At 49.0% G+C, this 142,038-nt stretch overlaps 3 protein-coding genes across 3 annotated transcripts; 1 reads left to right on the plus strand and 2 right to left on the minus strand.

Moving 5' to 3' along the window:
• Window positions 1-48,901: 48,901 nt before the first annotated feature.
• CST7 (cystatin F) lies at window positions 48,902-54,403 on the plus strand. Its single transcript, XM_009812980.2, has 4 exons — window positions 48,902-48,977; window positions 53,254-53,426; window positions 53,744-53,860; window positions 54,326-54,403. Exons 1-4 carry the CDS (start codon window positions 48,902-48,904, stop codon window positions 54,401-54,403), a joined length of 444 nt encoding a protein of 147 aa, XP_009811282.1.
• An 8,044-nt stretch (window positions 54,404-62,447) lies between these two features.
• On the minus strand, window positions 62,448-78,310 carry APMAP (adipocyte plasma membrane associated protein). The gene is made up of 9 exons (XM_059832967.1): window positions 78,219-78,310; window positions 74,216-74,332; window positions 71,018-71,133; window positions 69,163-69,255; window positions 67,041-67,157; window positions 65,558-65,732; window positions 64,972-65,106; window positions 64,404-64,596; window positions 62,448-63,311 (listed from the first exon to the last, which is right to left on the minus strand). Exons 1-9 carry the CDS (start codon window positions 78,308-78,310, stop codon window positions 63,102-63,104), a joined length of 1,248 nt encoding a protein of 415 aa, XP_059688950.1. The 3' UTR covers window positions 62,448-63,101.
• Window positions 78,311-81,237: 2,927 nt separating this feature from the next.
• ACSS1 (acyl-CoA synthetase short chain family member 1) lies at window positions 81,238-120,905 on the minus strand. The gene is made up of 14 exons (XM_059832938.1): window positions 120,608-120,905; window positions 116,194-116,290; window positions 104,340-104,539; window positions 102,693-102,868; window positions 99,809-99,961; window positions 98,145-98,292; window positions 97,704-97,841; window positions 97,066-97,158; window positions 92,422-92,534; window positions 91,410-91,536; window positions 89,471-89,598; window positions 87,848-87,911; window positions 87,155-87,273; window positions 81,238-85,349 (listed from the first exon to the last, which is right to left on the minus strand). The coding sequence occupies exons 1-14, from the start codon at window positions 120,903-120,905 to the stop codon at window positions 85,176-85,178; spliced, it is 2,028 nt and encodes a 675-aa protein (XP_059688921.1). The 3' UTR covers window positions 81,238-85,175.
• Window positions 120,906-142,038: the final 21,133 nt, after the last annotated feature.

Here is a 142,038-nt window from a genome sequence, read left to right on the forward strand (position 1 = left end):
ACTAAGGAAATTTGAAAGAGACACAGTTTGTCTGATCAGAGCTGTAAACACAGGCTCTCCCCATGTTTTTTTTATGTATCATCTTAATGGAAGGCTGATCCAGAACAGCCTTCCAAGATGACTGGTGAACATAAGATGGAGCTCAACATGGGGTGTATACAATGACGCTGGAGATGCTCTCCAGTCCTACACTTTCTATGTGCATATCGTCAGGCCATGCCATGACACCCAATGCAAGGCCAAACACTCCTAGTGACCGGAGAAGACAAGGGAGAAGAAAATCCAGACATGAGCCTTTTATTTGATCAGAGCATCTCTCTTAGGTGCTGTTAACCACTAAGTGGGGTCCCAGAGCATAAAGGAATGAGACAGCAACAACTAGTGCTGCGATCACATGCAGCAATTCAATCTCCAGCTGCTCCAGAAGAACCCAAGGTCATTAGCTAGTGTGGTCAAGATTGTTAATGAGCTATTTACTTTGGCTGGTAATATGCCAGCCCACCTCAAAGACAGATGGCAAAATGAATGGATTGAGACAGGGAAAACAATGACCCAGATATTTCACTTTTCTAATAGACAGTGTCTTGCAAACCATGACAGAAACAGAAAGAAGATAGAGGAGAGCAAAGAGCTCATCAAAAGTATTTCTCTCTTCAAAGAATTACAGTTTTCATCAAAAACCTTGGCTGCCTTCAAAGGAATTATTGACTACAAAAGAGAAGAAATAAATTAAAATTGAAAAAAAATTTCCTGCTACAAAAACTTGAGGCAAAATGTTTCTTGTCCAGCCATAGGAAATACCAGATAGGAACAAAGCAGTGCTTTTAGACTGTACCATACCCTGTATCTATGATTCCGGATGGATGTTAAAGGAGAAAGATGGTTCAAAAAAGATAAAAAAAGCCCATCAGTTCTGGAAAAGATGCCTTATGAAGAAAAATGTATTCCAAACCTCTTGCCTGTACTAAATTATTTCAACGTGGGTTATAAAAGTTATGAGAAGTATGAATTCTTCCATCTCCAAAAAAAGCAAAATACAGTTGAACACTGAAAGCCGAACATACCTAACAGCGAGGTAAATCAATCGCTCGGCAACACGGTAGAATCACCATCACCTGAGGTCTACAGCCAGCCGACTAAAGGATGCATCCTAACTAAATCAGGAGCTATGGGCTAGATGCAGGAATTGCTGGGTAAAGCTTCAAGGCTTGAATTGTTGTAGAAGGGCGGGATACAGATCCATAATGACCCTGTCCAGCCTTATGATCTATGAATAATGCAGTTACTTCTGCTTTCGTTTTGGCAGCAGCCATTATCTTGGATGCAAGTCCCCAGAACTCCACTGTGTACACTGGATCTACGCTGAGGAGGTGAGGATACGGCTTACAGGATGGAAATTTACAGAAATGAAACAAATTAACAGCTTCCCAAGCTCAGCAGTATTTGTCTGACTCTTCTGCTCTGAGTGTGCTGAGAACACGTGCACTTTTACGGCTGTAATTCTGCAGCCCTGTTCATTGCGTCACCGCCTAGTCCAAGGTTTACAGAGCAACATGAAATTTTTTTGCTTGTTAATCCTGGCTGTTAGTTACTGCTTTCATTTCATCTGATCACAATCTCGAGCGATGTTTATATTTACTACATGCTTTTTGAGGGTTTCACAGGACTTTTTAGGCACAGTTTCAATCTGGCAGCATTGCAAGCAAACCATCGTCCTTCTCGCTTGGTAGGATCCTTCATCGTGAAGACAGGTTTGGCACTGTGAGCTGGGGAGATCAGCTCAGATTCCCCATTCCTCAGGCCGGCCTTGCTGGGCAAGCAAAGGCAGTTTCACCTTCTTTCTGACACTTCCTTCGGATCCAACGCAGGGACCTTTTCCCTTCACCTAGCAGTTTTACAAGGTGATCTTCAAGGCATCCAGAACTGCTTCATCATTGCTTTGTAAATGGACACTTATCTTTTAATATCATGTGGTGATTGTATTGCAAACATGCATTACTCTCACATTATCAGCTGCCTATGATTTATCACCACATTTATTGCAGGTCCATAATGGGCTCAGATTTATGCTTTCATTTATTTTTATGTCTTAAAGAGACCAGCTCAGGTTTCATTTTGCTCCTTCCCTGCTCTTCAACTGAAAAGCACTTCTTTGCTGCCTTCCAACCAGAGTTCTCTTCCAAACAATCAAAATCCCCCTTCCTACACGGGAAGAAATGCAGCAAATAACACTCTCAAACAAAATTTTTACTTCACTAACTACAGTATATGCCACAGAAAACAGTGCTTTTCTACATTGAGCAAGTACATTTGCCAAGAGACAAAGAAAAAGAAAAAGGAAAAGAAAGAATCAAAAAAGGAAAACTCCCAGTCACCACCACCCTGCAGGCTAACGCGCCCAATATCAGATTTGGAAGCCTTCTTAATTAACTGGTCACTTAACAGTATTAATACCTCTAAATCAGCAGTTATTTTTTCACACAGAAATCCCGACACCTCTAAAAGTGACAAGGGAAATCCAGCCAGGCAGGGTTTTCATAGCACGTCTTCCTTCATTGTCTCACGTAGCTCCTAGGCATGAATTGCACCGGGAACCGCTGCTTGTTCCGATATCCCCACAGTCTCACCCAAAACCTGATTTCAGCTAGGAATACAAAAGCAACAGAGACACAAGCCCCTTCCTGGATGAAGCAAAGCACTGCCAGGAAAGGAATATCTTAGTGCTGCATCTAACAACACTGTGCAATATCAATTCAGGGAGAAACTGCAAAGTTATCCATCTCACACTGCTACAGCACAACTGACTGCCCTTGGTAAGCATAGGCTATGGTTAATAGACTCTTCTTTATTAAAGTACTAGAAATTTGTCTTCATTGCACTTCCAAAATGGAGAATGCCTTGATTTGAGTTTCTCCTCTGGCTTTAAACACTTCAGCATCCATTTTCAAGCACAGTTTGCGCTCTCTTTCCCTAGCGATTTCTCACTTGAGAAACATTAAATGCCTCCCCATTCTGCTCCCTCCATCAGCTGAATCTTTTTTTATATGAGCATCCATCATTTCTCCCATTTGCTAGATGGGTTTAAAGTCAAAAGGCTCACTGCCTGCAAGAGAATGGAACGCATTTGGGTTTTCTGAGAAGCACCAGGGCAGCCGCACTGGGGCCCTGATTCAGCCCAGGATCCTGCTTGTCCTAGGTGCTGTGCACCCTGCCCGCTTGCGCTGTTGGGCAGTGACTCTGAACGCCACCACTGAGCTCCCCACATACGCGCAGATTTGTGTGCGCCCACGGCTGCTGAACGCAGAGAGAAGACAGCAATATGTTTGGCCCATTCCTGGGCACCAGAAGAAAGGCAGCAGCAAGAGACGTCCTGATTTATGTTGGGCAATACCAGCTCACGAAGACTGCTTTTAGCACAGAAAGCACCTCCAAATTCAATACTACTTTGCATGGCTGTGCTCCAGGACCCGTGAGCATTGCAATGAAATCAAGTAGACTCTTACACAACAAGGCTCACCTCTGCTGCAGGCTCAGTGGTAATACCCAGCCCTGAAAGGTAGTTTGGAAAATACATTTACATAGGGCCCCAGACAGGTCATGAGCCTCACCTCTGTGATAGGTCATGTCCTGCTCTAGCAAAACTGACACATTTCACAGAATCATTAAGGTTGGAAAAGACCTGTAAGATCATCAAGTCCAACCACCAACCAACCCCACCATGCCCACTAAACCATGTCCTGCAGTGCCACGTCCACATGTTCCTTGAACACCTCCAGGGATGGGGACTCCACCACCTCCCTGGGCAGCCTCTTCCAATGCTTCACTGGTCTCTCAGTGATGATATTTTTCCTAATATCCAATTAGTTAGCAGCTGGCCTGCTTTCCTGGAGCATGGAATATTTAGAAGTCTGAGAAGGGAAGACTTCAGTGGCCTATCATTTTACACATCTGGGGCTTTGTAAAATTAGGCTGAAGGCTGATTGCCTCCAATCACCCTAGACATCTACTATTGGTCCATAAAAACACACAGCGCACCGCCCCGGAGTTGCTAATAGCAGCTCAGTTACGAAGGAATTTGCACTGGAAGCAGAGAATCAGTCTCATTCTTACATGTGTCTCCACCCCAAAATTGAAGTGCTTACTTGTGGAGCCCAGAATACATTTTCTCAGGCAGTCTATTCATTGGCATCTTACAGAAACATTGGGAAGTGGCTTCTTTTGGGTCTTTCACTTGAACAAAGCATTCCCTTGCTCTTGCTTAAAGCAAGCTGGGATATGGGGAGCTGTCACTTGAATTAGGATCGGTTTTAAGTACAACAGATGACGGAGGGCATTTCGGCCACTCACTGAGCTGTAGAGTCCCAGCTGTAATGCACAGGGTGAAGGAAGCACATAACCAAGCTGATAAGCTCTGCAGCTGCTGTGAAAGGCCACCCTGAGGCACAACCAGTTGCACCCAGTTTGGCTTCTGCTCTTCGTCACCACCGCTGGGACCGGTGATAGAAAGAAGCGCGGGGAACGAGCAGGAGGCAACCTCAGGGCACAGGAAAGAAAAACTAGATAGAAATACCTGTGTGGCACAGAAAAAGAAAACAGTGGCAATGTAAGAGCAGGACAAAGAAGTTTCTCCAATACAGTTTTTGAGTGGGCATCCATAAGGCACATTGACCAGCTCCCTCTCTGCGGTCTCTCTCCACTGAAGCAACAATGAGAGCCAGGCAGGAAATTATTTTCATGCCCTTCCCTCCACCAAAAAAATGAAAGTTTATAACAAGCTAAAAGCATTCTTAGGGAAAGAGTCAACTTTGACAACACAACTGTGCCATTCCCACTCCTTCCCTTCCATCCTTTGCTTTCCGATTTGGGATTGTTTTGAAATCAAAATGGATTAAGTCTCTTCTTCAGTTAAGGGGGGGAAAAAACCAAAAGATCAATGGCCAATACCATAGCTAATTGATTTGGGGCGATTCAGACAACAGCTGCAAAAATTCCTCCACATTTTCATCAGTGTATAGATACTTCAGATATTTTCAGAAAACCTTTTCTCACCTTGTTTTATTTCCTACTTCTAAACAGAGCTTGGCTTACTTAAAAATCAATAGCACAGAACAAATATTAAACATTATCACCTTTCTTCAGCTGGACTGAGCAATCCTTTGCCCTATTTCAAGGGGACAGGGAGTCCCCAAATAGCCCAGAGGAGGAGCGAAGAGCACTTCACCTTCTGGAGTGCTCATGCAAACACCTAACAGCGTGTATAATAAACCATTGGATTTTATTAACGTTTGCATGGCGTACTGCAGCAGACACACATACACTGTGCTTTAACAGGAAAGCATGTTGAAGCATGCAATATTCTTTCAGCTACCTTTTTACGTTCCCTGCTGCAAAAAGCACAGAGTAGAACGGCACCCGTGCAGGGGCACCCATGCACGGCTTGTTATCTTCACCCCAAGCAGCTCTGCTGTCAGTCCGTTGGTCTCTCTTGCAGTGTCAATTGATGGTGTAATGATCCACCCTCCGTGCAGTATCCTGCTCTACAGCCTAGGAAACATAACCCGTCTCTCAACACTCCTACATTTTCACTCCGCTCTGGCCCTCAAAAATGTGCACCTTCACATCTCTCTGCCTATACAAGCTGCCACCTCTCTCCCCCCTCATCTGCTTGAGAAATCATTAGCACAGTTCTTTATTGTTGTTTTGGGGTTGAGAGAGGACATTTTTGCCCCCCCCCCCTTTTTTTTTTCACCCTGTGTTTTGGCATTTGTTTGTTTGCTGCAATGTGTCCTGCACGTTGCTTAGGCAAGCCCAAATAAGCATTGTGACAAGCCACGGCAGAGCTGGAAAAGAATTGCCCATTGCACAGGAACGCTCTCAGGAGCAGTGACTGCTATTTTGGATGAGCGCAGTTATGTCCTGGGAAAGCGTAAGGCTTCCCTGGCTTCATGAGAAATTTGGAGGTGCTGAGTTTACTAACGCAGGTTAATCGGAAGCTGGATTTTGATGAGACAGCATCCTTCCCTGAAGCAAAAGCAGGGGATGATACAATACAACCCTGTTCACAGAAACCAGACAAAACGCAAATCAAGTCAGAAGCCAAGAAATAGGGTGACATTGCTGACAAGAGTAATACCCACTACTGCTGTTCTCAATGTGCAGCAACCTGATGCTTTTGGAGCGCAGAAAGGCAAAGGGCCTGGGACACGGCCATTTCCCAGAGCTCCCGTGAAGTCAGGCTGTTTTTCAGAACTCGTCAGCTACAGGAGTGAGCACAAGTGAGCAAGGGAGGTCCAGCATTTTGTGGGGTTGCACAGCACCTTCACCTTTGTAACACCTCAGGGCCTTCCATTTGCAATCCTGCAGCCTGCCGTTCTCTCCCAGGTCTGCAGACTCTCACCAAAACACCCACAGCAGGGCTGTCCAGAGCCTCTGGGGCAGTATTTTCCGCCTGATTTTCCTACGCTGTTGTTCCCATGGCTTTGCACGCTCCCATGTTATGGCAGGTTCCTCCTTGGAAGCAATTCCCACTGGTGTGAGACTCACGTCCTCTCCCCCCCTTTTATTTATCCCTCATTTTGTGGCTTTTAGTTTACATCAACAGAAAAATAAGTCTTGGTAGACAATAGTCATTTAAATATAAAATATTTATAATACTAATAAAAATGCTGCCAGCATTTCCTGCAGGGTCATGCACGCTTGCCCCAGTCTCCTGCTGCACACACTGCAGCTAACGGGGAGTCAGCACCCCGAGGCAGGGGAGGGACACCCAGACAGATTTGGCCCCGGGGCAGGGGGAAGGGGTGGTGTGGGATGAGATTTGGGGGACTGCAGTGCATACCTCGGCTGTGGTTGCTAAAACACCCAGTTTAGCACTCGGCCAGCGGGAGAGTGTCAGCGTCCATTGACTTTCACAGGCTAATTCCCTGCCAGCAGCCAACAAGAGAATTAAAATTCAACAGCGGATCTCAGCTTTGGCTTTCTTTTTTCACTGTATGAACAACCTTTCAACAGCCTGTGAAAGGACGGACTGAGAAAGCCTCGCTGCGGTGCGAGGGGCAGCATGGAGGCAGCAAAAGGAAATGAGAGAAAACATGACAAAAAAAAAGCCAGTAATGACCAAAGAGCGCAGGGGCTGGAAAGGAACTGCTGGTGGTCCTGGGCATCATCTTGCCTGGCATCCAGGCCACGCTCTGTCAAGCCCAGAGGGGTGAGACTTGATGAGCAAAGGGAAACTGAAGCCCAGATTAACAGCCAGATGCGGAACGTCGATGCCCAGTTTGCCCCGGGTCTAAGCAAGCACCCTGCTTTGCTGAGATTGCGGCTGCCTGCAGCACCTCTATGAGGAGGCGAGCCCTCATCTCAGAATGCCTTAGAGACAGCAGAGAACAATACTAACAGGGAGGAGGATGGTTCAACTCCTTAACCAGCACCGGATCCAAAGCACTGCAGGACGGCTGGTGAAGCGCCACAGTTAGTTGGGAAAGGGCAGGAGAGCCCAGCAGGCACAAGGGAAACACTGCTGGGCTGTGCAGAGGGCTGGAAGTGTACCTGGTCCCATCTGCTGGGACCCACCGCTTGAAGAAGATGAAGGGCTTCCACCTTCCGCTCCTTCTCCTCCCTCCCCTACCTGCAAAATCTCGCCCCGGGCAATGGCTGATTAAACGCTGTGTACTGCATTATTTAAGACACTGTTGCTGTGATACAAAGCTAACTTCTTTCAGAGGCAATACCCGACAAAAACAAGCATACAGAGATACTTAGAGCTCCTGGAGGAGGAATTTAAATTGGTCAGGAAGAGCCTCTGAAAAATAAAAATCAATGACAAAGTCCATTTTGAAAAGCAACCCCATGGAGAGCTATGTTTTTCCTCACATGGTCCTCTCCATCGGCCTAAAATACACTCAAGTATATTTTTTGTTGTTGATATCAAGAGCTAACTCAAAAAAGCCCCTTTGCTTATGATCTTCTGGGGTTTCTGTAACTACCTAGACATGAGGGAGGCTACCCAAAAAAGGGACATATACCACTTTTTGTTTACTATGTCCACTTCATAGTGTCAGTACTTTGAAAAAAAATAACATAATAATCTTTTATGTATTAGATGCTTCAGGGTGAACCAACTAAATAAGCTGCAAGGATTGCTGCAGGATTTATGACCCTAAATCCTTGGGGTAGTTATCAGGGAGGAATTCATCCTTCAGACCTGGCGTTAGGACAGGTCTTTGTGTTTCTGTGTGACCCACAGTCAAAAAGTAAAGGACAGCTTAGAAGGGACAGGCTCTGCTCAGGACAGGATGAAGACAGGAGACTATCTCCATTTAGGAGAAACAGAGGGTAAGAGGGAAGATAGTCTCCCATTTTTTCTTGTGGGTATATTCTGAAAATCAAGAGGTCTAAAGGTTTACTTCCCACCAGAAACAGCACGAGTAGCTCCAGCAAATTTCAGTTCTGCTTTCTTGCAATTTCCCATTTTCCAGCAGGCTAGCAGTCCTGGCTGGAGGAGCAATCGCAGGAGACGGGCTCCTCAGGAACAGAGAATCCCAGCTGCGCTTTTCCTCACCACAAGTTAAGAAAATACATTAGACTACTTAAATCATAATCTTTCCTTGGGTAATGACTGTCCCATCCTGAGTACGCACAGCACTTATCACCCAGCTGCTAATTGCTAGTTTTGATGTGGGTCCAATAGACGGTTTGGAAAACGTAAAAGTATGGAGGAGACAGTCACATTAAATTAGTTAGGTCAGCCTCTGAGAAGGGGCTGTAGCTCTCTCTGCATGGGTAATCTTTCCTCCCTGAGCCCTCCCTGCTCTCTCTTTTCCCTTTAACAGTTCTATTTAGTGGAGCTACAAGACTTTTTTTTTTCTCCTGCTGAGTGCTGGGTTAACAAATGCAGGAGGCATATATTAACAGTATTCTTTGGAGACCACCTACAGCAGTGGGATGAACAATGGGCCTCGAACCATTACTAATTTATAGCCCAGAAATATGGTGTATGAATATTTTTTAAAATGTAAAACCATTAGTCACACTTAATAGTTTATTTGAACTAAAACCGTATTATTATCCCCTCATTATTTTACCTGGTATATTTTAGACCACTTATCTCAGGGGTTGCCATAGCTACCTGCTGAGTGCCTTTGGCTGGAGTGTTTGCAGTAATCAAAGTTAAAGAGTTCTTCTAAAAAGAAGTATGTTCTGACTAAAGAGGAACCTGGGCAAAATTGCCCATGATTGTATTCTTTCACTCAGTGCTGTCGGGTGAGCAGTAGCTGTGGTCCCCTCGTTGGTCTCTGAGGAGGTACCCTTAAGGTACAGCCCTTAGGCTCCACCATAAAAATCACATGGAAATGAAGGTTTGGAAGGGCCTCTGGAGGTCTCTCGTCCAACCTCCAGCTCAAAGGGGGTCCAGCCAGGATCACGGCTTGTCCAGACAGGTGTTGGAGATCTCCAAGGACAGAGAGGGTGTAAAGAAGCTGGAGCCAGGCACTGCTCAGTGGTGCCCAATGACAGCTCAAGAGGCAATGGGCACAAACTGAAACACAGGAGGTGACGTTTGAACATCAGGAAACACTTTTTCACTGTGAGGGTGACCAAGTCCTGGCACAGGTTGCCCTGAGAGGTTGTGGAGTCTCCATCCTTAGGGATATTCAAAAGTCACCTGGACACAGTCCTATGCACCAGCTCTAGGTGACCCTACTTGAGCAAGGGGGTCGGATGGTTCCAGAGGTCCCTTCCAACCTCAACCATTCTGACATTCTGTGAGACTTCTCAGAAGCCAACAAGCCTTTGTGAAGCTCTGCTCTGCTTTCTGAACTGACACAAAAACCATAGACATCCGATTTCCAGAAACACCTGCAGAGCAGCCTACACTCTCCAAACCACATTCAGCCACTTCCCCCACGCCACCACATATGCAAGGACACAGTGCAGGGCAATTCCCAGCAAGACCCTTTCCTGGCGTCATGTTCCCGTCCCGCAGTGCTAGAGCTGAGCGTCTGGGAACCTCTGTCTTCTTCCAGGGAGACTTTGACTGTGAAAAGACCTCCACCATCATCAGGTTAGCACCACTCTATGCTGCAGTGCCCACTCAGCCCAGTCCCTCTGAGCACCAGGAATGCCCACCCAGTATGCTCTGCTGTGGCTGACCCTGTGATGCAAAGGCACGGGCTGTTTCATGCGAAGGCACGGGCTGTTTCACGCGAAGAGGTAAGGTGCACAAATCAAAGCACTGGGAACCAGGACTCCTGGGTTCTCTCTTTGCTGCTAGAGGATTTGTCTTGGTGGCTAAAGCAGGAGTGGGGAAGGCTGGCTCTCTCCCAAACCCTCCCCAGTGTCAGGGAGCAGCAGGGATGGCTGCTGCACGAGGAAAGGAGGGCAGGAGCTAACCAAGATAACTACTGCGTTAGCTCTGAGCAGAGGCAATGGCCTCACCAACAAGGATGCAGTCCCACAGATCCTAGCACGGCAGGTAGGACAGGCCCAGGGAGACCTTCAGCTTAAAAGCCAAATGCAAAGGCAGGGGGAGTCACCACTGAGCTTCTTCACAGCGCCTCCTCCAACAGTTCTCTTCAAAGCTGAATGCCTGCACCATACCCAAGCTGACCCTGAACCAAGCAGCCAAGCCCCTAGGAAGATGGGGTGCACTCAAAGCCCTGCCACTGCACCTCTGGGTGACACAAGGTAGGTCCTGGCCCTTCTCTGTTCCTCTATTTCCCCACTGGGTAGCGGAGTGGACACATCCCTGAGCTCTGGTCAGACAGCAAGCACTGGTGGGCACAGTGAGCCATTGCTCTTTGAGGCAAGGATTCCTGCTGGTGTCCTGCCGGCTGCCGGCTGGAACCAGCACCCTTCTTCAGTTTGGAGCAGAGGGTCAGAAGTCCCCAGCAACCCCCACCTCTTGCTGTCCTCCCCTGTCCCTTGGAGTGCTGGCTCCGGGAGAGCCCAGCCCAGGGGATGTGCACCACTCACTTTGCTGAAGTGCCGTCCCCTCTTCCTGCTCCCTTTGCTTCGGCCACTCCTGCCCTGAGCGTTCCCTGTGCAACACGAGCAGAGCCCCTTCTCCTCGATAACTCTCTCTACGCAGCACGTTACCCATGCTGGGAAGTGCTGGAGCCCAGTACCACAAGTCAGGGACCTGCAGATAGCAACAACTGACCCCAAGTCCCCCAAGGCAGTGAGAAGTGAGGTACCTCAGCTCTTCAATCCATCCATCCCATAGCAATGTTTCAGGACACCTCAGCATGCATCTAAATATTTATTTTACTTATGCAAAGAAGTGAGAGGAAGAAACTTAATACTTTTGGAAAGAAACCAGTTTTAATCAGAGCTCGCAGGCACTACTGGAATCATCCAAATGAACTGCAAGCAATTAGACAATTAAAGTGAAGGTCACTAGAAGCACGCACCAAGCAGCCATCCTGACGGAGCATTTAAGTACAGAAGAGCTGGATGCTGCAATTAAAACAGCTCTGTTGGATTAGGGACTGACTTCTCTAAACCCTACAGGAACAAATCAACAAGGCCACAGGATTCACACTGGTTGTACTCAGAAGACAGACTCCTTCCCCGGTGTGGCTAACAGCAGGTCTAGGATTTAGTGGGTTTGAGTGCCACCAGCTTCTCCCCCCTCTACACAACACCCACACCCCCGATTCCTGCACAGCTGGAACATCATTTCCTAGCCGAGAAACCTGCCAGAGCAAAAGCGATTTGTCCCTTCACAGTTAACCAGTCCTATTCTACCACACGGAAGAGCAGGGTGGCCTTTCAGAAAAGGGAAGATTGGGGTGCGGGATGCGGATGTTAAAGAGATTATTTTTATATCAAGTTTCACAGCAGACAACACTCCCCTGTTTGACCAGAACACTTTTTCCCTTTTGGTATCAGGAGTGGGTCCGGGGACAACACGCAGAAAGACAGGCAGAATGAAAACCCTGTAAAATGACAGTCACTGTCTTCTGGAACTGCCCTAATGTGGGATTGCTGACCCCCGGACCCAGGCATCCAGGTAGCAGAAGAGACCACCATGCCCTATAAATTCTCTTCATCCTGCCCTGCAGAGACCTGACTGAACACCCTTCCTCACCCAATCACTGTGACAAAGGGCAGTCAAAGGACACCCCAGCTCCTGGTTTTGCTCAGCCACCCTCCATGGAGACACCATAGCTCCCAAGGGCAGGCAGGCTTGGCAAAGAGTCAACACTTTCATCATTTGCTTTTGCAAAATGGTTGCTTTACACCACAAAGGTCCAGTTTTCACCATCATAGGTTATCAGAGGAAGCAGTAGTCAGGAACCAGTACGTTGTTGTGCTAAACACCACATGCAGGCACCCCAAAACAAGACACACGACTTGTTATGACCCCCCTTGGACAAATACAACTGATTTCCTCAGGAAGACTTCCACCGACAGCACCTGGATCCATTCACCCAGCAAGATGTGGGGCTGGATCCTGCCCTTCCCCATGCAAACCAGCTTGTTCTTGTCAGAACAGATGTGTTCCCAAAGCATCTCTGAAATTCTCCTGCAGAAGCTGCAGAGCACTGCTCCTTCCACCACCTAAACCATACCACCACTTGAAATCTCTCTGCACATCCTCACTAGCATCAAGGGAGCCAGGAGCACCTCCCCAGCTGGCAGATTCTCATTGCAAAAAAAAAAAAAAAAAAACATCTTCATTGCTGGCTGTCTCCTTTCCATTCCCTGGTAAGAGAATTTAGAGCGGTCAATGACAGAGGGTTCAAATTGGGTATATAGGTGAGGCCATGCCTGGTAGCTGTGCCTACAGCACTGTCTGGGCATCTGGTGTCCTGGCACACAGAGGGGAAGGCAATCTGCGTTTCTCCCCAGGAACTGCAAGATGGATATTAGGAAAAATGTCTTTCCTGAGAGAGTGGTGAAGCATTGGAAGAGGCTGCCCAGGGAGGTGGTAGAGTCACCATCCCTGAAGGTGTTCAAGGAACGTGTGGACGTGGCACTGCGGGACATGGTTTAGTGGACATGGTGGTGTTGGGTTGATGGTTGGACTTGATGATCTTACAGGTCTTTTCCAGCCTTAGTGATTTTGTGATTCTGTGATGCATTTTGAATGGAGACCAAGCAAGAACCCAAAGGTCTCAGATGGCCACTCTGGAGGGAGCCTGCTGCCAGTGGTCAGGACGTCCAGTCCTGGTTAACTTTGCACGTCTAGAAACTCTGTTAATCTCAGAGGCTGAAGAGTTCAGACAAAGCTCCTGCTCATCAGTGTGACCCATTCAAGGAACCTCTCCTTGTTGCTCGAAGTCCTGCTTGTTGGTACATGCAAGGTGACCTATTGATTTTAGCACATCCGAATGTAACACAGAGCCCATGCTCCTGGAGAAGTGCAAGAACCCTTTCGTACGCCCTCCACGTACCAGGCAGCGCAGCGAAGGGAAGCCTGCGTGGAGAGCTAATGTTGATAAGCATCCCTGCGTGGGGGTCACCTTAGGGAGTCCTGGCCACTACAGAGGAGAAAGCAGGCTCCAGAAACACACCCTTAACCAGAGCAGCAGATATTAAAGTTTTCCTTTATTTTACCAGATAAAAAGCTTCATGCAAACCATGACAAAGCAGCCAGCTGGCAATGTGGGCAAGCAGGAAACAATGACTCCCTTAGGGGAGAGCGGTCTGGGCTTGAAATACTCAACAGGTCCCTTGGCAGAGAACTGGACCCAGGACTACACAGCTCTGCCTCTTTCTGGTAGGTGTATAGAAAGGAGACATTTGTTCTTTACCTCCATTCAGCCTTTTGGAAATAAAAATAAAAAATCCAAAACACCTCTGCAGATTGTGGAGTTATGGGGTCTGACACATTAATAAGGCAGAAAAGCATTTTCTGCTCTAAAAATCTGGAGCACATTTGTCTCCCACCCACGTAACTTAACCAGTGTACCAGAAGCAAACCAGCTCCTGAAAGCCATCCCCTCCGTGCAGAGTTTAGCAGCCCCAGCCACCCCTCCAGAATTGCAATCCTCTGCTATTCTGGTCTCTAGACTCCCTGAAATTCCACCTCCCTCAGGCTTCTTAGATTACTTGCTTTAAAATTAAATCTGAAGAGCACTACAGTGAATTACTTCTTGAAATGAGCTTTTTTGGAAAGTTAAATGTCAGCCTTTCCCAGTGCCCACTTCAGCACAGACTTTAGAAAGAGTTATCACCTCCCCATACCAATGTAAAAAGCTAATAATCCTCACTAGGTTAACCCCCGCCATGTTGCCAGAGAGCCTGCGTGAGGGATTGTCCCAGCGAGGAAAACCCCGGCACGTTGCCCAGGTCTTGTAGAGACCTATGTGCAAGGTACATTTTGGTCCTAGCAGTGGGACACAGCCTGTCACCCTGCCTGCCACGTCAGTGCAAGCCAAGCACGCAGCCAGGGAGCTCCAGCGCCTTCCCACGTCCCCTTGACCTGGGTGACCAAGGCGCAAGCAGCCAAAGACCCAACCCTGCACACACCCAGATTTATTAAAAGGACCCACTGACCTGGTTCTTTATTTTGCAGCCTGTTTGCAAAAAGCTTGAATACCCCTCGCGAAGATGAGAGGAATCATTCGGGGGTCTTTCCGCTCCCTATTTGCCCAAAGAGCCCAGGGCCAGACACTCGGGAATTTGGCCTCTGCAGAGTCACATCCAGACTTGCAAACCAGCTGTGCATCACCTGGGACACACCAACTCCAACAGTGCCTGGCTGGCTGGTGCCCTCCCAGACAAAGGAACTTGCATTTCTACCCTCTGACAGATCCCACTGAATAGGCGACAGACAGGAATCCCTGCCGAGCCTCCCGACAGGCACCGCTGCGCTGTCAGAAACCACCCTGCCCTGTACCATAGCAGTAACCCCGTGCTTCGCAGAGAAAACCGGGGTGTAGCCTACCACAGGGCATTTCAACAACAAAAGCAAGGCGCAGGAACCACAGCCAGCTGCTCCTTGTCTGGGATCTCTGAGCATCCCAGACCCATTTCTGCATGCCGGTCCCAAACCACGCGCTGCTGCACAACACAAACAGCCAGAAAAACCTTCAGCACGGAGCTGCCTGCTCTTTCCAAACAGCATCAACACGCACAGCCAGTAAGCCTTCAAACGCTGCCTGAAAATCCAGCCCAGGACACAGCAATGCTAGTGATATCTTCTCATCTCACAGAATCGTTAAGGAAGAGAAGAGGGGGCTGAGGGGAGACCTCATCGCTCTCTACAACTACCTGAAAGGGGGTTGTGGTGAGGTGGGTGCTGGTCTCTTCTCCCAAGTGACAAGCGATAGGACAAGAGGAAACGGCCTCAAGTTGCACCAGGGGAGGTTTAGGCTGGATATTAGGAAAAACTTCTTCACGGAAAGGGTTGTCAGACACTGGAACAGGCTGCCCAGGGAGGTGGTGGAGTCACCATCCCTGGAGGTCTTTCAAAGACCTGTGGATGAGGCACTTCAGGACATGGTTTAGTGGTGGACTTGTCAGGGTTAGGTTTATGGTTCAACTTGATGATCTTAAAGGTCTTTTCCAACCTACATGATTCTATGATTGTAAGGTCCAAACCCCACAACACATGAGAGAAACAACAACAACAAAACCCAGTCTGACTTTTCACCTGAATGTGACGGAAAGGAGATAACGCTCAGGCCCTAAAGCAAGAGAGGTGACTAGAGCAATGAGTCCTGGGCCAGAAAAAGAGAGCAATGCTGGATGATGGCTGGAGGAGCAGAATCAGGAAAGCATTGAAGAAACAGCTCTCAAAGCAAGAGGTTTGAAAGGGAGAGCAGTTTAGCACCACCTCTAAGCCATGCTTGGCAGCAACAGGCTGGTGGAGAGTCATTTTGGGAGTCTGTGTCCATGGTTTTTCTGGAGCCAGTCTACTTCACACCCACATCTTTGGTGTAAGGGCTGCAGTTCTGCCCTTTTACGCTCGTGTATACCCCACACCCAGCCAAGGTGTTGGCAGACTCTAGCAGATGGGCTACTTGGCTTTGCTGGTGGTAGCTCATATCTCAGCCTCTGTTCTTTCCAGCATCTCTTCCTACACCAAGTCTTCCCCTTCTGCTCCAGACCCAGAAAGGTGTCTAAACTGAGAAATTCAGCACTGGCAGCCTGTTCTCCAGTAGCCCTATGCTGCCCTGCACCTTTTCTACCATACAACTGACGTATGAAAAAAGGAGCTCTCCAAACAGTGCTGCCACAATCTTTCCATCCCAGCCTTCTTGGTGAAACACCAAGCAGAGCTCGTGCTACTGTGCCTGCGTATGACAACAGAACTGGGTTAGGTTTTAAGCCTTTTCACCAAAGCAGGTTTTCCAGCATAGACTGTGTCATGAACATTAGTAAAAAAGCAGGTCTGTTAAAAAGTTGTCTTCAAAACCTGTGTGTCAAAAAAAAAATCTGTACTTTTTCCTCCTTCTCCACCCCATGTTGCATTTCAGGCACCTTCCAAATTTGCTTTTTGTTATGTAGCCTTCTTTGGAGACCTGGGGTAACTGGAAGACAAGACAGTGTAAGGGGATTTCTGGGTAATTACAGCTTTGATACCACACTATGTAACCAAATACTGAGCTGCAGAAGAGAATAACAGACTTAAAATTAATGCATTCATTGAACCTCAGGTAAAATTCAGTCATTCAGTGGTCCATGCACATGACAAGAGTACCTCATAAAAATAAGAGTACCTCATAAAAATAAATGAAACAAAAGTCAGTGGGAAGAACTATGAATTTGTTCCTCTCACAAAAATATATACCTTGGATTCCCAAAGAAAAGTTCTCTTCACAGTTCAGAAATCACCCAGGCTAGCCTCAGGCACTGAGAGCATAAATCAAGTTTTCTCCACTTCCAGGGCTTACACTCTTGAAACAGTTGGATCTAATGGCTAATCCTTAAAGCAACCTTATACATTTCTCTTAGGAAACATCATCACAAGTACTGAAAAAATGACTTTGGAGTGAAACAGCAACTAAAATAAGCAAAAACTGACTTTGGTAAACTACCGAGTGACATTACCATTACACTGGCCTAGAGAACATTGGTTTCCAGTAGTACCATCCCTGTAACCTCATCATCATCATCTGTTTGTTTTCTTCTACCTCTTGGCTTTCAAGGACAGCCACACAAAGTAACTCACAGAAATGGTGATGGAGGAAGAAATATTGAGCTACAAATAGCTGGTAGACAAGCATGTTTTTTCTGGGATGCTTTCCCAGGAGCTAAGGCTGTTCAGGTCAATGGGCTTGGGATCTGACCCCATTAAGTCCATGATCTGCAGCCCACATACTATGCAGACGAGTTTAGGCATGAATTATCCCTGCAGGAATCACCAAGGAGCAGATGCCGATGGAGAAGGATGAGTCCAGGCTTTGGCATACATCTGCACCTTTGCTCTCACTCTTAGATGTGACGAGGTAGAGATAATGAAGCTGGTCTGCAACTCTGGAGATCGGAGGAGAGGAAGAGCGTGATCATACGCTCACAGAAGCATTGGTGGGAAGGATCTCTGCAGGTCTCTAGTCCATCATCGCTCTCAACGCAGCAGTAGCAGCAAGACTAGATTGGATCAGTTGCAGCTTTGCCTAGCAGAGTCTTGAAAACCTCCAAGGAAGGAGATCCCACCCTGCTGCCCCCACTGACCTGCCCCAGGGCTGCTCCTGAAACCCACTCAACCTCCCACACCTCAGCTTGTGGACACTGCGTATTTTTACGTTGTCTGAACAATTTAGCCCCATCATCCATGCAACTGCCCTTCAAGTAGCTGGTGGGGGAAATAAGCCAGCAATCAGAAACTGATGGTGTCGTGGTTTAAGCCCAGCTGGCAACTAACACCACGCAGCCGCTCGCTCACTCCCCCCTGCCCCAGCGAGATGGGGGAGAGAATAGGAAAAGTAAAAGCGAGAAAGCTCATGGGTTGACATAAGAACAGTTTAATAAGTGAAATGAAATAAAATAATAATAATAAAAATTGTAATGAAAAGGAAAATAACAACAACAACAAAGAAAGGCAAGTGACGCAAATGAAAACAATTGCTCACCACCCTCGGACCGATGCCCAGCCCAAGCAGTGGTCCCCTGGCCAGCTTTCCCCCTAGTTTATATACTGAGCATGACACCATATGGTATGGAATATCCCTTTGGTCAGTCAGGGTCGGCTGTCCCGGCTGTGTCCCCTCCCAACTTCTTGTGCACCCCCAGCCTACTCGCTGGTGGGGCGATGTGAGAAGCAGAAAAGTCCTTGGCTCTGTGTAAGCACTGCTCAGCAGTAACTAAGACATCCCTGTGTATCAACACTCTTTCCAGCACAAATCCAAAACACAGCCCCATACTGGCTACTATGAAGAAAATTAACTCTATCCCAGGCAAAACCAGCACAGATGTGTATTAATAATCCTTATTATCATGAATAAACTATTCTTCACATGTCACAGGTGAAAGTAGGAGAGGGGTTCAGAAAAAAATTAGTTTTAGTGAGCAAGAATTTAAAGTAGCTAAACATTGCGACAGGCAATCTGCATAACACAAAGTATTTTGCCTGTATTCAAGCATCAGCTGTTGGAAAACAGCAAGGTTTTATTTTCTGTACAGGAGGAAGAAAAGATAAACCTGTGCAGTCTGTTAAGCACCTCCATTATAGCATGAAAACAGCACAGCAAGAGAGGTGGTTTATATAAAACAGTTTAACTGTAACGTAACACCCAAATCTTTTTTAGCTGGTAATGGAAATGGTTTGGGCATGAATATCCATGTTAAACATGTTTATGTCACACTTCATAGTAACGACCTTTAATTAATATTATACCAAAAAATTTTTCAAAGTACAATTATCTTGACTCTTGGAGCAAAGAACATTCCTATTATGTTTACCACCTGGGGTTTAAATTTCACATTTTTCATATTTTTTTTTTTAAACTGGGTACCTCACAGATCATATTGGGAGCTGCATTAAAGAGATCTTACAGCTACTAGCTATAATGCCCACTAGCTGCTTTTCCCCCCACTAACCCAGCAACCCTAAATCTCTGGGGGTTCACAAGTGATGTCTCCAAAGACCGTGTGGAAGTGATTTTTTTTTTTGTCTGATTAGCCTGCTAGTCTCATTGCCATATTTCTCTCAGTTTAACTCAAGGACTCATGTCTCTCCTCTTGCAGGCATTTCCCCAGAGACAGTGGGAAGGGAGCAGATTAAAAAAACAGACTAACCAATCTCACGAACGCAACAGCCACACACAAAAATCATTGTTTTCCTACACCCTGGAGCTTGCTATTTCCCTCCTCATTTTCACAAGCTTCTCAAGCCTATTTGTTGACATTCTTATAGTGATCCAATGCTCTCTGTGAGCAGATGGCATCAAGCTCGGAAGTCTTACACATGCCATGTTACATTAAGCCCTGGCTGACTCAAAGCTATTCCCAGCGTGATATTATTGACGTTCTAGGAGTACGCAGCAAGCCCATCTTCAGAGTTTTTCAGGCTGTTGTATTAGCAAGAGCAAGCGAATGCTTAAGTCAGATTTTCTTGGATGCTGCTCTGTTTACAAAGAATGTATCTCAACATCTTATTTCTTCTTAAGCGTGGTTCAGAGAGAAAACAGTTTATCTGCTAATTCCAAGCCTACTTTTCCATCCAGCCCTCTGCCCAAAGAGTGCGGTTGGCCTTCTCCTCTCGTTATTGCCAGAAGGACTCTTCCTTCCCTGTCCTCCACCTCTCTCCCCAGCCAAGTTCTCTCTCCTCACCCCAACAGACACACAGACCATCGTGACCTGCTCAGTCCTCAGCTCCCACACTTTGATCCAGCCTAGCCCTTGGGTATTAGCCTTCACTCATTCAGCCATCACTGTGCAGGAAAGAATTTCATTGCTCCTTCAGTTGCTCAGGACACATCAATATCAGCATCTCTATATCTGCACACAGAGGAAAGCTGTTCTAGTTGGGACCCACCGCAACAGAGATACCTCTAAAACAGGCTCAACAAGTAGTGGAGTTACTTCAGCACACCCCAGCCAGGAATGAGCCCGTATATAGCAGGGAAGCCCCTCCGTTATCACAGCTCTGGACGGGACTGCTTCTTTCCCCAACAAACGCCAGCCCAGACTTTGCACTTGCCTGCATTTTTGCACAGGAGTCATCAAATGCAACGCTCTTAGGAGCCAGGCATGAGGGAAGAAGAAAACTACTCCAGTCCTCTGCCCTACTGCAGTTAGTGTCTTACCGGTGAAGCAGCTATAACCACATTGTGTTTGACCTGATGAGCCTTGGCCAAGGTTTTCTATGCCAGATAAGTGTTTTAGGCCTGGGCTTTAATCAGCTGCACTGAAATGGAAGTGATGAAAAGGTGGTGAAGCTCCACATAGAGGGATCTATGCAGCCAGGAGGAGGTTGGAGAAGAACAAACCTGCGCTTTGCAAGTGTGCCCTCTGAGTCTTCCTCCTGCTCCGTGACTTCCATGCTCCTGAACTTGGGAAAAAGAAAGGCCACCACTTGGAGTTTGCACTGTGTCACGTAACACCAAAAATCGGTCTGTGCTGCTGTAACAGAAGGTGCAAACAGATGCACCAGTTTGCACAGAAGAGCGCACAGAAGGGAGCCAGAAATTCTGCTGAGGACAGCGTACATGCGCTCAGCATTGGTGGGGATGCACCACAGTCCAACGCCGACAGCAGCAACTACTCCTGGCACATCAGAGGTCTCAGCACAGGCTGAGCTCCCAAGGAAGGATGCAGCGCTGCAGGCCTGGGGTTGCAGAACGTGCCTGGGGCCCCTCAGTGAGGCTGGGGCAGGGGAAATGGTCGTCTTGCCTGCAGAAGGTGAGCGCTTATTGAGGGGCTGCAGGAGGAGGTGGGAAGTCTGCACAGCAGAGATTATGAAAGACAGGACAGAATCTTCTCCAAGACCCTACAAGAGCCTGAACACTCGGAGCATTCATTTCCCAACCCAACTCATTGGGTTGGGAAAAGAAGACTCCCATGATGGAAAAGGCTGGAAGATGGTGACTTCTGGCACCAGGAGGAAGGCTGCAGCTCCACCTGCAGACCAGCAACTACAGAATAGATTTGGTGCCATGGTACCAGATGAGGGGCTGGGAGCAGCATCAGAGGCAACTGAGCCTAAATCACAAGGCGGCACCAGGGGAAAGTGGCAAGTAACAGCAACAGGAGACTCCCTGCTGTGCAGGACAGAGGCCTCCATCAGTCAGCCTGGGGAGATTTGGTAGGATCCAGGACATTGAGGATAGTCTGAAGGCCAGAAAAGCCTCAGAAGTCTATTATGCCCCACTGCTCATCCATGTGGGCACCAACAATATTGCCTTTGGAGACCTGGAAAGTACTAAGCAATACTACATGGGTCTGGGGGTGATGGCCAAGGACATGGGTACTGAGTGGTGTTCTCCTCCGCCTTGCCTCTAAAAGGGAATGGGAAGGGGGGTAAAAAGCTTGAGGAAGAGTGGATTGATCTTGCAAATCAACAGCTTGTTGCAATGCTGGAGATGACAACAGGGCTTTTACAATCATCGACCCTCCCTGAGGATCAAGGGCTGCTAGAGAGAGATTGAATCCACCTAAGTGGAACAAAAGCATCTGTGCCAACAGGTTGGTAACCTGGTGAGGAGAGCTTTAAACTAGGAAGGATTAGGGGAGGGGGGAACGACAACGCTCAGCTAAGTAAGGAAGTGGTGTAGTGGGTTGACAGCAAAGTCTGCAGGATGATACGGAGAAGACAGATTTCATAATCAACAGTGCAGGGCTGAAGAGGGCTCAGCTCCAGAGTATGCACACAGTTATGGAAGTTCCTACAGGACAGCATCATGGAGAAAGCTCTCACACATTCTTCCTTGTAATCAGCATGGCTGGGTGCTTCTCTGAAGTGCTTGAACACCGATCCATGCAGCATAAGGAACAAACAGAAGGAATTAGAAGTCTGTGTGCAATTACAGGGCTATGATCTCATTTGGATCATGGAGTGCCTCAGGTGATGCCTCCAGGCTCACGTGCCTGGAGGGCTGTGATGGATGGATATGGCTCTTTAGGCAGAACTGGCCAGAACAGCAAGGATGGGGAGGTGCCTTCTATATGAGAGAGAAGCAGGAACACAGGAGAAGCTTTTCTTTGGGTTGGATGATAAGTCAGCTGAGAGCTAACGGGTCAGGCCCTGAGCAACCTGCTCTAGTTGATGCTGTTTTGGGACTTGGACTAGATAGTCTTCAGAGATGCTTTCTATGACTCTCTGATCCACCAGCACAAATTCCTGCATATTTGTCTAGGAGAAAGACTATACACAGAAAACAAGACTTAGCTTCCCCCCCACATAGAACACATGTGAACCTTAACTTCCTTTTCTCCCCTTGCTCATAGGCTTTTTCGTCTCTTTGACTCCTTTCTGCACAGAAAGGGAGACAATTAAAGAACACACAGTACCTGCTGAAAGAGAGGACTCCAGGGGACTCATTAACCATCCAAACCTATATCACATGGAGTTCGCAAATGACACAGGACAGTATGCGTTCAATTAATTTGATCAGCATCTCAGAGCATGTTCCTACACAATACAAAGGTGAGGCCGAACACATCATTCTTAATGATGACGCCACGTGCAAACAACACTATCTATTAGTTACACAAATCACACACACGCCTACGATTTTACCGAGAGTTTTCAGAAGTTATTTTTGTGGGGCTTTCTGAGACATCTCTGTGAGTGTATCCTTTACCCACCAGGTGTTATTGTCTGGCTAATGGACCGTAAGAGTTATTTAAAGGTTGTTCATTGTTACTTTGGCCTTGGCTTTTACGTGTACAGTATGTACCTATTTCCCATTGTGCACGAAGCATGTTAGAGTAAAGCTAACTCTCCTTGTCAATAATGAAGCAGAGGAGTCAGCTAACAAATCCTATTCTCCAGAGGCATTCAAGTAAATTTCTTCCACCTAAAGGCTTTTGGACAAAATAAACCAAAAAGAACAAAATCACCAACGCGCAGTTCAGATCCAGGAGATTAGCACAGGCGGATATTTTAAGGAAAGCTTTTAAGATTTGGGGTTTGGTGAAAAACAATGATGCAATATTTGCTGTTTAGACTATTTGAATTGCTAGCCCAACACACACAAAATGGCTGTAATTTCACCTCACATACATTGGCAGGGAATCTGCCCCTGAAAAAATGAACCAAGATGGACAGATGACCTCTGAATTCGTGAGAGAGGCAGGGAAGGAGAGTTCCTCCAAGTTATTTGGCACACAAAGGTCTACAGTACTCACTACGCTGAGAGAAGATACGCTCATGAATGCCTGCCTGGTACAGCTGTAGCTTCAGGCTCAACAGGTCCTACCCTAACTGCCAGAAGCTGGGAAGGACCTTCAAAGAGAAACGACTGTCTCTGCACCTCATTTCTTCTGGCCGCTATCAGAAAGACAAGACCTGGTCCACAGGAGCTCCCTTTCCTCCATATCCTTTTTTAACAAGGACAGTCCCACAGTACCTGAATGAGGAGAGTAGAGCGCATCCAGTGAGAGCAACCACGGACACTGGTAGTCACCAGATACATCTGCAGTGATGAGAGAGGTTCAAGGTCAAGCAGGGAAGCGAAGTCAACACAGTGAGGTCAGGATCAGCAAGGTACAGGACCAGGCATAGGCATACCCACAGCACAGCTCAAGGAAAGGCCAAGGCAAAGAGCCTGAGCTTAAATATAACTGCCAGACCAAGGTGGTCTTCCCAACAGCATGATCCCAGGTTGCAGCTGCACCGTATTGAAGCTACTCTTGAGAACAGGCAGTGACACTGCCAGGAGGGGGTGCAGAGCTCACAGAGCCCATTTCTGTTTGCTCAGGTCCTGACAGCACTCGAAGCGAGAGAAAGTAACGACACCGACGACGTTATGGACAGATGACCTCTGAATTCATGAGAGAGGCAGGGAAGGACCAGGTAGGAGTCATTCTGCAGAGGTGAGAGTGAACCCTGATTCTGTGCCTTGGCCAGGGCCTCTGCCACAGTACTACCTTAGCTAACTTGTACAGCTCAGGGAGAAAAAAAATGTTCTTAAGAGAAGGAAATCTGGGGAAAAAATTCACCTCACTTGTCTTGTCTCACCTCTTCCCAGAGGGTGAAGTTATCCTGCTTTGAGTAGGGAGAATGATGCTTTGAGGTTCCTTTTATTATTAATGTATCAAAAAAGAAGTGTGAGAACTTCAAAGAGAGAAGACTGCAGGGCTGAAGGGACTAATTGGAGACAGACAGTCAGACGTAGGCTCTTAAAAGCATGAAGACCAGCTAAGAACATCAGTCATTTCTCTGAAAATAGCCTGAGATACTGAAAGAGGGAAATCACATCCTTCACTGTCAGTTCCTTGAATCCATCTGCAGTCTCCAGTTGTAAAACCCAACGCAGCCCAGTAAATATGAATTTGGTCACAACTAGCACAAGACCACAGACTTTATGCTGACCTGCCCGTACAGGGTCTCGGCAAGAAGCCTATGAAAGATTCAGCTGCTCTTGTTATTCCCTACTTCACCCCGCCATTACCATTTTTGCCTGTATGTTTATAATACCCGCCTAAGACTTCTTTCACAGTTAGCTTTTTGTCCAGATCAGTTCAAAATGACTTTAAAATGAACAAAAGCTGTCACCTCTCGCCCCCTCTGAGCCAAGTCAGAGGGTGAGGGGAGCAGGGGATGGGGGGAGTCCCCTGAAAAGACAGCCAGCCGTGAAGCAAGCCCCAGATGCCTCTCTCAGTGCATGGCAGCAGGGCTGTCTCCAGCATGCCTCACAATAGCCTTTGCACCGAATTTGGGTCTCCTCCAACTTGAAGTTAACTTAAGGGCACTGCTTCAGGCCTTACATTTTTCATTTGCTGTCACATGAGCTCGCTGTCTCCCAGGGATCCCAAAAATTTCCCACTTAAATAAAGGCACGCACAGCCTAAGGGCTTTGTGTTGCTTTGTGGGTCTCAGAAACCAGTTAGACACAATTCTGCACACCGGCTTTTCATTTAGCTATAAAATTCTCCATGCACTTCTGTTCTCCTGCACGTAACCTTTCCTATTCCGGGACGCAGTTAGCAGAAATACGTCAAGAGCATCTGGTGTGAGCCCAGAAGCCTCATGTGAGATGTCCATGTGAAGTATTCAGCCACTGCGATTGCGGTGCTGAGACTTTCAATCTGCTTTTCCAGAGAGCCCAACCCTGCAGCAGGTCACAGTTTTCTCTCTCTGTACCTCTTCCTCAGCAAAGCTGCACCCTGCTATCCCCCCCACCACCACCTCGGCCTCATTCGAAGGGTCTGCCCGACCTTTACGCCTCTGCTCCTTGGAAAAGGGGTGACACAAGGTCAGCGTTGACTCACCATCCACCAGCCAAGGGAAGCACTTCCCAAGCGGATGAAGACCCAGCCTCATGGGCTGCGATACGGTGTGTGTGGAGGCTGCGATAGCCCCCATCAGTGACCCCATAACCTCCCTGTCCCAGTTACCCTTCTGGTCCCAACCACGAGCAGAAGGCTAGTGCTGCATTGAGGCAACCGTGCGGTCTGGGACAGATGATATGGACTCACTCCTCCAGAGGAAGGTCCGGTCTGCCCTCTCCACTCCCAGCCCTGCTGATGCCCCATGCAGACGACACCCGTACGGGACTGGGATTGCACAGCACATCCCAAAATGAACGAACCTCATGTGCACTCAGCCACTGAGCCAGTGGAGGAGAGGGCTGCAAGAGTCCCATCAGGCAGCACGGGAGGTGTGTGGATGTCCCCAGCACGATGCCCAGCTACGGCAGAGCAGGCTCTCCGCCAGCACTGCTGCGCAGGCAGATGCCTGACACCCCCGCCTCAGCAGTAACCCCGGGTGGGTAGACCGTCACTGCTGCAAATAGCACTGATCTTTCATGCTGTGAATGGGACAATCAATCTTGGGCTCACACGACGCGTTAAACCAGCAGCCATCACTCCGATGAAGGAGCACAGCTCGCATCCTGAGAGACTCACAGCAAGAATGCAGTTTCCTACCTGCCACATTTAGGGGGATGAGCCCAGAGGTCCCAGATAACTAGGCTGTTACAGAAATCTTTAAACACAGCAGACAAGACTTACACCCCAGTACCTCTGCCCACTCACAAGGCTTTCTTCCCTCCGCCTTATATTTCCTTGGCATGTTCTGTACACATGCGATACTCCCTCCTTCCTTCTCCTGCGATTAGCACAAGGGGCTTGTACTCCATCCCAGAATTTCAGAAGCAGCATCTGTTAAGTTCGTAAGTCAAATCCACCCTGGTGGAAATCTAGCTCTTCGTGGCAGATAAGACACACTGGAAATTCCTGTGCATTAAATCATCCCGGTTATCCCATACCACACTGAACTTAGGGAAGCGATGCTGATCCTTTGGAGATAGGAGGGTGAAGACCCAAATATGACAAAGGCCACTTTCAGAGAAATATTACCACAGCACAAGGCAGGGGACGAAATCAGAGCAAAGGATGTTTAGGCATATAGATAGACCTGCTCTTTCTGGGTAGGGACTCTGTGCCTGCCTGTTTGATGCTAATGCCTCTGCCCTCCAAGATTTCTCCCCCCACCCCCTTCTTCAAGGTTTTCCTTTTGTTTGAGACTCCCTGCCATCAGACTTCCAATAGCACGACTTTATTCCCAAACACTGCTTGTCATGCTTCTTTTTGAAGCTACTGTTAAGGATGTGACACATCTCTGACTTCTTTTTTTCTTTTGGGGGTGGGGGTTAATCATCAGATCTCAGATCTTTGCTATTAAAATCCATCAGACAACAAATGAATCTAGGTAATGAGACAAGACTGTCACTTTCTAGGAAATCAATGTCACGGTGTTTTAGAAGCAGACTCCATTTACAATTACATTACAAGAAAGAACATATCTGGGCCACTTATTTCAGTGTTGATAATGCAAAACATTGCCTTCCTGAGACATGCACCATCAAACACCAGGTATACAGCATGTGCAGAAGATGAATATGAGCACACATTTTAGGTTTGGAAGATATGGTGCTAGACTGCACTTCCCAAGATTTTTGGATGAAGGCTTCCTATTTTTTTTGTAGCTTACCAGTCACATTCAAAGTTTTAACTGGAAACGGTCCATGTTTAATCTGGTTCCACAGATCAGCTGGACTTATTACCTTGTCCCATAACTACAGCAAGTTGCTGACTCCACCTTGGAAACGCAAGAATTTCTGCAGAAATCTGCAGTTCTTGCAACAAATCCTCCATGAAAGCCATTACGGTACCAGACTGAAATACATTCCCCTAATGAGGAACAGCATTTTCCAAAGCTGATTCTAAAAAGCATCATGTTAGGAGAAGCTGAACCCAGTGGGCTTGAAGACCCAAGGAGTTTTTCCTCCTCACCAGTCTGCTTGCCGCTTTTCCCATTCCTGGGTGTCTCCACACAGCAAAGCGTATGTCCCAAAGATGCAGATGCACAGAAAACACAAGCAACTGGTCACGCAGACCAACACAGACAAAGAACGGCGCCTTTCCTGGCCCCTACAAAACCACCAGCACTACTCCCATGAACACGAACAACACGAGCAGCCCCACCTGTTCCCCCCTTCCCCTCCAGCTGATCAGAACTGAAGGTCACCAGTGGACACACGCAGTTCCTCACTCTCCTCGTTCCCGGGCACACGTGCGTTAGCAGAAACCTCCAACCCCAGACACTTACTCCATCCAGACTCCAAACCAAGATCATGAGTCTCACTTACCCTGTGTCCAGCCTTGGGCTTTCGCAGTCTTCTACCCACCGACTAGTCAAGCTTGAAGTTTGCCGGTGAAACATACGCATATTCACATGCACTGAGACAGACAGAGAAAGAAAGAAAACTATGAATCATGTTGACTATGAGGACAGGCCAGGCTGAAGTGCAAACACAGAGCTCAGCCTGAAAAGCACCCTGACCAGCAGCCTGCTTACACACAGCTGGACCCTTTTATCCCCTCTCCCACCCACTCTCCCATGCTTGTTCCTCCCCAATTCACTTTGACCCCTCCTTCCCCTGCCTCTGGCTCTTCCCTTAAACACCCCATAATGTTTTGTACATTCCTACACTCCCCTTTAAACATCCGATAACAAGCTTTACACAATCCCACAGCCTCCCGAAATGTCCCACCAAGGCTTTGCTCTTTCCATGAGACCCGCGACAATTTTCTCCCCCCTTTTTTCAGTTACCAGTCTCATGACTGAGAGTTAAGCACTAGGTTGGCCTTGGTCAAAAACCACGTTGGGAATGTGAAAAATGTAATAGTAACAGTGATGGGAGAGTGCCTGGAAGCATTGCCTTGCACCGTTTCATTGACGAATCTGCCTGTGTGGTCTCTGTGCCTACAGTAGCCTGGGAGCTTCATCCCTCCATCGAGCTGGGAAACGGGGTGTGGATGGCCACCGGAGAACCTCCCGGCACCGCCGAGGGCAGCAGGCATGTTCCTGTGCCACTCTACATCAGGGTAGCCTCACTGAAATCATGGAGCAAGCTCTGGAGCACACTGGCATGTCTTCAATAACCTCAACGGCGTCTGGGCACCAAGCCCTCAGCTGCTCCGTGGCCCGGCTTGCCTTCCTGCCAAAGCTGCGGGGCGGGGGTACCCCGGGCAGTGGGGGACACCCGCAGCCACCCACCTCGCCTGTCCCTGCAGAAGGCCACAGCACCTTTTCCTGTCTCGTCAGCCACCAGGAGCGGAGTTCACAATCCCACAGTCAGTGAAAGGGCACGGTACAGCTCGTTATTCCAAGGACATTCCACTTCTTCCCTGCAGCACAATCTTGGCGTCTAGTGGCATGATTTTGGCCGGAGTCCCCCATCCCAGGGGATGGTGCAGGATGTTGTGCAATCTGGGATTGAAGAGGTGGTTGCAGACAGGCTGAGGAGAGGCAGAAGTGGTGGCTCTCGACCCGCTGGGCACCAGCTGCCTCTGTCACCCAAACAGACACAGCGTGCCAAGCAGAAAAAGCATTTCTCGCCTTCCTGCCCTCATTCCCAAAAGTAACAACCGTCTCAAGACATCCCCAGCTCCATGGCCCCTGAGTATCTATGGGTCAGCAGGCACACTCCTCCAGCAAAGCTGCCCTGGCCTCAGTAGAGACCGTGGAGAACATGAACCCCAGAGACATGCTCGGGGTGGGCAAAAGTCCCAAATGCTGATGCTAAATCTCTGCCCTGACAATAAACGGCGGTTCATCCACCTCTCCAGCAGCCTGTCTTGTTTTTCCAACCTCACAGTGCTGCCTGCTGTTTCCCACATCCATCAAATTTAACTGCTTGAAATTCAGCCACAGCTGACAGGAGGAGATGCTGTGCACATGGATCCCGGGATTCCAGTTAATGGCATAAATTGTTGCCACCTCTCCCTCTTGCTGAGCAATCACAGTCAGGAAGCGATGAAAGGGATATAACTCTCAGCAGGCGTACCCTTTGCACAGCCTCGCATTTGGGTTGTCCATTCTCCATGCAACGCTGCAGGCTTGGGGATGAGTGGCTGGAAAGCTGCCCGGCAGAAAAGGACCTGGGGGTGTTGATCGATGGCCGGCTGAATATGAGCCAGCAGTGTGCCCAGGTGGCCAAGAAGGCCAACGGCATCCTGGCTTGTATCAGAAATAGTGTGGCCAGCAGGAGCAGGGAGGTGATCGTGCCTTTACTCTCAGCACTTATGAGGCTGCACCTGGAATGCTGTGTTCAGTTTTGGGCCCCTGACTACAAGAAAGACACTGAGGTGCTGGAGCGTGTCCAGAGAAGGGCGACGGAGCTGGTGGGGGGTCTGGAGCACAAGTCTGATGAGGAGCGGCTGAGGGAACTGGGGTTGTTCAGTCTGGAGAAGAGGAGGTGAGGGGAGACCTCATCGCTCTCTACAACTACCTGAAAGGGGGTTGTGGTGAGGTGGGTGTTGGTCTCTTCTCCCAAGTGACGAGTGACAGGACAAGAGGAAATGGCCTCAAGTGGCACCAGGGGAGGTTCAAGCTGGATCTTGGGAAAAATTTCTTTCCTGATAGAGCGGTCAAACATTGGAAGAGGCTGCCCATGGTGGTGGTGGAGTCACCATCCCTGGAGGTGTTCACGGAACATGTGGACGTGGCACTGCGGGACATGGTTTAGTGGGCATGGTGGGGTTGGGTTGACGGTTGGACTTGATGATATTACAGGTCTTTTCTAACCTTAATGATTCTGTGATTCCTCCTAGCCATGGCAAAATAGTAGTAGATGGCTTAGTTCAATGCCATACAAGTTCCCCACTGTTTGCTTAGCTCTCTGCCACCCATTTGCAGTCTACCTTGGTAGCACAGAGTTCATTCCTGTTTTGCTACAGAAGCAACCACAAAGAACCTCTGGAAGTCCAGAACAGGGGTCAGGGTCTTTTCTTCTTTTCGATTTATTGTTGTTGCTGTCATTGCTTTTCTTGTTTTGTTTTTCTGAGCCAAATATTCACTAAGAGATGTTCCTAGTCTCCTTTGTGGCAGCATGTGATTTTTGCAAGTCACCTTTAAATTAAGTCTTTAGAGCTGGATGTCTAGTCTCCACTCACCTGCAAACCAGATGGCCTGTGAAACAGGCTGCAAAAAATGCAAAAGCTTTGTTGGTTATTAGCCACGCTATTATGGGAGTCCAACAGCCTGGGTCAGGAACCGTTTGCCACTTCAGAGAGCAAACACAACATTATCGCAATGGGCAGTAACTGCAGTAGCACCAAGCATGAGGCTGCCCGTTCCCTGCACGACTGCCAGCGACGAGGGAAGCTGCATCTTCAGGCACTGATGCAGACAAAATCCCGGCAAATGGCAGGGTGCAAGGAAGCATCTCGTCTTTTCCCCAGCCTGATCTAGTGTATGCTGCTGGGCTGAAGCCTGCAGGAGAGGATTGCCATTTCACAGAAGGGAAACTGAGGAAAGAGGAGGTGGGTTGGCCTCTCCCCCTCAAGGTATGCACGCGACTTTATCTTAGGGCATATTCACCAAGCACCCAGCGTGCTCTGGGTGCAGAGCAGCTGGGACCATCTGGAGTTTCTCCTGGGCGAGAGTGGCCCTGCACGTTTGATGATTAAAATCAACTTCTTCCTGACAGTCCCAGTTACCTGGAGCCTCCTATTAGAGAGGCTTTGCTTTTAGCAGCTTTCGGAAAAGACCCTGTTGATTTGCTGTCTGCGAGCTACAGCCATCAGCCCGAAGACCATACAACATTCAGAAGGACTATAAGACAATGCTTTCTTGTGCCACATCATAGACTGATTTGTGTAAGCACTAAGAAATACAGCTACGTCTCTGCAGTGACATTTTGGACCCATGCTTTGGCTTAATCTCTTTGGAGAATGCACAGAATCATTAAAAAAACAGACACGAAGACCATGGTACCCTCACTGCAAAGAATTTGGTATCTGATGTAGGACAGGCTCAAGGAAACTCTTTCCCTGATAAGACCTGAGTGGCCTATGCCCAGGCACAGACAGGATGTAAAGGGACGTCATCGAAGTAGGTACGTGCGTTAGGATTAAACTCAGGATAGAGTCCCGACCCCGTAAGTTGCCTCATATAGGCAGGCTGCTCTCCCTGTCCAGAGCCCACTGCAGGATCGGGACTTCCTTGCACAGCAAGATGAACCAGTTCAGGGAGAAGACCCGGATCAGTTGTCACCATTCATGTGACTGTTTGAGGACCTGGAGGCAGTACGTCCTCCCTGTTCCAGCAAATTGCTCTCAACGCCCGCAGCCCACGTCCAGCACACCCTGTGCACCTTCTTCACTCCGAATGATGCTGTTTATTTTTCTAGCAAACATTCACGGCCCTCGCACTTCCCTCGCCCAGGGCTTTGCACCACAGCTGAATTTAGATCAGCTGCCTGCCGTGATCAATGAGTCAAACTAACCACTGCTGTCCCCCTGGACTTCCCTGCTGTCAGCCTGCTAGCTGCAAGGGATTCTCTTTGGGCCAGATGCTGATGTTTTTATTCACAGCCATTTCCTCTCCCTACAGCTTGCTGCAGGCACAGCGTAATACCCACTTCTGCTTCTGCACCTTCCAGCAGCATCTGACGTGCCTCCAGCCCAAATGAAACCTTGGGGTCTGCTCGTGCAGGCAAGTCCCCCAGAAAGCTGAGTAAAGCCCCGCACAGGTTCATGCAAGCAAGCCACCTTTTTCCTGGAAGGTAACTTGTGAAGATAAGAGGATTTGCCCCTCTCTGTGAAACAACGTGTGTCCCCAGCACTGAATCAGCTTGTATTTAGCTTCCCAGAATTGTGTCAGCATGCTCTCTGTCATCAGAAACAGCATATTTGTCATCTGCAGACGCAGAACCATTTAGTTGCTAATGGAAGCAATTTCTGCTTCCCTGATGTTCATCCAGCCACGTGCAGCCCAAGGCCCTGACAAAGCAACGCTCCTTCATGACTGCCCCAACAGAGCAGCACCCACATGAACTGAAACACCCCCAGGAATTTCCCAACTAAATTTAATTAGTGCAGAGCAACAACCCAGAATTGCTTGCTGATCTGAAGGTCTGCAGGGTCGGAGAACCATCCCTGTCTACGGAGACTACTGTGTCTGCAGCAGCATTTCCAGGCTCAGCTCCGGTCTGAACATCTCCGGTCCATCCTCTTTCACACCCCTCTGGGGTGTTGTCTGTGTGTGCATCCTGGCACTTGGTTTACCCCAGGAATGTCTAAATGAAGAGCTCTGTGTCAACCTCACCTCACCAGCATGACTTCCAAATGCAATGTGAAAGCCGGAGACACTCAAGATGTGACTCAGGAGGCTGGTTTCCTTTTCCATGCCCTCTCCACGGAGAGAAAGGCAGGCGCCTTTCAAGAACAAGCCACAGGAAAGGCGTGAGCCTGGAGCCACCCCCCCGCTCTCCACTAGTGATAGCAGGATGCTCGGGCAAGGCTTTACAAACAAGCACTGGAACAGGTCCGGGTTTAGCATTTTAGCATCAGTCACACCATTGGGGTTGTGGTCCCCTTCTGTTCCAGGAATTAAGTGTCTTTTTAGACCCACCATCCTAATGAGACGGAGTTGTCTAAGAGCAGTCATTAGAGCCAGTGTCTCAGCCAGTGGAAACAGCAGCAATTCTCTGTGTGCCCCACTTCACCCGTGCTAACGGGCTCATTTATGGCCCGAGTGAGTTGGAAGAGACTTCATAGTCTCCTCCCCTTGATTAAGTACTCCTCTTGTAAAGCAGGGTTAAGTGTTTATGAGCAGCATAGGACTTAAACTATTTCTCACATTCTACTACACTTTATGGCTTCCTGGACACAGCCAGAGGCAGCAATAAAAGCAAGGACCCTGCCAGCAGCAGAGACCACACATAGAATACTGCGCATGGACAGACACACACACTCACGCAGAGTCCCACTGGTAAATTGCTAGTGCTGTGCCCATGCTTTGGCATGGGACAAGTGACGGCCCCAAACAACCCGACACATGGGGCTCGCAGGATCCTGCAGAAACCCCTGCCAGGGAAGAGAGGGATGGGGTGTGGGAGGCCGTGATTTGCAAATAAACACCTCTCTGAATTTCAGTGACCCCAATATGTACCTAACCACTGACATTTTAAAAGGCACTACGTAACTAGTGAGTAAAAATAACTTCTTTTAGGTCTATTACCATGAGAAATGGGAAGGAACTTTATTGACTGGTAAAGAAAAATCTCATCCCTTTTGGTAGCATATGGCAACCAAGGAACAGACATTTTTTGCTACGGGTCTAGAAGCCAAACTGCACTAGCAATAACTGTGTTTTATCTTCCTGGGAATGCACAGTAAAAGATTCAGATCTTATAGCTGAACTTTGTAAAAGGCACCAGTAATCAAAAGTCAGCACGGAGTCTTACCAAACATTAATTTTAAAGCTGCTAATTTTTAAAGACCTGCTTTTGTGTATGTAATTTTTATTCCGAGATGTTTTACTTGTCTCATTTTAACAATCTGATGGTGAGATGGAGATGAAAATGGAGACAAAAATTACCCAGAGTTTCTCTTGAAGTTTGCTCAATGTGACTATCAAAAAGATGTTCTGTGCTGCATGTGCACGTCGGAGTGAGTTTTGGGGGTTTATTGATCTCAATCAAGAAAGAAAACTGTGGAAGGGATGGGAAAATTACAATAATAACTACTGTTCCCAGTGCAGTGCTCAGTTTGAATCAGGAAACCGTACATCAGTAAGAGCCCGCTCCGAAGGCCATCAGCGACTACACAAGGGCTCCCGCAGCATTGGAAGAGAAAGGGAAGGTCACAAATTGGGTTGGAGCCACTGCTTGTTGGCAAGGCTGAAATAGCCGCTACGCCTGGCCTTTCAGGATCTGTGTCTCATTTCAGCTGTGCTTTTCAAGGCATCATTCAGTTGATCAGATGTCCTAAACCTTCACAGAGAGAAGGGGTTCATCCTGCTGTCCATGCCCTACAGCCCCTCGTGACCTTATTGGGGAATGAATTCTGCCACGTTCAGCGAAAAAGAGAGTTCTCTGCAGCTGTGTAATTTAAACCTTCCCAAATGCATCTTTACTTTTATTAAGCAAGCCTTTCCTAAGACACTGCCAGAAGAGTCCAGATCTTGCATTCGTAAAGCTAAGCTATTGCTACCAATAAAAATAAATAGATTGCAATTACTAAGGAATTACATTTAGACCAAAACCGACTGAATTTATTGCCCTCTGAATGTGTGCAGCATAAAATGCAGCAATACAGAAGTTTAAGGAGAAGAGGTGGGCAAAGAAACTTCTCTTTCTTTTTAAGGATGTAGCCAGGAACAAGCCAAGCTCAAATAATAACTGAAATGTGAAGCCATTAGTGAAGAGCGCCTCTAAGTGCAGAGCTAGTGTACAGATAACAGAGCAGTTCAGCAAGCGGTACAATGCACAGAGATCAGAGACGACAACGCATTAAACGAGGACACCAGGCTGGGAAAGATCCTGTTGGAGAACTGCCTTCTGTTAAACTTTATGCTCTTGGCTTTATCCAAAATCTACCGATGCTCTTTCCGCTGACGTACCCAGGCTTTGGCTATGACGCCCTTGAAGGGTGGACAAGCCCAAAAGTACTTCCAGGGGTATATGGGTCCCTCCATTTCAGGAGGCAAAATCAACTGTCCTGGCGTAAAAGCACTCTTCCACTCTTATCACTGCATTTCTGCCTGCGGGCACGGTACTGTAACCAGCAATGTGAACCAAGCAGCAGTATGCTCCCACACAGTACAGCCCAGGCCATTTCCAGATTAATAACGCCGGCTTCTGACACTGCGTGGGTTCTTTTAATACAACGTTGCTAAAATACTGTAGAAATAATAATAAAATAAAAAAGAGCATCTAAAAGCTGGGAAATTTTAAATTACCGTTCCCAGCAGTTATCTCTGAATTTGTACTCTCTGAAAACCTCATCTGACTACTGTGGAACTATGCGGTAAATATTTCTTTAAGATGAGAATGGTTTCCTGGTTAGCAGTGGCAGTGCAACAGCTTACAAAAGCCACTCTGAAAGAGCTTCCAGTATGAAGATGTCCTTGAAAAATTAAGAACTGTCCAAAAACTGGGTATTACATCTTTTCCTATTAAGAAGCCCTCTAAAACCTCCTCTCCCTGGGCAACCGTTTCATCAGACTTCTTTTTGACATAGTAAATAGGCTTGCAGTCTTATGTAGGCACCACAACACAGCGGGGTCCCAGTCCTGGCCCTGCTCCTCCTGCTCCTGTAGTTCTCCTTTAGCTCCAGAAAAACGTCTAGCTCCCATTTGTCAAGGACTAGGGCAAAAAAGGCCACAAGGAATACAAATTAAGCACAAAAATGTGCTTTGCAACCAGCCTCTAATTTCTCCAAAAACACCTGTTCTTGCATGATTATTGTGAGTTGTATAGGAATAATCTGGGTTGTATAGGAATCTTCTGTAAGGGAACATCTGCCACTTGCAATGGGAACGCAGTGGGATGGCCTGGAAGTCCCCTACTGGCCTTCTCAAGGAGATCCTGGGGTTTTGTGGCTTTTTTGGTTTGTTTTTTTTAAGAGGGAGAGAGACTTACCTGTGTTGTGAATGTGGGTCTGTTTAGCTGATACAGAAGGCAGGTGAGAACTGTGGTTTCTGTGAAGGCAGCCTGTATTGCCGTGTGGATGCAGCTGAAGGTGATGCAGCGGTGCTTGGGTAGTCCAGTAGTCCAGTACTTTCCCTCCAATCCCCAGGGTTTTCTTCAAGGACTGTGGAGCTCTGGAACTGGAAAGGTATGACAACTTCTTCAGGTACTTAATGAAAAGTCTATGTTTGGCTTAGGCTATCCACACACCAGCTTAACCTGCTCTCCCCAGGTGCCTCAAGCCACCTTCCAACCTTGACATCTCTATAAACCCAGCTATCTCTAGCTCTCCTTGGACCAGACAGCTTGAGACCCTGTTCCCAGTACTCCCCATCGTACTGTGTTGAAGTGGGGTTTGAAGCCAGGGTCTGCAGCACCATGAACTACCTGAAAGGGGGTTGTGGTGAGGTGGGTGCTGGTCTCTTCTCCCAAGGGACAAGTGATAGGACAAGAGGAAATGGCCTCAAGTTGCACCAGGGGAGGTTTAGGCTGGATATTAGGAAAAATGTCTTTCCTGAGAGAGTGGTGAAGCACTGGAACAGGCTGCCCAGGGAGGTGGTGGAGTCACCATCACTGGAGGTCTTTAAAAGACCTGTGGATGAGGTGCTTCGGTACATGGTGGAGTTGGGAGTGTTAGGTTTAAGGTTGGACTTGATGATCTTGAAGGTCTTTTCCAACCTAAAAGATTCTCTGATTCTATGATGCTATGATCAGGATGTTCCTACAGACAAGAACCAACACACACAGCAAGTGAAAAAAGCTTGCTAGGAAGACCATGCCCCGTTGATTTAACCTGCAATGGTACTGCAGGCTCCAGATTTCCTTCCCTATGGGCTCATCTGCACCAACTCTGTCCACATTCAACCTCTCTGACTTTCCAAAGACTGTCAGAAAAACCTGTTGACCACATCCTGGCGGGTCAGGAGGACAGAAAGCATTCTTAGAGACTTGCTTGCATGGGCTTTCATGGTGTCCCCACAGCCTGTGCCTGGGAGCAGCAAGAGGGGGGCTGTTCTCTGAGGGAAGGGGAGGTGGGACCCCAGGGTGATAGCAAGACAGGGCAGTGTCCTCGCCAACCGGGGTGCAGTCCCACGGCGCCTGAACGCAGAGCATAGAGCAGACCCAGTGACATTACCCAAGGTAATGCGGCAGCCTACTGATCCCCAGACAGGTCTGTGGTGAAAAGGCAAACTGACGGTCAAGCTGGGAAGCCACATCAGCAAAGCAACACAAAGATCAGCAAGGTGCAGGGCCAGGCACAGGCATACCTACAACACAGCTCAGGCAAGGACAAGAGTCAAGGACCTGACTTTATGCAGGTCCACAGCCAAGGAGAGGAGATGCCAACGCGGCGTCTCACTGTTCTTTCTCATATCTTACTTGTTTTCCCAGTCTGGCCCCAGGTTATAGCAGCACCAGAGCACATCTGGCCACAGTGAGGCCAAACGGCCAAATCCTGCTGAGACAGGCACCACGCAGCCCCGCTGCTTCCCCTTCCATAGACCAAACCTTTCAGGCCTGTATTGCATGCGTGCCAGACATCCACACTTACCAGACACAGCATTTCTGTAACCCTTCCCTCGCTGCTCTCCAGTGACCCAGCAAGGCATGTTCAGGAGAGCTGGCCTCCTCCCAAAAATACCAGGATCTGAAGGCCACCAGATACGCCCCAATTCTTCCTCCAGCAGCGACGTCCTCTCTGCCCTGCGGATCCAACCTCCGATTTCTTCTCCAAACCAGCACGCTCCCCCATTCCTACTCACAGCTTCACGCAGATTTTCTCCAGGTTGTTTTGCAGTTGAGCTTCGTGCAGTCTGACCCTCTGTATGCAAAACTCCTTGTACGCAAAACCATCCCTGCTTCCCCTGCTCCGCCGCAGCGGAACAGCTCACACCCCTGCTCCCTGAAGGCTCAGAGCACTTGGAAAGAGGGGGAGCTGGGGAGAGCCCCTGGCTCTGACTTTCTTAGGGGAGAAAGAGCAGGCAGGAGATACAGGCATGGAAAACATTCCTCCTGCTTGCTCAGAGCACTGCTGAAGGTATTGCTTTCAGGCAGAGTTGGTCCTGCTTTGGTTTCCCAGCTGAGCACGGAGAATCACCTCTCCTCCAGCTTTTGCCCAGCAGCCAGACCGCGCGGGCAGCACTTGCTGCTTGTCTGGTCACAGCCCGCCCGATTCCAGGGTCAGGCTGGCCCCGGTGCCCGCCCAGCTCCCCCTTTCCAGGGAAAGCCCACGCCCTCCAGGTTTGTAATTCCTCCTAGCTGGAGGCAGGGTTTGCCTGGTCTCTGTATTCCTCTAGGTCCCTTTTCTTCTTGCTTGGCCCTTGCTGGTGACGGTGACCTGCAGCTCTGTACTCCCTGACCCGGGAGGGCAGGCTCGCTGCCGGTCTCCCCAGCCCCAGCGGTGATGGCTTGGCTTCGCCCCTTCCAGACGAGCTGAGTCAGCAACAGGGTTTCGTGCCATCCCGCAGCACGCACTTACTGCAGCCCAAGAGGTATCCCCGGCGTGGTCTCACATAGGCATTTGTATACCACCCACATATTGCTTGGGAGAAGGTTTTCAAGCCTAATCCGGTGTCAGGGCAATCAGCAGTTGCTGTTGGTGTGTTCACACCGTCTGCAAGTGCTAATAACAGAGCTCAGGCCTCTGCACCAGGTTTTGCGTGTGACAGGGCTGACACACAAGGCATCCCCGTAGTTTGACAGCTGGCTGCTCGATTCCCAAAAGCTCCTCATTAATAGCTGTGCTTTCCGCGTAACAAAACGAAATAAACCCGAAACAAACCCAAAACAAACCCAAAACAAAGCAAAAAGATTTCCTGTTCACACACGTGCTCAAGAGCCCTTCATGAACTCACTTTCAGTACTCGGTTGCTTCTCCCATTTGAACGGATCTACAGAAGACAGACAATAGAATAGAATCAAATAGGTGCTGGCTTACAGGTCACAGCCCCTGTAAATCAAGAGAAAGCCCTCCCAGTTACTGACTCTGCCTTTCCGGCAGGTCTGCAGAGTGTGGTCCCAGCGCTGAGGTCGGGCAGACACACCAAGCTGCTGGAGGCGATTTACTGTTTGACCCTAATTAGATCTAAAGGAAGCCCTGGGATGGAAACTGCATTTCCCTCAACAGGAGGTTCACGTTCGGCCCGGCACCGAGCGCTTTCCCGAACGATGCAGTTCCCATTCCACGCCTGGGAGTCCAGAGAGAGGGAAATGAACTCCTTCGCTTCTGACTGGATCCCAAAAGGCTCTACCCCTCTGTGCCAAGCTCTGCCTGCTACACGGTCGACAAATGTCATCTTTTATCAGCCCCAGGAGGGACCCCTGTCCACAGTGCAGAATAGGGCAGGCAGGGTCCTGGACCCTCAGCCCCGTTCAGAGCAGGAGTGCAGCTTACAGGCTCCGAGTTCAGCTCTACTCCACCTTTTACTTCTTACCCTGCTGTTTTACCAAGAAAAATATATTCACACAAGGGCGAAAAGATAAATGTTCCCAGCTCTTCAGTGACACAACTGCTTCCCTGAGTTTTCATGCAAAAGTCTTGGTTCCTTGGCTTTCTGAATGATGTCTTCCTACGAGTAAGCAGCCCTTGACAAGAGAGCATGTGTTCAAGTTAATTGACGAGGCATCTCATTAGGCAAAGCCATACACATCTTGCAGGACGAGGGTACCTGTGCAAAAGACATTTCTATTTCCACATCCGAGGTGGAGCTGGTTTTGAGAACTCCCTTTTGTCTGCAGACAAGTGCCTTGAAGCCTTAGCTTAGTGCCAACGACCAAAAACTTCCTCAAACTCTTCTCCATCTCACCTTTCTATAGGCAGTGGACGGCCGAGGTGGTATCAGCAGCCCCACAACGCTCTTTCCCAGGGAAGGATGTTAACGTCGATTCACTCCCCGCCCCGGACTCTCCAAACACCACGAGTGCAGAACCAACAGTTTCGCTATGTAAGCGAGCCATGTTTTTTTCTTTTTTCTCAAGGCAAATTTCTCTCCATAACAGCTCTGTTGTGTTGTAAGAACAAACTTTTCTCTGTTAAGCTGATTATCTGCTGTTAAGGGGAGAAAAGCTGCATGCAGGAAAATGCATGTTCTGCCTTTCAGGGGGAGTGGAAGGGCAGCGACTCCAATGGCTGTGAAAGGGCTCTTGTTGCATTGGAGAAAGATAATTAAGCCCTGATTGATTCTTCACTTTTGTTGCTATAGAACTGGCTTAACCACATTTTTCAGTGATGGATTTCAGCAGATAACACTTGTGTGGCTTTTGAGCCTCTGCCCAAAGGAACGCAGGGAGATGCAGAGCGGCTGGGAAGGGAGGGGGACCTCATTTGCTGCCCTGAGCCTGGGCACCCACATGTACCTCTCACAGGAGAGGGGCAGGGCAACGCTATCCCTCTGCCTAGGATATCGATGTAATGGACATTGCTCTGCTTGGTTTAAATTAGATTCAGGACACAACAATTTTCCACTGTCTGTGGGAGAGCACCTCCGACACCATCCTCCCAGCCCGGGGAGCATTTTGCACGTGTTGGTGTTGCCACCCGCATATGAAATCATAGCTCAGCCCCGCCTCGAATCAGCTTATGGTTGCTCCTCACGGATCTGAAGGACCAGGTGGGAACTGGCAGCGGTGGTAAAAGGGAATATAGCACAGCAGAGACAGACTGGGGCTGTCAGATCCAAGTCTCAGCAGTGCTGAGTACCTGGGTACCTGCCAGATGGAGAAGCTCCATGGAGTTGTGAACGGGATTTTTAAACACAGCTAGAGAGCACGGATTTGTCTTCCTTCATACTGGGAGACCTGCAACACACGCTGCATTGCAGACACGGGCGTACATTGCAGCACCAATATGCCTTGCTCTGTCTTGCACTTGCTTTTTCATGGCTTGTGCCAAGACTGAGCCTGAATATAGAAAACACAGTGTTCGTCTGAAAAGCAATCCTTGATGGCTGCCAGCCTGAGACAGCCTCGCACTGCAACCCCTACTTTGGCCACCTGAATGGCCTTTTAGCAGCGCTGACCCTCTGCAGCTTCCCCCCATCCTTGCCCACAGAACACCATGGCAAATAGAATCACAGAATCATGAAGGTTGGAAAAGACCTTCAAGATCATCAAGTCCAACCATCAACCCAACACCACCATGCCTACTAAACCATGTCCCAAAGCGCCACGTCTTCGTGGCGTGAAATAATTTCAATGCATCCAAAGCCATGAGGTCAATTTTCCCTGCAAAAGAGAAGTGATCATCTTATTTTAAAAGATGCAGAGCGAGCGCAGCACATGCTGCCTTTGGTGAACCCCTCTGCCCTAAGAGCAATCATTTCTGCCAAGCATGTTTTTGAGTGGGGCATACGGCAGAGCACAGGGACCCCGCGTTTCAACATCACTTCCCAACGCCCTGTTCTGAAACCAGAGCACAGCATTTGCTGTGCTCTTGTCAAAAGCATCTGCCCTGCCTAGAGAGAATTATTAAATACGAGGGTGAGCAGTAAGGATGCCAGCAGATGGAAAGTGAGTGCAAACAGAGTGGGGAATTCAGCAGAGGCCTGGACAAAGGACTAACCAGTCCTGAGTCCCCAAAATATGCTGCATCGTTTCCACAGGTCCAGTGCAGGCTGGGTGAATATGTGGTGGATTCACTTGCCAGACATCTAGGAAGAGAAATACCAAATTATCGGAAGCCACCCTTGCGCCATATCCTTAGAGGACAAGAACGGGCTTTCAGAGCCTCTCTCAGCCACTGCCTTAACACCGGTTTTAGGGGCAAGACACAATGAATCTGCATTTGCGCTTATGTGCATTCCCATGCAGATGCACCTGGATGCAAAATCTGAGCAGACCGCATTTCCCCTTTTTCTCCAGCGTTACCCACCCTGTTGAGCTCACGTATCATCACGCAACCTTCCCCTTCGCAGGGGAACAGTGGCCAGCTTCCTCCAGGGTGAGGCGAGGGGAGAAAAAGCAGCTATAATCAGCAGCTGGAATCAGCAGCTGCCAGCATTCACATCAGTGAACTAGATAGAGACTTGCTAACTACTAATTGCCCGCCGTGGTAGCTGGTGTCTAACGGAAAGAGTTCACAAGTTTATGTGGTGGGTGTTCTCCATGGACCTCTTCCACACTAGACCCTAGTCCACGGCAGGGACCACCAGCACTCCCGAAACACAAGCAAATAGCAACATTAAGTGTCTGCCTAACCTATGGCTCTGCCCAGGCACTTTCCACTGTGGTAAGAAAAAGACCTATTGAACTAGGTGGGTCTCCTTCAAACAGGCCCCCAGCTCGCAGTCACCTCTCAAGGCTTAATTCATTTGCTAAGAGGTTTGCAGGGGCTTGCACAGTCTTCTGACTACACTCAGCACCACGCTGCGGGGGTAACAGAGGGGAGCGAGAAGCCGCTGCAGGTGGACGGTCATTTGAGAAAGCAAGGTGCCACAGGGGCAAGAGCTAAACTGATAGTGCTTCATCATTACCCATCTTATGGTCTTGCCAAGAGGCTCTATCACAAAGTAGGATCCATCCGGTGCCAGGTGCTGTACACAGTCCTGCCCAGAGACGGCCATTAGCAAAACAAGCAAAATACAGAAAAGGTCAGTGGGGGAAACGGAGGCAGGGAACATCTGCACGGTCACCACCATCTCCTGATCAGTAGTTCCCAGTGACAATGTGGTCCCCAAATAGGATTGAGAACAAGCTGATTAACTGTGTTTGAAATACTTGCAGGGTAGCTTAGGAGAACGATAATCCTCCCCTCCAGGCTGTGCTCCAGGAGAAGGTTCAGGGCTAAAGCGACCTTTGGTCTGGGCATCTGTACATCATGTTCCTGTTAGAAACGGAGGATCTGTTCTTACTGAGGTAATCAGGCTCCAGTTGATTTTACATTCAAGCAGCAAACCTTGGATGCTGCAGTGGGAACAGAAGCAGGATGTTAGTGAAACGTGTGGCTCCTTTCTCATTGCAGCAGTTGTAGGAGCAGGCTTGCCCTGGAAGCGAACTACTTCAAAGCTTCAGATGGATAAGGAGGGGATGGGAGGTTTGTTCATCTCAAAATGAATAGAACAGCCCCAAGGTAAAATATGGAGGCGTCTTTACATACACCCATCTCTTATAAATGTCCCAAAGTGCAATCTGCAGGCAATCTCTGAACACGAGCTGACAGTGCCACTGGCAGATAGACTAAATAATCACAGAATCACCGAATCACTAAGGTTGGAAAAGACCTGTAAGATCATCAAGTCCAACCACCAACCCAACACCACCACGCCCACAAAACCATGTCCCGCAGTGCCACGTCCACATGTTCCTTGAACACCTCCAGGGATGGTGACTCCACCACTTCCCTGGGCAGCCTCTTCACCACTCTCTCAGGAAAAGCATTTTTCCTAATATCCAGCCTGAACCTCCCCTGGAGCAACTTGTGGCCATTTCCTCTCGTTCTATCGCTGGTTACACGGGAGAAGAGACCAGCACCCACCTCACCACAACCCCCTTCCAGGTAATTGCAGAGGATGATAACGTCTCCCCTCAGCCTCAGTTGTGCTCCCCCTCCCTTCAGTCCAGCCATTCATTTGGGTCTTCTCTTCTCTTCTCTAGAAATGTATGGTAAACAGATTATCCTCAAATCTTCCAGCCCACTTTCATATTTGATTGAAATTCATCAGTTCAAAAGTTATTGCCAGTAGAAAAACAGATGCAACTGCATGAGCCTTGTTCCCTTTGAAAAATCAGAGCAACTCCTGCAGTGGAGACACAGGTGGGGTGTTGGTGAGCTACAGAGCACCTGGCAGAAGAGACAAGGGAGCGTAAAGAGACAAATTCCCCGGGTGAGAGCAACCCACCAGTGTCAAACCCCAATTTCTCCTCTACGTCCTATTGCTGCCAAGTGCCCAGACCCATAATCCTGACTGTGGCCACCACTGCTGACTCAATCCTACATAGGGACATGTGCTCTGAACCACTTTCCTCCTTCCCTTGTGCCTGACCAAACTGGTTCAGCCACATGCCTGCTTATCATATCAGTATCCTCTGGCTTGCCCAGGTGACCCTGTATTTAAAGGCTGCTGCTAGATGAGCTGCTGGGTTTTCCACTTAGGAAAGACAGGCTGGCGAGGTGTTTCTGCCATGGGAAGGCAGAGGAGCAGCTGGGTCCTCACCTGAATTCTTTATCCTGGTCCTTCTTCCTTGGACTGTCCTTTCTCTGTGCCTTGATGTATTTCAGCATCTGCAAAGTGCAGGTCTCCAGCGTGGAAGAAGACATCATGCCCACCTCTTTCACCTTTAAGGCTTAAAGTCCACTGTTGCCACTCTGCCAAAGTAACACACATTTTCCCATGTACTAGTCTACCAAAAACTGAAATGTGGTGATTTCTGTCTTCCAGCTGAGAGCCAAAAAAGCGTCCTCCTGCTCAGATCCTTCATTAAAGCAAACCCAACTAAATTAGCTGCCCTGGGGATCAGGTGAAGGCCTGGAAAATGTAAAAAAAAGATTAAAGGGGAAAAAACCCCAACTATTGACACTGGTAAATGTGTCCTAATTAGAACTTTTGAAAGCGCAGCTCAAACACACTCCAGTCATCCTCCAAGCCCCTGCAAAAGTTAATGGGATGCGTTTTTTTTACAGTCCCCCATTGATCCGTGAAGTGCAAAGAGGGAGTCAGAACTGCAAATGAAAACTTGTGGGTGCAGGGCTAGACGCTGATTGCATTTCGAGGAGTGTCATTCCAACATGACCCCTTGCAGACCCCGCTGGCTTTATTCCAGGAAGCCACGGTGGCAACTACTGGGTTGTGCTGTGTGGCCAAAGGTGTGCCTTGAATGACAGAAGCAAAATGTCATGCTGAGAAAGCACACCTCATGCACCAAACATCGCGAAAATCAAACTTCAGGTACTGTGGTTTTGCTCCGTCAATGGAAAAGGAGGAGATATTATCCATAAATCAAAGGGGTAATTAAAAGGGGGGGGGGGTATTTTAATCAAAAAAATCCCCCCACAGTTGCCCACTGTTTCCAAGCCTCTAATAACCCAGTCCAGCAGTGGGAGAATGAACAGACTCTGCAAGCTTCCTTGCAGAAAAGAGAGCGGACTTGGTCTCCCACAACTGGCAATAAACATCCCCTACCCACGCAACAACAAACACGAGGGTTCTTTAGGCGTGCAAGTCTTTTAAGATCTATTTAACCCAGCTTAATGCAGAAAGATCACAAGCTTGATTTAGGCTGGGTCAGGGCTGGCTATTTGCTTAAAGTAAATGCTCTGTTTACCCTGGGATAATCAGCAAGCCTTTCCTTGCCCCTTTACTCTCATCCCCTCCCTGCTCAGGATTTCTGCTTGCGCAGGAACAGCGACATAGTGGGGAAATTTAGAGAGAGGAAACCACCCCGCGGAGTTCCCCACGCGCCTTGTGCTGGTCTGGAGGAGGTGGTCTACACGTGCGTTCCAGGGAAAGTTGGGGAAATTCCCACCAGTGACCCCGAGGGAGCTTCAACATGAAGAGGATCTGCATCATGTTCCTGGCTCGGACATCAGACATCACGCTGCTCCACTCCTGCTGCAGGATTTGGGGAACAGAGGAGTGTCCCAGGAGATGGCACCTGGTTGGAATGAGACATGACAAAGGGACAACAGTCCCAATCTCCAGTCACAGGTTACTTCACGGCACAAAAATTCCCAAAGAAAAATAACAAGTATTTGCATATTGCAGGCTTGGAGGAGTTTGCCATTGTTTGTCAGTTATTGGGGGGGTGAGTTTTTTGGTGGGGTTTTTGGTTTCTTTTTTTTTTTTTACACAATAGTACCTAGTGCTATTAACACTAGTGCTTATTAGTGAGCACTCTGGTACTTCCTAGGAGGAGAGAACTGGAGAAACTTCCTCAGCACAGCCATAAAAGGATCATTAGGAAAAGGAAAAGTTGATTTGGAAGAGCTGTAAATGAGCAATTTTATGGAATGAAAGGGAGAGGGAAGAAGGCAGGAAAAATGTGTCCTCTGCAGACACACGCTGCTTTTTTTAAGTCGCTGTTTGGCGTTATAAACCCTGTTAACAGCGGAACAGTGCTCTTCAGGAAAGGGCAGGTCCTACAGCACGTCCTGAGCGCCCCAGGACAAAGTCCGTGGCAGCACAGATGCCACCACAGCGGGACAGCAGAAGGCAGAGCAAGGCAGGTTTGCATCAGACCACGGGCGCGGGTGCCCTGGCAGCCAGAGCACACTCCCCTCTGCCCCGGGCCACCAGCCATCAGCCAGCCCAGAGCTGATCTGTCAAAGCCACCGGCAACCTCCTAGGCCAGAAGAGAGCCCAGGGCATTGCTAGTTTTGGATGAGGCTGACGCAGGACCGCTGCCCCTGGGGTCTGTCCCTACTCCGCTGGGGACAACTCTGCTCTGCGTGGGGTTTGCACTTGCCTTTGGCTTCTGTGCAGAGGAAGGGGCTCCACACAAGGGCACCCCAATCTCCCCAGCACTCAGGTCAGAGGTAACGCAGCAGCGGCTGCTTGGGATGCTCTGTGGGTGCCTGGACCAGGCAAGCTTGGGCTCCGGCACGGTGAATTACCTTCTGGTGCCCACCAGTGCCAACAGCTAAGGAAGGTGGCCTTGCACAGGGCCGGGTGGGAGGAGGGCTGTGGGTGCTGGAGCTGGATCTCACCACCCTCTCTGCCTTTGTTAGTCATGGTCCCCCTCACACCAAACCCTCTCAGAGGGCTGCTAGTGGTGTCCCAAAGTGCTCATTTTAAGCCAGGAAAGAATCTACGCTCTAGAAAGATCCCCTCAAATCCCTGAGCAGACCCTCACGTTGGGCCCCTTTCGACTCGACGCAAATCAAAAGGCTGTGAGCTCACCAGGAAGCAGAGAGAGGAGGGATGGAGGTCCCACAGGAAGCCTGAACCCCTTTCTGGTGCATCATTTGTTCAGTCTGGAGAAGAGGAGGCTGAGGGGAGACCTTATCACTCCCTGCAATTACCTGAAAGGGGGTTGTGGTGAGGTGGGTGCTGGTCTCTTCTCCCAAGGGACAAGTGATAGGACAAGAGGAAATGGCCTCAAGCTGCACCAAGGGAGGTTAGATTGGATATTAGGAAAAACTTCTTCACGGAAAGGGTTGTCAGACACTGGAACAGGCTGCCCAGGGAGGTGGTGGAGTCCCCATCCCTGGAGGTGTTCAAGGAACGTGTGGATGTGGCACTGCGGGACATGGTTTAGTGGGCATGGTGGGGTTGGGGTGATGGTTGGACTTGATGATCTTACAGGTCTTTTCCAACCTTAGTGATTCTGTGATATGGCATGGTGACAAAAAGTCTCTTGCAACACACAGGAGATGTGTTGGGATCCAGTGACGATGGTCCCGACCAAGCCCTCCGTTGGATGTTGCAGGAGGACTCAACTATAGACTTACAAAGACAGTCCCCCAGAGTCTCTCAGTGAGGTAGAGCTATAAAGCACGATTCTGGAGGAGAAAGGGAGGGCTGAAGATACTGAATTCAGCCATGCAGAGGAGTAAGTCCCTGCCTGTGCCACAGCTGAGGGACAGGTCACTGTGTGAGCTCAAAAAAAAGAAAAGGGCAGGGGGGGCAAAAAAACCCCCAATATAGCCCCTCTCATTCTCTCTCAACCTTTTCCACAGGCTTTGGGGTGATTCAGAAGCTCTGTGCAAGTAGGACTGATGATAAATGTGATGCACCATGCTTGCCCCATTCCTTCTCGGTGGGACGTTTCAACAGAGGGTTTACCTAATCCCTTCCTACAAGGAAACACTAAGATTATTTTCCTCCAGCTTCTTACACACTACCTACACTGGCCTACATTGGGACTTTCGTCCAGGCAGTAAGGTGTCTTTGCTCAGAAAGGAGCACAGCGCATTGCTGGGGCAAGCGAAAGGCAACCACCATCTTCCCGCTGACCTGAAACAAATGCACACACGCAGTCCACCACAGCCAGCCCTTCAGGGAGACTTCACTTCATCTCCCAGTCTCCTGAACGCAGCAGCTGGTGATTTCAGGTGCATCGCAAGGTCTGCCAACCAACTCCTTTCCCCAGACTTGTAAGCGCCTCAGCATGGACCACCTGGAGATGACCTCTCGGGAAACCAAGCACTGACCCTGGGGAATCCAACCCCAGAGCTGAAAAGCTCTGCACGCTACAGAGCGCCAAACCGCCCGTCTCCTCGTGTTTCTTTTGCTCTCTGGAGAGCACCTAGAGAAAACATCGCCTCCTCTGAGCCTAACGCAGCCCTTTCCTGTTGTCAAAACACCTTTTGTAAATGTGGGGCACGGTGTTCTCCTCTGCCACCCAAACCAAAATCCTCTTCCTACTGGCTCTGCTCCACACAGCCCCTTCGGGCAGGTACCCCTAAAACTTCCTCGTCTCCCTCACCCAAACCCCACATCTCCACGTCAGGGGAAGCAAGACACGGGGCCCATCTTCTCTGTCAGGCTTCTCCCTGCACAGAACCCATACACAAGTCAAGAACTACATCCCCAGGGCTCGCTGCCCATTTCTTATGGTTTAAATTTCCCCATGAATCCTAAAGCATATGACTGTCACTCTCCTCACCCCCACACCACTTCCCGGTGTTACATCACCCGTATCTGCCCATGCTTCTGCACAACCCCTGAGGATCACGAAGCAGAAGTCCCTCTCCGATGGAGGACTGGTGCTGCTCTCACCAAGCCGGAGCTTTGTGGTGGTGCTTTGAGGTGTGTGGTCATCAGCAGGAGGCAAGGTCTGCATCAGAGCTGTGATGATTCAGGGGGTTTTAGGGTGATTTTTTTCTTTCCTCCCAGCCAATAAAAGCACTCAAAGAGGCACATCTTCCCCTGCAGGAAGCAGAGCGGTTGCTCCTCTCGCGGGCGGGCTCCTCTTCTGAAGTGGTGGAGATGGCAGTGAACTTCACCTGCAGCTTCGCCGCACTTTGCTGTTTAGCACTCTGGGGCTTCACCAGGACTTCAGCTGGTAAGAGCAGAAAATAATTTCTGATTTCCTTGTGCTTTAGGTCCTGTGAGTGCCGCTTTCTAATGCACTGGTAAATAACAGCCCTTCTCCAACCGCTGCCCGTGCTGGCTCAGCACTGCAGGGTTCATGCTGCAGCTGAAAATCCAACTGCTTAAAAGACTTTCTCCTCTTGCAGCGAACCATGTTATCCAGGGACATCGTCTAAGGATTTTAAAGTCAACTTTTGGTTTTAACTTATTTGTCAGTGTTTAAACTCTGCACGACCTTGATTATTAAATCTAAGGACTGGGGGTAACAATTTGACTGCTAAGTACAGATGGGCACTTGAGTGCCGATTAGCTGACTTTAATGAAACATTGCTCCGTATCGTTTCTTTCTTTGCTGAGCAAGGGAACTCTCTTGATTGCAGCTGGCCTTAAATCTTTAGAATGGGAGCTGCAGACAGGAGTGTTTTCGCTCTGAAGGTTTTAGCTCTACTTCAGTTTTACTTTGACCCCCATGCACAGAAAGTACTAATGCACTCAGGGATGGTGTTTGGTTAGCCAGTAGCTTTTTGTTTCGGCTGTGGTTTCCTTTGGGGGTTGCAGAGGCATGCAGGAACTCTGCTGCATCTTAAACGTAAAGATAAAGCCTAGCCTTGCTCCTAGTAATGGGGAGGAGGTTTTGAAAGCACCCCATGAAAAAGAAAAAGCAACCTATTGCAATCTGCTTATTTGCTTCACTGCAGGCTGGAAGAGAGCATCCACAGGATTGCTCTCTCATACTGCAAGAACAGGGCCCCCCAACTATTCCTCGATGAGGAAAGCACAAGAGAGGGCCTCTTAATACAACATTTAACTCATCTCTGCAAGAACAGCACTCTCTTGCTTAATAACGGCCAGTTGCCTGTTAACTCAGAGCAAGAAAAGAGTCTGCCCTACTAGGATCCAACAGAAGGAAGGGTAGGAGGGCCAGATTTTTCCCTTGTCTCTGCACATTTCCAAACCCAGAAGCAAGGATGGGATCTGAAATACAAATGGTCTGGCCCTAAGCATCTCCCTGTAGAGCAGTACTTGGCCAGGTCACGCAGTGCCTCTGCTCCCGCCCAGGCCTGGACGACGAGCGTGTCACCGATACTGGTATGCCTAGAGCCTTGCACTCTTATCTGACCCTCCGGGCTATTCTGCTTTGCTCCTGGAGTGAGGCCATCACCTTGCACACATTCAACTTTTTAAGGTAATGGCCCTCAAGGGCCAAGCTAGGGAAGAAGCTGTTCGGAAAGGTTGCGGTGAAGAAAATCAGACCTACAGGCGCCTCACACCAGAGAGTATCTGGGTTTTGGAAATACAGTGGTGCAACCTATTCCAAACAGCAAAAGTGATTTCAGACCGTTGTGTGCGCCGTGCAGTGACCACCTTGAACAAGAATCAAAGCGCATCAAGAAAAACAAGTCCTAGCCTCGAGGAATCTGGGTCACCGGAGGAAAACAAGGGGTAGAGTTCTCCCACAAGAGCTCAGTAGATTTTATACCTGCCTTGCTCTGGTGTGAGTCATTCTCAACACCAAGTTATAACAGGTGAAGGAGGTGAAATGCCTGGTACCCCTTGGTGAAAGCTGGGGCAAAAATAGACTAGCCTACCATCTGTCTACAACACACGGTCTGTTACCAGCCTGCTACCTGTCTACAACACATGGTCCAGCTCGCCACACTGTGAGCCTGCCTCTCCAGGTGTTGCATTTCAGAGGCCTTGCCACATGTGACACCGCTGGATCTACCAGGCACTGGAGTCAGGAACAAAGGCACTTGGGACTCTGCCTCTTGCTTTGAGGAACACATTTCATAGTTTTCTTCCCATAGACGCAGCATGACTTCAGCCAGCCTCACTCATCCTGCCACCCCACGCCTACAAAAAGACGTCACCATGACTCAAGAGGTCTTGAGGGCTATTAAGCTGCAAAGGGACTTTTTGCTAAGATTGAAAAAGCCTACGATTATCTCCTCCTACTGCAAAGGACAGTATCTGCTGTCAATATCCCCACCACTGCCACATCTGACTTTCCAACAGGCATAAGAGCACAGGTTCAAGCAAGGTCCTGGAGAGCAGCCAGATGAGCCCAAGCCAGTGACCTGGCAGCCTGTCTCACTTGCTGGGTGAGCTCAGGAAGACACTTGTTCCTACAAGCTATTGAGTTGGTATCGATGGCACAGGAAAAAGCATGGCAACCCTGAGGAAGAGGACAGCTGGCCTTATGGGCAAGGCCCAAAGCAAGGCCCTGCTCTGCCCCAAGCTTCCTTTCTGACTTCATGGCCCTCTTGAATCACCTGTGGGTCCCACCACCTTTACCTCCAGGCAGAGCCCCTGTTTCAGGACAAGAGGACAAAGAGATGCTTGCTTTGGAAAGTCTTACCCATGAGCTGACTGCTGGGTAAGATGTGCTGCCTGAGAAATACTTTCAGTCCCAGGCTGCATGGTCATGAGTCTCCCTGACTCTTGAATCCCACCCTTGCTGCAGTGGGAAAATATCATCCCATAGAGAATAGTCTCGGGACCTACAAGTGGGTTCTGGGCTGTAACGTGAAAAAAATGCTGCCAGGTTGCTCAGCGCTGGCTGCACACCCAGTCCCAACATAGATCAGAGACGTGGGACAGGAAAGCTTGTCACCTCCACGCCAGACGCAAAGCCACGTGAAGAACATCCGCTCCTCTCAGACCTGGGTCTCCCAGCTCCCACCTGCAAGAAAACATGGGGGTCATTAAGGCAGCTGGTGTATCAGCCAGGAAGAGATGTGAATTTGGGCATCCTTGGGTTGAGGAGGGACGTGGAACTGAGCTTCTCCTTTGCAGGTCAACACTCTAACCCCTGAGCAGTGTTACAAGGGGGTGCAGCCATTACCACCTGCGGGGGAGGATGCGATAGTGTAACTGTGACATGCGTAAGCAACCCAAAAGCTGAATTTTTGCAGCCCCCTGTGCCGCCGATGGCGTGTAATGCTGGGGTTTGGGCTTTTTTAAAATAGACTCTGGGTCACCAGGTTGCCCCTCCCTCTTCTACTTCGGAGTTTCTCAGTAGAAACTTGCTTAAATACACAGTCTATGCTCTGGGCTTGGCCATTAGTGAGAGAGCTAGCTGTGAAAAGAAGCTGGAGGTGATAAAATGTTTGACTTTGGCAGCAAATTTATCTCTATCTCTATAAAAGCTCTCTATGCACGTTTGTGTGTGCGCACACACATAGCACGAAATCCCGGTGCCACCTCCTGCACTGGCAGGTCTTGGCATCAGCAGTGGCTGCACGGCAGCTTGCGGAGGTTGAGGATTTCTTCCTCTTGTTTGTATTTTGGAAGGGGGAGACTGGAGGGGAAGGCAAGTGTAAAGGGGAGGAAATACTGGTTAATACCAGTAAGCTCTGAGCTCCTTTTAGATTATTGAAAAAACAAGCAGGGCATGAGGAAATTAGCTACACAACCAGGTAAGACCATACAGTGATAAGGGCTGTGTGGAAAGAAGTGCTCAGATTTGAAAGCTCATGGGGGTGCCCCCCTCCTCCCCCCAAATCCCCATTTCCTACACACCTTGCTCCTCCACTTCATGGCTGTGATAATAACTTGGTCCTTGGCATTTGGGTCAGGGCAACAGCACTTCAGCACCCAAAGCAGCCGGTTGTCCAGGGCAGTGGGGAGCTAGTTCAAGTTCTGCCCCAGGCCCTTCCCTGCCCAGCTGGAGAACAGGGACACCCTCTCCTTTGTCAGCATGTAGAGGGAGGGCATCATCCCCCCACCTTTATCACCACCTAAATCCTCCTAAAATAAAAACCTCAAGATGCCATCAAAGAATCAAGGCGGGGTGGGAAAGACTTATGTCTGCAAATTAAACCTGGCGTGCCGACTAAGAGCAGCAGGGCTCTGCCAGCCAGTGTTTAGTAAGTTATCAAAATTATACTGTACTCTGAGCAACATGATCTAACTTTATAACTAGATTCAAAGTTGGGCCTTCTGTGAGCCACGAGTCGTACCAGAGACGTTCTAAATAATATTCATGATACCCTGGCTTCTTCTAAGTCACTTTGAGCTCTGCTACCCCTTCTAGCAGCATCTCTTTCTGTCATTTCATTCCACAGGATTTTTTCACCATTCCAAACATACAAAGGAAAATTACTTTGTAATGGATGTGAGCAGAGTCCTTCTGAAGCACAAGTGCATGGGACAAGTAAGAAGGTTTAGCATTGTTTCAGAGGGCTGAAGCTCCCATCGTTTCAGGCACCTGATGTGTTTTGTGCTCATGTTTTTTGTTGTTTCAGCTACATATGTACCACCACCTCATTCGACCATGAAACCCGGCTTCCCTGTCCCGATGAACACCGACAACCCTGGTGTTCGCAAGGCCGCTCGCTTTGGGGTTTACAGATACAACAACAGTTCCAACGACCTCTTTCTGTTTAAGGAATCACAAATAAACAAAGCCATGGTACAGGTAAGAAGAGCGCAGACCTCTGGTGGTCCTCCAAACCATTTACCAATTGACCCTCCTACAGAGCACCCAAGACATTGGAGCCCTGATCCTCCTCAGGAGTGCTTTGTGTGCCTAAAGATCAGTAGCACATGTTCCTCTATCCCCTTCAACTGCTCCACAGGAGGGCTCCCCTCCACCCCGCCCCAGTAATTGAACATAACACACTTCTATCCACACCACCACACACAATTCACAGATGTAGCATTTGATTCCTAGCCAAAATGTTGGCATCCCTTTCCCCTTGCCCTTACTTCAAAGGAGGAAACAACTTTCTCTAGATTGTCAGAGGGCTGAAATACATGCTCCACGTGGAAATTGGACGCACTGTGTGTGAGAAGAGGGAGCACTCCAGCCTGGACAGCTGTCAATTCCAGAGGAAAAAAACCCTGCAACAGGTATGTGTCCAATTCCTTTGGGGTACCCCGTGACTGCAGGTGATTCTTGGCCATCTCTAGCTGTGTGGTCACCTTCAGAGCAGCTCTGCCGTGTCCCCACAGATGTACAAGCCTCCTCTGTGCAGAGCCAGCTGGGGTGAGGCAGGGTTATTGGTATAAGCAGCATAGTACCTCTCACGCATCCAAGGAGCTGAAGCAGACACAGCCATATGGCCCATATTCCTGCATAAATGAGTGAAATTGTGCAGAAATAGAGTACGTGCTAAATAGAGAGATTTCCTGGGCGGGGGAAATCCTTACAGGGGCTTTCCCACCACGATATGATTACTTAGCACACAGTGCTTTTCCCAGGACAAAGGGGGCAGACAAAAAGATGCTGTTCTCTCCTAGCCTATCATGGCCAACAATGCTGAAAACAACCAGCAGCCACCTGAACTTCGTCACCAATTCCCCTTTTATTTGCAGATGCTGAGATGCTATTTTGAGGTCTGGATAACGCCTTGGTTACATAAAGCGTATGTCCCTGTTGCTCTCTGTCACTGACTCACCTTTCCCCATGAGAGCCTGACTTGCAGGGGATCTACCACCACGAGTTTTTCCTTGCCTGGATTGTTGAGGCCAAAACTGAAGTGGGGAACGGCTGTACAGAATCGCCACAGAGCTTTTCTCTCAAAGCACATGGTTGTTTTTCTCCCTTGGAAAGATGCTCAAAATCTGAGTGACAAAGAGAAGACCTGCCTTGACTGAATTTATTGCTATCCAGTTGTGTATCTGCTTTTCCAAAACTAAACTGCAGATGAGAGCATGTTGTCATTCATTCAGTAGAGAGCCATCCACCCCCTGGCTGAATTTCCAAGCAGCGTGAACACACCCAGGAAGCTCTGTTGGACTTGCTTTATTCAGGGATGAATCTTCACGCATCCATGATGTAAGCAAGTCTAAACCACAGCACATGTGACTACAACACTGAGTAAAGCTTTACAATACTGAGGAAAGCTTTACAACAATGGGATAGTTTACCTGGGGATACACACACAAAAAATAAAGTCTTAAGAGTCTCCAGTGCTAGAGAAAAGGTTAGACATATCTGTCAGGAATGCATGAGGTAGAGTTGTTCTTTCTTCAAGACAAGAGTATGGATAAGGTTGTCTTGAAACACACTCACAGCCCAGAAGTTACACAGTCTAACTAGTGCTTCTACTTTAATCAAAAGCTAATCTATACCATGAAAGGGCATGATTGCAAATGCCAAGACGAATAAACCCGATCATAGTCCCAAGGCATATTTTTACTGAGGTTAAACAATGTAGTTTCATGCAGGTTAATATAAGACATTCAATCTCTGGCTGACCACAGCTTATATTCAAGTTTAGTAGAATGATGGTCTTCTCTAGGTGGGCGTCTACCATTCTTTCAGTCTTCACTCTTCATGCATGGGCAGATTATTGCTTACACTGGACTAAGGCCCTTATTTGGAAGGATTTGGGTAACTGCTCCCTTAAAACAGCAATAAAGTCTGGGCCCACGTTCAGTCATACACAGACCAGCACTTATAAATGGATAGGGCCCTGACCTAAGCTATGAAGAACACTTTCTTTCCACAAACATCCCTTTTCTTCTGATAATTGTTGCCTTTCTGCAGCAATATTGCAACTCTTATTAGCAGTGACACCCGCACTTTCAGCCTTTATAACAACCATTCAGTCAAGAAAGGCCAGTGAAGGGCTCCAGGCCAAGGTCCAGGGATCTTAAGACAGATGGACCTATTAACAGCATAGCTGAGGTCTCTGCTCCAAGTAATCCCAAAGCAAACCTTTGCAGGCTGGACAAGTCTCAAGTTCTGCTTCAGAAACATCACTTGTGATGAGCAGGTGGCCCAGCAGCAGTTCCAATTCAGCATCCACTGCCAGAGAGACAGCAGTGCCGCATCTTATCTTTGGGGGCAGCAGTTTCTTAGCTGGAAAAAAAGAAGTGCTCAAGAGAAACCTCCAGAAGGGCGATGGATGGATGGATGTAGCATGGTGCTACATTCATCCATCACACAAGCCACCATTGACAGCCTGATGCCAAAGACAAGGAAAAAGAAAGCCAACTATGGTGGCTTGAGTTGCCCACAAAGCAGGAAAGCCAAGCCACAGCTAAGTTTGTAAGAGGGCAAGAGGAGCCAGGAGGAGCTGCTCTCCAAATCTCAAAGGGGTTAGCAGTGGTCTCAATCCCTCTTCCACTTCAGCTGGGTGCTTCACACAACGCCAAGGGCTTCCAACCAGGCTGCTGGCTGCAGCCAGACTGGGCCCAGAACAGGCCAGACAGATCCACATTTCTTCCTTCAGCCAACAGGACAGCCTGGTGCTCAGTAGCAGATGTCATCGGCCTTTCCACATGCCACAGTGGGGGCGAGAAGGCAGCACACAATCAGTTTAGGTCTGTACAGACATTCACGCAGGCGGTAAGCACACCACAGAACAGTCTCCCCATGTGTGACCCTTCAAGCCCCTGGCATAAAGGGGCATCTCAGTCTCCTCAACGAGTCAATTCGCCATTTGTCAAAGAAACAAAGCCAGGTGAACCTGGCGTCATGCAGGCTGACAAACCCAACATGCTCTTGCTGCTCTCTCAAGGAAAACGCAGCAAGATCGTTTGGACTTCTCTATCCAACCAGGCTCGTTTGGAAGCATGTTTTACATAAAACTGTTGCCAACATTTACTGCAACACAGCTGAGCTCATTGCAACCAACACAAGTACCTTCTGAGAAAGACAGTTTACAGCTGCAGCAAGGTGTTCACTGTAACATTACAATAAGAAAGGCACACTGGAATAGCAGCATCCATCATCCTCTCCCCCCCAGGTATCAGAGTTACCATGAGCACCAAAGAAAGGAGCAGAGCTGAAGTCAACTGAGCTCTTTGTACTGCTCCAGAGTGCTTCGTTCAGGAAGGATTTGGGTAATTAAAGAGTCTTGCATCAGGAGGACACTGCTAGCACTGACCTAAAGAACTGCAGCTAAGTACCACTGAATCACAACGACATGCAGCAGTCAAAAAGCAAATGTCTCTGCTCTCTCCATCTTTGCTAGAATTTACAAGGTTAACTGTTCACCAATTCACTCCAGGGTGAACTCCCTTGCAGAGCTTGCTGAGGCTCTGACATCTATTCCAGGCTACAAAAGCAATTAAAGTATTTCTAGTAAAGTTTTACAGCATAAGGAGAGAAGGGAAAGTTGTTCCTGCCAGCCTCAGATGCTGGAGAAAAAGGAACAATCCCAGCAGTGACATTAAGAGCTTCTGGGACAACCAAAGCTGGTGCTTCAGAGGTATGGGTTCGTGCAGGAGTGCTACAAACAAGCTGAAGGAGCAGCTTCCTTCAGCTTCAGATGTCTCTCCGGTATGCTGGAAGCACTGGGCTCGGTGCATGACGTACTTTCTTGGCTCATCTGCTTTTGAGGATACTTAGCCTCATCTGAACAAGAGTTCCCTAACAGTCTGCTACACGCAGGGCCTGGCTGCGCACTGAGGAGACCTCCGTGCACGCAGTGCTCCTCAAACCAAGCTAGCCTGTGTTTCACCAGAGCTTCACAGTGCCCAGCGATCCTCAGACAGAGATCTGCATTTGCTCAAAAGCTTTGCTATGCAAATATTTCTTCTCACACTCCTATTTTTTAAATTGCATAGGAAACAAACTGCCTGCCACCAAAATATAAAGCACTGCTGACTGACGGACTCCCACCATGCATTCTCTTGACATCAGCAGCTCCACGTTAAGGACCTGGTAGGCCTTCCTACACCAGTTGTACCTGTTTCCACAACCTGACTGACTTCCAGGACCCACTCACAGTTGGGGGAGTCATGCATGCAGCTGCACAGAACCAAGACAAGGTTTAACTGGCAGCAGCTAGATAAGGAGACTGCTGCTGCCTGGAAGGAAAAACAACCTTGTATATGGCTTACTACAATCACTTACAGCTAAATTTTTCAGTCCCTACCTCAAACAGAGCAGCAAAATGAGCTGCCCCATGCACTTATTCCTTTACAGCACTCTGTTGTCTAAGCAAGCTAGATGAGAAGGTCCAAGTGTCAGCTTCGTCAGATCTCTGTTGTGATCACCGAGCAGACAGACCCAGAAGCTTAGGAGGTCATCATCTCATCTGCAAAGGTTACTGCCACAAAGCAGACTCAGATTTAAAGATATCGGATTTACACCGAGGCTGTGCAATCACTTTCATCAGCTGCTTACGCTGAGATACCAACCCTTGCATAAAAGTGTCAGGGCCGCATGTGAGTTATCTTCCAGCTCTACTATAGAAGTTTGCTGCAGAAAAGGGACAAGACAGTTAGCTGTGGAACAGCATTTTAAATAGCTTCAGCAAAACTTTCTTGATACTTATGTCCTGCAGAAACATCTGTTCCACCAAGAAGGCAAAACAAAACATACCTTTAAAATGCACAGCTGTGGTGCACTCCAGCTCAGTTCCTTTTCCCCGAGGCTGTTTTACTGCAGGGCTTTATGCTAAAGCAAAGATTTCCCCAAGCCCTTCAGCAGACAGGGCACCCCTCTCCAATTCTACATCCCACAGTCTGTCACAAAAGCAGCTTGGGTAAGACACAGGAAGTACCCTCAGGTTCTGGGAGTTGTGCAGAGAGGGTTTCCTCCCTTCTTAGGGAGCCACAGCTCCTTTCCCCTGCCACCAAAAAACAATCTTGCCCTGACAAGATCTTTGGATACTGCTGTAAATGCTCCAGCTTCTTCCACTGGGGCAATGTGCCCACTCCAGAGAAGAGCCAGCCTCAGAGCTGCAAAGGTGTCATGTTCCTGCACTGATACCATCAAGAGAAAAGACATAGCTGGTTTTTTCCAAGCCTGACTTGTTCCAGCTTTCCCCATTGCTCAAGGCAGATGTGTCACCATCCATCTGAAACTGTAACATGCCATTGACTCACGCTTCTGGGGAAGCAGAATGAGCCCGTAAAAGCAGTCTTTACAGGAGCATCAAGAGGAGTTCATGCCAGTTTGTTCGTTCCACAGGTATTTTAATGCTGCTGCATTACTCTGGGAGGATTGCATTTGAGGAACCATCAGAGATTAAAAGCACCTGAGCTTCTATGAAAACACTGTTCTTAAGCACCCCTTATGCTGAGTAATGAAAGAGCTGTGTGTCAGTCAACCTGTTTCATCTGGGTTCTACAGCAGATCACCCCACTTCTGCATACAAAGGATGGACTATCAGGATCCAGCACAGCACCAGGAATGGGAGCCAACACCACCAGAGCTCAGGAACGGCACTCTGTTCAGCCTCTGCAGACTTTGGGTCTCCTTGGACAGAAGGTATGCAGACCCTGCATTCAGATAAGGTCCTGAAACGGCATAAGGACACCTCTACCTGGTACTGCAGATCCACCCTGGTCCCCCACCAATGCTGCAGCCATCATGACAGTAATTGGCCTCCTTTCAATTTTAGTGGCCATGGAGGCATCAGCAGTCTTGGGCCAGACATCTCTTTCACCAGGAAGCGTCAAATATACTGACTTTCTCCTAGACTTTGGTGCCTCACATGCCACCATCCCGTTCTGCTTCAGGTTGAGCTCTAACTTGCAGGGCCAAGCACAGCGCCGAAAAACCTTGCAGACAATTTTCAGGTCACTATGAAAACACAGGAGACAGCCAGATCACCTCCCTCTGAGGAAAAGACTGACCCATATTTATGTCCATAAAGCTCCAGCTAAAATGAAACATTAAGGTTCTCATGACAAATGAAATACCGATGGCCTGGTTAAGCAGGCTGTCACCATGCAAAGTTTGTTGCTAAGAATGGTATTAAGTTGTGCCACCTACCACAGTTTACGTTTGGTGCTTTACAGACTTCAGTGGTCTTTTTTTTTTTTAAGGGAACTGCTGACTGACAGGACCTGTACCCGGTGAACTCTATTTGTAGAGGCTGGACAGACAGGCTTTATTCATTCTGAGAAATTAAACTGAGAAGAACTGCACACTCTGTCCAAAGGCTTAACCTTTAGACAAACTCATTTAGACTAACAGCTCTTCAGCTACTTTCCAACGAAGCACAGACAAGAACAATGAAAAATTTCTATTGCCTGGGATGGACACAATGACAGGCAGGGCAAGACATCAGAAACTACAAAGACTTTGATGGGCACAAACTCCTGCTTGCCTCTGAACCCTACTCCCAGAATTCACCTCCTGCCCTCAGTGCAGAGCCTGCCTTTTGTCTGCCTGCAGTCCTTTCTAATGCGGCTGTAGCTAGAGGCCCACCTTCACAGCTGCGGAGGTCTGGCCAGCAAAGAACCCGCACCACCAGCCAGAAAGAAGTTGTGACTGAACTCCCATGAGACGCCAGGGCCAACAAAGAACCCGAGTGCTCAAGGCATCAGCTCGGCTTCCTCCGTGCTACAGCACTAGCCTTCACCACTGCCTTGCTGGATTTTATAGGCAAATTGCTCCCCATAGGAAGACCCTTGTGCAGACAGCTCCAGTATCTTCATGGTGTCCAGCCTCCTTTCCTGACTGTGGCACTTGGCTGAACAACCCTCTCTGCTACCACAGTATTAAGAGAAGAGCTCAGAAGGCAACAGCCCCAATGAATAAGGGCATTAGCTATCTTCAGGTTAAGGGAAGCTGCTTCTGGGCTTCAGTTCCGCTATGATTAACCATTTATAGTCTTCTTGCACCTGCCACTGAAATACTTTATGCTTGGCCACTGTCCGACAGTTTGGACTAGACCGCTCAAAAGTCACACCAGACAAAGCCACACTCTGTTAGACACTGCTCACACTTGGCATTCTCTTTTCCCCTTCCCTGAGAAAAGCAAGTTATTCACATGAGCTCTGGGTCTGCTGTACTTGCTACAGAGCTCAGAGACAACTAAAAAAGACTCAAGAACTTCTTAGTGGGACCACAGGATCATCAGTGTACTAAGTTAGTCTCCAACACTGGCCAGGAAGGAGTGAAGGGGTGGAAGAGTAGAAAAAGGATCAGAACCAAAAAACTCCCAAGAGACAACTCTTCATGTGTCTTACCCCCCTTGAGCATCAGCCGCACTACAACTTATTTTCTTTCCCACTTCATAACTTCAGGGACAGTGTCTTAAAAGGCAGTTAGTCACACAAAAGCCATCACATTTGGCATGCCGAAACAGCCAAGGTCTACTTCACTAGAAAAGACAGCACAAGTTACTCAGATACTTTAGCAAATGAATCACCAGAGGTAACTTTGCAACAACAGGCAAAGCTGTGCTTGCCCCAAGGCTACCAAAGCACCAGCATGAAACAAGCCCCGCAACAGACTTGCTTTTGCAACCCCAATTTAAGATCCCCTCAAGTTCAACTTTCATATCCCACCAGAATGGGCCAAACAGCTGCAAGGGCTGGCAGAGCAATGCTAACCAGCTGCTGTTTCAACAGCCTGCCCTGTGCTGGGTTTCCCCAGAAAGAGAGGTTGCAACCGTGTCCCATTCTCAGCCCTTCTTCGGAGTTCCTCCAGGAACAAGTCTGTCCCCACCCCCAGGTAGGTCACACCTCTCCAGCCTTTCAGACTTACCACAGTACCACTCCATCTCCATCCACAAACTATTAAGTTAGGGCTCAACTGGACCAAAGCTCAGAGCCTGCCGCAACTCATCTACTAGGCTTCTTTTGCCTCTTACTGAGCTCCCTCCCAAATCCAGTAACCACCAGGTCAAGCAAAGGGGCTCGCAGCCCCTGGCCTGTACAGGACCAAGTCAGCCTGATCCAGCAACCATCAGCTACTTGCCACAGGACTGCTGCAGTCTGGTAGTAGTGACAGAAGCACTGACAGAAAAGAATCACTTTCCTTTGCATATCCCTCCATTAATAAAGACAAGCACAGAAGGCCAGTGAAAGCAGATGACATTTTTAACATCATCTTCCCTTTCTCTGGTGCTCTTCATTATGTATCAAGCAAATCTTGATTATTTCCTTTTCAAAGGTGAGGAAATTGAGCAACAGCGTAAGTTTATGTTTGACTATCACCCAGTGGCAGAAAAAGAGACAGCAGCAGAGTCTTCAATCCCAAAGCACGAATCAATCCACTAAATCACACAGCTGCTGAAGTAACCCCTTTAGTTCTTCAAGATGCAAAACCTCTTTTTTAAAATGTAACAGCACAGGCTTTCCTTTGTAGTAGTTGACAGAAAAGCATTCTCTGGATTTACCAAGCAGAGTATCTGTTAACAGAGGAAGTAAACCATTTCCTCTGGAGATGCCAGAAAGCATCCACGAGCTACTACCGCCTTCCAAGATTTTCCACCAAAGCCTTCCTTATCCGCTATTACTAGATTTTACAGGGGCCCTTTCAGTCCACATCCATCTTCAGACACCAACCTTCCCCAAAACCTTTACCAGTTCTCCATAAAAAGCATGCTGAAGAGGATTCCTGCAGCTGGCCCTCTTCCCTCCCACGACTCTCAGGAATAGCCACCTATACAATGAACAGGACCTGGTAAACATGGAGGAAATACAAGTGACCCTTTTTAAACCTGCTAGAACTAGTCTTTAATAACACAGAAAATGCGACTTTCATTCATCATCTGACTACAATGCTATAAAGAAACACAGGAGTCCACAGATAATGATCAAATTTGATTCTGCATGTTGATTAACAGTTAATTGTAGTGTCTGATGTTGATTACACAGGCTGGAATTGAAGAAACCCAAATGGTATAACTAGATTTCTAGGCATGTTCTGGATGTTGCCGCCTCTACCACAGCACCACGGTATGACACTGGAACATGCACTGTAATCACTCCTAAACAGGAGCTTCTAAAACAGAAATAAACACATGCAAGACATCCTCTTCAATTCAAATCACACACAATTAAATTCCATACATCACAAATCCTTCCAGTGTAAGAAGACATACAGTTGCATTCAAGGTGACAGATGAGGTCTGTTTAAAATGGCTCCAAACAGGGCTGGGTGTGGAAAAGCGATGGATTTTCTTTAAGGAGCACAAAACTGTATGAAGATGCCCCACCATACTCCTTAGACATTAATAATTATGCATGCCAACTCCAAAGCAAGAGCAGTCAAACCAAGGAAGAGGACAGGTACAACAAGCTGTACATTTTCCTACGGCAACAGAACAGTGCTGCTGCGCGTTAACAGACGGTCTTTCACTTTTTGTCCTTGGTCACACACTGCCTCAAGCACGTGCTTCCTTCGTACCTCTGGAGTATTATAGGACAGTGGCACTTTATCATGGATGGACAGTTAAACACGCTGAAGATGAAGTCTGCAAATAAATGGAGACCGCAAGGAGCCCAGGTAAAGATATCCATTGTGCTCATGTGCCTCGCTAACATAAGCTACCGTCACTCCATTGGGATCATGAAAGCTTCTTCTGTAGGATCCTGTCTCACTAAGTTCAACAACAAGGCTATATTTGGGCACAAACTTTGTCACGGTTTCCTGACTCAGCAACTAAAAGAAAAAGAAAAGAAAAAAAAAGAAAATTAACAACAAAAGATTTTGTTCTCCACACTTAGATCTCAGACACTTATACAGTCAAAGACCATTCCAGACTCCTTGGAAGAAGCAGCTAAGAACATAAGCACACATTTTGAGTAAACACTATTACACAGGCCTAACACATTCACATCTGAAAAGCCAACTTTAAAAAAAAAAAAACACAAAACCAAAACAAACCACCAGCAGAAGCATACAGAAGCGTACTCTACTCCAGCACTAGGCTGAAAGGACATCCACGCAGGAATCATCAGCTTGTTCCGATGCAGCTGATGCCAAGCAGCAGCCATCATGCTCTGCTCCCCATAGCATCAGTTTGTTAAGGCTCCTGCACTGCACCAGGAGAGACAACAGGTTTTACAGGGACAGCACAGAGTTTGTTTAGCTGAAATGGCACTTCCATCCTAAACACTGCTTGTTGATTTTTTCTTTTTTTTGAGAACGGAAGTATTTTCAATTCTTTGTATAGCTTAAAAAGCACCATGCTGTTTCTTTAGCATCAGATATCCCTTACAAAATACATTATTCTTGCTTATCCTCATCCTAAAGGGGGGTGTGACATAACACAGGCTTATAAGTCAGAACAAAGTGTCACCTAGTAGCATACGTAACATACACACTGTCTCCTAGGATGCCTAGGGTGGTCATTAGAACAGGTCAGACTTCCCAAATGCCCTCCGGACACCTGGCAATAAGCAGTTTAGGCACTTCGGGTACAAAGGTGAAATCTTCACATATCTAAATGTGGATCCTGTGTTGCTGCATGGCTAGGGCAGAGATAGTCTCTTTTTCTTTCCTGAGATCAAGATGGAAGGCAACTTAAGAGATGTGTACCTGCTACTCAGAGAAGCAAGTGTTCATTTTACTACCTGTGACTATATAAGGACTGTTCTACCTGGGGACAACCACAAGAGTTTTAACCACGGCACTAAAAAAATGTTTTAAGTCTTCCTGGGAAGAGGACGAAAAAGGACAAACAAGTATTTATCACTTTCATTCCTATACTAAAGGTGATTTTTTAAAAATTCTTTTTAATTTTTTTTTTACCTTAAATAGCATCCTTTTAATCCATGGTTTTTCAGACAAGAAATCCAACAAAGAAAATCCAGGATTGGGCCGGACAGCTGACATAGCTACCCAATATCCTCCAGAGCTGCTTAACCTGATATTACCTGGAAGACCAGGCATATTCTCAACAAACATATCTGCTCCACCTTTCATCAGCCCAGACACATAATACCTGAAAGTTATAGATAGTAGAATTAGGACATCTTAACTCAAGCAGTCTAAGTAATAAGCAAAAGTCCTAAAAGGAATTCACTTTAAAAAAATAGTATTTTTTTTTTCCTTATTTTGGTACAGGGAAATACAGCACAGCCACATTCCTCTGCCCAGAAAAAGTCAGCTTACTCCACTATGCTCAAGGAGCCCATGATGGAAAGATTATTCAGTCCAAATGTTTACAGTGAAAGAAAAAATTAAGTATTGAGGAAGGCCACCTTCTTTGCCATTGATCACTAGGCATGAATGGAGTGTAGGGTTTCTTTTGTCACTCAACTCATTTACCTAAACAATCTTTAAACAGAGAGTAGTAATAATTTCAGCAAAGTCATACCTCCTGATTCTTGCCATGGTTGTCTCCTGCACCAGGACAAAGTCTTCCGCACGAGAGAGCTGGACACCACTGGGAAACCTCAGCCCCACCATTAAGACTTTCACTTCTTTTGTTACTGTGTCATATTCAAGCAGGCTAAAAAAGAAAGCATTATATATGGTTTTGAGTGAAGACATATTTATTCATCTTGGTTTCATTCTCCAAGCATTCTATCTTCTCTCACATGCACTTCCCCTAAGTTAAAAAAGCAGAATAGCCAGGAAACATTTGTTTATGAACACAAGAGAAATACTAAGCCACTTGAGGTTGGCAGCATTCACGAAGGATTTAGGCTGAATGTAATGCTAACGCCTTCCCTTTTAAAATAGATGTTCCATGCAAGTCCTCTCGAAGGAAAAAGAGGAATCGCATTTATTTCGCTGCAGGTCTCATTAGCAACATCCACACATTCTCTCACCCTCTCCTGGGTAGTGCAGTGTTTGCACAGGTGGTTTATAAAGAGAAAAAACGTGAAGACCAAGGAAGTGGTGAAGTTCATTCCTACAGCTGAGCTTACAATAAAATGCCTTGGGGAAGAGATACTTGCCGCCCATCATCTGTGCCTTCCATGATCAAGAAGAAGTAGTCTCGTCTTTGCCATTTGCTACTGGAGTCAGTGAAGTAGATTTTCCTCCCATCCCGGGTCACTGTGAGATCATTCACAAATGACAACTTCTGACCTTCAATTAGTGTTTTGGTTGACACAAGCATTTTTGTTTCACCTGGTTACAAAAAGAAGAAAAAAAGAAAAAATACAAGACACACCAGACAAGCTTTTGTATGTCCTGCCTTGGAAATGAGTTAAACACTAACATGAAATCAGCAGGCACTTCACATTTTTTCCATTCGTGCCTCTGTTGCGTAATAAGGTTTGAGGTTGTAATGGAACAACTCAACACTGAACGTGAATGACCAGGAGAAAATACTCTTCAGAAAAACTGAAACAGTAGATGATGTTCCCTATTGATAAGTGCCAGACTTTTCACGTTTCTGAAGCTCATATGAAACCAAGTGCAAACTCAGGTCCCAACCTTGTAGAAGAATGCAGGCAAGCCAATCACTACTCCCTCTTTTGCCACAAATCTGTAGGAACAAAGAGTAGTACTTTCTAAACGTTAAAACATCAGCAGGTTCACTAACCTGCTCTGCCACAGTCAGCTCTGCCACCTATTACCAGGCAAATTATTAAGGTCAAATCTCTAAAAATTAACCAAAATTTATTGAAGTCATCTTCAGGCATGAGGTTTGGGTTTGTTTGTTTGATTGTTTTTGTCATGACTGAGTTAATATGGCAGCTGTCTGCCATCAAGAGGGGAGACCTTGATCATACCCTTCCAGAGCCACACAGTCTGAGCCCTTCGGTTACATCTCACCTAGCATTTCGCTAGTCTCCCTCTCCCCACCTGAAGCCAATCTGGAGACGTAAACTGCCAGAAAATTAACTTTACACGAAAGCAACTATCGCCTTCTGACAGCACAGCTCCTAAAAGTGAGATCTGGCTCCGGGACATACAACAAAGGGCACGATGCAACAGTGCCTTTCTCAGCAGGAACAAGCCACTTGACCTTCAGCCACACCAAAATACATCTTTCTTCACTTTCTAGAGATTGGGGTTACAGGGAAGTTAAGAGCTCTTCACTACCACACAACGAGATCAAGGCAGAAACAAAAGTACAGCGAATATGCCAAAAAGTTTATGTAACAGCAATATTTTTTTTTCCCTTTATGAAAACTGAAACAGCTACACAGAGGTTTATTCATGGATCCTGAGGTACCAATTTTGACCACCAAAAGCATATGTCACCAGAAGATAAGGCACTGGTAACGCTGATCCAGACAGACAGACAAAGAGAGGAAGTGATTGCTACAAGAAAATAAATATCAAGTTCTTGCATGGCATATTTCATCAAGACAGCTCCAAAACACTTTATGAAGAAGGCAGGCATTGTTTCACCTGCAGTGTCTGAAAAACTGCAAATGAAGCCCAGATATGTCAGTGGAAGAGAACTGCTGAGCAGAAAAGTCATACCTGTACCAGGATTAACTTCATAGAGTCCATAATAAGCATCTGCCACAAAAAGGGTGCTATTTGGCCCCACTCTGATGCCAAGTGGTCTTCCACATGTTGGCTCATCTTCAGGGGTTCCTTAGGAAACAATTTTTAAATGGTTTTCCAAACAGAAAAAAAATACAAGGCATTCAGACTACCTAAACAGGTCAAACTGTAGCTTAACAAAACCCTACGGCCAGCACCACACACATTCATTAAAGAAACAATTCTTACTTTCCCAACGTGTGAGTGAAACAGATATCCCCTCGTTTTCACCAGTCTAAAGATAATCATATAATTTGCCAGGCTGGTAGCTAGCTAACAGCTGCCCCAAGTGGGGCTGAATGTTAGAAAATTGGATTTAACTAAATGCTTCTTCTCAAAAAGAATCAGGTTTACAGTAGGTTTCTTTTTCTTTTCTTTTTTAAATTAAAAAAAAAAAAACAACCCAAACATGCACATCTTGGAACTTTCTTTTTCTGGAAAGATCCAACGCTGTCATGAAACAGCTGGATTCTCAAGACACAGACACTGAAGACTTTTATATGAGGAGGAAGGGGAATACTGCAAATCTGAAAAATTTGTCTACTTGAGTCCTGAAGAACTAAGAACTTCAGAACATCTGTAGTTTGAAAGATTAGCAAGAGAAACTTCTGGAGAAGGCAGTCAGATACAGCCTTTCTGCTTTGCTCCCCAACTGAAGGAGGGGGAGATGGAAGTCTAGGCTCCCCACTACCTCTTTGGCCCCAAAGAAATAGGGCAGCATAATCTTCCCACCTCTCCCAAACTGTACAAGTCCACTGGAAACAAGCAGTGGAAAGGTGATCCTTCATATCCATCCCAACACACATTCATGTCTAAGCAGCAGCTGCAAGTCCACCTTCCTATCAGCTGGCAGCGCCAAGACTGTCCTACCTATTAGACAGCCAGGAGAGTGCTTCCAAATCAGTCCAGAGCCTAATCGTGTCAACATCCATATAAAATTACATAGCTAAAATGATGAATGTGTCAATGCGAGCTACATAAAGACAGCAACAGTTCCTGCCCATAATTTCCAGCAACCAGCTCAGGGCTGCAGAACCTCATGTAAGCGTCTACGTTGTTACCGCAAACAAAACCATCCACAGTCCCAACAAACACCAGCCAGGCTTCTCGGACTGCCCAGGCAGTACTGAGATGGCCAACACTAAGCTTCCCCATAGAAATGGTTCCGTTAATAAACAAGCCACTACCTGTTTTTCTCACTCAGTTCCAGAAATCTCATTAAATGAAGCAAGTAAGTGGTTCAGAAAGAGGTGTGGAATTCAACGAGAAATAACTGCAACTTAGCAGTGAGAAAACAGAAATATCACAACCAACGGAAGATCTCTGCTAAAGCAGGTACAGCCACCACCACTCCCCACGGTACTTACAAACAGAGGAAGCGAAATTAGTACAACAAAATGCAAGGCAAAATTCTGTAGATGGGGAAGGTGGTATGTATTTTCAAAAATCTCTAAATAAGTTCATCTTTCCCACTCACACATTATCCAGAGTCCATTCACTCACACTTGTTTAGGAGTCCTCAGTTTTTATGGGGTGGCCCTTCACCTCAGAATCTTGCTGACTTCAGCTTCCATAAATATTAGGCCAGGTTGCTGCCCATTTTTTTCTTGTTTAGGATACGTGCTTTTTCTAGATGGACTAACAGGAAAAGGAATGTTATTTGTGATGCACTTCAACCTCGTCTTCCTCACGGTGTTAAAATGCAGGATCCTCTACCGAGAAGCCAGCCATGCTGCAGCCTTACGACAGTGCAGGCCTGGTAGTCATGACATAAAAAACCCGCACTCCTAAATTTTATTGCTGGGAACAGTGTCCTTTGTTATCGAGAGCACCCATTCCCATTCTTTCGGCCCTTCGTTCTGCTGTTCCTTCCAGTGCTTATATACATATTTCCACTCATACTTCACTCATACAAATATTTTAATATTTCTGTTACAAATCTCTGCAGAGGAAGATATGCACTTGCGTGAACAATCCAGACAGAACATCAGTTTAATCAACACAAGCCCTGACCCAGACATTTTCAGGTACACTATGTTCAGGAGCTGGTACTCACCACAAGGACCATGGCCAATTCTGGCTATCGTTTGTATTTCCCCATCTTCAATTTTGATAATCTTCCCATCAGCTGTCCCAGTAAATAGCACATCTGCAAAAACGACTGGTGTGATTAGCTTGATCACAAAACTGTAGTGGCAAACATCCCTCTACGTGACCGTTCTACTAGCATGAAGTAGAATTCACGTTTAAGACATAGTGAAGCAACAGTCTTCTTCAGTCATAGCAAAAGAATAAGAGGGAAGGGGAAAGATGAAAGCAAATAGGAGTATTTGGTTAGATTTCTTCCAATTCAAAAAGAGGAGGAGGGATTTAAGCCTTAGGAGTTACGAATATGGGATATGAAGCTTTTCACCCTTAAGCAGCCCAAATCCTTGGTTAAAGGTGGACGTAATAACTTAATGGCTAGTCATTGGATTGATCCCTCTGGGCAAATTTCTACCTCATCACTGCATCCATCTTCAAACTCTTCAACGAGCGACTGACTAGATAAAACTTCTCGTTCTGACACAGTCCACATAGGTGGCTTGGACACCTGCCAGCGCTCATACTGTATCAGTTCTGGAGAAGAATTACAAAAGCCATGGCAACTGAACAATCTCCCAAAACAAAAGCATTGCCAAATTACTGTATCCATGCCAAGGCATGTGATAGCATAAGACAGATTCACTGAACGCAAACAACACACAAACTTTTCCGTCCAATCAAATTAAATGAAAGACCACTGGATTAGTAGAGCCCATTGCTTAGACTTTTCCATCTCCAATTTAACTGAAGTTTTAAGTTTGCTAATTACACTTTTAAAAGGTAGACTTCAACATTTAATCACACAAAACTTATTTCCGGTCAGGTTGATTATTTCACCTATAGGTCAGCTGTCCCTTGCAGGAAGGCTTCCTTAAAGAGTTACCAATGAGATCGACAAAACTAGGTAACAGAAAAGAATCAGTGGCTTCAGGTAATCACTTTAGCACAGTGTTAACAGAGAGAGGTAGAAAAAGCGTAATCTGAGGAAGGAATTTACAGTAGTTTCTTGCTGGGTAAAATAATTCTTAAAAATATTTTACTAATTTATTAGAAGATATAGCAGAAGTAAAATAAATGACACGGCTAATGAGCACCTCTTGTGCTGAAGGATGTTTCAGTAAGGGCCTTGCTTGCAACTCCCACACCCCTTCCTTTTCACGTTAAACCAGTCAAGGACTCATGTCAAGAGTGGTTTCTAGCCTCACCCGCCTTCAGGAGGCATCGGGAACAACCCCTGCACAAAACTGGTTTCCTTCCAAGTGGGTGTCATTAAGAAACTGCTCGGAGGTGGCACGGGTTTGTGATTTGGGGAAAACACGCGTGCCATAAGAGAGAAGTATAGGATGGCACCTGTAATGCACACAACAGCACTGAAATATGCATATGCTATTCATCAAGTTGAGATTTTTTCTGTCATGTAAGCAAAAATTAACACCACAAAACTCAGCTCCCTCAGAGGCAATGAGCATTAGAAGAATAGGTAGTACCCTGTAAATATTAATTTCCAGTTAAAAGCTAGCAAAATGAAAAATGGGACCACTTCCTCCAAACATAAGTAGCCCTTGACTACATTGCTGGTGCTTTGAGTCCTGGAAGGCAGGGATTTTTAATCTGGCAACAAGATTTATTTTACACCGGGGAAAGAGGAAAAAAGCAGTATATAGCAGCCAGGTTTTGCTGCACAACACAATTATTTTTTTAAAAACCTGAATATTCAAAATAACTTCCAGAGTTTGTCACCTAAGAGCTATGTTGCTGATCAAACCCTTATCAATGGAGCAACACTTAAAGACCCTTCTTTAAAAGCTTATATCGTCAGTGCTTACCCCCAATATTGACAATGGACTCTGGTCCGACCAGCTGATTTTCCCATAACCGCTCGGCTTTTCGTAACTTGACGTTGGGCTCTAGCACACCCGTCAGGAGGGGAGGTTCCTTCAAACTGCAAAACAGAACACAGACATCGTGACCCTTGGCGCAAATCTGAAAACACTCTCGAGCAACATATTGGATCATTTTTTTCCTAGTTTGCCAACTCCTGCAAACCTGACCCATGCTTTACATACAGCATATTTCAAAAAAGAAAACACAGCTGACAAGCTGAAAAATCGACTCTGGTTCATCAAGGATCATCATTTTCTGGTTCTGCTGACCAGGAAAGTTGCAGTTACGTGTTCCTAAGAGGTATCTGGAAATCTATACAGCTTCAAGTCCAACAACACGTTCCCAGTTCACCTGTCTTACACAAAGGCAAAGGATTTCTGCATTGCCACAACACAAAAGAATTACTGCTTTCCTACTCAGCTGAATGAGTTACTTGTACCAGAATATTTTTCCTAAGTAGATATATGCAAATTCCTAAGCAAGAAGGTTTTAAAATTTAGAAGCCTGGCATTTTACAATACACTGAGATCTGACACTGTATAGCACTTTCATCACGGAGAAAAAATATTTTTTAATTACTAATTAGCATACAACTAGGGAAAAAAGTGTTCTAACAGTTTGAGCACTAGGACACACGTACTTTCGTACCATATATTCTCGTTCATGACTTGAATGCATTCCTATAGAGAAAGACGAACTCAAAGGCTTTAATAAGCTGCACTTAAACTTAAAGGGTATTGAACTGAAATCTCAAAATGACAAAATACGGTGCAATCTTCCAAGCCCTTATTCACATAAATAGCTAGGTTCAAGCCAGCTGGAGTTCCAACCAACTACAGAGATACAGAGAAGGGAAGTAGTAAGATGCCCACACAGTTTCAACTTAAATACCAGGCTCCAAAGCACTGCGCTTCAAAACCAGCCTTAACTGTGCTGACAAACTCGAATACGTTTCAGTCTCTTAGGTTCTTAAAAACACACACATAAGCCACCCCAGCCTCCATGAGTGAAGGATTTCAAGTTATTACTAAAAGCTGCGCACACGCACAGGGTGGTAAGCTCATTAGGCGTTCATTCACAACAGTATGCTAAAGCTCCTCCCTAGGCCAAGTTTTGAAAAGATTGAAAAATTCTTTTTTTTTAAATAACTCCTTATATGACCATAAGCAAATGCCTTCTACCTGTAGAATCTTAAGACAACGAGGTTTGACTCCAAAATTTTCCCAGGTTCACAGGGTCGAGGACCTATTTGTCACCAACCCCATTGCAACTCTACTGCTCATATGATGAAAATCATTACAACTTCTAGAGCTTCAGCAACTGGGGGGAAAAAAGTCAACTGAAATTGCAAACTACAAAAGCCATGACAATTGAGGAAGACAGGTCCAAACACAAGTAATTCAGAAGGAGAGAAAAATAAATACTTTTATCTATCCGGTTACAGACAGCAATCTTTCCTTTAAGTGTGTATTACTGGAGTGGCAAAGCCAACTGAATTACTAGCTCCTGTCCACAGAAGATTTGCAGCAGAGTTGTCTTCACAATGCTAGCACAAATTCGTTTTCCATCCCTTCTTCCAAGCATTAGAGAGTTTCAGATGAGGATGACAGGCTTCAGATAAGGAACTCATTTGCTGGGAACTCTGAACAGTTGTGTTTGCAAGCAGAAAATCCTCCCTGGGATCAATATTATCCAAGATAGGCTCATAGAGAAAGAACTTGAAATAAACCAGAGTTGCAGGAATTTCACATGGAGTTTCACAGGTCACATCTGCTTTTTTCTCCCCCCTCTTATTCCTCATTATTTCCAGTGGCTTACAGGAATAACATCACTACTAGCAAACAAGATTTCTACACGTTCTTTCACTGAAGATATTGATTCAGACAGCATCTACCTCCTTGAGCTTCTTCAAAACATTTCATAAACATCACACAGAATCATCTTATCTACTGTACAGACCAAAACCACTTCTGGCAGTGAAGCTAAGAAGCTAATTAAGAATGTACAGCAATATAAGCCAGTGATTTGGGCAGGAAGAATAGTTCTCCCGGTGTTGTAAAAGGGACTTGAAGTAAGAAATGTAAGCATGCAGAACACTGTTGCCCTGGACCAGAATTAGACCAGGACTATATAATAGGAAAAGCATTATAGACGTATCCTATTGGCTTTCAGAATTACTGTTCAGCTGCAACGTATTTCAGGGAATTGGCTTTCATTAAACCCAGCCACAGTAGAAAGCATTTCATTACGATTCGCAGTGAGGCAGCCGATGTCTAATAGCCTATTGGCAAGACTTGTAAGTACTACCCTACCACATTAACAGTTTCTTTCAACTCTAGAGATATTTACAGTGTTGTTGTTCCTTTTCATTGCGGAATTATTGAGTTGATCAGAAATATTTAGCAGACTGAACATTTTCACTTACTTCAAAATGCCAGGAGCACTGAACAGCCTGACTCTACCCTATGCTAGCAGTCAAAGCCTTTCACACGCAACTCCTCCCAACACAAGTCATGTCTTCTCACGTAGTTGATTCACTGTTAAACTACACATTTGATGCAGACCTCGACTCAGATGTTTACGAATTCAGACAGGGCAGAAATCACCTAGCTGCACTGCTTTACGAGATCTGCATTTAAATATAACATCACCATATGGTTCCACTGGTACAAAGCACCAAATCAACCCAGTCAGGTTATCCATTTCAATTTCCATCCTCAAACAGTCTCTCTTTGACAAAACTATAATAGCAGGGGTACAGCTTGGTCCTTAGTGAAAATGCAGTTCTTCCCTCACAGAAGGCAAGAGTGCACGTAAGTAATCACAAGCTCCACCAACAGCTTGGACAGCAAGAAATCATTTTCTAGATTAATGATCAAAGAAAGTAATTCAGCTCCTTCAGTGATCAGTACTGACACACAACTGCACAAGATGGCTCAGAAACAGACTGGGTAAGCAAAGCAAGCCATGGCAACGGATAATACTGGAATCACTCCCCAATTTCTTAAACCAGTTAGAACCACTTTACACGGTTGACTCTTGTTTGCTGGAAAAAAAAAAAAGAAACCCAAACCCACCAACAGAACACATATGAGAAATTACGCTTCAATAATTTATTTCGAAACAAAGCAACAATTTACCTTATAGGCTGAGGGTCTATAGGACAATCCAGTAGAACGGTTACTCCAAGCAGGGGCACAGTTAGAGATGCAGCCAAAGTCAAGAAGGTAACACGGAACACCTTGCTGCTGTAAGCACTGCCAAAACCAGACAAGAAATAGGATTAACAGGCTAAGCCGTTTTAAGATACAATAGTCTTTAAAAATCCTTCAACAGCCTATTTTCTTCACATAAGGAACAAGGAATACTTTTGCCCAACCACCATCCTGAACGACCTTTAAGGTCCATTTTGAACTCGTTAGGATAAGAGAACGGGGTATTTATCCAGTCTCAGCATACTGGCATCAGAGCATGAGTACTCTCATGTACAGGCTTCATGCATGCTACAAGTTACAGCTGACTTAAAAAAAAAAAAAAAACAACCAAGAAATGGGGGGGGAGGTGATGTTGTTTGGTTGGATCTTTTTGAACTTGATCTTCAGTTTTGGCAATGGTTTCCGTCCCAGCACAAATTTTGGATTAAAAGTTCAACTAAAACAACAAACATTAGAGGAAGTTAAATGAATGCTTGCTTAACTTAGTGAACATCGGCTTGAAACTCAAGCCCCAGCACACAAAAGAAATTAAGTATCTTCTATTTACCTACCAAAACACACAACAAAAAAGTAAAAACTCTTCTTCCACAGGAGAAAAACAGGTTTTGTTCTCAACAAGTTTAGAGGCATCAATCAGGCATTTACAGAGGAAAGCACAGAGCCACGCTCAACAAATCCTGGCCTTGAACTGGAAAAGGAGCTCCCACAATTTTAGCTACCCTGAACCACTCATTGGCACAGTGAGGCAGTCTCCTTGCAGTATCAATTAAATAAAGGCAAACAATGCCTGATGGTTCTGCATTAATCCTTGGACCACTTCCACTGTTTTGGCCTTCATTAACCAATCATCCAGACAGTAGGAAATACGAACTACTGCCCAGAGCACAGATACCACAGCTGGGGAGCTAATGACATGTACTTGCAGTACTGATATCAGCATCAAGGTAACCTTTGGGATTAGCAGCTGGAACAGCAAGGACAGAACTAGGCCTGGATTTGGCCACTGCTTGCATGCACAATGTGCAGAAGTTGGAATATTCATAATCCATCACAGCTCTTTGCTGACAGCACAACTGCTGACAGCCCCGCTCTTCTGGCGGCAGACGTAGGCGGTTAGGATGGAGACCTGCCCCAGTTTCCCCAGCTCTGCACAGTACCTGACAGGCCCTCACAAGCCACCATGCAAATCACCAGGCTGTGCCGAGGTGACTGCTACAAGGAAGCTGACAGCCTGCCACGACAAAAGCCGCTGCTGCTGCTAGCCCAAAGCCACAGGCAGTTCAGCCCTCTCCAAGAATTGTCATTAGCACTGCTGCTGTTGGTCACCAAACTTTCCCAGCTCCCCCCAAGGCCCTCACCACCTCAGCCTACTTCCTTTCCACCAGCATGCTCAAGTATTCCTGCTCTCAGATATATCAAAAAAATAAATTTTATTTCTCGCACTCAAGAGCGCAGCATTCCCATCGTGAACTTCAGCAGCGTTACAGCACTAACCCTGTCGCCATCTGAGCTGGACCAGGCTGGGAAGCTGCTTCAAACAAGCTTTCTCATCTGCACTGACCTGTTCATACTTCCCAAGAGCCAGACTGCCCTTGTAATTAATTAGAAGAATTCAGCACTTCCTGCTCTAACAGCAGATGTCTCGAGGAAGCAGCAGCCTTCCCAGTCTGGTTCCCCTTGGATTTGGAATCGAGAGCAGGTGATAGAGATACGAGGCGATCCCCAAGTTTACACAAAGAAAGACTTCAGCTGTCAGCCTTGTCCTTCCACTGTCCTTCAAAAGATGAAGGCTCAGTACTAGAAGACTAACAGTACTGTCAGCAGACACCTGAGCATCTTTGTGACATCTGAGAACAGCTCACACAAAAGGAAGCTTATAAAGATGAATGGGAACTCATCTGCCAAAGCCAACTTTAATTAAAGTTCCTGAAAGCACGATTTAAGTAAAGGTCATCTTTCTGATCCTCATTCAAACTTGCAAGGAACTGACAATAACGCAGGAAGAATGAGGTGACAAGCAAACTCACACTTCAAGCCTGCAAACTGCAAGACCCATTTTAGATGCTGCTGAAACCACAAGAATTTAAATAAAATGCAAAAAATTAAAGAAAAAAAAAAGCAGCTGCTCAGAATCCTTATAAAAGTAAACAAACAAAACATACCTACTATAGAATACTGACAACTGTAAGTTACTGACTGGTCACTGGAAAGAATCATTGAAGTAATGGTTCACCCACACTGATAAGCAAAACAGAAATCCTTAGCTAATTGCGTCTCTGATAATTAATCCCACATGGACTCCAGCCACAAATCTCAATAATGCAACTTACCAGGACTCCGGCTATAAGGACAGCAATTTATTTGTCACTAAGAACTAAAAAGAGAAGCCATTGCACCAGCTCTTGAAGACAGATGGTAGGCTGGCAAGACGATACTATGGGTCACCACAGCCAGGAGTCCAGGCTGCCTCACCCTCTTGGCAGAAGAATTATTGGGGGGCCAGAGGGGAAAGCAACTGTCATCAAGAGTTTCTGCCACGGCTCCCAGCCAGAAAAGGGCAGCCTTCAGAATTTCTTCCACCGGTTTCATGCAGGCCAGTCTCATGAGAACAGAACCTGTGGATACTCTGGATCATTGCTGGAGCCCTAGAAATTCAACTGGTTTAAGCGAAGTTACCAAGGGAGACTGAAGCCAGGAAGAACAGTCTCTCAAGCTGACAGATGTTGATGCTCTCCTTCAAAAACAGGGGCTATGTATGCAAGCCACCGTCCACAGTCTTTCATTCTGATGACCCTCAAGGGCAGAGGTAAGAATCTGCAAGGTACTCAAATCAGAGGAGACATAATAGATGGTGAACCAAAGCCCTCAACTACTTTATTCAGTGGAAGGCAAACACCACCACTTTCTTATTGCAGCTATTTGCCTTTAGTTACAGTGAAGCTATTGTTTTATACAATTTCTAAACAGAAAATTGTAAATGGAATCTGCTTTAACTTAGCCACAAACAAATGGACTGGTTTTAAGGTTATTCTATCTCAGACACACACAGAGTTATACAGGACTTAATCACACCCACAATAAATCTGTGCAAGCCACAATGGGATAACTGTTATTTCTTAACTAGCAAAAGATAAACAGTACTTAAACAGACCCATTGCAAAAAAAAAAAAAAAAAGCCACAAATTAAACCATTTTTGGGGTTAAAAGCTCTTCCTGCAGCTGGGCAGAAGGAGGTGTGCGGGCCCTGCCCAAACCCCTCCTCCCTCTGCCAGCCACCGCCAGCCGAAGCAGGAGCACTAGGGAGAGGAGCACCCATTGCGGGTGCTGGGAGCCCGGGGGTACCCCAGCATCAACCTCTGCCGCCAACCGGGAGAGGGGAACTGAGGCCTGGCTCCCCAGGCCCGCGGCGGCCTGCTCAGCCCCGGGGCAGCCACCCAGCCCCGTCCGCGCCCCCTCGCCCGGGGCAGCCTCTCCCAGGGCACTCCGGCCCCGACCGGGGCCTCCCTCACCGGGCTCGGGCCGGGCCGGTGGAGCCTCTCCCCCTCCCAGCACGCTTCCCAGCCACATTTCCCTCAGGCCGGGCCCAGTCGCCGCCCTGCAGCCCCAGGTCAGGCCGGGCCCAGTCGCCGCCCTGCAGCCCCAGGTCAGGCCGGGCCCCCCAACCTGCCCCCCACGAGCCCCACTCCTCGGCACCCCGGCCAGACGGCGGGTCAAGCCGAACACCCCCCTCCCACCGGCCGGGCCCGGCCCGGGCCCTCCGCACACCGCCCGCCACACCGCACCGCACCGCACCGCACCGCCCCGCACCGCCCAGCGCAGCGCGGCCCTCCTCCCCCCTCAGGCGAGGCCTGCCCCACTCCGGCGGTCAGGGCGGGCCCCTCTTCCCTCCCCGTCGAGGGCGGCCGCGCCGGGCCGGGCCGGGCCGCACCTGCCCTCCTTGGCCTCCTGCGCCGGGCTGTCCTCGGTGATGACCTGCGGGCGGAACGGCCGGCGCTGCCGCAGGCCCTCCGCCTCATTCATGCTGCCGCCGCCGCCGCTCCCGCCCTCCCCGCACACCCCCAAGGCGCCGCCCCGTGGCCACGCCCCCGCGGGGCCCAGGCCACGCCCCCGCTCTCCCTCCGGCGCCGCGGCGGGCGTGAGGGGAAGGGCGGCGCGGCCCCTCGGCCGCCGCTGGCTGCGGCGGGCGGTACGCGCTAGTAGCCCCCTGCCGCCGCGGGGGTCTCGGGGCGCTCCGCCGCTCCTCCCTGCGCGGCCTGCGGCTGCCGTGGGCAGCGCCGGCGCTGCAGCCGAGCCGCAGGGCCCGCGAGATGGCGCCAGGAAACCGCGAGGGGGGGGTGGTTCTCCCCGGAGAGGCGGGAGGAACGGGCTCCGGTGGGACGGGAAGGCAGAGGGCCGCCGGTGGGCTCGGGGACGCGGAAGGCAAATCCCTCGCTGCCTCCCGGAGCCGGTTGCGGGGGGGGGGGGGGTGAGCCGGCCGAGCTGCCGGGCCCCTCTCTGTGGCTGCCCGCCCCCCCCCACGACGTGCGGCCCACGGGACGGCTCCCCCAGCTGCGAGGGGCGGCACCCGCGCCCCCGTCTCGGTCAGCCCGCGGGCTCCCGGGACGTCACCCGCGCTCCTCCGGCGGTCTGGAGGGTAACACAACGTGCTGGCGCTTCTCCGGCGTCTTCGCCTTGCTCGGGAGCCGCCGCCCTGGGTGCCAGCACCCAGATGGGGCCCGCGGCCTTCTTAACGCTGCGGCAGCCGGCCTTGGGCAGGGGCAGCTCCACAGCCGAGGGCTGGAACAGGGAACCGGCTGCAGGCTGCCCGGGAAGGGGAAAGGCTATGTGGCACCGCGCCTCGTCACAGAATGTGTGGGTTCTCCACAGAGAGGGGCTGCGGCCAGCACAGGGGCGCGGGGGGGCTTTTACCTCTGGGGTGAATTCGGGCAACAGGCCCGGCAGCTGGAAGAGACCTCAGCAGCGCTGTTCCCTGAAGGCACCCGCTTTCCTGAGCAACCATCTCACCCCAGGACCTTGGGAGTAGTATTCCATAACCTCTCCTCCCAACTCCGCCGTGAGGCTACTGTCATTCCTGGGGGGGCAGAGGGCTGAGGCACGGAGCAGTAAAATGGCATCCCCAAGGTCCAACAGGCAGAAAAAGAAGTTTAACCGAGCCTTCTGCACGCCAGGTGCAGGATGAGTGCTAAAAAGCACTGGGTTTCCACTCTCCCTGCCTCAACAGACCAAAAAGGCAAAGCAAGCTTTGTCACTGCAGACACAGGGAGCCCAGGCAGATACACACCAGCTACAGCGGAATAGAAGCAAGAGTGAAAAAGCTGCTGCGGCAGATCATGCGTTACCAATGGTTGTAGGATGGTAATTTCGCATAGCCGTGACCATTTCCACCCCAAAAGGCGGTTACATCCCCAAATCCTTCTATCCAGGACAAAGCAGGGCTAGGCTCACTGCCATGAAAAACATGCTGCGCCTCTAGACTCAGCCAGAAGACAATTCCCCGTCCAGAATTACCCGTTTTCAAGCTGAAAAAGAATCATCTGCTCCTGCTGAGTTTAAAAACAGAAACTCGTTGCTGAAATCAGTTTCTGTGGCTTTAACTGGCCACAGAGACAGCCCCTGAATATAATTGTGTTAGGCTGGAAAACAGTCTCCATTTTACCAATAAATTGTCGGTAAATAAATGAGGGCAGATGCAGTAGCGAAACACAAAGCGAGGAGATGGGCACCGGCCTCTCTATCTAGACCTTTCCGTGACTTGTCGGAGACACTTGCCAGCGGGTTGCAAGGGCTAAGAGTGGCGCTGGAAGCTTTCCAGAAGCAGCTGCTGGAGGTAACAGAAGTGGCTAATGAGAATGCTCGGTGTCCGTCCCTGCATTACAACGATGGTGTTATCCCTGTGACATGCAGAGGGCGAAACACAATCTTCCTCACTTCTTAATGGACAAGGCGCCCTGCAGAGGCTGCGTTCCTGGCACTTACAAACGATCCATGGCACCTGGAAACAAATTTCTTCTCATCTGCTCTGGGACAGCTACACACTCACTTCCTACACAATGCTCTCACGTTCCCCACACACACTCCTTTTCTACTTGTGCATGCTGGACCATCCATATCAACTAATGGTAACTAATTGTTCCTTTAATTCTTCTCTGCATCACACAGGAAAATGAGTGTAGAGCAGTGGGACCTCGGGATTTACCCGAGACATGCATCTTACTGACACGCAAATGCTAGTTCTTCAACTTTTGGAGTTGCTTTGCATTGGTAGTTTTCTGGCAGTAACTCATTTCCTGTGAGCTGTTTAGAGAAAAGCAGCAAAGCAAAACAGCCATTTGGGCCACCGAGATGACTCATCCTGATCTCGCACTCCTTTGCCTTTCTTCGGTCTGTGCTGGCAGACTAAAATAATCTGGACAGGCAGAAGCAAGTCCAAAGAACTGAAGAAGTCCCAGACCCTTTAGGGGATGGAGGGCCGGACACCTACGATGCAAAGCCAACCCATCACACAGAGAAAGATACTTCCTTTAATGAAAATATGAATACAGACATGACTGAAGAAACTGGTTTTAGTCAAGGACAATAAATGTGTTTAAAGCATGATTACAAAAAAACCAAAATGAAATTAAAGGCTTAACATGAGACTGTACAACACACACTTCATCTCTAGAAAGACAGACTTTCCCTTTCTAAAATTAAGAAAATTGTGGTCTGTGTCTCCAGTGGGGGAAAAGACACCATGACCGGGTTTCACTGGCAAAAGTGAGCGGGGGAAAAAAAGCAGGCACATTTTCCCTTTGTAATGAACTGCAACAGGTAAAATTGACTGGATCTTTTTTAATGAAGCTACAAAGGCAATCTGGCAAATAACCCACACAGTACTCATGGACACACAAAGGTTTAGAAGAATTCAACAGTTCTGCTTTTCTAAACAAAGCAATTACCCCCCCCCCCCCCCCGTTTCTCCCACGATCCCACTGTAAAATACTCCATATATCATTACCTCCTTCCCTGATTAGCGAAGATCAGCTCTTAAGGCTGCAGGCCCCGGATCTTCCGCAAGCCACCTCCTTCCTGGCATTTCAAGCACTGAGGACATCAGTGCCAGTTCTGCAGGCTGAACCCCTCCCTGAGCCCCAAGCCTGCTGGGGGGTGAGACTGCTGCACGTGAAGCAGAAAGCACTGTCACCACGCACCAGTGCTGATGTTCATGACCTCCAGGGAATAACGAAAAACAGCAAGCTCGACTCAGGCTTGCACTGAAGATGCAACCACTGCAGTTAGCAGAGATCACGGGGAAAAAGAAGAAAGGGGGACTTCTCTGGCTGGAAAATTTCATCTGTTCGGCAAAGCTTTCTATCAGTAGCCTACGCAGTGAAGCTCAGTATTCTTTTTGTAAGAAGTACCAGTTCCAAGCCCTGCCTAGCTCTGTTTCTACCAGCCTCAGGGTGCTATTAGATGAACTGAGCACGGGGTGTTAGCTCCAAGAGCCGATGCTGGTATACTTACAGAAGCGCCGTTTTACCAGGAGAGGTGGGGGCTGAGGCTGCCCCACAGAAGCTGTGTCCACTGCAGAACACCATGTGGGCAGCACGACAGCACCGCGTGCTCTCTTTGAATACCCCGAGGGGACCTCTGAGCAGACAGACATCCCAAGGACCACAGCCCAGCTGTGGAAATGGCCAAGGAAGAAACAGAGCGGCCATCGTGGTACTGGATGGCAGGGATGTGGCACCCTAATCTTGCACGTGCTGGTGACATGATTTTAGCAAAGGTGCTTCTAAGGCTTCAGAAGTTCACAGGATGAGGCTGTTTGTAACTACAGTCCGTCCACACCATAGCTGCCATGACTGTGAATTTACTGGGGTGCTGCAGCTACCTGGTCAGTCTGTAACCTCCCTGGCAGCCGTGGTCCCTAAGCCCAGGCAAGTTGAGACAACAGGGATGTAGGTGCGAGTGCGCACACCTCACAATTCCTCTGCTCGGGGAAAATGGAAGACAAACGTCTCAACGCACCAAAGCACATTGCTCCTCACATAGCTAGTCTTCATGAGACTGTTCAGATGAATTAGACCATGTGTCTGTGACCACTCATCACACCTTAGCATGGAAATTTCAGGTCAACAGGACAAGGAAATGCTATATCTGTAATATAGAAAATGCTTTCTTGACTAAAAGGAAAGTGTGTAATGATGTTCAAAAGTAATTTTTCTTCCTCCACACTGTATTTCAGACTGCATGGAGACAACTTGTTTAAACAAGGGAGTCTACTTTTTCTGTCAAAAGCATTAACTCCTGGCTGCTTCCCACTTGAAAAATCACTTAGGAAGTGGTTTTTTTTTTTTTCTTTTGTAATGGCAATAGGGGATATATATATAGTGGCTATCTCCAAAAATATTAACATCCTGTCAAGTCTATCAGACCTTCTGATCTTTGACCTCCCACGAAATCCACAGGGTGTCTACTTACCTTAAGCAAAAATGGATTGCAGTCAGAAGGATGGGAGTTTTAACGAAGCATGATATTCCCTATTACCCAGTCCCCAGAGACATTTAAAAGAAATTTCAAAAAAAAACCCCAAAAAACAGCAAATGCAGCTAGTCTACTCAGAGAAACTCTGGAATCTAAGACAACATGCCTGTCTTTGAGAACACATCGTACTGCAAGCAGCCTGCTTCCCCACTTGCTACCAGAATCTCTGCTGGCCAAAAACCTCACCACTCCTCTCCCAGTCCTACAGCATCACCTAGCCATTTCCTTCCTGCCTTTCCTGCCTCCAGTTAGGTGCACAGATTGTCTTCCCAGTACACAGTCCCACCGGAAAAGGCAGTGCCACTCCGGTTAAATTCAGCAATAAGTCACACCTGTAAAACTAGGGCAAAAATTGGCGATTCTGGCAATTACTCAGGGGTTTGGCAGGCCAAAACACACAGCTCCATGAAACTAAGCAGACTCTCACCTGACGAGGACAGAGGCAGGACTGCAAGGTTTGATGGAGTGACCCCAGCCACAGCGCTGGAATGGTGGTTAGCAGTCACTTGGCTTAGGCAGGTTAAGATGGAGAAGCTCTGCCTGAGCTGTTGTGGCAAACACTCCCAGGATCAGCACTGTGCACGACTCCCAGGATCAGCACTGTGCACGCTACACTGGCCTATACCTTGAGCTTTTGCAGCCAGGGAGAAGGGAGAAGTCTACTACCATGCCTTCCTGGCACGCTCTGTGGCCCCTCCAACCACTCTGAACCCCTCAGCCAGCTTAAACCAAATTTAGCAGTGGCAGAAGTCTCAAAGGCATTCGACCGTTTCCATGACCTGCAGTGGCGTAGCAGACGACAGGAGACCTACTAGCAAATTCTTCTGAACGGCCCAAATATAAGGAGTGCTTCAATCAAAATGGGATCATAACAGAATGAGTCCAGAAATAAAATAGTGAATATATTAGTTGCAATTCTGAAAGCATATAAAAGACAAAGGCTATTGTTGCCTGCTATTCTGAGGTTGCTGGTCTGGAACACTACCATTGCTTTCCAGAAGGCATCTAAGAGGCACTTCCTTCTTCTTTGTGGGTTGTGCAATTTGCGGGTACCCACCTGGCACTTAACTCTTTGGAAGATCAGCACGGCAGCATGCGGAAGGGGCAGATGTGGTAGGGCCCAACTTGAAACGATAAGCATTAAGTCATAACTTCTGACAGGAGAACCAACCTACCTCCAAACTGGGTGCCTGGCTCTGTTGGAGCAAACGAGATTACAGGCCATTTGGGAGTGGGCCAAAATAACCACTCCTTGGTCAGAAATCACACAGCCCGGCAAGTCACAACGAACCCTCCAGCACATCCCTCTCAGCTTCAAACCTCTCTTGAGCACTTCAGGATTTTGTTTCCCAACGTTCTCTGACAGACAGCAAGCAAGCATTGTCCCTTTTCGTAACAACTGCAAGAAACAAAGGCACCTACACAAATCACCAACTGGCAACAAAGATCTACCAGTTGTAGACCACCACTCCTAATACGCAGAAGTGAACCACAACGGACAACATTGATCCAGCTGTCATCAGCGACGAGGAAGAGGACAATTACTTTAAAAGCCCAGTTGGTGATTTCAGTTTCTCAAGGCAGAATAAACACGTGTGGGACCAGACCCCTCCTACGCAACTGGCAATGCATTGAGGTCGTGTAGGAAGTCCAGCGGTAGGCTTTGTGGCTCAATTTTGCAGCTGGAAGTGCTAGTGCTGGGTTGCCTAGGTGGGACATGAAGGGACACGGGCTCACCATCTCTGGCAAGTCCCAGGACATATAGTGGTAGGAACAAATCCTTAGGAGGAAAGCCAAAGGAGATATTAGAACAACCGGGTAAAGACAAGAAAGAATTATCAGACTAGCCATGTCCTTCTCACTTCCCTAGTAACACATGTGAAACATCTACTGGAATACCCAGCATTGCTGAAAAGGCACCACAGTTGCAGTGAAACACAGCTACTTGAACTCAGATATCCAAGCTGAAGGAAAAATTGGAGAAGTGTATTCCAGGGCTTCTTTTAAAACAGCAAAAGTATTGTATAAAAATATTTCCCCGTATATTTCTCATTAAAATGAGAAACATTAACGTCTGCTTCTTACTTCAGCTAGTATTAAATCTCATCATAGCTAATGGAAACCACCAATGGCTGCTCTACAACAGCCCTAAGAGCAACGAAAGAGAGCTCACTGACTGTGCAAAACTGCAGATTGCTCTTAGCTCTGTGCACCTCAAAATACGTTGTGGAGCGGAAAATCTTGTTCCCCTAGAAGGGAACAGAGTTTTTAAAAAAACACCAAGAGGCAAACTATATAATTTGCCCGGTTATTTGAGACCTTCCACGTTTCCAGAGGAGAGAGATTCCAGAGCTGCCTGTTATGAGGAACTCTTCTCCTTGTATTTCTGGTAAGCATCCAGTATCTCCTTGACAACACTTGGATCATCAAGTGTGGTGACATCTCCCATGTTGCTTGATTGTTCAGTGACTACTTTCCTCAACAGCCTTCTCATGATCTTCCCTGATCGGGTTTTAGGAAGACGTTTCACCACCTGCAGAGAAGGGAAAGACACGCCTATATTAGAACCTGGGTCCTGCTGGAAACCACAAGGAAATTTGGCTGAACTGTCCTAAGCCTCGCACACTACCTCATGGCCACAGCTCCTTTGAGGCTCCTGGGAAATACTAGACCATTGAGCACACTAGTTTATGTCCAAGGGAAGAAGTGTCACTAGCATTGTGCTATGAATTTGATTCGTGTTTAAGTGGACTTTGTTCCCCATTTACTCATTGCTGTGTATCTCCAGGCTGGGTGCTGCAGGATGCAGAGCTCTCTGGAGAATCACGTCTTGAACGAACTCTTAACTATTGAACTAGAACGCTAGTTACACTTGAAAACTCAGGCACGGATGATGACACAGATCTCAACGCATTACCAGAACAGACAGACATATTCCCCTTTACAGCTCAGGAATATAAAGCACACAATACTGCACACCAGCTACAGGGTCTCTTACTCAAGGGATAACTCCTGTCTGCCGATGTTTCTCTCTGCCTGATTACATCTGGCAGCCTACATGCCTTCCTTCATAACTAGAAGAATGTTAAATATTTTGGCTATGCTTCCTGCAAAGGACTTAGCAGCAGATTCAAAGGCTTTAGCATAAAATTGAGCCTGCTAAAGAGTTCTCAGGCACTGAACAGAGATGCTAGCGGGTCTCACATTTTGCTACATGGTCAGGCCAGCAGGCTACGAAACTCCAAAGCATTAGCTAACATGCAAGGAAGGAGTCGTAAGACTTCTCTGGAAGACTGCCCCCAAACACAGGGAAACAGAGGTCTTTCCTTGCAAACCTGAAAGTTCTGGAAGCTGCTCCAATCCACTGAGGATGTCCTGGGCTGTTCCAAGTTGAATGAGCCACCCTTGCCTGCTCCTGTTGTATTCTGTAACCTGCGTCTCGGTGTCCACCTTCCAAGCCTGTGGCTAAAGCAGAGCCCCTCAAAGAAGTGGTCTGGTCACTGCCTCCAAGCAGAGAGTGGAATGGATGCAGGTGGGCCTTGGGGGGCAGCTAAGGGGCAGCGTTGTGCACTCTCTCCAAACACATAAAGGGAGCTGCTGAAAGGTGAGGAGGCTTGAAACAGAGCCTGGAGTTCACCAGCGCTCCCAGGGTCAGGCTGAACAGCTGTCAGAGCTACGCAACAGAAACAGCCAGTGCTCTGAGATCTGGGGTTGATGCTAATTACCAGCGCAAAATAGCTGGGCAGTAGAAAGTGTCACTCTGCCTCTCAGTGACACCGAAGGTTGTGGCGTTTCTCTACACTTTGGTGGGGTTTTATCTGATCCATTGCACAGGGCCGCAAAGAGCAGTGCTACATTGCTTCAGCAAGGGGTTAGCTGGGGGCAAGAGCTGTATGGAGCAGTAATGCGGCTGCAGGGTGAACAGGGACATCAAGCACATCTTGAGGCACAGGGTGGGCCTGGGGTTCCCCTTTGGCAGAGCTCTTCAAGCACGGTGCTCTCAACACTCTCTGTGCATCAGCACTTGGCCCAAATGGAGCAGCCTCAGGGTAGCTCTAAAACACGCTCTGTAACAGCCCCACCGAGAAGCTGCTCTGCAGGCTGGAGCAGCTGTAATATCCCAGCCATCCTCTGGGGCGCTGCTGATCCTCAGGCATGGAGAGGAGCACATGCAGACCACTGCAGCTGCCCTCCCCTTCCTAGGGATCCCTCCAGCTAGCTCTGGTTCCCTGCTTCTTCGTCCTGCCAGAGAGGGACAGCAGCACTGCAGGCAGGAAGGTGAGGCTTGCTCAATGTGCCCATTCCTGCTCCTGGTCCCAGTTACAGTCTCCCACTTACCAGAATGTGGTCAGGCACGGCATATTTTGCTATCTTGGAAGCCACTATGGTTTTGAGCTCTTCCTTGATACGGTCTATATGAGTTGTCTGCTCCTTTAGCACTACGAAAGCAAAGGCACCTGGAAGACAAATGAGAAGTCCCATACCTCATATTAGATCCTGGCTGGCAAGACCAGGGATGCTCATTCGAATGCCAAGGCAGGTTTCAAATCATTCCTACACACAATCTAGGGACTGCCAAGAAAACCATAGATCCTGTTTACAAAAGGGAGTCAGACTTCAGCCCTCAAATGATGGCCCAGCCTTGTCTTGGCATCTACGGACCAGACTGATTTCAGTGACAATGACACCTCAACATAAATTACCAAAGCGTCATTGCGATCAAAAGCTGGCCAACGCAAACCGGCTATTCCCATTCTGTTCAAAGGACACCTCTGAGCACAATCCTTTTAAAGGAAGCTCTACCACGTACGTAAACACTACGTGCGAAAACAGTTTAGGGAGCTATACCGGCACCCAGCTTCGGAACATGCAGTTATTTTCACGGCTGTCTTTGCCTCTTGGGGCTGCAACGCCAGTCAACTTAAGGATAACTGCCCTCCCATTCCCTAGGGACCTCCTCAGACGCAGCCCAGGTTAGAAATGAAGGAAAGTGTATGTAGGTGTCACATCAGGACACTGCTTTTCACATACCTTCTCCTTTGATCTTGTGTGGATACCCAATCACAGCTGTCTCGGGGACTTCAGGGTGATCAGCCTTCACAAAAAGTGAAACAAAAATACACAGAGCGTAACCACTGCTTCAAGCCCTGCAGAGTTTGCGCCAGTTGCTCTAGGAATAAAAAACCTTGCCATATCTCACCCTCCCCTTGTCAGATCCTGCTGAATGCACAACAGGAAAGCTGGATGCCACCTTTCTACTCCATGGTCAGCTGGTGGCCACAGCTATGGCCACATCTCTGGGAGCAGTATTTACTCACTGGATCAGCCTTGCTTTTAGACACACAAATAAGTACTCTTACATACGCTGCTAAGCCCACTGCACACCGAGCTGAATTTGCACCAGCTGGAAACCTGCTTTTTCTTTCTCTGTGCTCTTGTGTGTGCATGGCTACGGTCCCAACTGGTGACTGGCCATGGCCAAATCGCAAGCAAAACCAGGCCCGCATTGCTCTGTGCTACCGGGAACTGTTGCCAGCAGAGCAGAAGTGAAGCTCCCAACATACCAGTCCACGTTTGACTGGAGTTTAAAAGTGCCCAAAGCACACCAGAAGGCAGAAAGGATCAGGCTTCTTCATTTTCACAGAAGGGGGGAAGGGTTGTTTTGCTGAATGCACAGTTTTATTATTATGCTACACAACAGTGATTTACTCTGTCACACTTCAGAGTTGAATTTAACATTCTTCTGCAGTAGGAAAACAATTTGGTTGTACAGACCAGAAGAAATCGCCTATCTGAATGCCACACCAAAGACTGGATTATGCTATCTTAAATTAGATTAAAATATGAAAGAAAACATCACAGAGCAATCTAAGTGTATAAATGTATTTGCGTATACACATGCGACACATACATAGAGTGGGAGAGGAACTGGATCCTGTATTTACGATCTGAAACCCACGGAGACAAAAAAATTACTCACAGAGGAGAAAGTAAGATCCTGTGTGCCATGCGAACACAGCTTAGGTTTATCAAATGTTACATTTAAGTGCCATTTGCAGGCAAGGCACATAACATAGAAATAAATATTCAGGTCAAGCTTTGAAGATAAATGCTCTGAGGACTTTTTGTTTTCAATTCCCTGAGCTAGTATTATTTTCTCTCAAAATGACAGGCTAGCTTTGCAGCTGACATGAATCAAGGTTGCTTCATATTTAACACTGCTGAATTCTCAGGCATACTCAGCTAGTTCGGACGAGCAAGAACCACAGATTTGGGAAGGAGCGGTTAGGTGTTAGCAGAGGGGAAGGAACCAACAAACAGGAGAGACAATCCCTTATGGAGACTCCACCAGCATCTAAAATTACAAGTGCAACAGTACAACGTCACTGGGAGCAAACACAGCTCTGACAGTTCGACTGCAGGGACTGCCCACGGTGTGACTCCTCTCTCGCTGGCCCAGTCGTCTCCTTAATGAGGGAGCTGTTTCCTTTTGCACATTTGGTATTCATTATGCATCAAGCTGTGTGTATGCAGGGGCAGGGGTTTGAAGGCAAGAGAACCTGCGCTTGTTTAAATTCATAAAGCTTCTCTGAATGGCCCACCCTGCCCCACAGATATGCCCTCTCAAGGGACTTCTACCTGCTTGGAACTTACCATTGCATCTTCTATCTCTGCCGTCCCAAGCCTGTGTCCGCTGATGTTAATGACATCATCCATGCGCCCCGTTATCTGGTAATAGCCTTTCTTGGTCCTGTAAGCACCATCCCCTGTGAAGTAGTAGCCTACAGCAAAGACACATGGGTGGTCAGCAGCAGGAAGCATGCCAACCTATTGCTTTGGGCTCTGACGCAGAACAGACTCTGCTCCAGGATGGCAAGTAGGGTAGGGTGGCTCAGGCAGCTTGCAGGGACTCCTAAGCTTACAGCTGCGTGACCTGCCACACACCATTTCCCACTTCCCTCTGCCATCCCCAACCTTCGTCTGCCCTGCCTGGGCTGTGCTGGCTCCTAGCAAGCACCTGAGCAGCACCAAGACAGTGGAGCTCAGATCTCTGCCAAGATGGGCAAAATGACTGTAGGCAATCAGCAGCAACCAGTGGCTGATGTCCCTGTAGTAAAACCAAGTCCAGCAACACAACACAGTGATGCTTTGTTGGATTTGCTGCCCAGGGAGGTGGTGGAGTCACCATCACTGGAGGTGTTCAAAAAACGTGTGGACGTGGCACTGCAGGACATGGTTTAGTGGGCACGGTGGTGTTGGGTTGACGGTTGGACTCGATGATCTTACAGGTCTTTTCCAACCTTAATGATTTCTGTGATTTACAAAACCAAGGGGGGCTTTCTGATCTCCCTAGGCTTTACACGCCTACAGCTGCACAGCAGCTGTGTGCTCAGGCCTGGTGCATACAGCACTAAGATAAAACCACTTCAAATGCCATTTGCCATCGTGCCGTAGGCTATTGGTCAAACTCAGGTCTGCTGCTAGCTACACCTCAGCACAACTGTTCAGCTGAAAGGGAGCAGTTCTATTACATCTTGTACATGGGAACACTGCTAGTTTTTTTTAATCACTTACACTGGGACGGATGAAAAGCCATTTTCCCTCCTGGCTAACAAAGATTCAGATCCCAGATAACAGTCCCTCTACAGCATATGAGCATGACAGAAACACTGCTATCAGATTAGCTGAAAAAAAAGCCCACGATAAGCATGGTGTTTGGAGGGTCTAAAACATTTGATGGAAATTGAAAAAGACCCAGTGGTTCCAGGAAACTCCAGTGTCACCGAGGACACATCTGGTGACACAGATTGTGTTGGCTCTTCATCAAAGCCATGTCCACATCTGAATTGTTCCTGTGGCACTTCTGAGCAGCAGCAGGCAGCTAGTGCTGTGAAATCTGAAGGTGGTTCTTGCCAGGACCCCTTATTGGCTAATTCATGGACTTTCAGTTATGTCTCCAGCCCTTCCAAATCAATTAAACAACTATCAACTAAGTATCAACAAGATTTCAGATGCGAACATGTAGTGAGTAGTAAGGGACGATGGGCTCACTCAATTTCTTCTACCAGTTTCCCGTTCTTATTTTCCAACCCATTTTGTACAATTTGCAGGATTGTCTCTCTAATTCTTGTCTACTTTGTAGCTTCCAATTGCTCCCCTGAGGGAAGACAGTGGTCTTGTCCAATCTCCCACAAAAAATGTTTCCCTGCCACTTCTAATTACTTGCCAGATACAACTTGACCGTGTTTTAAAAAGGAAGGATGTAACAGTCTGTGACAGCAGCGGTGGGATTCAGCGATGCAGGAGGTTTCCCATCCAATATGCCTATTTCCCAGTGAGACACAAAAGGCCCCAAAGAAAAGGTATCTGGACTTCAAAATTTGGGCATTAAAATTTTCTACAAAATACCTTCCCTTCTGACAGCTAGAAAGGTCAACACTATCTAAGACCATTAGTGCATTCTTGCAACACATGACACACAACCCCACGCAACCAAGATCTGGCTGGTACAGAAATATCACAAAGTGCTGCTGAAAATATTCAGTGTGCTTATACTGCAGTGCAAACTGCCTTCCCTTGGCACTTTCCTTACCTGGGTAGGCTTTGAAATAGGCATCAACAAATCGCTGGTGATCTCCATAGATTGTTCTCGCCATGCCAGGCCACGGCTGGGCAATGCAGAGCGCACCGGACACATCGTTGCCCTCTATAACCTTTCCCTGCAGGTTCAAGCACAGGAAGGATGATCAGGTGAACAAAACAGAAATAGAAAAGTGCTTCTGTGTCATTGATCTGGCAAGAGTCACCCTGTCGCTCACTGCACTGCCAGTGGAGGGCCACAGGTGGAGAAAATGAAGCCGCTCATGGAGCTACTACACACGGTCTGTATCGTGCCTTCCTCACCCCTCGAGGCCAGTGGCACAGCAGACAGGACAGTTGTAAGACTGAAAGAAAAGTGAATCCTGTGATTCTCCGGAGGGCCATGCCAGCAAAGACGATGGCAAAGACGTGCCGAGCAGCCAGAGAATGCCTGGCATGAGGCTAACAGGAAAATGCCTGGACCCCTGCCTTCCACCTTCACTTTTGCTAACTGCCACATTCCCTTATCAAACTGTATACAGAGGAGATTACACGCTTTACCAGCACCAGTTTTCTCACAGACACGCACAGTCGCAGGGCCTCGTGCCTTTCATTTTCCTTGGAAAACTCCACCAGTCCCGTTGGCTGCTTCAGTCTTGCCACGTCACTGGATGTTGCATGCACTGCTCCAACTGTTCAGCTCCCTGGTTGCCAGGAGCTGTGTGACTTCTGACTGCTCTCATAAACGGAGGCAGCAGCTCTTAATCAGAAGCAGTGTAAGACCATAAAAGTGGTGCTGAAAATGCAAACACTCCTCTAGAGATTTACAGACAGATGCAATGCCCAGTTGGCAATCTGTATGGATATTTGAGGCACGCTCAATATATAAATTGCTCATCTATTCTACCATTTTAATGGAGGAACAAACATCCTTCTGGATCCTGTTCCTCTGCCATCAGAAAGGTGATTAAGGCAGAAACACATAGCAGGTTCTCTTTTGGGCACCCAGCACAGCCTCAACTCACATTCTCATCCATCAGCACGGGCACAATCCCAAAGAAAGGTCTCATAGCCATAGCCGGAACGATCTCAGCTTTCTCCTCTGAAGGCCGTGGGGCAATGCAGATGCCACCAGTTTCTGGAAGAATAATGAAAAACAAAATATTTGGGGTCCACCCAATGCTGGATGAAATCAAATGCCAGCTCTTCTTAGTTAAAGAATAGAATAGTGAAGCCACCTTGCTGTAAAAAGCCACTGGGAAGGAACTATGCAACACGAAGTAGCACAGGTATCTGAAAGCAGCACAGTCCTCATAAACCAAGAGCTCTTTGTGAATACAAGAAAAGGTTAAACACAGAAAAACGTCTGGCAAGCCAGGGTGACACCACCAAGGCCTGTTCTATCTACAGGGGACACTGCAGCAGGTAGAGAGCAGAGAGCTGCAGGCAGGACCCCGCCTTGGTGAGCTCGGATCAAGAGCTACTCCTACTCCCTGTTTGCCTGGTGCATCATTCAGTGCTGGCTGCAAAAATTGCTGTCCCCTGTGTACATCGGTGACAAACCACAGAGTGTGGCCAAGCAGCCGCCTCAGGGGAAGAGCACCTCGCCATGCCCCAGAGCATCAGGATCGCTGATGTCCGGCTTAGCCCTTCAAAGGCTCAGAGGAGAGCAGCACACGGGCTACAGCGGCTGGCTTTGCATCAGACAGCCTGCCGACCCTGCAGCAGCAGCCACGACATGTCCGTTCAAGAGCCTCCCCACCGTCCCGACTGTGGCAAATCAATCAGGTAGAGCGAAGACCCCGATGATTCAGCCCACGTGCTGTTCCCTACCGCCGGCCCGAAGTTGGCTCACGGATGAACCCATTCCTCCAGCCACCAACCAGCAACAAATACAGGCAGCTCCAACGCGTACTTACACCCTTGCAGGTCCTTCCCACACTAACAGGGCTGCCTTGTGGTGGGGACAATATTCACCAGCCCCATTTCCTACCCCAGAAGTGATTTTACAGGGAATGTATAAGCATGTCAGGGGATTTATCTCCTGGTGCTGTTTTTACAGCTGTCTAAGGTTAGCATGAAAAGCACTTCAGGAGTCTGAATTACTGTTATTACAGATTATGAGATTAACCCACCCCTTACAGACAGGTTGAGCTTATCTTCTCTTCAAAACTGAACCTTTTAATCATCCTTTTTCATTCCTGCTGGGATGAACATTAAATCAGATTCCAACCTTAATCAGATTTTTTCTATTGTAAAACTAATTCAGAAACACAAGAGAGAAACAAAACCAAAGGAGCATTAGGCTTTTAAAAATACAGCTCTATAAATAAAGGTATGTTCTGCCACTTGGAGAGCCCATTACCTCTACCGGCTTTGCTGTGGTTGTGAAAACTGACACCAGGGGTTGGAAAGACTGAATTTGACCCTGAATTTGCATCTGGCTGCCCTGATGTAGCTATGAGGAAGGGTCTCTCTGAAGAACCCTATGCTTCAGACCCACCGAAAACAGTTTCACGTCTAGCTTATGCATAAAATTATTTCACATTTCATTGATGGGCATGCATCCACTTCACATGTTGTTGTTCATTTTGAAAGGGTCATCTTGAATTTTTTCAGAAAAAGAATAAAGCACCCCAGACACCTGCTGCTCTCTGTTTACACAGACAAAATCTGTGCCAGAGCAGGGAACCTGATCAAACTGATGGTTGCTCTTCCTAAGCCAGTACGCGTTCTAAATACAGCACTGCAAGCTACGTTTCGACAAGGGTTTTGCCCCATCCTACACATCCTGCAGCCAGCTGCACGTAAGGCAGTAAACTCACGCTCTAGAGGGACTTGCATGGTGGCAAGGGCGCTTTAAAAATTATTTGCATGGTAAAGACCTATTTTAAACTGGTTTAAAAGTACCAATTTTAGCCACTGACAGATGACAGCTAGCAAGGCTTCTAGGCGCTACCCCGCCCTTACGAAGTCTGTCTCTTTGGAGGCAGAGCTGGCAGAAGAAAAGCCGTCCTTCCACGTTGCCTGTGCCCATGCTGCAGTGCAAATCCACCCAGACTTTAAGCATGGACAGCAGAGTCTGAGCAGGGAGGGTGAGGCATCGAAACAGGCTTCCCTCTGCCGTGGGTAAATCACCTCTGGCAGCAGGGTGGAGCATGTGCTCTCTGCCACCGTTGTCTTCACCACCACAGGTAGATTGGACTGACTACTTTGGGGGGAATCCATCGCAGAAACACCAGCCCAGCCTAAATCGCTGTAAGATGATGCCAACAAGAAAAGCTTCCAGGGCCTATTCAGAGATGTCTTTGCAAACCAGCTTTTGTTCACAGCTGCCTAGAACAGCTGTATTTTTTTTATAAAACCAACGACAAAAGCAAAAATACCTAGTTCTGCACTGTGAAGAACTACACCTGAAACTCAAACACAGCTCTGATTCTATTACTGTCAATCACAGCACAGCAGTACCTAATATTTTAACAGTAAGAGCCACAGGAATTTTCCATCTCTCTCATCTGCACATAACACACTACTTAAATTGCCTCTCGTAATTGCTATCTCACTCATTTATTCATCCAAAGACTTTCAAGTGGATTCTTAAATCACCATTTGCTGATCTTTACGCCTACCAGGTTTTATGAGCTGGCAACACGTTGTTGCTTCAGAGAGCAACATACCGTAGAGGACACTGCATACAACAGTACAATTAACGAGCTAAATTGAAATTGTCTATGAGAGGTGACACTGCAGGATCACAACCAGCATCCATCAAACTGTTTCTATGATCACTTTCCATGCTCCCTTTAAATTCAAATGGTGTATATAACGTTTCCAAGATTAATTTGGCTTCCTCTTTGTTGGAAGCATCAACAGCAGAGAAAGATTGATTCTGCTTTCTAACAAAATCAATTTCATGAATACTTATCATTATATTATGCTTCCAGGAGCTGGTAACTGTTTACCTGCAGAACTATGCCTGGTTCAGGGTAAGATCAAGCACTCTGCACTTACAGACCGTCCAGCGAATGTTCTTTAACCTCTCACCTGACAGTTACTCCAAAAACCCAGGAGAAATACAGTTTAATATAAGATCTAACCCTATACTTCAGAGGAAATAGGAGACACTGCATGCACCAGTTAACTGAAGACAAACTGAAACAAAAAAATGTCAGGGCAAAGAAAGATTCTTCTCAACTCCATCACTGTACAGTAATCAACTGCTTCTCCATGGCGTTTTATTTCAGAGCGGTGAGGAGGAAAGCATGTAGCACCTAGGCAGTCAGCTTTCCTTCTGCTCAGCATGTGAGAAGCCAGATGGTTTAAGAGATCAGTAATTGAAGTAGACAGTAGTTAACATTGCTGCTCTGAATTCTGAGGTTGTTTTATTTCAAATCTGAAAATCAAAAGAGTCTGCAAGTCTGGTCTGGGTTAAATGGAACTTGGTTATGTGCCAGAAGCTAATTCATCACACAGAGATGGGCCACAGGGATCTTGAAGAGAGAGCCTTCTAGCAGGAACAAGGATGAAATCGGGGGCAGCTTGACTGGAAAGGGAATGAATATTCTGCCCAATGGCAGATAGAAATTTAAGAGTAGGGATGGCTTTTTTTCAGCAGAGGCAAAACGCCAGCAGCTGTGCTGTGTCCTTTAAGTCCAGGGCTCCATGGCAAACTCTGTGGTTCACAACTTGAGAAGGACATTATCGCAAGACGCCTTTAGCAATTCTTGAATGTTGGTGCCCTGACGAGCGGACCGGGTGGCTGGGAAGGAGCGGCAGGACTCCTTCAAGCACAGGGGCCCCCAGGCAGCACAGCCCCAGCCGGAGTGCAGCGCTGTCGGCGCTGGGAGGGCAGGAGGCAGGGACCAGCTCTGCTCCAGCTGGGCAGGGATCTATGAGAGCCAGTCGCCCTGTCCAGCCGGTTGTAAACAGAAAACAAGCCTTAACTGATGCACATGGCTGGGCCAAGCATGTTGCCAGGGCAGAAGCGCACTCCTTTTTGAGGCATCAAAGGTCCAGGACCAAAGCAACTACAGCATACTACCTCACTCCTGGGAGAAGCTGCTCCCAGGCAGCCCTGATGGGAGACAGCCGCTGTCCCCTGCCCACCTGATGCGCAGCCAGCAAGCCTCCGCTCACGCCTTTCCAATCCGCCAGAGCGGTCGCACTAGGGCCCTTTGACTACATAGCTTCGTTTTCCATCCTCCTCTGACCGTTCCCAGGAAGGGAAACAAAGCACACCTACGTACAGATTGTGGCTATATGGTGCTATAAATGCCTTTTCATGATAAGACCATATCAAGGTCAGTACAGTTGGATAAATAACTGAAAATGAGGTTTCCAATTCAAGTTGCCTACTCCCAGCTTTGCCCAGAAATTCAATCTCTGCCTCCTATTTCTAGAACCAATTGAGATTTTCCAGCATTCTAAATATCAAAGAACATTTAGAGGGGAAAAGAAAAAAAAACAACATTGCTATTGCTTTTATACGCTGTTACATTGCTATTATCTGCTGAAACTCCCCAGTGACTTTCAAAAGCTGATCAAAATGCCAGGAGGGCGTTTTTTTTGACAGATTCGTTGGATCAAATTGTAACGTATTAATCCTTCTCTACCCACCAGCACCCTGCCAAGGGGCAGGGACCCCACACACCCCAAAAGACGCCTTTTACCTGTCTGCCACCACGTGTCCAGGAGGGTGCAGCGCCCTTCTCCCACCACGTGATAGAACCACTGCCAAGCTTCGTTGTTGATGGGCTCTCCCACTAGACCAAAATAAGAAAAGGAAGCAGCCTGAGACTCGGGGGGTTGCACAACACGCTGAACGCATGCTTAAAAGAGGAGTGCTGACAGCGTTTTTGCTGGGATGTGCAAAGGACTGCAGTGCACTCAATGTAACCGAGGATCGACTTTTCCCAGAAAGACCAAAAGGCAAGCATAAACGTCACTGAAAGTAACTAATCAATGCAGGTCATGTTTAAGAACCTCTAGAATCCTAAATAATGCTGCTTGGGTCACCTAAGCCTGTAAAATTCAAAGTGATGTCATTTGCCATTGGATAAATCTTTTTAGCAAAGAATGCGATCCTGCAAAATAAGCTAGGAAACAGGCAACCACACTAAGGTTCAATGGCCCCAATTTCAGTTTGTTTCTGCTTCTGCTGAGAAAATATCTGAAAAGCCAGACAGCAAGCCTGCTTTATGATCTATTTTTAACCACATCCCATCCGGTCAGCTGAGCTCCTCTGGTACCTTCATTTCACCAGCCAGAACCCTCTGCCTTTTTCAGGAGAAGATTTCATGCCCCTTACCTGATCCCAAGGTCTTCAAGGAAGATCTGTCGTATTTCTTCACCCACTCTTCTCCATAATTCAGCAGCAAGCGTATAGCCGTAGGTGCTGCATAAAACTGATTAATTTTCAACCTTTGTACCACTTCCCAGTAACGACCTGCAAAATCACAAACAGGCTTTTTATCTCTCTAGCACTGACATACCGCTGCAAATGCTCAGCAGGAAGGTTAACAGTCAAAGCTAAAGCTGTGACTACTGTGAGCACAGAGCAAAAACAATGGCAACTTTCTTTTTTTTTTTTCCCACCCTGGATGCACAGATGTTCCCGAATGTCGTAGACACATGTTCCAAAGAAATGGAGCTTACCTCCCCTGAGCAGGCAGGTCACACCGGACAGGTTTCTAAGTCGCCTTTGCCACGCTGCCATGTCCAGCCAAACCTTTACCCACCACTTCCTCACCTGGGTCAGGGTACACTGGAGTGCTTTCAAACAGGACAGAGGTGGCTCCGTTGCAGAGTGGTCCATACACAACATAGCTATGTCCCGTGATCCAGCCAATGTCAGCCACACAGCCAAAAACATCGCCTTGCTGGTAGTCAAATACATACTGCAAAGATAAATGTAAGGCCAGCTGACCTTCTGTTGGCAGGCACAAAGAGCTTAAAGGTAAGGTGCTGGACTGGACATCCGAGTGGGAGCAAGACAGCGCACAGGGTGAGCGGAGCCAGGCGTGCGGGACACAGCAGTACGGCCAGCCCAAGGCGAGGAGGCAGGTCAGAGGGACCAGTACCAGGGCTTAGTATCATTTAGGTTGGAAAAGACCTTTAAGATCAAACCTAACCCTGCCAAGCCCACCACTAAACCATTCTGCGGTGATCAGCTTCTCTATCAGCGTATCGCTTTCCAGATGCTCCCCTCTCCCTGCTCATGAACTTCAAGATAAAGATGTTGGAGAACTCATTATCTTGTCTTGGTTATGGAAAATGCTTCCCACCATAAATCTAACTCCTCTACCATGTGGTGAAGAGGTCCTGACTCATAAGGCAGAGTCAGTTTTATGGTTTAAGTAAAAGAAACTGGATCAGAACTAAAAGAAAACCCCGTGAGTACGCGAGAAGAGTGTCACACATGAGTGTGCAAAGACCACAGAGGCCACGCAGGTCAGCCGATCCCTCTGCCTAGGAGAGCTAATTCTCACCTTACCTTTGCAAGTGCCTTTCTCTGTCAGGCTCTGAAGTACCTCTAAAGGGACCGCAGCTGCAGACAGTGCCTCCCTGAATGTCTGCACCGGGGTGCAGGATCTACCTTCTGAACTAAGAACGAAAGAGACGCCTTGGCAATTACGCTGTCACTTAGAAAAGCTGACGTAACAAATACCCTTCAGGCAGAGAAGTCTGACACTTACGCATTCAAATCTAAAAATTCAACTGTGGCAGCCTAAAGAAAGAAGACCTCTGCCTGAACTGTGATTACAAACAGGGTGATCCCACTAAAGCCAGATGGAGATCTTTCACTGCAGTCCTCTCCACACTTCACCGTTACCTTTTCATATGCAGAGCTCAGACCAGAAGCTTCAAGAAGCTGTGCCTTGACATGAGAAAGGGGGTTAAAACATTTAGCCTAGATCGCATAGAAAAGCAGAGCAAAGGTGCAACTATGAATGTAATTTTTGATCTTCAGACAACAAGTGCTATGCGAAGAGGTTGTTTTTAAGAGTTCAGATTCTCTCGGAAATAAAAAAGGCCAGCATGCCACTGCAAAGTACTACAGTAATATCCACATTATCAATGCCAGTAAGATACTTAACAGAATCTCCTCAGCTGCATCACTTTGACATCCGCAAATTTTGGCCTGCAACACTGGCACATTTTAAATGCAAAAGTAGCAGCACGGCAGTTTCCTTCCTTTCATAACTCTAGGCTCTGGTTTGCATGGTATTATATTCCCCAGGAACAAATCCTGAAGACTAATTACACATTCTCAGACATTTTTCAGTTTGTTTACACCCAATAAGCCAATTGGGCAGCGAACACAGAATATAGCAACCCTCACCAGTCCAAGTCCCTCTCGTTAGTACTGTCAGAAGGTAAGCGAACCTTTTCCAGAGGATGCAGCGGAGTTACCTTGTGCGTGACAGCAGCGTACAGCAGGTATCCAGCCTGGGTGTGAACGATTCCTTTGGGTTTCCCAGTGCTGCCCGAGGTATACAGCATGAAAAGCATGTCTTCGCTGTCCATACTTTCTGGCGTGCATACAGAAGCTGCCTTGGCTATCTCCTAAGGAAAAAAAGGTGGTAATGACAGAAAGACTTTGGCTATGTGGAGCCAACCAACACTCCATCTGTAAGCATGTCAGCAGTGTCCAGGGACAAGAACCACCGTCACTGTTGTCCCCTCACAAACGTCCATGGACGTATCACAGGTTGTATGTGCTCACCTAGTGGAAAGGTTCCTGTGGAGGGATAGCACCCAGCCTCTCCACCGATACCTCTGCCAGGCACAGAGGTCAAGAGCCAGGTAAAACAACATTTCAGGAAAAAAAGGGTAGGTCATAGCTTACATTTCAAGCCTTTGCAAGCTGCTGGTAGAAAACCAAAGTGTGACTCAAACATGAACCACACTTGACAGCAGCAGCAAGGCTGACTGGATACTGTTCAGGACCTTCCTTTTCCTTTTAAAACCGCAGTGCTACCGTTAAACTGTGCATTCATCTCCACTCCCTGGCCCCAGCGGTGGATGACTGCCCTGTCCCAGTTGATCCTCAAATTCTAATTGCTTTTACCCATGAGAAGGAGAGTGCTTTACTCTCCTGCCTCTGTCACTCTCCTCATACTCCACTGTTTGGCCAGGCGGGTGAGATCCTCTCCTCGCCCCTACGGTCAGATCCACTGGAGGGAAGGACGCAATGTCCTACTAGGTCAGAGGAAACTTTTGGTCCAGCTTGTGTGCCCAGTCCAGCAGAAGAAGTTGGAAATAACGTGCTTTGGAAGAGATGCTTGCGGTCACTACACCCTGTAGCAGCAGGGGACTTGTCTTCCCAGACCGCAGATTTTTCGGGAAGAGGTTGAACATTTTTCTTACGCGTCTACAAACTTCCAGTAATCACTGTGTGTTCCAGATGCTCAACATATGGCTGTAAAAAAGGCACAGCTGGCTTGCTTCTCTCAAGCTCTGTACTGTCCTAGATGAATAATGATTCCTGCAAGGGTTATTAGGTGCCTCTTTGAAAGGATTTCTAGGTACTGCCTTTTTACAAGTATACACTGTAAACATGCTGTATTTACAAGGGAACACTACCAGCGGCAGGTCCAATTGTTTAAAAGTGTCTGACAAACAAAGTTTAGTAAAATATGAAGAGTTGATAGGGTCAGATGTAATTCTTAGCCCCCAAGTTAACAGCGCTCCTGCTCATCTCAGGTATTTATTGTGACATTTCAGCACTGCCAATTCAGGCTGACTTGCTAATTTTTGAAACTAAGAAGGAGCTCTCATATGCTCCATTACAACATGAGCTTAAATTTTGCAGTAAGCTATTGCACAAGAGCTGGAAAGCACAACTGCCTTAAATTAGTAATGACAAAGTTAACAGCATTAATGGTTTAATTTTTGTTATGTTTCAGACCCTACAACTGACAATGGGCTGAGCTCAGCTCTTTGATCACCAAAGCACCTCAGGCTGTTTGCAGACTTAGGAAAATCATCAGAATGTGCTTTGTGGAGTAAGATGGAGTAAGACAATTTCTGTCTAAAACCTGCCTTCTCTGTTGAACTTACCCTAGTAGTTGCTCCTATCTCATATGACCAGCACAGGGACTCCTCAGTAATTATCTTGGCTGCAGACGAGTGATTTCCAGGCATTATTGCGACAAGTACTTTCTGTTTACTGCTGCCGGCAAACTGATAAAACTACTTCTGCATTAGGCTGCAGTCCCGTGTGTACCAGCTAAACACATTACAACGACTGCTGTTTTCTTCCCCAGGAAGCACAGTTTCTAAATGTTCCCAAGCCATCACTGTCCCCCCATCATGGGGTAACCATGACACTGTCCCTATGCTATATTAAGTCTCTCCAGGAACTTGATTATTTCTTCACTGCCTTTCAACAGCGTCCAGTCTGAGAGTGCATACGACAAACCAGAACGGAGTGTCTGAACACAGCGTAACAACAACAGCAACGGTATCAGTGCACTCTGGGTCTCAGGAAACACTCATTCCTTAAGTCTCAGCACTGTTTGCAAGGCTGTTAAATGGAGCAGCATACCCCCTGTCCATGCTGAGATGAATCAAACATAGACTGAACTGCTTCGACTCACAATCCCAGCAGACTGTAAGCATGGGCAATCCGTTTGAGGATGAAGACCAGATGCCATAAGGGGCGTCTCCTTTTCATCTGCAGAACTCGTGTCCAAAAGGCACCGATGGAGAGCAAGATGATCTAGCCAACACCCAGATCTAAAAGGAGTTGTCTATCCAGAGTGCCAGTGGGTGCCTGCAGAGTTAGGTGACTGCAGGGATGTACAGATGCTGTCACTGCAACACAGCTGTATCCATTAGCCCATCCGGGTACTGTGGCAGCACGGGAAAAGCGGCACACATGGAAAACCTGCTCCAGAAGCAGCGTAAAGGCTAGTCATCGCTGGCAGGTCTGGTGTGGCTACACTAGAGTGCCAAGCTGCAGTGCAGCAGCTGCTTGATAGGCTTTTAGCTCAGCACACGTATGCAAGGAAAGTATGGAGACTGCCTGATCTTCCCTGGCTGCCGATTCCCTGTGTAGCCTATAGCAGATCAAAGACCAAAGCCAAATACCAGAGTGTGCACGATTTAAACGTTCAGCAAGACTCTCACACACGTGTTCTGAACAGCCCGGCATCGGGTCTCTCAGAGATGTCTGTGTTAGCTGGTCCCTACATTTATAAGTGCACCGTATTTTTCTCCCCCAGCACAGCAAACATCACATACTTCAAGAAACACAAGGGGAAACGGGAAAGGTTTACCGACACCAACATACTTCCTCAAGCGGAATATCACGGTCACCCATCTGGACTTTGTTATCTGTCCTCTGAGCCACAAAGACGTGTTCGATGCTTGGACAGTTCTTCACAGCTTCATCCACAGTCGTCTTCAGCTCTATGATACGGCCTCCCCTGACTCCCTGGTTGTAGGTGATAACTGCTTTGCATCCAGCTTAAAAGAGAAAGAATTAGCAGACATACCAGACTGTTTTCCGACACGTGCACTCTGCTGGCATTACTTTTGGGGATGATGTATAGTACAACATGTGTGACAAATACTCAGAACTTCTGTCCATCAAAAACAGTGTCAGTGATGAAAACACTTTAAGACCTGAGACCCCCCCGAGATTAGGGGTAGCAGGAACCTCCAGAGGTTATCTAGTCCATCTCCCCCACCCCAAGGCAGGGTCCATTCCAGCTAAACCGTTTCTGAGAGCTGTCAGTCTAATCGTCCTAAAACACTCCAATGGTAGCTATTCTACCCCTTCCCACCAGTCCACTCCAATGTCTCTCACGAACATGAGAAAGTCTTTCCCAAAGCCTAGCCTAAGTATCACTCACTGCAATTTAAATACCTCCATTCCTGCCTAGCGAAGCCGACATGCAGAACAACTTCTTCCCAGTTACCTGAGCTGCTCCCGACTAACAGCTCACACACTGAAACCAGTGCAAGACTTCCTACAACCTTAGTGAAGCACCTCCTTTGCCCCGCTCTCATCCTCTCTCTGGGGCTACGTGTAACTGGCCATTGCAAAATGAAGTGAACAGCACCAAACTCAGCAGCCTCTCAGAGGCGTTACCTTGCTCCGAGATACCCGCAGCCTTCTGAAACTCACCCGTACCTTGAGGGGAAACCTCCTGGAAGCCACAGCACACAGCAGCACTCTGGCAGAGCACTTCAAACTGTACCACGCTACGTTATTACAGAGCTGGGGCTGCAGAGAAATAGCTTTTTAGCCCATCACCTCCACACAAGTGGCCAAAAGTGAGGGATAACTAAACCATGTACTTGCTCTCTATAGATTAACTCCACTAAAACAGAAAAAAAGCATGCAAATTCCTGTAAGGCTTATTCCCTCACACTAGCTGTAAAGAAACCGATGTAAGTGCTAGGACATGAGCCACTTGCTGTTTTGTTCTTCTGCTGGTATTTTTAGCATTACGTTTTACCTAATCACACTACAAGTGCTTTAGGCTAAGAACAGCTCTGTCTGTTGGTACAACGGCTAACAGAGCGGGGGCAGGCTGCCAACACTTCCAGTGCTATAGACATAAATCACAGTATCACAATCGAGACTGCAGAATTAGCACTGTGTGGGAGTATCAAAGAAACACCGCGATTATACTGCGAAAGAACAAATCAGGCCCCGTTCCTAAGCTCTGGTTTTTCCCTCCAGCTTTGCTGTTGTCTGGCAGTAACCCAGCTCAGCCTGAATGTTAAGCAATTTATAAAATATTTTAAGGCCAGAGGATACTGCATCTGCCACTAACGAAAAGGCTCTTCACAGTACGTTGCAAAGGAGAGTGAATTATCCTGCCAGCTGAGAATGAACCTGTTCTCTTTCTGCCAAGAAAACACAGAATTGGGATATGCCTTGGAGCACTGTCCAGAGGGGTATGTTCCCCAGTCTGCATCTACTTACAGTCCATGATCCTCCCAGCTAAGGACTCTGCGCTGAATCCAGCGAAGACCACAGTGTGAACGGCACCAATCCTGGCGCAAGCCAGCATGGCTGCCACAGACAAGGGAGACACGGACATATAGATGGCCACCTTGTCCCCTTTCTGTATCCCATATTTCTTCAGGGTGTTGGCAAGACGGCAAGTCAGATCCAGAAGTTCCCTGTGGCACAGAAGCAACGTTGTCAGGCGACCGCACAACCTGTTTTACGTAGGGCAGCCAAAAAAGGATGAACTTGAACCGAGCGAGGCATCGCGATCACCTCTGGACCTTGTCATCTCAGCAGTATAGGGCACGCCAGCTTTTGCATCTTAAAGAAGGGTGGCCTGGGGTTTGGTGAGAGCCAGACTGCTCCTGCCATTGGGGAGAGAAGAAAAGGGGGACAGAGAGCCACGCTTGCTGCAGAAGGACGAGCAAGCGAGAGCTGCAGGCGCTGCCCAGAGCTGCCGGGCTCTGGCGTGGATAGGGCAGCCAGCAAGCCAGAGGCTGTCCTGCTGCCTCCAGAAGTCAGCGTCCATTTTAGCCATCCTTCATGCCTTTCTTACCTAAAGGCTCCGTCAGAAGCTACTGGGAACACGTGTGGGATAAACACAAGATGAAATGGAAGCCGTTGCCCAAAGACTCCCAGCACTGTTTATGTTGGGGAACTGCTGGAAGAGCGTCACAACTAGCAGCTTCTCTTTAAATTGCGAGGGTAAACAATGCATTTGCATGCATAAGGAGGAAAAGGAGAAGTCCTGAGACACTTGAACGAGTGGTAGATTTTATAAGACTCTCATCAAAGCCAGATCATCCACGGTCCGAATTACTCCGTTGTCACTTCACTCTGCCATGCTGCAGAGCGCAACAGCCTCGCAGAACGGAGATACTGCTCCGAGTAAAACCGCAGCCACTCTGGCATAGAGAAACTCGGGAACACCGAGAACAAGAACAAAGGCTCTTTTCACATGGCCTGCCGCTGCGACATGCTGACTTAATAGCAGCAAAGTTCCTCTAAGGAACAAAAAAGCAGTTTGTGGGCAAGGACTTGCCCATACACTTATTCTGATGCCTGCACGGGGGATAACACGACTGCAGGCATGCCTGGGACCAAGATGCTGTCATGAACTGAACAGCTCTGTGTGCCTGCAGTGGAAGGGCTTTGAGAAGAAGACAGAGTGGTGAAGCACTGGCAGAGGCTGCCCAGGGAGATGGTGGAGTCACCATCCCTGGAGGTGTTCAAGGAACGTGTGGACGTGGCACTGCGGGACATGGTTTAGTGGGCATGGGGGGGTTGGGTTGATGGATGGACTTGATGATCTTACAGGTCTTTTCCAACCTTAATGATTCTGTGATTCTGATAGCTATGCCAGGTGAGGAGTGGTCTCACACCAAGGAAGGAGATGACCCTCACGAGGGGCAGCAGAACACCCCGTACTGGTGCCAACCATCAGCTCAGAGGAGAAAACTCGCAGAGTCCGCCAGGAATTAAAATTGTCCTCTGCGTTCAGGAACTCGCCGAGTACTGAGGCCCAGAGGAGAGAGATATCTTTTACTCCCTGACACACTAATCTTCAACATGTCACCTGTGAACCCTGAGGGGTCTGCAAGCTACGCCACCAGAGACTCCAAAAAATGTTAACAAAGAAATTAATTTTGGGGGTCTGCATTCCATAATAAACTGTAAAGCATGAATCTACCAATGTATCCTTATCTCCCAGAACTGGCCATAGCTGTGAAAAAAACCAAACAAATGAACAAACCCAGTTTTCAGCTGGTGGCTAAGCTGCAAATAAAATGAAATATTGTTTCTGGTCCATCAAAAAGTGCTTCATTTCTTTTTTTTAAACCAATGCAAGTAAGAAACAGGCAAAGCCCAAGTGCTCCTCTTTGGAAATATAACAAAACCATGGGCTGAGAATAACTTGGTATCTTACTTCTTTAGGATAAAACTCCCTCTGCACTGTGAGGGCAGCGAAGCAACACAGCCACAGAGAAAGCATACAGTGATGGCTGGAGGGACACCACTTCCCTGCCATCCTTTGGAAGATAAGGAAAACGAGCCTCCAATCGCAGCCACTGCACTTTGTGTTATTTATTTTAAGACTATTCCTGTAGCATCAAGTAAACAGACCACTCCTGAAGCGCAGGAACTCGGAGCGGTGGCCAGATGTGCTCAGTGCCCGCTCTCTGGCAGCAGCTGGCAACAGCTGCCACCGCAGAGACCGCAACCCTGCAGAAAGCAGATACGGAGTGGCTTTACCCCGGACTGAATTCCCTCCTAATCCCTTACAGCTAAAGATCTGCCTAAGCTCTAAAGGACAACATTCAATACCTCTTCCCAAGCGCTTCACGACCTGCTATCTACATAAGTGCACAGTACATTAGAGATATTATTTTGCTTACTTTTACTAAGTTCATGAACTGAGTGACTCCGTGCGATACTGAATTCCCACCCAACATTTGGTTTTGTGCCTTGTCCTAAAAGGTCACGTTCTCTGGTCCAGTATTCATCCAATGCGGCATTAGAGAAAAATCTCCATGTGGATAAATATTAAAGAGCCAAAACAAAACCGAGCTGCTCAACTGCAGAGCACAGGAAGCGAAACAAGCCCCAGTCAGGCAGTTGTGAGAAAGCAAAATAGAAACCACTTATCTGCGATGGAAAATACCCAAGTGCTTTCAGAGCTGCAGCCTCTTTCTCCTGAACAGAAATGCCAAAAGAGCTCTGACTAGGGCGTCCTTTCTGAGCAACTCCGTGGTTCACTTGTGTATTCAGGACTCTGTGACCGTGACGGGAGAAGTTCTCATTGTTTTTTTACGATTAACCCCAATTTAACATTTGCTTAATGAGAGTGTGTGAGCAAGCTGATAGACAATAAGGACCAAGTCTTCACCCCTGGATCTATTCGCTTTGCTTTCTCCTTTGTGCTCTGAACGGGCGAGATAGGAAGGCCTTGGAGATCCCTTGGCGGTGCAGCACATGGGCGAACGGGCACAAAGGCAAAGAGGAGGTGAAGCCAAGAACTCCAGCAAAGAAACCCACAAATCCCTCAGCATCAGGTGCATCTCTTGGCTCCTGCAGCAGCAACTCAAGAAAGGGAGTTAGCAGAAATGCTGTGTCAGGAATCCTTCCCTTGACTCTCCCACTCCTTCACACACGTTTTGCTACCTAAGAGACAGGCAATTAGTAGGTTAGACATTTCCAGTACTTAACCCAGACACATCTGAGGGTGGAATGAGCACCCTGCAGGGTCGCTGCCCCGCAGAACTGGGTGGGACAGCCCTAACTGAACTGAGCAAGAGGAAACCATGGCCATTACCCTCCCCTGCTGCTGCCAAGCTTGGCGCCGTGATCCCTCCATCACACAAGGTTAGAAGAGCCAAGAGCAATTCTGGCCTCAAGCCCAGCACTGCCCCACCCTCGGCGCAGAGGTAATGCCGTCGAACACTGGTGGGCTGTGCACAGGGAAGGATCTGCCTCCCCTCCACACCCAGGAGGTGTGTTGGTAGCAAGGCACATCTACTGAAAACGCACAGCAGATGCTGAACAGAGCTAGGCGCTGCCACCCTGGAGCCGGTGAGACAGTGCAAAAGAAGGCATCTTCACTTACCTTCTGCTTGCACTGAAACACGGGGTACAGAGGAAAGGTAGAGGAAGCAGAGGCTCAGAGTGAAAACATCTACCCTGAAAGGGCTCAGCCATTGCCAGTGAAGGACAGAGGGTGGCCAGAGGCTCAGAGCAGATGTGCACCGCTTCTGCAAACCACAAGAAGAGGAAGAAAGGCAAAATCCCAAGCAATGCTTGCAGTGTTGCTGCCTGCCTGCACTCCAGAGGATTTCAGTGCAGCCACAGAATCACAGAATCATTAAGGTTAGAAAAGACCTGTAAGATCATCAAGTCCAACCACCAACCCAACCCCACCATGCCCACTAAACCATGTCCCGCAGTGCCACGTCCACACATTCCTTGAACACCTCCAGGGATGGTGACTCCACCACCTCCCTGGGCAGCCTCTGCCAGTGCTTCACCACTCTCTCAGGAAAGAAATCTTTCCCAATATCCAGCCTGAACCTCCCCTGGCGCAACTTGAGGCCATTTCCTCTTGTCCTGTCGCTTGTCACTGGGGAGAAGAGACCAACACCCACCTCCCCACAACCCCCTTTCAGGTAGCTGTAGAGAGTGATGAGGTCTCCCCTCAGCCTCCTCTTCTCCAGACTGAACAACCCCAGCTCCCTCAGCCGCTCCTCATCAGACTTGTGCTCCAGACCCCTCACCAGCTCCGTCGCCCTTCTCTGGACACGCTCCAGCACCTCCATGTCTTCTTGTAGTGAGGGGCCCAAAACTGAACACAGGATTTGAGGTGCGGCCTCACCAGTGCCGAGTACAGGGGCACGATCCCTTCCCCACTCCTGCTGGCCACACCATTTCTGATACAGGCCAGGATGCCGTTGGCCTTCTTGGCCACCTGGGCACACTGCTGGCTTCTATTCAGCCGGCCATCGATCAACACCCCCAGGTCCTTTTCCGCCGGGCAGCTTTCCAGCCACTCTTCTTCACAGCCACCCAAGCGAATGGTGCAGAGCAGGGCGCTACGCTCAGCAGAGGCAGGCAGGATAACCCCTGGAGATGGATGAAGCCGCAGGGCACGCAGAGGGTCCCGGGGTGCCCGGCTGCCTGCGCGCAAGCCGGGCAGACAACAGGAGGGTCTCAGCAGAGCCACTGCAGGAGAAGGAAATGTGCCACAACGAAAGGAAGCACCCAGCCCCTCTGGGCAGAGACAGCTGGAAACTGCAAAGTCAGTTCATGGCGCAACAGTCTGCAGATCCTCTGCAAAAGCAAATCGTAAGAGCTGAGAGCAAATAGGAGATCAAACCGGTCAGCAGAACTCCACTCCAGCGGGTAAAGTATCAGGGTGGAGCTGAGAAATGGAGAAGGAGCAGCCAGTTGGACCCAGGAGGCAAGGCCGTTTGCACAGGAGAAAGAACAGTATATAAAGTATGTGCTTTCAAAACAAAGCAAGCCAGGGAGATGGTCGGTGCATTAATGAACATAGGCCCAGAAGGTGAAAAATTATGACACATGTAGGAGACTCTGGACATGCTTTCGGAAAATGTTATCTTTCAACTGAAAATGCAGACAAGTCCAAGCCATTCACTGTACTGCAGCTGTGAGGGTAGAGAGCTGCTGAACATGGATTTCATGTGAATTTACCCATCCCAACCCTGCACCTTCAAAACCAGAGGGAAGCACCGTCTCACCCCAGTGATGTGCCTGCTGACGGTGCAGGTGACATACCGACAGGCTTTAAACACCACGCACAAGAGCTCTGCGGAGAGCCAGCTCTCCCCTTGTGCCAGCAGGAAACGTGAGCAGGGGGAGGCTGGGTTGCACATAAATCCCCCCCTCCACGTTCGTAATGACCGCTCCGTCACAGAGCTGCTCTTGGGTTTGCCCTCCTGACCCGCAGCCCACTGATTTCCGTCAGCTTTGGAGCAAGCCCTTGACGTAGCTGTTTCATGTCTTAGCCTGCTGGAAAACCATCTCCTTTCAGGGACAGAGCACTCTGCTCCTGTTGTTCCCCTGCAGCCCTGTAACACGGTACTGCCGTGGCAAGCAACACGCCACAGGCTTTGTACCAAGTTTGCAAGATCTCGGGAATGCAGATTGTGATGCTCACTCTGCCTGAGCTCTTCTTGACCTACCTGAAGCCTTGTTTCACCTGGTTTAGCTGTAACAGCAATTCTTCTAATTGACCAGGTAACCATGGATAATTTTTTTTTTCATGCTTCTTTATCTTTTTATACTACCATCATGGGTTTACAACCCTAACATAATGAGGTAGTATAAAGAAATACAGGCCTGGTATGATAAGAGACCTTGAGAAGTGGAGGCACAGGATGTGCCATGAAGGAGAACAGGCGTGGGATGACAAGAGATGGAGCACAGGCTGGGACTGGCGGCCCCACGCTGCGAACAACCAGCAAAAGCAATGTGGACCTGGCACTGGACGAAAGGGGTGTCAGTGGTAACCAGCAGGACCTCTTTCTTTATTTCGCTGTAACAAGTAGATCTTGACTAACAAGATTAGAATGTTCAGGGTTCAGTTATACTAAGAATAAACTCTTGGCTCTCTCTATATAAGGTGTGCTTCCTTTTTGCCCATAAACAAGACTTTAGGCATTAATACTGTTCTCTTCTAGAGACCCAAACATTTTATGCAGGCTCAACTATCACAGCATCACTTCTAAGCACACGAGCTGCAAGGCTGGCCCTCCAGCAGAGCCAGCAGATCACTGTTCAGGCCAGGACTTTTGTTTAATCTAACAGAGGCAGCACTTCTCTCCCTATCTTTGCAACATCTCTGTTCAGAAACTACCAGACCACATTTCTGCCAGATCCTTCCCCAGATACAGTGGTGCCTGTTTTCCATCGCTCAATGTCTGGAACAAGGACTCCTGTAAAACCCATCACCAACACATGGCATTTCTCTGACGCATTTTAGGGATGCCTGGCAGAAACTTTTTTCCAAGAAGCCTGATGCTATCTTTTGCCACAGCAAGACAGCCTGCAGCTTTCTAAACAAAGGAAGCCAGTTCTTTTTACATCGAAAAAAGTCGCATCAAGATCTTCTCTGGGAAGCAGCCTTTTGCAAAGCGTTTCTAGACATTTTCCTAATATATTCAATGCCGTATACAGGCTTTGACAGGGCTTGTTTAGGAGGCTCAGCACAAGCCATGTTCTCTGCTGTCTCAGCACTACAGCTGGGTTGAGTACTTCTTGCAGCAACCAGTTTATTTCCTGGAACCATAGTTTGGATCAGGCTGAAACTATTTGAAAATTCAGGTCCAATGGCCCCAAACAGGTTAGTGTAAAAAAAAAACAACCAAACAAACAAACAAAAAACAGATCTGGGCATCTCTCAGCCCAACACCCTCATATCTCACCTCTTAGCTGTTGCTCTGCATGAATTACTGTAGAGCAGCAGAGTTCAAAGCCTGCCTCTCTACCTTGCGATCACAGCGCCGCGGGCACTGTCCTTTGAGATGTGGGTTCAAGTCCCCTGGGACACAGTAGGTCTTCACACCCATCCCTTCTTCCTGGGGCAATTTTCCGGCCACACGGATAAGGCACAAACCTAGTCACCCCTCACTGCAGCTTCTGTGACAGTGCCTCAGTTTAACCCTCCATTTCCCTTGCTTTTTGCTAAATAGAGAAAACATGTGTTTCCTTTTTTCACCAAAAGGAAAACAACATTTTTTTCCAACTTACTGAGAATAACTGGAAAATATAAAGCTCAGGATGAGGCTTTTTGGCTGTAGGTTCAATTGCTAAGCTGAGCACAATTCTCCAGCCTTCCTGCAGACATCCTGAACCCAAGGCAAGGAAAACCCCTTGTGACCTTTTTCAGGTGAGAAAGTGAAAAGTTCCCGAGCTGCCTTGGATGGAGAAAGCAGAAAGCCTGGGCAAGATTTACTTGCAACTTCAACTTAGGAAGCCAACACTGGAAAGAAGGAAAAGGGTTTCCTGCCAATGAGAAACACCTTCCGTGTTGCACAGCCTGGTAAGTACCCACATGGCTTCCAGCTGCAGTCTTCACTGTGATCTCTAATACAACTTCAACCATTTCAGCTCGGGCTGAGGAACCACCATCCGTTGGCTTGTTAAAGGCATAGCTGTGATGTGGCTAACCAAGGTGTCCAACCATTTCTCTCCCACCTACCTAGGACCCTACGAAAAGCTACCTAGGATCCTAGTTTCTGTCCCCTCATCTTCTGCTTTCCTCTCCCTACTTTGTATTTTGCATTTTGAACATTCCTTCTGCCCGCAATGTTTTCTGCACCAGAGTGAGCTCCTTTGTAAATCAAAACCCTTCCGCTGAGACCCAGCCTGCAAGCCTTTGCAAAAACAGGTTCGCTAACATGTACTGCTGCCCACTTCTTCGCACACCTCCCTTTGGCAAAATCCATAGGATTTTGCAGTGCTAGGAAACACTGGCTCACAGGTGGCTAAATTATAGAGACCAGCGTAAACAAGGGAACACCAGAAAGAATAAATAACCCCGTGTTGGACAGGGGGAGGTCTGGCATAACTTTAGCTGCTGTCTTTAACATTCCCTGTTGCTGAGCTTACGGAGGCTGCAACGCAACAGCTCCAGCCACCGACTCGCCTGCTTATATACGGCGCTTGATAATATAGTGCCCTTTAAAACCCAGGCTCAGCAACGCGTTGGGGAATTCCTCTGCAAGGTTTCAAAGCTCCTGGGCCCTGACAACATCCACAGAGCAGGACAAAACACTCCCAGCTGGGTTGGACCCTTCTGCCAATAAATTCGGCTGGCTGCTCACAGCAGCACACTCCTATGGGTTAACCGCTACCTCGCCAGTGCCCTATCAATGGTTTTATGGTGGTTTAGCCTCCAGAGAGCCAGACCTCTTGATAACAGATTGGCGTGATCTGTCCCCAGTTTGTTGACTGCAACCACCAAATCCCAGGAGGGCTGTGTGCCCTGCTGTCACAAAGCAGTAAAAACCCCAAGTCTCCTGCCTTCCCATTCAAAACTGGAGAGATTTTGAATTTCTAACTGATAACCATGAAACCCGGGGGGGAAAAAGCACAAGAGGGGCCAGGGAAATTTTTCCCAAAAGGCTGATCTGGATCAGCTGGAGAGACGGGACAAAACTCAGCAGTGAAAAAGATCATGACAACTGAGCTTGTAAGGGCAGCAACTGTCGTTCAAGCAAAACTAAAATGTTTCACCCATGGCTTTGTGTATCTTTGCCAATAAGGAGATATTTGAATTCCTCTCATAGCACAAAGCACTTGCGCTCAGTTGCATAAACACAGCCCACCTTGCTGACAAGCGTGCGTAGGGATGTAGAGTGACTCACAGCACAGCCCCACCAGCTCTTTGCTCGCTGCAAGTTAGGCAGTTAGCGGGGCAGCAGGGGCAGACAGCGGCTCTTATTTCTCCCAAGGATGAGCAAGCCGGGACAGCACTTTCCAATGCAGCCGCATTTTCTTGCCAATGCACGGAGGAGGCCCCGCTGATCGAGGCCTTCCCCTTCCTCCGGGAGGAGGAAGCCTGTTCCAGCCCTTTTCCTGCACAGCCGCCTGCTTCCTTTGCAGGCTGCGATGGGAACAGGGCCAGCGCTCAGCTGTTTTCTTGCCCCGGGGCAGCTCCCCAGAGGAGAAGGGAGAGCACCCACGCCAGCAGCAGCGTCTTTCCTTGTGCCACCCGGGGCTTATCTATACAGAGAAGCAGCTCTTAGCAGCAAGCTTTGCAAAGCAGATAATGCAACAGACTGGTGCCTTGTACTTCTCTGCACGTAAGACCTGGACACCTCCCAGCTGAGACTCCAGGACCTTCCTTAAAGCTGGTCCATGAGGCAATGGCCAAACCGAAGTCTTTACCTTCCTAGCGCATGGCTTTAAGGCTGCCGTCCCATTAACAGCGCATCCATACGCTAAGGAAAGGGGCACATCTCCTCTGCCACAGACACCAGAGTTTGGGTCCTCCTGATATCCAGCATCCCTCTCATTCCCTCTTCACGCTGGGGCTGTCCTGCGCTGAGGCTGGCGTGCAGAGATCGCTCTGCTACAGTAGGCTCTCGGAGGATTACTCAACCAGCATCACAGCTTCTGGGCCACCTCTTCTAATATGCTTTCCTTCGCAAAACTTCTAGCTGAGACAAAACACTACTGCAAGAAGTTTTCAACTAAGCTTGGCCTCAAAGGGAGGTCAGTGCCAACATGCCTGGAAACACCTTAGTGCCCCCTTTAAAACCTCTAAAAATGCAGCCCAAAGATCACAGAAAAGGCAAAACTTAATTCTCTCCTTGTGTACACACCCATATAATATCACTGTTTTCAACAAAGCTATTCCGGACTTAATGAGATAAGCAGAGAACCAAGCGACCTGTTTTACCACGTCGTGGGACCAAAGTCTCGTGAGAAACTGTGTCACTCAAATGCAGCCACATCTCACCAAGAGTATCAGGCACTAACAGGAACGTGGCTCTCAAATACAAGCAGCAGTTTGAAAATAGAGGTTGCCAACTTGTCTTTCACTTGGATGTTCTTCTTTCTGGTTGCTAGTTATCTTCGTAAGCCTGCACAAAGATGGACTGAGTTTTCAGATGGGGGTTACTTGTCTTCAAGCCACAGCAATCACAAATCCACAGGCTGAAAACACGCGTTCCTCCAAATACATTTTGGCATGGCCAAGAAAAAAACAGCTCTGTTGCTGTTCAGAAAGGCCTTCTCGTTTCTCCAGAGATCCCGAGAAGACGGTTTGAGGGTCTGGAGCAGCTCAGCACATTTCAAGCAGCACAGCCTAAGGGGGAGGCTAGAGTTGCCTTGAATGAGGCTGTGCTAGCTGATGGGCTGCTCTCCTTCTCAGGTTAATCAGAGCACAATTCCCCCCTCTGACCTACCCCCCTTTTCACACCCGGGGCATGGAGAGAACGGTAAAAGTACATACACCACTCCAAATTCTGAGAGAAACCTTCGAGTCCATCTCCTTTTCAACGACCAGAATGGCAAAAGCAAAACTCAAAGCATTCAGCCAAGCTACCCAGTTGGTTATGACACATTTATATCATAACATGCCTACACAGCCTGTAACAATACCAAGATTAAAACCAATCCATTCCTTCCACAGCTTTATATCAGCCAGTGTTTATTTACCAACCTCTCAAAGCTGTTGGTACACCCACTCCTCCCTGCTGACCAGCTTCTTCACGCCAATGAATAATGTTTTCAGGAGCTTTGATAAATGCTGGAGGTGACTCAGACCACCAGAACCTATTTAGACTCAAGAAGCTCCAGGAATCCCAACTATCAACAAGCTACAGAAAGCATTTTGTAAAAGAGTCAGATGCCAGGACTTCCTACGTCTCCTCTGCTTTCTGATCCAGCAGATCAAACATCTAACTCCCTGAGATCCAGCACATCAAACATCTGACTCCCTAAAATACACTCTGAGGAACGTACAAGTCTGGGAAACCTTTAAGACTCGCTAGAGAGACAGATGATGTAAAAGGCATTTTCGCAGGCAGGCCTGTCTCCTAAATGAGGGCACAGAGCAGGGAGAGGAGAAATATGCTTGAAAACTGCCATATTCTAACAAACCCTACAATCTATAGCCACAATTACAACTGGGCATCACTCAGAGCAGCCTCGAGGTTGCTCTAAACTGCACTGAGGATGGGGAAGGGAACACAGGGAGCTTCAAAGTCCCTGCAGCCAGGACTGGGTATCGTGCTGTTGACCATCGACGTAAGATGGTCACCAAGACATCTGCTGCTGTGCTGAAACCGAAAGCTGCTCCCAGAAATTTTCCCATGAATGCTTCTAAGGAGCAAAAAGAAAACTGGCAGGTGAGAACATAAGCCAGGGAGAAAAAACAAGCCTTTCTCTTCTAAAAGCCCCCACTTAGAGAGAGGGAATCTGCAGGCAGGCCTGATTAACGCCATAAGCAGAAGATGATGCCAGATGTCAATCTGAAATTTTCAGTAGCTGTCACTAACTCACGTCCACCCACCCCTCACCCTGTAATATGTTTAATGTACAGGTGTCTAAGGTCAGGGAGCGCTCTCCATGAAGAACCCAAGGGAAGAATATCATTTCTCGGTGGGAACGTGCCTCCGTTTTTCAGGAACTACCTCATCGTGACACCACAACCTAGCCGCAGCGCTGCAGCTGCGACTCCTATGTGCTGGAGTACCTTGGAAGAAAGCGGAGTTTCACAGAAGTCCCATTTCAGAGCAGCGGCTCTTCTCCCTGCCCCACCACCTTGCCAGGCATCGTCAAGCATCATGAGAAGGTGCCATACCTGTACGTGACATGCACTGCAGTGCCAGGCTCATCTCTCTCCCAAATCAAAGCCACTCTGTCTGGAGACTTTTCGACATGCTGATCCAAGCAATTTACTGCAAAAAAACAGAGGTTTAAACAAAACCTGATCCTGTGCAAGGTGCTCTGTGAACTTAGCTTGGTCAAGCGTAACAGCAAGCTAGCATAAGACGAAACACCGTTTCTTAGCTAGCTAGCCACACGCTCATTCGTAACACTGGGACGTCGTCGTCTACTGTGATAGCACTGTAGCGCTGGTAAAGCTGCGCTTTGCCGTACCTGTAGTATGCAAACACTACAAATACTATACTTGATTGGTACAGCTGCCTTAGAGACGGCATCCGCACGAGAGGCCTCAGCTGATTCAGCTCAGCTTAGCTCCACTGGCTAAGCTTAAACCAGCCCAAATCTCTCCCCTGCTCCCAGCAGCACAAAGACAAGACACTCTTTTGATGTTTTTGCTCCCCGGAGTAGCAGTTCACTCCCTAAATCTGACAGACTGTCTTCCCCAGCTTGCATTTTTAGCACTGTGTTGAGTTTTCTAATTAAAGCTCCTGTGAAACATTTTTATTCCAGGGAAGAGCTGCATCTCAGCTAACTGAAAATACCTGAAACTACAGGATCTAAACTCACAGAGTACCGACACAAGTCCTATGAGGAGCGGCTGAGGGAGCTGGGGCTGTTCAGTCTGGAGAAGAGGAGGCTGAGGGGAGACCTCATCGCTCTCTACAACTCCCTGAAAGGGGGTTGTGGGGAGGTGGGTGTTGGTCTCTTCTCCCAAGTGACAGGACAAGAGGGAATGGCCTCAAGTTGCATCAGGGGAGGTTCAGGCTGGATATTAGGAAAAATGTCTTTCCTGAGAGAGTGGTGAAGCACTGGAAGGGGCTGCCCAGGGAGGTGGTGGAGTCACCATCCCTGGAGGGGTTCAAGGGACGTGTAGACGTGGCACTGCAGGACATGGTTTAGTGGGCATCGTGGTGTTGGTTGATGGTTGGACTTGATGATCTTACAGGTCTTCTCCAACCTTAATGATTCTGTGATCTGCATGTTACCAGACATCTGGGAAAGACGAACATGTCTCAAGCTGTGTGCTACACCTCCTAAAACCTGAAGGTATAAAATTACCTTCTGCAGGTGCATCTTTTCCCCTCCAACAACTACAGGCAGAGGAAACCTGAACAACTACGCGAGATGCTCGAGTGGACTTCGGGAGAGCACCCACCCTGAAAAAACTTAGAGAGAATCCACCCAAGAAACCTGCCCACATGTTCAGCAGCAACTTGCCTGACGGTTAGAGATTAACCTTGTAAAGTATTAATTCCAAACCTAAACTATGCTTACTTACTTCGTTATAACCTTCCAAAGGCAGTTACTTTACTTCAATAGACAACTATTAAAAACCAGTCAGGCACACTGCTGTATAACTCAGAGAAAACCCTTAAAAAATTGCCAAGTTTCAGATCATATTTCCTGGAAATGTTAATACGGGTGGGGAAAGATTTAATTTTTCCAGCTAAATTAAGTGCAACGAAAGCTGCCTACTGCTGTCACAATTTGTGAAGCTTAAGTAAACTGCAGCCTGGGAGTCGGCTTCGGCTGTTCTGTGATCACAGCTGATTTACATCACCACACATAGGGTGGGAATGAGCCCCTAAAGGTGGACAGAGGGAGAAATCCCTCTGAATTCAGCAGATTTCATTCCAAGAGCAACAGTCAATCTCAAAATTATGAAAAAAGGGCTCTTCAGCTGTTTAAAGTCTTTTTAACGTAAATTTCTGCAGCAATACTATAAACACAAGGGAGATAAAGCCATTTCTTAGGCTGTCCTAATTCGATACAGGAGGACAAAAGCTCTAACGGGGAAAGCTTTAACGAGTTACACGCTGGTTTCCTCTGCCATCCGTCCACAGGTAATTGGATCTGCTGCGGCTTGGTCGGCGAGCCTTAGCAACTCCCACCTCCAAGCTCATTGCAGCAACACCCTCACGTATTGCGCCACGCTACAGTAAATCACATTAACGGGGATTCATTGCCCAAGCAGCATTTCTTACTCGTGAGCAGCCGTGCTAGACTTCAGAGGGAATTTCTGTTGCAGCAAGCCCCAGCTGAGCCAAGCGAGAGCTTTAGCTCTTTGCTCAGCAAGAGCCGGCAGGTGAACCAGGGCCAAATGCTATTATTTCCTTCCAGATCTTGGGCTTACAAGAGCCTTTTGCTCATTTTACAAAATGGAATTTAGTGACCTTCCCCTTACTGCTGTACCCTAATGGTTTCTCCACGCGTTTTCTTGCCTCCTCAACGACGCTTGGAAACGATTCATTTTGGTAAGACATGCTCCTGAGAAGCCAGTGCCTTGGAAGTGCAGTAGTTTGTTGGGGTATTTTCCTGGCCAGGAGTTACACCGCAATAAACCCCGAAGCGTTGAAGCTCACAGTTCCCCTGCAGCAAGGTCTCCCCAAGCGAAAAGCAGCAGATGACTCAGTTGCCTGTGGTCCAGCTGCGGCGGGAGACGGGCACACAGGACGCTCTGGATCAGGGACCTGAACTGTTGCCATGTTTCTGTAACCAGCGTTCAAATCAAGAGATCAAGGAACAAAGGCAGAGCCTCCTAGCAGAAAACCAGCCGCTCGGCTGTGGCCGAGTACCATCTTCATCGTGCTTTAAAAGAAGAAAACCAGCAATAGCAAAACTGTTTAATTCTCTGCATCTACGTTTCAGAGGTCTATGATTTCTTTTTACCTACAGGAAGAAAACTAAGTGGTGTTTAGTGCCTGCTGAAGAACCAGACCCAAGACATGATCTAAAATGAGGCCCAGCAATCTCTGGATTTCAGATACCCAACCCACGTGGGATCCAGAAGAAGGTGCTGATCCCGCTCTACAGGGGAAAGAAACAGATCCCTGAAAGTCTCTGTGCTCAGCCAAGATCTTCCTTTCAACAGGAATCAATGAAAACAGAAGTCTGGCTAAAATCCTTCTGATTGCTGGGTGCTGGAAGCAGGGCTGTACACACACCTCCATCAAGTTGGGATCCACTGCTGGGAATCATCTCCTGGGAGGAGACGCTCCCCTATATTCTCTGGAAGACCAGAGAAGGGTTTGCTCTTTTGCTGGGAAAAAAGGTGGCTAGAGATGTTACAGTTCCCGAACTGGTGATTCAAGCACCCTCCCAGGAGCGGGAAATGAAGGTAAGAAACATACATCCCTGTTAAAAGACTCCACCACTGAGTTGTAACTTAGATGGGGCTGGGGCTTACTCCCACTGGAGGAAGCAGGGCCACAGCACAGAAGAGCCTTCAAGGTGGATACGGCCAGGAAGAAACTCAGAGGTAGTTAGGACCATCACGGCAAATTTTTCTCTTCCTTCATGTAAGTGGTGAAGTTGGAGGAAAAGACCCAGCTCCTCATTTAAGAGAGAAAAGAGGCTGCAGCCTCCCCCGTAAAAGACTGGGATGCGCATCGTCCCCCGCCTTTGCTTCATCTTTGCATTGGCACTGCGGAGCCCATGGCCGGGCCAAGCAGTGCCCCGCAGATAGCCGCCGGGGCCGAGCGCGGCACAGCCGAGGTCAAGGCAGCCGTGCCGGCATGGTGCCAGGGATCACAGAATCACTAAGGTTGGAAAAGACCTGTAGGAGCATCAAGTCCAACTATCACCCCAACCCCACCATGCCCACTAAACCATGTCCCGCAGTGCCACGTCCACACGTTCCTTGAACACCTCCAGTGATGGTGACTCCACCACCTCCCTGGGCAGCCTCTTCCAATGCTTCACCACTCTCTCAGTAAAGACATTTTTCCTCATATCCAGCCTGAACCTCCCCTGGTGCAACTTGAGGCCATTTCCTCTTGTCCTGTCACTTGTCACTTGGGAGAAGAGATCAACACCCACCTCACCACAACCCCCTTTCAGGCAGTTGTAGAGAGTGATGATGAGGTCTCCCCTGAGCCTCCTCTTCTCCAGACTGAACACCCCCAGCTCCCTCAGCCGCTCCTCATCAGACTTGTGCTCCAGACCCCTCACCAGCTCCGTCGCCCTTCTCCGGCCACGCTCCAGCGCCCCAGCCCTTCGGCAGGCCTTCCTCCCGCGGGGAGGCGAGGAAGACGCCGGGGCTGGCGCAGGGTTTCGGCGGGAGCGACGGCCGCAGCGCCCGGGCCCGGGGCTTGGCCCGGCTCACCCCCGGCGCCGCGCTCTCCCCCCGCTTCCCGGCACGTCGCCGGGCCCGGCAGCTCTTCCCCCCCCCGCGCCGCTCAACCGAAAGCCCGGCTCTGCCCCCGAAAGGGGCGCCGGCGCACGCCTCCCCAGCGGGAGACCGCCCGGCCCGGCCCGGCGCGGCGCGGCGCGGGGAGGAGCGGGCGGCACCGGCGGGGGGGGGCAGCGCGGGCCCGGGGACGCCTTACCCGAGACGTTGAGGCGGCCGCCCAGGAACCAGCGGGCGGCTGCGGCGGCCGGGCCGGGCCGGCAGGCCGTGTGGAAGGGGCTGTCCCAGCGCAGCGCCCCCCGCGCCGCCTCCGCCCAGAAAGCGGCGGGGTGCCGGGCCGCCCGCTCCTGCCAGAGCGCGTACGCGCCGGGCGGCAGCGCGGTGGGGCCCCCCGCGTCGCCGTCCCCGCCGCCGCCGCAGCAGCAGCGCCGGGCCGCGGGCGGGAGCGGGCGGCTGAGGGCGCGCAGCGCCCGCGCTCGGGCCGCCGCCAGCGCCATGGGGCACGGCCCTGCGCCGCCCTCGGGCCCGGGCCCGGCGCCGGCCCCGCCCGCCGGGAGAGACCGCCCGCGGGGAGGGGCGGCCCCAGCGGGGCGGCCCCGGGAGGGCCCCACGCCAGGGACACCCGCGGGGGCACCCCACGCCCGGGGCACCCCCGGGAGCATCTCACGCCCGGGGCACCCCTGGGAGCATCCCATGCCCGGGACACCCGCGGGGGCACCCCACGCCCGGGGACACCTGAGGGAGCACCCCTTGCCCAGGGACACCCCTGCACCCACCCCCAGGAGCATCCCACGCCCGGGACACCCGCGGGGGCATCCCACGCCCAGGGACGCCCCTGCACCCCGGGAACATCCCACACCCAGGAACAACCCCGTGAGCATCCCACCCCCAGGGCACCCCCGGGAGCATCCCACGCCCAGGGACGCCCACGGGGGCACCCCACGCCCGGGGACACCCCTGTGAGCATCCCACGCCCGGGGCACCCCCGGGAGCATCCCACGCCAGGGACACCTGAGGGAGCACCCCACGCCCAGGGACATCCCTGCACCCCGGGAGCACCCCACGCCAGGGACACCCGCGGGGCACCCCACACCCGGGGACACCCCTGTGAGCACCCCACACCAGGAACACCCGCAGGAGCACCCCATGCCCAGAGACCCCTGCACCCACACCCAGAAGCACCCCACACCCAGGGACACCCCTGCACCCCAGGAGCACCCCACGCCAGGGACACATGTGGGAGCACACCACGCCCAGGGACACCCCTGTGAGCATCCCACGCCCAGGGATGCCCCTGCACCCCGGGAGCATCCCACACCCAGGAACAACCCCGTGAGCATCCCACCCCCAGAGCACCCCTGGGAGCATCTCACGCCCAGGGATGCCCCTGCATCCCCGGGAGCATCCCACGCCAGGGACACCTGCGGGAGCATCCCACGCCCAGAGACGCCCCTGCACCCCGGGAGCATCCCACACCCAGAGACACCCCCGCACCCACAGGGCCCCGGGAGCGCCTGGCACCCAGAGAGACATGCCTGCTCCCTCACAGCCTTGGGAACAGCCATTGCACTCGCACAGGTACCCTCCGCCCAGGGAGACACCTACACAAATGCACCCCTGTGGCCACACAGCCCTGGCAGCAGCCCCCCCTGCACCCCCAGAGACACCCGCAGAGACGCACCCTGCACTAACACTACCCTGGGAGTGTCACCTGCACAGACACACCCGCAGAGGTGCACCCCTGCACACACCCTCGTCACCACAGACACAGGCGCCCAGGTACAGCCGTGCACTTTAACGCACACGGCAACACACCAGCGCCTGCGCACGCTGTCCTACCAACAACGGCTTGTACGTCACCACACGCCTGGACACCGACCACGAAGTCAGCGCGGCGGTCCTCAAACGGCGTGCCCAGCCCTCGTGCGCAGACAGTGCTTGTGCACGAGGGTAGGTGGCGGACACGCTGTGCCCTCGCGCGCTGCCATGTGTCACACGCCTGTCCCCTCTTTGCTCGAAACGGGGGTACACGTCCACTGTTTGCTGGGCAGCCCTGCGAGCGTCATCGTTACCACAACGTGGTGACCTGGCTTTGGTATCACGACGCTTCTTCCTCCGTCTTAATCTCAGGACCCGATTTAACCCTGACTTTATCGTGCAAACCCTCAACAACGAGCAGCGAGATTTCACAGCTTCTTCCCTGTGCGTAGCAGGGGCATCTTCGCTGGCGGGAAGAAACTAATTCTTTTAGGCGGTTCAGTCCAGCCTCCCAGCGCAGAGCTTGAAAGCTCGTACTAGAGCGGTAAGGTCTGGGCATCCTTAAGATGTGCCAAACTACCTGAGCCCCAACTCAGCTCAGAGTTTGGGCAAACAAAGCACATTTCATGTTCAAGATTAAAAACTTGAACCTACTCCTTATGCTGAGCTGAAGCTTGTTCTGGCAACGGTAGAGACAAGTAGTGTTTCCTATAAATTCTTCCGATTCTAGAAATATCACCACTTTATCTAGGTAAATAATACAGATTTTATCAGGATTTGGATTTCTGGCACTTCGGACCTTTGCAGCTGTGTTTTATAGGTAACGTACGAGAATAAATAAACTCTTAACTTCCTTGTAAAGTTGGCATCACCGCACCGCTAAGAGAGTTCCGTATTCCTTCCTTGCGTTTTGGGTGCCAGCGCCGAGCTGCGGGCAGCAGCACGCGTGCCACCTGGTGCCAGGCAGGAGCATGGAGAGCTCTCCGGCTTTCACTTGGTTTGCTTAAAGATTGCGTAAAAGTTTTCTCTCAAAGGTGGCTTATATGCAAACCGCCCCCCCAGGATTTCAGAGGAATGCTTTTCACAAAACAAGCAAATGAGTTGTCAAAAAAACGAAGCACGGATTTAAGCTCTTTGGCCTGCAAACCTAGCTGCTTCATTTGCAGACCGTGAAATCTGCTGGGAGCGGTGCCCTTCTCTGGTTTTTTTCCACGTAAGGCTGATTTTCCTTTTCCACCACCAAGTTTTATTTTTCTCACGCTTCACACACACACACCCCCCCCACCCTCAAGTTTTGCCATGACTGTCATCAACGCAACTCGGATGTCAGCCAGCCTGGAGGCCACCCGATCGCCCCATTCAGCCGGGCTGCTGGGCAGGACCAGAACAACCCCGAATCTCCTTTCTTGCCTCCAAGAGAGCTGAGGAGAGGGGAGATGAGTCCCTGAGGTTTTGCGATGCCTCTTTGTCCTAGCTGTGACTTTCTGGCGGTGAAGGCTGGCACCAGGCTGTTGACTTTTGAGAACCAAGGGGTGTTACAGCAATTCTCATTATTAAGTATGGCGCGTGAGTATGACAGGAAAGGCTGGTGCTGGATGAAAGGATTGCTTCCTGCATTCGCTGTCTCCATTCAGAAGATCCTCCTGGCGTTATGGAGTCCAAACAGCAACACTGGCATTACCAGATCTGGAGAACTGTGGTTACTGCGATCTGCAAATGTCACCTCTCTATGGCAGCTCCCAAAGGCTTGTGGCTGCCGGGGCAGAATCAGAGAATCACAGAATCATTAAGGTTGGAAAAGACCTGTAAGATCATCAAGTCCAACCATCACCCCAACACCACCATGCCCACTAAACCATGTCCCGCAGTGCCATATCCACACCTTCCTTGAACACCTCCAGGGATGGGGACTCCACCACCTCCCTGGGCAGCCTCTTCCAGTGCTTCACCACTCTCTCAGGAAAGACGTTTCTCCTAATATCCAGTCTAAACCTCCCTGGCGCAACTTGAGGCCATTCCCTCTTGTCCTATCACTTGTCACTTGGGAGAAGAGACCAACACCCACCTCCCCACAACCCCCTTTCAGGTAGTTGTAGAGAGTGATGAGGTCTCCCCTCAGCCTCCTCTTCTCCAGACTGAACAACCCCAGCTCCCTCAGCCGCTCCTCATCAGACTTGTGCTCCAGACCCCTCACCAGCTCCGTCGCCCTTCTCTGGACACGCTCCAGCACCTCAATGTCCTTCTCGTAGTGAGGGGCCCAAAACTACACGCAGCATTTGAGGTGCGGCCTCACCAGTGCCGAGTACAGGGGCACGATCCCCTCCCTGCTCCTGCTGCCCACACCATTTCTGATACAGGCCAGGATGCCGTTGGCCTTCTTGGCCACCTGGGCACACTGCTGGCTCCTATTCAGCCGGCCATCGATCAACACCCCCAGGTCCTTTTCCGCCGGGCAGCTTTCCAGCCACTCGTCACCAAGCCTGCAGCATTGCATGGGGTTGTTGTTGACCCAAGCATAGGACTCGGCACTTGGCCTTGTTGAACCTCATACAATTGGCCTGAGCCCATCCATCCAGCCTGTCCAGATCCCTCTGCAGAGCCTTCCCACCCTCCAGCGCTCCCTCAACACTCCCGCCTGCCGCAGCCAAGTCCCCTGGCACGGCCTCCCGGTCCAGCCGGGCAACCTCACTGCCCTGCAAGAGGTTTTAGCAGCTAACAGGCTCACCCGCTGAATAGCTGCAGCCCTTGGCGTACATGAAGGGTCTTCTCTGCTGATGTCATGGCAGGCACTGATGAACCAAGCCAGCGGTGCTTTGAGTAAGGGGTGAGTTTGGCTGCGGATGTCTGTTGATCAGAGCTGTAGCCAAAAAAAAAAAAAAATCAAAAACAAAACAAAAAAAACCCAACCTCCCACATCTTTCTACTTTATACTTCATCTTTCTACTCCCACATCTTTCTACTTTATTTATTGGCCCCACCTTTGATTCCTGCCAACATATACAAGACTTACCCAATGTGGTGTACAAGCCCATGAAGTGCCAGCACAAAGCTGAGCGCAGGCAGAGGTGTTTGCAGGATGGGGACCTTCGACTGGAAGCACTCGGGCAGAGGATTTTCATCCCTGCCGGGTTAAAGAGCGCCTGGCATCCTAGCAAGCCTGGCTGGCTTTTCCACATCCGTCTCTGGCCCGCTGGAGAGAGTTTGAAGCCTCAGCCTCCAGCTGAAGCCGTCCTGGTTAGAGCCGGGACTCCCCCGGGCAGGCTGATCCCAGCCACAGCCTCCACGCCCCAGCAGCTCTCCGTGGGCTCATTTTGCGTTTACCCCACAGACTGCCTCTTGCTCTCTCTGGTGTGACAGCCTGGAGAACACCAGCCCTGTGGCACCGGGGAGAGAGAGAACGTCTGCTTCTCCCGGGCACAGCTACCCTACGGGCACGCGCACCGATGCCCTCGGACCGCTTTGCTTTGCCTTTCTATCTTTTCTATCCAAGCAGGTATTTGACATGAGTTTCCCAGTTGCTCGTCCCCCTGTTTTTCCCTTAATGGCCTAAAAAGGAGAGTAAGAGGACGGTGAAATCCATGACTGCCACTTGGTTATCACTGTTCTGCTCCTAACCGTACTTTCCAGCGGTCTTCCCCCATGGCGTGCACACAGCCGATATCTGGCCCCACAAAGAAAGGCAGAGCCAGGCAAAAACATCATTATAGAGCCACGTACACGCTGGTTGGTGTTAGAAATCTTCCCGGATCACAATTAAGCCAGATTTTAATAAAATCTTTTGGTCATTGTCAGGTCCATTTAGGCCTGCAGATGAAATTGGACATGTTCCCAGGTGGCTGTTCTGGTGGGTTTGTGCACACATTCAGCCCCGTCTGCAGAGGAGAAGGCTCAGAGGGAGGTTTAGAGCCGGGGTGAAATAAAGCTACAATGCAGTTGTTCGGGTACCTCTTTAACTCAGTGGCACAGGTCAGCACGGACCTCGGGTCCAAAGCAGCAGGAACTACGGTGGGTTTGAAGGAGGAGAGTACTCGAGCTAATCAGGGACGTGACTATTCGCCAGATGTGCTCACGTCTAGCCACCCCTGAAATAAAGGTCTAAACAGTGTGAAAAATAAAGATTCGCTGCACTTCCATTTAGGAATGTGTAATAAATGCCCAGTAAGTGACAAGGGAGAAAAGCGATACTTCAAAATATCCAGGTAACTGAAGTGCTTTTAGACAGATGTAAGGAGACTAAAAAACATCTCTATAGCACCGTCTTGCAAACGTTTAACTCACGAGATTGCATGTATTTCCCTTAAATTGGCTGCAAGGTTTGCGTTTGCTGTACGCAGTACGACCAACGCTTAAAGTGTTAAAAAAAATCGTGAACAAAAATGCCTTTCTCCCCCAAGAATGTTCCAAGATGCATGACATAAATTCACGGCAGGGCTGCTGGAGACCCAGTGCCCAGCTGAGCCCAGAGGCAGGTTCAGTGTGCGGTGCCCGCCCGGGTGCAGCGTGCAGCGCGGGAGCAAGGTGCTGCACCCAGCCCTGCACCAAGAAGCAGGAGAGCGCAGGCATCTGCCGTGCGAGGTCTGGCTGCAACGCACGGCACGGGGGAGGGCTGCCACAGGCATCGTGCAGGAACACCTCGCAGGGTGCGGGCACGGGGGTGTCTGGTGCTCCTCCAGGCTGTCTGGCGGAGTCCACGGAGGGCACGTCACGTTTGGCGTCAGAGAACCGAGGGCTCAGCGGCGCTGCTCAGAGCCTGGCACCCAGGGCAGTGTCGGCTTCCTTCTCCTCTGGAGACTCCCTGCCACCACAGCTACGGTATCGCGCTGGGGGCGGTCAGTAGCAAAAGAGATCACTGCTTCTTCTGGGTGTCCTTCCCTGGGAGTCCCCATACTCTCCATCGCACTTGTCGTTAGCCTGACCAGGCCATCGGTTGTCCCATCCTCAAGACCCTCCTGCTCCAGGCTGGATTTCAAACCAAAGGGATTCAGTGCTGTTGTTGATACCAAGACTGAACTTTCCTTGCCATTTGGCTCCTCTCCTGCACCAGCACGGTCTACGCTGGTTTTGCTATGTGCTTTGTTCCAGAAAGCCCTTGCTGACGAACCTCCCCATCATGCTGGCTTCCTCCTGGGCAGCACTTGGGGCTGCCCACCGTGAGGGGGGGACTGAAGGCTTTGGCACCAAACTCTTCCAGCCCCTCCAGCTTAGTACTGATGCTCTGTCTGCATGGCTGCTTAGTACTGATGCTCACTGTCTGCATGCGGCAAAGGCCCGCTCACGGGCAGGCAGTCGCCTGGTGGAAACAAGTGAGGAAGTCAGGAAGCCTCCATCTCTCGCTCGACTTCCACTTCAGCTCATCAAGAAAGCCTTCTCCTTTCAGTTAAGGTCAAAGAGACACAAGTTGCAAGCTAAATGGGTTGTCAGACATTGGAACAGGCTGCCCAGGGAGGTGGTGGAGTCACCATCCCTGGAGATCTTCAAAGGACGTGTGGATGAGGTGCTTCGGGATGTGGTTTAGCGGTGGACTTGGCAGGGTTAGGTTTACGGTTGGATCTTAAAGATCTTAAAGGTCTTTTCCAACCTAAACGATTCTATGATTCTATGATTCTATACACGTGATTGCACGAAAAACCGCTTTCCCAGGAGAGGGGTGGAGGACCCAGAGAGGCTGTGGTCTCTCCATTCCTGAGATCTTCCAAACTGGCTTGGACAAGTCCCCGTTCTAATTCTGAAGTTAGCCCCGCCAGCAAGGCAAGGCTCTCCCCCGCCAGGGCCCAGCATCGCAGTACCTGAGCAAGGTGGATGCAGCGGTGGTAGCCAGGTTCAACCAAGAGCTCAAGTCACCAGGCAAGTTTGTGACGACGAGGCAGGTGTGAGGTCAAGCCAGGTAGTCAATCTACAGACCAGGATCAGGTCCAGTGCTGGTATCTTGGCTCGGACACTGTCCAGTGATTCCTGGGCCATACTGACCAGGCAGCTTCAAGCTCAAGCCAGGAAGTCCCTCCGCAGGTCAGGGTCCATGGACAGGCACAGCTGAGGCTGAGCTGGAGATCAGCACAGCATCGCTCGGGCAGGGACTGAAGGCTAAGCTGAAATGGAGCTCGTGGGCCCATGGGCAAGGGGTGGGTAGAGCCCCCGGTGAGGCTCGTAAGGGCCGTTAAGGCTTGGTAGCGCACTCAGGACCATGACAGTCTCTTCCAGTCCAACTGTGCTGCTGGGTCTGTGCTTGGTGCTCCTCCAGTCCTCTGAAAAAGGGGTCTGAAGGGCACCGAGAAGCATGTGAGAGGGCCTTTGCAGGGGAAGACAGCTCCCCCTTCTCCTTGTGCTTTGCCTGCTTCCCTCGAGCCCTCTCAGACCCAGCAGCAGGAGCCGGTGTTTGGGGTACGAGTGATGAGGACGCGACTTGCAGCACCGAGAGCTCATGCAGCAACTGTCAATCATCTGTCAATCATAGACCTTAAATGACAGGGGACTGGGCATGAGGGTGCAACTGCCCGTGAAGGGTTGTGTTACACCCTGGGACCTGCGGGATGAGCTTCTGCAGGGCTGGAGACTGCCTGGAGTCTCTGCAGGATGCTTCCACTGAGCAAGCCCTCAATGCAGGGGGTGCAGGGCCACTTCCAGCCAGTGGAGGAACATCACGGGGGACTGGTGGCCCTGTTCCCCCGCTCCGAGCGGCTGGGGGTGGCCACGGTTGTGGCGGACCTGCCTTTGCATGGGCATGGCTGCAGGGATGTCAGTCTTGGTGACATATCCCCCTCGTTACCACCCTGGCCCCCGCTTTGGGAGGGGGAAGAGTCCTGGCTAGGAGATATGTCCCCCAAGGGATTGGGGAGCACCGCAGCCCTGGGGAAGCCGGTGTGATATCCCACACGTGAGATCTGATGGGAACCTCCAGCTAGGGACCAACAACAGGTTGGGTCGCTGTGGTGGGGACAGGGAGAAGGCACGGGTGTGTTGCACGTTGGGAGCGGTGCCCCTTGCAGCGTGTTGCGTGAGCATCGATAGGGCACGGGACAGTGCACAACCACAGTTCGGGGCATAGGTGCGAGGTACAGCTGGGGATATGGGCGATTTGCAGTGCACATCTGGGACGAAAGGGAACGAGAAAGCACAACTGTGCGCACTACGCAGCACATCTGCGGAAGCCGTGTGCTTATCCGTGCTCCGAGTACAACGGGAGCAGCGGTGAGCTGGAGCGGGGAGAACGGCACATCCCTGGAGCGGGGACACAGCTGTGTACCTGAGTGGGGGAACAGGGGACTGCCCGGGGACAGGCGCACTGCGCAGCTGCGTGCAGGCAGAGGCTCGCTCGTGTGAGCCGTTTCTCTGGGTGGTGAGGTGTTGGCAGCGCTGGCGCTGTGCCCGGCTGGGAGCTGCTGGGCCCGTTCCCTGGCGGGGCAGGAGCCGGCCCAGTGCAGCTGGGGACGGTGCTGCTCCCGGCGGCGCGGTGTCCGGCCCAACGCTGGTGCTGCTGGTGCCGGTCCCAGCGCGGTGTCCAGCACCAGCTGGCAGGGCTGTGGAGCGCACCGGGCCCTTGCTGGTGGTGCTGGAGCGGGTCCTGGCCCCGGAGCACCGGCGTGGAAAGCCAGCGCTGCTGGGGCTGGCCCCACGGCCAGCTCAGGCCAGCGCCAGCCCAGGCCGGTGACGCTGCCAGTCGCGCTGCAAGGCGATGTCCAGGCCCGGGCGGCCGTGCTGGCTGCGGCCTGGGTCCCGGCTGCGCAGCGCCCAGTGCCCAGCGCCCGCGCCAAGGGTGCCGGTGCCGGTGCCGGTGCCAGGCCCGGTGGGTCAGTCCCGCCGAGAGAGTCGCAGGAGCGGCGTGCCGGTCCCGGTCCCCGGTCCCGGCGGTGCCTGCGCTGATCCCGGCAGCGCAGAGACGAGCCTTGCACCGGTCCCCGTCCTGGCAACGCCCGTGACGGTGCCGGCGGCGCCGGTCCCGGTCCCAGGGCGGTGGCCGGTGCGGTGCCCGGCATCCCGGTGCCCGGCATCCCGGTGCCCGCTGGCGGTGCGGCGCCCAGCCCCACGGCGGGGCCGGGGGCCGGGGGCCGGGGGCCGGGTGCCGGTGGCGGCGGGGCGGGCCCGGGGCGGGCCCGGGGCGGGCGGGGGCGGCCCGCGGGTGATGTCAGGCTGATGCTGTCGGTGCGGCGCGCGGTGCATTGTGGGCGAATCCCGCCGCCCGCCGCGGCTCCGAGGGGGAGGATGCGCCCGGGGCCGGCCCGCCCCACAGCCGCAGCCGCAGCGCGCCGGGCCGGCGGCACCGAGCCCGGCGAGCCGCACTGAGGGGCGCGGGGCATGCGCTGCCCACGCCGCCCGCAGCGGGAGGCGCCGGCGGGGCCAGGTGAGCCGGGCCGGGCCGGGCCGCGCCGCGGCGGCCGTTGCGGTGACTGGCGGGGGAGGGGGCGTCCCGCCGGCGGCTGGGGAGGCGCGGGGCCGCGCGCCGCACCGGGCCGGGCCGGGCGGCGCCGCTCCGCTCCGGGGCTGCGCGCGGGGCACTGTGGGAACTGTAGTTCGCCCCTCCGCCCGGTGCCGGCCGCGGCAGGGGAAGGGTCCCGCGCGGGCGACTCGGCTTCCCAGCATGCCCGCGGGGCTGGGCGGGCCCGAAGCGGAGTGACGGGCGGGCGCCGCCAATGAGAAGGCGGGCCGGGGTGGGGCGAACCATCTGCCGAGAGGGGCGGGGGGGGGGGGGGGGGGCGCGGCGGCGTGCCGGCAGCTGCAGTGCAGGGGCGGACGCGGCCACCTCCTCGGCGGGGGGAGGCGGGGCGGCCCGAGGTGAGGGCAGGGCGGCGGTTCTCCGTGCCCGCGGCGGTTCTCCGTGCCCGCGGCCCGCCGCCTCCTGCCCGGGCCGGCCGGGGGTGCCGGGGCTCGGCCGGGCGAGGGGCGGGCGGTGCCGGGCAGGGCCGCGGGCGGCCTGAGCGGGGGAGCCCCGTCCCCCCGCGCCGCGAAGGGCTCCGCCGGGGAGGGAGCGGCCCCGCCGGCTGCTGCCGGGGCGCTCCGTCGCCCGCCCGGCCCCGGTGTCGGGTGGGGGCTGAGGTGCGACGGCAGCCGGCGGGCGGGCGGGCCGGGGCCGGTGAAGCTCCGGGGGGTGTCGGTCCCCCGGGCAGGCCAGGCCGCCGCCCGGGCCGGGGGGACGAGCATCCTCCCGGGTGTCACCGGCTGCCCGTTGAACCGAGCGCTAGAAAGCCATCCCGAGTCGCCGGGGCTTTCGGGGAGGGAGCGGCTTCGTCGTGTTATTTTGGGATGGCTCTGCGGTGCGCGGGCCTGAGGCGGGGAGGGTCTCCTCGTGAGCTGTCGCGGGGCGGGAGGTTTTACGTGTCTTCTGCAGCTCTTTAGCTCGAAGTCTCCTGCCGTTGTGTCTTCATTGCTCGTGGCGCCCAAGTTTGCCTCGGTGAATGTGACTGTAGTCATCGTGCTTTCCCCGCGTACCGGGAGAGGAGGTGCCCGGTAAGCGGGGTCGGACCCACTGAGAACTTTGAAGACGAACACCGTGACCTTGAAGTGCATCTTCTATTTAACGAGGAGCCAGTATGCCGTACGAAGGGCTGGAGTGACACTGCCGCTCCATCAGTGTTGCTGAACTACTTGCATGCCAAGTTCAGGACCCCCTGTGTTTTTGGGGGGGAGTGGGGATTTCAATACCTGTTGGTATCAAGTTTCTGAGCAGTCCAAACCAGCCGTACATTAAAATCTTTCTTCTATATTTTTCTTCTGCTTGCAAGGAGGAAACATAGACAATTTGATTGACATAAGGAAAGGTTTCCTAATTTTACCGTTGCACATAAATTTCTTTATGTTCCTTGTACTGTCACTGAAAATGCTACCTTTTAGCAACAAACTTCTCAGTGGGTCACAACAGAGATTTTCAGCCTGAGAACTTTTTCGTCGTATGAGTGAAATTTAACCTCATGTTGCGTGTGAGATAGGGTGTGCTAATGCTCCCTCAACACTAATGCTTACAGGTGCTGTGCCTGTACAGGCGCTATAACTAAAGGGCAGCGCGCATCAGTACTGTCTCACTAGCAGTTATTCACCACATTTCAGTGTATCGGCTTCTTTTGAGACTATCTCGCAGTATAAGAGGGGCGGGTTAGGAATTCTGTGTTAATGTTTTGGCTTTTTTCCTTTGTGTGCCAGTGATCATCCAGCTCATAACAAGCGTTCTCACGCTGATGTATGTGGGATCAGAAACTTCTGAGATGTGATGCTCATGAATGGTGTATGTGGTGTCCGCTGCTGTTTCGTGTTCTGTGTGCTTTTGCACGCTTTATGATAATCTCATTCCTTCAGGAATGGGCAAAGTTCCTCTCCTCTGACTGGCAAAGAAAACCACTGGAATTATCATTCCCTTGTAGGACAATTTTTATCAGGATCAGTCTTGGGGGTACCTGCCTAACCTTTTATCCTTGGAATAATTAGCAATAGGAAAGTCGGATCCCCGTCGGTGCTCTTGGTCCTCCGGAAAGGAGCGTCTCTGGTGTTAGGAAATGTATTTCACCAGCTCCCAGGGTTGACGGTAATGAAGTGGCACTCGTGGCTCATGTGTGGTTTTCCTTCCCCTTCCCTCTCCGTCCCAGCCCCGGTGTTTGGTGGCGAAGGCAAATGTATCTCTACACTGCAGCAGGCAGCATGGAGCTCTCCTCCGATGGAAGCAGCTGGTACTCGCTGTTTTCCAAAGCAGGAGTGACCAGACAGATCCAGGAAGAGCCAAATCCCTCTTTCTTCTTTATCTTTAGTGCTGGGATCCCTTCATGCTGTTTCTTGCCCTCTCTTACAGAAAGATTGCCGCATCACTTTATAGCTTATTAGGTAGCCCACTGCTCTCTTGTGGGTCTTGCTGTGGGCTCACCTCCTCAATTGTGTCCTGTCAGTTTTCTGCCTTGGTCTTATTTATGTACCTGTCAATGTGCAGGGTCCAGATAAACTCCGCAGGAATGGCTCCCCATCCTCGGAAGGTCCCAGATGAGATTCATTTGCCAGAGCTCCATAATGACCTTCCAGTAACATTGGTTCGCTTTGAAAACAGAGCAGAAGACAGAAAATAGGGCTTTATAGAGGAATAAGTCTCTATAAAGTCCTCAAGGCCTTTGTAAACTGTTGCCTCGTTTTTAGGGGTCTGTTGGCTTTGTTGGTGTCTTCTCCTTTGGACATTGCAAGGCACAGCCCAATATTTGCTGGAGTGATTGTGGAAGCATTTGCTAAAAGGGTGTTTGCTGGTTTACTGAATAAGATACAGAATGGGCACGACTGGTGCTTCCCTCCCCTTCTTCCATCAAAAATAACCAAAAAGTGGGTATTGCTCTGAAACATCCTGAAATCCTCTTAAATGTCATTGTGGGACACCGTCCGATTGGACTAAACGTTAAGATTGCTTTGGGAGAGAGGAATAAGGAAGGCCAACTATCAGGCCTCCCTCCCTAGGGCAAAGGAAGAATGGAAGAATCTGTTGGAGGTTTATTGAAGCATTAGGAAGGAGAGGTGGGAGGTGTGGGAGATGATGTGATTTCTACACCGCGCATCTGAACCCAAATTGAGACTCCCTTACCTGTAAGAGTCACACCAGCTACAAACTGGGCAATGGCAGTCCTCCGTGTCATGCAGTAGGACCAGCTCTTGGTCTTCTCCACAACAGTGCCCACGTACAGCCTGTGTATCACACTGTTGAGACCCAGGACAGTTATCCCAGGAAATACGGGAAATCATCTAGCAATAGCAACGTCACTTGGAACTCAGTGTATATCAAGTGTTTTTTCACATGAACTTTGCCGTTTTTTGGAGACCAGCAGATACATCCATCTATTAGACTTGGGGGGGGCGGAATTGCCACATTAGCTTTTTTCATCAGACTCGCAATCCCTTTTGGTCTTACCCAGTTCCGTACTGTGTTCCATTGAGTCTTCTTCACTACTCAAGAGTTGTTTACGTGGGAAGGGGTCTTTTTTGTAGCTGAGAAGGAAGACGTTGACAGCGTGATGGACTGTAGACATAATCAAGTAAGATTTGCTTGGAAACCCTTTTCTTTTGGTGTCAAGCCGTGTCATCTTTAATTTGGTGAACAATATGAAGGGAACAAACTGTAGATCACGGGCTGACTCCAGCCGTATAGGTGCAACGGGGAGCAGAGAGAATGCTTGTGGGCGCAGATTTCCTCTTCTCCAGAGAAATGGGGCAGCCTAGCCTTAAGAAAGAGATTTAGTGTCAGCCGTGACAGATGGAAGTGGATTCCTCGCTGTCCGTGCGACGGTAAACGTTAGGAGGCTCACCGTCAGCCCGGAGGCTGTGTGTGTAGAAAGCTTTGGTGGCCTGTCAGTCAGATGTGAAAAGATTGCAAAGGGGATAAGAAGTTGATGTCTAGTGAAAAGGTTTTGATTAGAGGATTACAAACCCAGCTGCTCAGGCCAGAACTCCCATATTGCTCCAGTCCTTTTTCTCCCAGTGACCAAGAGATGATGCTTAAGGAAAGGCTAAGAGGACGCCTGTAACACGCTTGCCCTAGTTGTACCCTTCTTGCTGTTGGAGTCTGCAGGTTTTCAGTCTTCTTATTTGTTAGCCTGAATAATGACACGAGGTGTGTCGTTCCACTGGTAACACACTCTGTTGTGAAACCCAGCTATGCGCTCCTCTGTGCGTGCCTCTCTTCTCACCGGTTATTCCTTTCGGAGAAACTTTAGTTTTGTCCTGCGACATCTTAATTTTTAAGGCCTTTGGTCTGATACCACGCCAGAAGGTTTTGGCTGTCTGGAGACGGTGTTATTAGTGAGATGGCCCGATCTGCGTGCTTGTCGAGTCTTCCTAAAAGCACCTAGCCTTTCCTAATAGGTCTATAGATCATGACTTCTCCCCCCTGCTTGCCAGTTAGTTTTATTTTTCATTTTCAGTTTTCTGAACATGTCTGGTGCGGAAGCAAGACTCTCTGTTTATCCAGATCCTCTGCAGAGCTCTTTAAAATAAACAACAACCAAAAATCCTTGGCATCTTCGTTCTTAATCTTTTCTCTCTTCAGTCTTTTGATTTCTTGTCTGTCTGTCATCCAGCAGACGGGCTGGCTGCCCTCTGGTCAGGTATGTGTGGAAAATACGTAGTTTTTATCTAGAAATTTGCTTCATCTCTTTAAAATGATTGAGAAAAAAATACCATATTTATCTTGGAAGAATTTCTGCTGTTTTCTTCTTTTGCACACATCTTCTATTTTTAAAAGACTTTTTGTTTGTGCAATAAGTCAATTAGAATTAAAATCAAGCAATTTAAAGGACCAAGCAGAAGTTGCACTGGCCAAAGACTTTTTTTTTTTTTTAAAAAAGGTGATATATTTCAGTTCTTACTGAACAAAGTTGAGCTACTGTTGACTTATAAAGTTACTATTTAAAATTTCATCTTGGGCACCATGTCCTGATCTCCGTGAGGAAACTGAAGTTCCCCATTGCTGCCTGTTTCCTAAAGGCACAGCCCATCTGTTCTCCCATGGCAAATCACCGTTGCTGCTTTATTCTGGTCCGATGGGGTAGTTTTACTACTACATTTTTTTCCATTTAGGCTATCTCCTTTGAGTCTATTTTTTATTTTTCTTTGGTATGTATTCCTCCCCTTGAGTGATCTGGTCTTTTTCTGTGTACCTTGTTCCCTGGAGCGCCGGAGAATGCCACCCTGTTAGCAGGTTCCGGGGGTACGTTACCTCCGTGTTCTCCCTTGAATCCATACACCCTAGTTCCCCACCTTACTTCCGAGACCTATTTCATCCGTTTGGTTTTTTGGGTCCCATTTAAATATCACATAACCCCTGAAACTGCTCTTTGGGGGGGGGGTGTTTCTTCTAAAATTCTGCCTGTTTTTTCCCTACCCTGCATCAGAAGTTACGGAACTTGGGATTTCATCCAGGTGTCATTCTTGGCCTTTATACCATTGAAAGCCAGACGGATTATGCTTGCCAGCTTCTCCCTGGGGTGATACAGAAATGGCTGGTCCGGATTAGACCACCCGGCGTGGTACCTGTGACCGTCACCAGCGCTGAATGCCCAACGGGGAGCCGGAGGTTGGAGCTGGTGGGCAGTGCCATTTTCCTGGCGTGCTCTCTCAGCGCTCAGTCGCTTTCAGTTCAGTGATTATTTTTTAATTTTTTTTTTTTTTTTTTTTTTTTTGGTCAGAGATTTTTGTCATTGTATTCAACTGTCCTCCGCTGCCTGGTTTGTTGTGGGTTTTTTGTTTTGTTTTTCTTAGTTGTTGTTTTCTATGACTTTGTCCAGTTCTTTGGACTCGGTGTGAAAGCTGACCTCCGCTGTGTCTTGCGGCAGGGCGTTGCACAACTTCTCTGTGCTTTGCATTTGTTTCGAACGCACCACCTGCTAGAGTTGCCTGCTGCTGCTTCCTTAACACATCGGAAAAAGCGGTGAACAATCATTTCTTGTTCACCTTCAAGACGAAATGGCCTCAAGTTGTGCCAGGGGAGGTTCAGGTTGGATATTAGGAAAAATATCTTTCCTGAGAGAGTGGTGAAGCACTGGAAGAGGCTGCCCAGGGAAGCGGTGGAGTCACCATCCCTGGAGGTGCTCAAGGAACATGTGGACGAGGCATTGTGGGACATGGTGGTGTTAGTTGATGGATGGACTTGATGATTTTACAGGTCTTTTCCAACCTTAGTGATTCTGTGATGCTCCGTGCGAAACTTGGTTGCGTAGACCTCAATCATACCGCACCTCAACTTGTTCTTCATAAGAATCCGCCTCCCAGCACCTGGCGTGCCGCTCTTGCACCTGACCGGCAGGTCACCGCGCTGTCCTTTCACCTCACCAATTCAGCTGCCTGCCTGCCTCGGCAGCCTTCCTTTTCCTCTGCCCAGCGGGTGGGTATTCCTGCTGCAAGAGAATGGGATACCGCCGTCCCGTAAGGAGGTTTCGCCAACAGGATCATGGCTCGTCACCCTAAGGCCTATTGCCACAAGGTGTTTTTGGTGGGAGCGTAGTCTGAAGGTAGGAACGTATGTGAAGTTCTTCTCTTCCCCGTCCCCAAACCCCGGTTTGTGCAGTTTGTCCGTCCCTGACGTGAAGAAACAATAGGTTGCCTCTGAGGACCGTGAGGTGCGCGTACGTCTGTTCGGAGGTGGGTAGCTCTACACGCAGCGCTTGAAGCAGACTACAGCTGTCTCACCTTTCTGCTGCCTGCTTCCCAGCTTCCAGCCTTTGTAGAGGTAGTGGAGAGCAGTCACTAGGTAGTTCTGTTGTTTCCCTCTTCTTTTAGCATAACTTTTTTCTTTCACTTCTACAGTTAGGGACTAGGAACTTCATAGTCGTCTTGACATATAGCTTAAATTCTTGATACACGTTCTGCTCACTCAAACAAGGGGACGGTGTAGCTGTCTTATACTTTTACCGTCATGTAGGCATCAGTGCAATGCTCCTTTGGGTTGGACACCCCATTAAATTGTGTGTTTTGTTTCCCTCATTTCATGAAGAAGAGACAGTTACTTGGTGCTTGCTTGCTGGAGTACCTCAGTCAGAGCACAGAAGTCACCTTTGTGGTGACGTTGTGTTAGGAGACTTGGAGCTTTGTGGTTTCATTAAGTCTTGAATTATTCAAACAGAATCTAGCTGCGTTAGACTCTAAAATTTGCTAGTTTAGGGGTTATGCAAGTAAGTTATCGAAACTAACTGTTTTCTTTAAATTTTGCTTTCCTTGAAAAAAAAAAAAAGAGTTGGCTTCAGGCAGATTTGCTCCACTGCTCTTAAGCAGATGTGGCTGAATGCTGCGATCCCATGGAAGGCTGAGGGCTTCCCGCTGTGGAGATGAACACGGAATGCAGCTTGACTGAAGCTGAGCTGGATCTGAGGTACCGCTCCTCCGTTGTGCTGGCACTTGCCTTTGACTGACCCTGCAATGAACCAGTTCAAGGAGCTCTAAGCCAAGGAAATAACCTTATTTGTTAGGAAGAGGAAGAGTTTTTCTGCTGGTATAAGCCACTGAACTGGCCCGTGGTGGAATCCCGCGTGCGGGAGTTCAGAGCTGGCAGGAGAGAGGGGAACTGTTTCTCTTCTTTGCAGGTAGGTGTTTAGACTGGCTAACCAGCAACCTGAAGCTGTGGATCCAGGATCAGCGTCTGTTTGTAGGCTTGATAGAGGAGGGGATGTAGGTAATGTGGCGTAACGCTGCTTCCGTTGATTCTCAACTTTCATTCATTAGTGTCTAAGCTCACAAAAATGTGATTTTTGGTTTTTTGCTGTTGTTTTTAGTAAAATCTGCAGTAGCTAAAGCATGCCTTTTTAAAGGTGCCAAGCCTTGATCAGAGAAGAGCAAGACGTTTCTAGCCTTGATCTGAAAAGAGCAAGAGATCTAGAATCCCCCCTCTCCCTTGTTCTAGGTCCTGTCCTTAAGGAAAACGCCCATGAAAACCTAATTTGCAGTTGTCAGGCTTCAGCTTCTAGCAGAAGATGAGCTAGAACGGGAGAGCCCTTCAGCTTCTTCAGTTTTCATCATAGGGAGATACTTCTACACTACATTCATTTGCTTTTCAGTGTGCCTTTTGGATAAAATACATGCATTTTAAAGAGTTTAGTTTTCAGGTGGCTGGAAGGCATCTTTCAGCCTTTTTTCAGCTCCAGCTTTTTTAGTGACCATGAGGCGTGGATGCTGGCCCTTTACCGGACTCCACTGGCTCTCCCCAGTTGTAGGCAAGGACAGAATTGCCTCCCTTTTTTCCTGCTTCCCTCTGTAGCAATGCTGTGCTCTGTATGCATGACCTGTATGACATTCCTAGGTGTCTGAGCATGACTTTGGTTGTATTAAGAAGCATTTTGTGGAAGGTGCACTTTTCCGTTCTGCTGTTCTCCGTATCTAGAAAGAATGAGGAGCGGTTGCTTATCAAGCAGAGATGAGGCTTAAGGGGCTTTGTCCATTGAGCTAACAGGGGGGGGAAAAAAAAAAGAAAATGTAAAAGGTGGCAATGCAAAGGGCAGGTGGTCAAGTATTTTCTCACTCTTATGACAGTTGGTGTGGGGGAAATAGCAGGAGGCGTTTGGGTTCTAGGACTCAGGGCTATCTGGTCGCGTAGGTCTCCGCAGCCTATTTTCAAGTTTGACGGCAGCTCAGAAGCTGGTCTTTTTAGTGTGGCTCTGGCTTCGTTTGCAAAACAGGTTTTCTTTGACCTTGCTACCTGTGTTTCTGATTGTGATGAAATGATACACGGGGTTTTTTTCCCCCCTCCAAATGTCCTGGGCTGGACTTGAGCCAGTAATTGTTCTGTCTGTGGAGTATTATTAGAAGCGTTCGCCGGTAGCCAGTTTACTCTGGCAAGTTGAGCACAGAATGCGCAATTACCCATTTCAGGTTGAGATCAGTTTGAAAAATTGTTATGAGCTTTAGCCAGCTCAGGTACAAAATTCAGTTTTCCATTTCTTTATTACAGCTATGAATAGAATTAAAGTTATTTTTACATACAAACATGATGTAAGGCTTATGATGCTTTTTAATGGAAACAAATTCTGACCATCTGTGTTCTGTAATAGGAAATTCTCAGGATCCAGTTACCTGGCATAGCACTGGCAAATTAAGGATCAAAGTACAAATATGGTTGATTACAATGAATCTGCCCTGACGAACACATTTTGAAGAAATTTTTTTTTATTATTTTCTATTTCCTGAGAATACTATTCAAGGAATTTTTCTGTCAAGCACAATGAGCTGGTGTAAGATCTGATAGCAGAATGAGAAGACACATGCCTAAGTCATAGAACTGCTTAACTCAACAGACAGAAAAACTTATGGATGGGAAACGATTATTTGCATGGGCTGGGAGAATGCAAGCAGATGCTGACGGTTGCAGACTAGATGGCATCGTTGGTGCATGTGGAAATGACTTACATAGAGGTAGTCCAGACCAACTTGTAAAAGCCTTCCATAATCTTAGTAATGCCATTTCTCCTTGGAAACTGAGTCACACAGCAGTGCAGAAAGAAATTAAACAGACTGTGCTTGCATATAGAAGAGTTTTCATATATCTTCCTAGGATGTGCAGGCATAGAGAGAAACAGGCATAGGCCACAGCCATCATCTGCCTTGATGTTACTGTTTTCTTCGTTAAGATTATCTTTAGATACTAACTACAGAGGAAACAAATTCCTCTAGAACTGTAGAGCCTTCAAATAACAATGAAATTTGAGCTTCCAATCTAAACCCAAGTTTTACGCCTCTGGGAACTTTTGTCTTTGGGGAAAAAAAAAAGAAAGCTCAGGGATCCATTGAATATGGTTGAGAATGCACTGGGATTTCCCAAGGGTAGAAGAAAAAGTGGGTCAGCCATGAGGACGTCACCTTCGGGCAAGTCACCAGCTGTCTGCAAACTAAAAAATGGTGAGGCTGCAGATCCGAGAATGGAACTGTAGATGTGCAGGGGGCAGAGGAGGGTTGACCACGCTCCCCTGCGCGTGCTCCAGCTAGGGAGGAGAGTTCCTTACAAAAATGGGGAAAATGGTTACAGAAGGGCTGTAGAGAGATGATTTAAGTGACTAACAGTTGGCAGGATAAAACGTTTTTGTCAGTCCCAGGAAATCTCTTCTGTGTAACTACAAACAGAATCTCTGCTGTGATCAGCAGTGGGCTTGAAAACCACAAAAATTTTGTCCCACTTAGTCTCATTTAGTCTGATATGACGTTATCAGTGCAGCAAGTGGCAGTTGCCCCACTTATGCTAATTTTTATTAAATTTCAGAAAGCACTTGGCAACATGAAGTCTGTGGCAAATCTATAAATACGTGATTTTTTTTTTTTTTTTGCCTGCAAAATACCCTGTCTTCCAGAATTTGACTCAAAATACCAAATCTCTGATCAGGAACTTACTGTTACATTCCTAACCGCTGAATAGTTTTCCAACGCGTTTATTTAATCCTTGATAATTACGGTGACTGCATTTATCATAAAATTATTTGAATGTGTGAGATGAGCACCGTTTTCCCTGGAATGGAGGTTTAAAATGATTGATCTCGGGCTGTGGGCCTTCTAATAACCTCATATAATAGGTCATAGACAAGACCATTGAGCAACAGATCATCAGTTTGCTGTATGGCTGAGTTGTTACTCAAGGTAAAACACTGTTCTCCAAGAATAAGGACTCGAGGAGGGTTGTTGACCCCAGCGATGAAAAGCAGCTTGGAGTGGCCATGTCTGAAGGAAGATGAATAACAGGCTCCCCACAAAAGCACCCTGCAGGGAGAAGGGAGAGGACTTCCCTAAGAGGGACGCTTTGCATTACCTAAGGAACGATGGCGCAAACTGGTCCAGGCTCAGGTGATGAAAACAAACCTGCGTGTGGTGTTTCTGGTGGTGTCAGGTGTAGATTGAGTCTGATACCGTAAGTATAACCTCCGCTTAGTTCTTTCTTTTATTCGGATATATTTGTTTTGGCTACAAGCGGACGACTCGAGCTTTGCAAGTGACCATCTGTATTGACTTTGCAGGTAGATATACTTAAGCGGCAGTTAAATGTTTATTGTAAGCAGACCATCATGTTTGCCCATTAAATTACTAGAGGTTACGCTGGTTATGATATGAGAGGGATTTCCTGGTGTTGGATTTAATTTCCTGCTTGGATCAAAAACTGGAGCAACTCTGTCAGGGAGATTGGTGGACGGTAATAGACTTTCCTCTCAAACTCTCCTGCTCCCCATTTTTTTAGCTTTGCGGCTGAGATGTAGTTGGAGAGGATTAGGATCACATAAACTGCCAGTAGCGCGGGCGTGCTGGTCTGGTGTGCGTTCCTAATGATTTTTGTTGTCATAATGAACTCTGCTGATTCTCCCTGTAGATAGGTGGTTTTGGCACACTGGCGTCTGACCGCTTTATAATGTACCTGAATACAGTAGTATGTAATTTCTGGCAGTATGAAATTATGTGTTGGGG

Source organism: Gavia stellata, chromosome 37 (assembly GCF_030936135.1).
Source record: "Gavia stellata isolate bGavSte3 chromosome 37, bGavSte3.hap2, whole genome shotgun sequence".
Classification (NCBI taxonomy): Eukaryota; Metazoa; Chordata; class Aves; order Gaviiformes; family Gaviidae; genus Gavia; species Gavia stellata.

Coding starts and splice junctions, on each gene's coding strand:
- APMAP (XM_059832967.1), bottom strand. CDS start 78,310: ATGAATGAGGCGGAGGGCCTGCGGCAGCGCCGGCCGTTCCGCCCGCAG. Junction 67,158..69,162: donor AATTGGCCATGGTCCTTGTG/GTGAGTACCAGC, acceptor TTGTTTCCTAAG/GAACCCCTGAAGATGAGCCA. Junction 64,597..64,971: donor ACCATGGCAAGAATCAGGAG/GTATGACTTTGC, acceptor TATAACTTTCAG/GTATTATGTGTCTGGGCTGA.
- ACSS1 (XM_059832938.1), bottom strand. CDS start 120,905: ATGGCGCTGGCGGCGGCCCGAGCGCGGGCGCTGCGCGCCCTCAGCCGC. Junction 97,842..98,144: donor TCCAGTGTACCCTGACCCAG/GTGAGGAAGTGG, acceptor GTGATTTTGCAG/GTCGTTACTGGGAAGTGGTA. Junction 87,274..87,847: donor ACACAAGATCAAAGGAGAAG/GTATGTGAAAAG, acceptor TTTGTCTTCCAG/GTGCCTTTGCTTTCGTAGTG.
- CST7 (XM_009812980.2), top strand. CDS start 48,902: ATGGCAGTGAACTTCACCTGCAGCTTCGCCGCACTTTGCTGTTTAGCA. Junction 48,978..53,253: donor CTTCACCAGGACTTCAGCTG/GTAAGAGCAGAA, acceptor TTGTTGTTTCAG/CTACATATGTACCACCACCT. Junction 53,861..54,325: donor GGAAAAAAACCCTGCAACAG/GTATGTGTCCAA, acceptor TTTTATTTGCAG/ATGCTGAGATGCTATTTTGA.